Raw genomic sequence first — 133,107 nt, 5'->3', positions numbered from 1 at the left:
ATCGGCAGCAGCCAACAGAGGGTTGAATAAAATGGTATCTAGTTCCCGTTTTTCTTCTCAAGCCCTTCCCCACCAAAACCAATTTTTTTTCCCACATGATTCAGCCTAAAGTAAGCCCTGACAAAAATGTGAATGCTTCATGGAGTAAGGATAAAAGATGGTGGAGAGGGAGCTTGGAGGCCTCTGAGGTCCCCTTGCCCCCAGTGGTTATTTGGCCCTCTGCCCAGGCCCCTGCCACCTCTCTCTGAACAGGACCCTGTGGAAAGGCAATGTCCCTTTGGCCTTCAGAATTAGTATATATTATAACAATTCTATGAGCATGTTATATATATAGCCTTTATATTCCCTCCACCTGTAGGCCAGACACCTTCCCATGGAGGCTTTGCCAACTTCGATGCCTTTGGCAGTAGCCCCGGCTCTTCTGCATTTGGAAGCATTCCTCCAGCTGGCCAAGGCCCCTTCCAGGCCCAGCCAACAGCCACAGGTAAATTCTGCCCTGCTCTATTCTAGTCCCCTCCTCTCTTCTGACTATGTTCAGTTTTCCACATCCATACATCGCCCTTCATTCACATGTGCACCAACCTAGAGATCTGGGCAAAGGAGACAGGGGAGGAAGAGAAGCAGCCCTGGGAAAGGAAGAGTGGCTCCACTGCTCTATTTTGTCCTGTAGAGAAAACAGCTCAGTTGCAGTAGCAGTTGTGCAGGGTGTGCATAGAAGATTTCTGACCGGGAAGTTTGGGGGATCCCAGTCCTCGAAAAATCAAAAGCGGACATGACCTTTCCTCTAGAGTGCTCTGATGGTCTGCGATGTATGCTGCCCAAAGGGCAAGCACTGGGTCAAAGTCCAAGATAGTCTCCAGAAGTCCTCACTCACCCCTGTTAGAACAGAAGCATGTATCTTCAGTGTTGTGTTCAAAGAGACCCCCACACACAAAAAAAGAAAGAGACCCTAAAGGCGACTGTCATTAAACATTTGGTTCCTCCCTGAGTCCCCAGACATCAAGTCTTCATAGCCTTGGGGCTGGCCCTTGGCCTTTGCATGTCCTGGACACACAGGAGGGCAGCCAGAGTGCCATAAAGACCTGATGTCTGGAGAAAGCTAGTGACTTACGCTCTCTCTTTCTCCCCTCCCCCACCCACCTACCCTTCCTCTTCTCTACCCTCACTGCCAGCCAGTCGGATGCTAACTGGAAGTTACAGCTTTGGTGAGTTATTCTTCCCACCTCATAGCCCACCCAAGGTGGAAACCTCTCAGGTCCTCTGAGCTGAGAGCTTTGAGGTCTGGAAGGAACCTTCAAATGTAGCCATCGTACAAATGAAGCAGTTCAGCGGTTCCCCTGTCATGCAGCCCACAGAGTGGCAGAGCTCGGCCCAGAGCCCAGACTCCCCGACTCTCACTCTGCCCACAGCCTTCCCGCTGTGCCACCTCAAATTGTCTGTTCGCTTTTGTTTTTATTTTATTTTCATTTTTTTGAATGGGACAAGGAGGGACATTTCATATTGATGAAAGTTAAAATTCACAAAGAAGTTCTCAACTTAAAGTACCTGACAGGGTGGCCTTGAAAGTCATAAAGCAAAAACTTAGACACAATGAAAATCTAATACAGAGTGACCGAGAGGGGGATGATAGTAGACTCATGAGATTAATAATAGATAGAGTAGATAGACAAATAAAGAAGAAAGTAGGCCATTTGAGTAACACTTGAACAAGGTTGACCTAATACATATAAGCAGAACTTTGTAATCAAAAGACAGAATTTTCTTTTTCTTTTTTTTTTTAAGAATTGTTTATTTATTCATGAGAGAGGCAGAGACATAGGCAGAGGGAGGTGCAGGTTCCCTGCGGGGGAAGCCTGATGCGGGACTCGACCCCAGGATCCCGGAATCACACCCCGAGCCAAAGGCACATGCTCAACCACTGAGCCACCCAGGCGTCCCAAAAGATAGAATTTTCAAACACAGAACCCTTTTACAATTTAACCACAGACTAGGAGACATCACATCAATTTCTAACAAATAGAAATTGTCTAGGTCACATTCTATAAAATAAAAGGTATCCTGAAAGATGTCTAAAACTCCCATAAGTAAAAAAGAATAGGATAACAAGGAAGGAATACAAGCAGCAAATACCCAGAAAAAAATCATGAAAATGTTCTCGACTAATCAGAGAAAATGCAAATTAGGGTAAGATAATAATTTCGCAAGTTATATTCAAAGATTTAAAGATTAGTGATGGCCAGTACTATGCAGGGAAATTGGCCCTTTTGCATGCTACCAGTAAGAATGTAAGCTGGCACAGAAATATTCAGTGTAGCAGGAAGAAAGTGCTCTTGGGAGAGAGAAAGCCGCCTATACAAGGTGGTTATAAATTGGCCCTGTCAGAGATGCATGCCTGTCGCAATCCCTTGTCCAAAAGGCCAACCTTTGAAGAAGAGAAGGAAACTGTCAGTCCCGGAGCCCTCCCTGGCTGAACCTGAGGTGAACTTCTGTCCAGTGTCTAGTCATCTCAAAACACAGCTGGTCTGCAGCCAGCCAGAGCCTATCAGCCCTTGTGAGGCTCCTGCTATTGCTAGGAGCATCCCCATATTATCCCCATGAGGAAGGAAAGATCTCCATTTTGTAGTTGACAAAACCGGCTCAACTTGGCCAGTGACTTGGCCAAACCCCAATGGCTGATGAGTGGCAGATCCTGTTCACTTCCCACTGCACCGTGATCACCAGGGTGGTTCTCTGAGTGTGACATAAAGAACTACTGGGTATAAAGTAGGGAGGATTGGGTGAGAGGTGGGTGTCTTTTCTGACAAGCCTGGTTGTATTTTTATATTTCTGAGGGGGAGTCTGGAGAGGGGAAGTTTCTAAAACTGCAGTTTCCCCTGAAACTGCTAGAAGGCCTGTATGCCAATCCAGCCACAGGGAGTGAGGCCCTGGAAGTACAGAAGAAGCAAACAGGAACACAGGTGTACCTAGCTTCCCAGAATGGGCTGACAAAGTGCCCTTTGTGGACCCTATCAGAGTGAGGGCGGGCTCTGCCCTCTAGTGTCCGTCAGGAGACACAGCCCAGTAGGGCACAGCCCAGTGGGGCAAGCACCTTCTCTCACCTGGGAGCTCCCTGACAGGCCTAGAGCAGTACTGAGGCTTCTGACCTGAGTGATTGTTCTGGAGTTTTTAGAAAAAAGCCCCAATACCTAGGTGGCTCAGTTGGTTAAGCGTCTGCCTTTGGCTCAGGTCATAATCCCAGGGTCCTGGGATCCAGTCCCCCCACCCCCACCCCTCTGCATCAGGCATCTTGCTCAACAGGGAGCCTGCTTCTCCCTCTCCCTCTGCCTGCCGCTCCCTCTCCTTGTGTTCTCTCTCTCTCTGCCAAATAAATAAATAAAATCCTTTAAAAAGAAAAGAAAAAAAAGCCCCTAACTTAACTGAGGAGAAACCAGGCTGAACTTTGAGGGGGCCAGGGAGCAATACGGATTTGAGAACCAGCCTGGCTTTGCCATTCCTCCCTTGCCTAGTGTCTTTATCTTTCCCTGGCCCTTCCTCTCACCTCTGGGAGGCAAAAGAGTCTTCCCTTGTGAAGGTTACCTGTTGATTCTTCCCACTCTCTACAGGCTTTTTTCCATCAGCTTGCTTATCTGAGTCTCACCTCTACTCTCCACCTCTGCCATCACATCCCTCTCTTCCCACAAACAGACTTTAGGTTACCTGGCCTCTGGGAAGAGGAGCCTGTGGCCTTCACTGACTCTTTTTTTTTTTTTTTAACACTCTTGGTGGCATAATAGACATACCATTCTGCACCTTGATTTATGTTTTAACTGAACAGTACTGCTAGATTTTATTATCAGTACATGAAGAGCTTCCTCATTGTATTGTTTTTTTTTACGGCCGCACAATAGCCCTGCTTATGTGTATATCGTAATTTATTTAATCCATCCTATGTTGATGAATATGTAGAATGAATGATGAATATTTAGTCTTCTACTCTCAAACAGTGCTGCTGTTAATAACCCTGCATGTGTCATGTTGGGCACATTTGCAACTTCTATCTGTGAGAAAACTCCTGGTAGTGGAATTAGTCTAGAAGGGGACACAGTTGAAACAAAAATAAAAATATGTCACTACAAATATGTCAGGTGCCCTGAGGGCAAAGAACAGGGCTGTTATGAGAGGAAAACCAGGCTCTCATTCAGACAGAGGTTGGGGAAGGCACATCTGGAGACATGGTTCTGTTGAACCCGAAGGGTGGGGAGACCTACAGGTGGGGCCTCTTGTTCAAGGCTGAGGTGGAACACGCTGAAAGACTGGAGCTGAGAGTCTAGGAGAGCCTCTTGTTCATTTGCATTTACTACCTGAGCTAGCCATCACATTTCCTTTGAAACCTCATCTTATTCCTCTGACCGCAGAAATGGTCTCTTAAATCATAGGCTTTGGTGATCCCTCACATTTGTGTACTTTTCAGATTCCAGAATACTTCCTGAGAATACTTACCAGGGTTTGTGGGGGCTGTCTTTATGGCGCTTTGTGCCACCATAGATAGGTGTGTGCCTACACCATAGGAATGTACCACACTATGGAGAGGACAAAAATGAGTTCAGGAGAATAAGATAAGTTTGCTCAGGTCACAGCAGTAGCAGGGAGTAGGGCCCCAACTAGAGTTCAGTTCCTCACACTCTACTTCTCACATAGTCATGCAGCAAACAATTCCTGAGCACTGTCATGTGGCAGACACCAGGCAAAGTGTGTTTCCCTTCAGTATACATCTCCCAGCACCCATAAAAATCGAGTCTTTCCCATATGTAGCCTCATTTTACCCTCAGAGCAGCCCAGAGGCCCAGAGAGCTTGACAGGATTCCCACCATACAGATGACACTGAGACACACCGATAAAGAGGCTTTCTCCAAAGGACAGGAATTTCCTGGGCTTGCTTCTCAGGCTGTTTTGTAAGCCCCCCATGTGAGCTTCCCCTAGGTGCTTTTTTTTTTTTTTTAGATGTGATGACCAGAGTGGTCAGAGGAACCCTGATCTAAGCCCCTGGCCTTAGGATGGCTCTGGTAGGAGTGGGAGCCAAGCTCTCAGCTGAAGAGCTCCACTCAGTGCTCCAGCGGGGACTCTGCCTTCCATGAGAGGCTCCTGAGTGTCTGGGCCTTTCTGCCCTTCGCAGCTCCTCACCCACTCCCACATCCCCCATCCCCTCTACCTGTCCCTTGCTGTGATTTGTTCATACATGGAAATGCTGGTTTGAGGAAAAGACAGGTGGTTCCAGGTCTTGAAGAAAAAATGAGAACTGAGTCAAACTGGACCAGAAGGGACAATGAATGACCTGACCCAAGGGAGGGCAGCTTTCCCTCAGCAGTGGTGGCTTTGAGCACTAGGGAGACTGAGAAAGGCTAAACTGCCTAGAATTCTTGGCTGGATTCAAGGCCCTCTGAAGTGGATGATTCAGGGGGAAATAAGCTCAGAGAATCCAGTGGGGGCCACTCATGCCATCATTCTGCTACTTCTCCCCTGCTCCCCCCACCTCCATCTCTTTGGCACCTTCCCTCCTGCCTCACCCCTGCACTCCCCGTTCTGTTTCCTGTCATTGCCCAGGGAGCAGCCAGGTGACTCCATTTGGTGCCTCTCCTCTTGCACCCAGTCAGCCCAACAGCCTCCCAGACATGGGCAGCCTCCTGGGGCCCGGAGCATCAGCTGGAGGTATCCCCAGCAGGTAGGTCAAGACATCTGCTCTGGGGCAGCAGGCTTTTCCCAGCCTGCTCAGTTGCTCCCATCGTCGTCAAGCAGAACAGGGTTTGCCATCCCCTGGTCCCTTGATCCTGGGTGCCCTGCACACTGACTTCTCTTTCCATGTCACAGCGTCTTTGGGGTGGCTGGCCAGGTCCCTGCGCTCCAGTCGGCCCCAGCTGGTGGCGGTGGTGGCAGCACAGGGCTTGCCTTCGGAGGTGAGTCTTGCCTGTGGAGACCCTGGGAGGGGATCTGAGGCCAAGAGGAAATGGGCTTCCATAGAGAGGGAAGTAGAGAAAGAGCACCCCAAGACTGTGAGGAATGCTATCAGCCCAATATTAACTACATGAGTAAAGAGTAACCCTCTCTTTCTCCCGCCTCTACCCTGTTCCACCCTGAGCAGCCTTCACCAACCCTTTTACAGTACCTCCTACTCACGCCCCGCTGCCTTCCACCAACCCGTTCCAGCCCAATGGCCTGGGCACAGGTAAGCCTCCAGACTCTGCCCAGAGTGCAAATTCCTCTCTCCTTCCTTCTCTCTTTCCCTTCTCTCTGTTTCTCTGTCTCTCTCTGTCCTTCTGTCTCTGGCTCTCTCTGTCTGTCTATCTCTCTCGCACACACACCCCTCTGCAGGAGGAGTGGCAGACAGCCTCAGCTGGCAGCTGTGGTCTTCCTGAAACGAGTCCCCCTCTCACCCTTCACCAGGCCAGACCGGGTTTCACTTACAGGCCACCTAGTGGGCAAAGAGTAGAAGCACCCAAGTCCCAGGATCAGAATTTAAGAATTACAAAAAAACAAGCTGCTACTTACCGGAGCCGGTTCTGCAGGTTTAATGGCTGATGTGGCAGTGACTCTCCCTCTTTGCCCCTCAGCCGTATCCCCCCAGCACCCAGCCTCTCTCCCTTCTGTGTCCCACTTACAGCCTTGCCCTTGGTCTCTGCTTTCATCTGCCAGAGTGTTGTGATCTCCTCAGTCCCTATCCCACTGCAGCCTCAGCTCTTCTCTCTTCAAAGGCACACTTACCCCACCCCACCCCCACCTTTTTGTTGTTGCTGTTCTTGAAAACCTTGAGACCAGGAAGAGAGATTGATAGCAGCTTGCATGCTGACCTGACGGTGTGGCAAACACTGCTGAGGGCTTTACACCCAGGATTTGCTTTTCCCAGCAGCCCTAGGAAAGGGGATGGTCCCACTTTTAGAGATGAGACCACTGAGGCACATAGAGGGCTAGTACTTTGCCTTCATTGATGCAGTTTAACAGGTAGCTGGCAGCTGACCCCAGTTCTGGGCCACACCCATGCTCGGCACTGCTGTGCCCTCTGTCTGTGCTACAAGCCACCATGGGCAGGAAGAGGGCAGGTTTACTAGGTTGCAAAAAAGCTGAAGACTTCCAATGGCTCACTCAGGGTACTTTTACTGGGTACCTCTGGTTAGGGAAACACTCTATCCCATGTCCCCATCTTGGACAGATCTAGGAAGAACTGTTCTCCAGCCTGCCTTCCAGAGCTTCTCCTGACCTTCATGTCCTCATTCTACAGGGTCCAGCTTTGGGATGAGCAGTACAGGGCCTGGCTTCCCCCAGACAGTGCCTCCCACCAGGGCCTTTATCAACACCTTCCCACCACCAGTGTTCCCCCCACAGACCTCGATGACTCAGCAGCAGAATGGTAAGGGATTCAGACCACACCCTCCTTTCTTACCCCATTCCTCACCCAAAGGGACTGCAGTAATTGGGGCTGGGTATGAATATTAGGACTGTTAGGATGTCAGATATCTGAAATAGTTCCCTTTTGGACCAGTAGGGGGCACCAGAGAAGCCACAGACCTGCCAGTGTCCTCTGACTCTGCTCCAGACCCTTATTGTAGAAAGGCCCACTCTTGCTGCCACTTTAGGATGCAGGGAGGCCCAGCAAAGCTGGCCAGCACCAGCTTGAGGGGAAGGGCTTACACTGTCAGCTGAGTTTTTGCTCTTGCTTCCCAGGCTCTTCCTTCAGCGACCTAGGATCAGCCAAGCTGGGTCAGAGGCAACTGAGCCAGCCAGCTGGGACCTCTACCAATCCCTTCATGGCAAGTGCCCAGTATGGCCTTGGTGTGGGGGATGGCCTGTCTCTGGGGGTCGGGGGCAGAATCCTTGAAGGAGAATGGGGCAATGTGGGGTGGAAGCCCTGCCTTCGCCGTGCAACGGTGAGTGGGTTAGTCAGTGGGTCCTGCTGTCTCCCACATTCCCCTGCCCCCCACTTGCCTCAGCTCACCAACTTTCCCAGAATCCTCAGGCTCAGCAGTTCTGGGGGAGAAAGGAATCCTGGCCTGCAGCTTTTCTCCCCTAATCCCCTAATTGGTGACTGTTGTTTCTTTTCAGACTGGATCCTCATCAAGCCCGTTTGCCTCCAGACCTTCAACCACCAACCCATTCTTGTAGCATTGTGTCCCTGGGGGGCCTCTTCCCCACCCTCTGGGGCCCCTCTACTCCCAGGAGCTCTGGTGACCATTTGCCTGTGGCATTTCTGTGGGTCTGAGACCAGAATGGGCCTTGTTTTGCAGGGAAGGGGTCTTGGGGATGGCGGAGGTGCTAATGCTTTGCTTGGGGCTTGCAGATAAAAGGGCAGCTTCCCGGTCAGCTGCCCCCAAAGCTTCCTCCCATCCCCACTCCAGCTCCCACCCAGGAGGAGGCCCAAGAGGAAAGCAGGCAGGGACTGGCCTGGAGGAGTATTGATATTTGATTTCTCAAATTCTTAATTATGATGACAATAATCCTCCTCTCCTGCCTTCAGCATACATCGTGTTTCCTTCACCCCCAACCCTGTGGACAGAGGAAGCTGTGGGTGCAGACGGACCAGCATTCTCCTGTGGGAGCAAGCCTCCCCGCCTCCCCAGCTTTCCCATGCTGGTCTCCTTGTGGACAGAAGCACCGTGGGCAGAGTAGGGTCAAAGTGGAGATGAGGTGTGGTGTTGACCTTGGACAGTGATCAGACAGGTTGAGAAGGCTTTGGTCGGGGGCAGGGGGGCATAGGATGCCCTTGATGCCCTGGCTTGGGCCAGCACATCCTTTTATCCCCATCCCCATCACGCCAGGAGGCCCTCCATAGTTTTGCTTCTCCAGCTCCCTCCCTCATCCTGGGTACTCAGGATGAATAATAGTTTTACCTATATACTTAGACATGCCCAACTCCTGTCAAGCACTTTAGTTTGCTGTGGTGTCATGTTTGGATACCAGTGTTTTATATTTATACATAGAGAATTTTCTAATATAGCCTATTATATATACACACACACATGCACACACACGCCACAATTCTCCTGCTCCCAGACAACTCTTTTACATGGGAAATGGAATGGATCCCCATCTGTGCCTCAACCAGCAAAGCCGGAGCTCCAGAAGGTGGTGGGGAGGGTGTTCACAAGTCCTGACCACTCCAGAGCCTGGGCTTTTCCAGGGAAAGGCTTTGTGCAATTGGCTGGGTTTTTTCCTATCTTTTTCCCATGTGCCTCCCCCACCCCCAAAATCTCTGCACCAAAGATGTTGCAGGCAATGTTGGAAAAGAACTGTATTTGGAAGAAAAAGGAAATGGCTCACATGGTCTCGCTTTGAGTTAGTTTGAGGGGCCCCAGTGTGCCTAGTAGGTCAGTGAAGATGATGATGCTATTGGCTCAGGACAGGAATTCCTTGCTGGACATGGCCAGGCCCCATCAGAGCTGGAGTCCTGGTTAGCAGTGGGAGGGAGTGCAGTGGGAGGTGGCTGCAGTGAGGGGGTGACTCCCACGGGGCAGGGTGGTGCTGGAGGATGGAGATGGCGATGGTGGGACCTGAGTACAGGAGTAGACCACTCCCAGGCCGGTGCATCCTCGGCCCCTCCCCAGACTGTTCGCCTGAGGATGTTGTGTCAACAGCCATAGCATCTGGGCTGTTTGTGTGGTGACAAGGCAGCCAGCGTGGGTTAAACACCTCACATGGCAGAGGAGAGGCCCAGCCTTCAGCCTTGCTGTCAAGGGATGTTCTTCCCTTTCCTGCATTGTGCAGGGACTCTGGCCCTTCAGCTGTTCATTCTTGGGATTCTCTGGGTCTTTCCACCCAATGACCTTTAGCAGCAGAACAGCAAGGAGAGGTGGGGACTGTGTTATCACTTTATTTACTTTGAGGACTTCTCTGGAAATATTTCTCTCTGCTGCTATTTGCCCATCCAGGCGTAGCCTCCTGCACCTTTGCAAGGCTCAGAACCCATCCTGTCTCGGGTCTGTGTTCCTACTCTCCCAGCCCCTATCCTCCTTCCATCGCCTGGTGGATCATGGATTTCCCAGCATAGACCACCATCCCTGGCTTTTTCATGTTCTGTCCCATTCTCCCAGTATTTTTCTCTGTCACTCTTGATTACTTCTCTGTCCCGGGCCCTGTCTCTGTTTCCCATTTTCTCTGCTTAGAGCCAGGAAGGGGGAGGAAGCAGGTCTCTTTCGTAGGAGGAGGAGCCTTATCTGATTTTTCCCCAGCCACCCCCAACTCCCTTTCCTGACCAAAAGCACTGAGGTCTGGAGGTGAAGTTGAGAGGGCCCTTGCTGCGAGTTTCAGTTACACTCCTGCTGTTTCCCAGCGACCTCCTTAGGGCTTGGTGCCCAGGCCCAGGCCCTCCCTGTGCCCCGGGCACTCTGTCCAACATGGACTCCAGCCAGCTCACTGGCCAGGGCAGGATGACCAATTAGAGGAGTTACACTGGGTTAGCCTCCATCCCCAGGACAGAAAACCCGAGTTCCCTGGGCACAGGCCAAGAGGACCGCAGCTGCCGCCCCTGGCATGGAGCAGCCACAGCACCGCCTCCGTGGGGCCTCTTGTATCCAGGCGAGCTGCAGAGAATGGAAAAATCCCTGGCCTACTAGAAAATGTCTAAGTGACTGGGCTGTGTTCCTCCTACCTCACCCCTAGGATGTCCCTGCACGGCCCTATCTGGTGGTTACACATCAGGTCCCCACAGCAGGCAAACCATGGAGCCACAGCCACGCTGTGGAGCTCGCCCAGGCTCCCACTGGGCTCTGACCAAGCGGCCAATGCTGTGACCGTGCTCTACAGACAGTCCTCTGACTTGGCCCCCAGCCCTCAGCAGGTCACCTGCCCCTGTGGCCCAGCACGCAGGAGCCAGTCCCCAGGACTGCCAGGAAGAGCTCCATTCCCTGTATCCGGGAGTCTGGGAGTCCTGGTGGGGGAAGGAGATGGCGGCTGCCCCTGCACCCCCACCCCCCCAGTGAGGAGAATTCCAGCTAGGGACGAGAGGGCGACAGCCACAGCCCAGCCTTAGTGCCCACAGTATCCTCCCTGTAGCCTCCTGCCACTGGTGACAAGATTCTCCTGGGCTTGGGAATGTGGAGCTCCATGGCCCAGCTACCCCACACCCAGCAGAGGGAGGCGCAGGTAGACCCCCCCAGGGTGGGGAGGTGTTCTCACCCAGCAGAGCTGGGGTTCTGCCCCGAGCAACTGCAGTTACCAGGGCAACAGGCTAAAACAAATCTAGTCTGAGCAGGGCCAAGGGCAGTGCTGTTGCTCAGGCAGCTGATTAGGCCAGTTGTTTGGCTCCAGGCTTTTCCTGGTTCCCAGCATGCTAAAGCACCTGGTACTGACTGCCCAGAACCCAGGTTCTCCCCGCTGCTGCTTCCTGCTCCACCGTACCCAGCACTTATGCGCTCAGCGACACAAGGGGGCCTGGAGCTGGACTCTGTGATGCAGCCGTGATTTTACCAAGGACTGGGGGCTGCACCTTGGCCCAGCTGATGGGGAGTGAGAAAGAGAAGGAATGAAGAGGCCCTCCTGTGGATAGCTTCAAATCCAGCCTGGAGAGGAAGGCTCCAGACCAGGAACACAGCAGGTGGAAGGCCCTGTGGATGCTCCCATGTTCCTCCAAGCAGCACCATACCTGGGCAAGGGGTTGGGCCTGCAGATCTGTTTTGTATCCTTGCTACTTTGCATAAGGTAGGTCTGTCAAGACCACACTGGAGGCAGTGGCCTTGAATGTACTTCTGTTTTGGTGGCCACTGATGGATCTATCACATACCTGCGTCTCCCTAGCCAATACCCACCAACAGCCGTGGTGCCGCTGGCCCCAGTGCACACATGAACGCAAGCCAGCACCAGATGCACCTGAGGAACCCCCTGCCTGCTAGCCAGACTCCCATACTCACCATGCTGGTTGGTTCTATGCATCTCACTCTCAACATGACCCTTGAAAAGATGTCGAGGATCCTAGCTTCCATGCACACTGCACCACTGGTTTCTCCAGTATTCCAGAAGAGTCTCTTCCTCACAGGTCTGGGAAATGGAGAAGCATGGGTAGGAATCCCTGCCCTCCCAGCTCAGGCTGTCATGGCTTTTGGACTAGTCTGAGATAGGCAATGGCCTCCCTTGGCTTCAGTACTCTTGTTATATATCCTCCTCCCCATACACCATCTTTAACAGGGGCTTCGGTTGTCCACTATCCCTCCTCAAACCTTGACTTCTCCCACCCTTTATCTATCTAACTGGTCACGAGAGTGATAGCACAAGGTCCTCTAAGGCTCCAACCCATGTGTCAACTCCTGGTGTGTCTTGCAGAGTGTGTGGTGACCAGCACCATCACCCCTAGCAGAAGTCTGTGGTCCTTGAAAGGATTAGAAGTAGGGTGTGAAATGTCTGAATCCCAAACTCATCTCAAACCTCTTAGGATGTAAGAAGCAAGGGTTACCTCCACCAGGAAGTCCACACCTCTAATCAGAGTCTTCAGCTGGCCCATGTGGCATCTTTGACAGTGGTGATGAGAAGGGACTGAAGGTAGCAAGGGAGGAGTGCCCCTGAGGGATGATTTCTTTCACAGGTTCTCTTTCAGTGGCCCCTTGACTGGAATTCTGGTGGCATGCTCCAGGGACAGGGACCAATGGGAAAATGAACTTATCTGAAGACACCTCCTATCACCCTAAACCAGAGAGAATCTGTTGAACCTCGAGCTCTGAAATCACAGCCCAATGTTTGGTGGCCCTGGCAACTATTTTGACTTGGGAAGGAAGAGTATAGAACCATTCCCGGGTGGGAAGGGAGGACACAGGTGCCAGACGCCCGGAGCCTGAGCTGGAAGAGCTGGGAGTGGCGGCAGCACAAGGCGTCGCTGCAGCTGTAAGCGCCTTCCCCTAACCGCCAGGTCTGCGCACCCTGCGCCGCCAGCGCCGTCGTCTCCCGACGCAGTTCCACTCACTTTGGCCTCAGCCGCTTACTTAGCGGTCAGCTCAGATCCGTGAAGACGCCCACACGCTGCCGGCTCCTGCCACCAGCCCGAGGGTGGTGGGGTGGGCAGGAGGCCGCCTCTCCCAGACTCCCCCAACCAGACTTCGCTCCCACGGCCTGGCGTCCAGCGCCCGGGGCGCGCGAGGGTTAACCTCACGGGGGTGGGGACTCCGGAGCTGCCGGCAGAGGGAGGGAGGGGGCAGGAGGCAGGGTCGAGCCTCGGAGGGGGCCGCTGGAGCCCAGCGTGGCGCAGGCCACCGGACAGCCGGTGGGGCACACGCTGCGTGCAACGAGGGGCCACCGCAGACCCTGTGCCCCAAACCTCAAGTCCGGTGCAAGACGCTGGGCACCAAGACGGGTGACAACCTGTGAGGACGCTGCCCCCGTCTCCAGAGACCGCCACCGCCACCCCGCCTCTGCTGAGTCTCAGCCCCTACTCCGGCCACTCTGTTGCCTTTGGCCTGGGATGAAGCCCAAAGATGGCGGCCCCACGGCAGCCCCGGACTCCGAGCCGGCAGACGTGCCCCTGCTTCTGCCACGGCCCCGGGCTTGTCCGGCTGGCGCGCGGCTCTGCGGCCCCCTGCGGAAGCAGAAGTCCCTGCAGCACTGCCGCTTCTTCGTGCTCCGCGCGGACCGCCGCGCCTCCAGGGCTACGCGAGCGAGACGTTCCGCGGGAACCCGGCGGGCGCGCGCACCATCAGCCAGCGCGTGGACGCGCGCCAGGGCCACCGGATCGTCCTGTACCCGCGCGACCGCAGCCTGGGCGTGGCGGCGGCCTGCGGGACGGAGCAGCAGGCGGACGGCGCCCTGCTCCTGGCCCGCGCCTCCGCCCCGCCGGTGAGGCCCGAGCCCCAGGGCGGGCGGCCAGGACGGTGCCGGTGTTTATTGTGGGTTGTCCCTCCCCATAAGTCACCGAAATCAAGTCCAAACATGAAGCGTGTTCACGTCTTTAGTTCTCAGGGCGCAGTGACTCCAAGGCCCACACCCCACCCGCGGCCCAGGGGCCCCCTGTGACCGCCCCCCGTCTCTCCGGTGTCAGCTTCACGAGGACCCCGGCGCCTGGATCCTTGCTCCCTTTCAGGACGTCTGGCCCGTGACGCCCAACCCAAGGCGCTGGGGCGGACACGAGGCCTGGGCAGCGGCGGCTGCGGCCTTGCTGCGGAAGCCCAAGGGCAGAGGCCCTGGGGACACGCAGGCTTCGCTGCCACCGGCCCTTCGCCTGTCCCCGTTCAGCGTGCGCCGCTGCGGCCAAGCAGACTCTTCTTCCTGGAGCTCGGCCGCTCGGTGCCCACAGGTCCCGGGGAGCTGTGGCTACAGGTGCCCGACGCCGCCGTGGGGGCCCAAAGCCTTCATGAGACTGTACTGGGCGCCATGAGGTGCCTCGGGGATGGCGGTGCGGGTGGCAGGGCTGAGCCACTGCCCAGGGATCCGCCGACCAGCGCCTGCACACCCGGCGTCTCCCAACCTCATGCGACCCTGGCCTCGGCAGCCCAGTCAAGCGGCCTGAGCCATCGCGGGGGCCTGCGTGAGAAGGGCGGGAAAGCAGCCCCACAGCCCCGCACCCCGAGGACCTGGAACGCGGCCAGGAGCGATTATGAGCCCATGGGGGGTGGCGAAACTAGTGGCTACATGGTGACTGTGCCCCCAGGCCTTACAGCTGCTCCCCACAAGCCACTCCAGAGTTGCAGGGGCACTGAATTCATGCCCATGAGCCGCTTTCCGCCAGGGCCTTTGTCCCTGAGTGCCCTGCCCCGTTTCTATTAGCCCAGGGCCAGGGAGCTGGGACCTTTGTTCCAAAGCCCCTGTCACAGGGTCAGGAACATTAGGGACTGGAAGGGGTTCATCCCCACCTGCAGCTGCCCTCAGAGCTCGTAGGGGAGTAACATGTGCATCAATTAGGTGGCCCCGGACTACTTAGGAATGGGCACTGCCATACCAGACCCCCCCAACAGCCGCCTCAACTATGTCGACCTGGACCTGGTCCCTCCACTGGAGGCTCGAGGCGACGCCCCTGGGTCTGGCACACACCACTGGCACTGCTATGCATGCATCGGCTTCCCTGAACCTCAGAGAGGCTCCCGTAAGGAGACAGGCAGCCGTGCCCTGTCTAGCTAGGAATGGATGGGGAGGGGAGAGAAAACAGGCCAAATTTAGGAATACTTTCCTGCCTGCTCCCCTCAATTCCCCCATTGGATCCCAAAATAGAGGGGCTCTCAGGCCCCCTAGCACCTACAACTTGCAGAAGCTTTGAGCTGCCCCTTAGGGCCTGCTGCCCCCTCCACCCCTTCCAGATGTGGTATAGGAAATCCTCAGGAAAAGGCTCCCCAAGAGTTGGGATTCTTTTAAGGGAGAAAATTCTAGAACCACCCCCCCCTTCCCACCCACAAACCCCTACGAACTCCAGGCTTTCTCAGCCAAAGCCCCAATCCTTTCTTTCCTGGCAGCCTTCCTGCAGCATCATTCCAGATCTCAGGTCAGCTTTGGCTCTCCCCACTTTGCCTCCAATGACTTCCACATGGACCTGCTCCTCCCTACCCCACACCTGCAGGGCCTGCCTTCTGTCTCCTCCCAGCCAAAGAACCAATCCCCCACACCAGGACTGAGTTCCTAGGGCCCTAGAGCAAGAGGTACCAAGTATCTTACCTCTACTGCTTCTCTAAAGTGCTATGCCACTCCCTTACTCCCTCATTTCCCTCTTCCAGTGCCAGCCACGTGTTCACACAATCCTCCCTTCTCTGGAGCCTGGTGGAGCTGATGCACCTCTTGCTTCCATATACTTATCTTCCATAATACTGTACTGTGGACCCCCACAGCCCATGCCCTATTAAAGTGGCCCTGCTCCGTCAGCCTGGAAAGGTCTTAGGTCTTAAGATTCCCCTGCCCCACTGTAGGGGTGACCAGTGAGTAACAAGAATTTGAGGGGGGGGGACAGTCTGAGCCACGAGGAAGAGACCCCATCCTGTCTCCATGCCCCACTCTGCTACTCATTCACTACAAGGAGCCTGTTTGCAAACCAACACTTTTATTGTCAAGAGAACCTGCCCAGGGGAGAAAGGGACCCACTCTACCCCCAAAAGGGCTGTGTTCAATGAGGTGTCTGGGGTTCATGGGACAGATGGGTCAGTGCAGTGAGAAGAGCTGGGGCCACCACTGGGGCCTGGGTGGTCAGGTACAGGGCCTGGAGGGCAGGGCGTGGGAGCCCCAGAGGAGGCAGGTCTAGGAGCCCCCTGGCTCATCTGCAGGAGGCCTGTGAGGGCGATCAGCTCAGGCCCACTGAGCCAGGCAGTGGAGCAGCCCGGGGATGGTGTGTGGAGCACCCAGGGAGACATGATAGGAGGTGGGAGCAGCAGCTTCAGAGAGCCCATGACCTGAGGAGAGAGGAGGGAGAAGTGTCTCCTCCCAAGCCCTGCAGAAAGACTAGGGTGAGGCCAGGGCAGCAACTGCACTCACCTGCTGAGAGGCCTCCGACAGGTACAGGGGGACACGCTGCCCACAGGGAAGCAGCGGGTCTGACAGAAAGACATCTTCATGGCACATCACTGGGAACCCTGGGAAGGAGAAACTGGTAGGGCAGCCGGCTGGGGTTCCCACACCAGTGATGGCTGCACCAGTTCCCTGACCAGCTCATGCAGGGCACCTCCAGAGCCTGGGGGGGCCAGAGTACCTGCATCCCTGGGTGCCTGCTCTCCATTCTGACGTCCTGCTGCTGGGGCCAGGGGCCTGAGGTCCCGGCCTGAGGCTGCCTCGTACAGTGGCCAGAATGAGGGATGACACAAGGTCCGGCTTGAGAAGGAGGCACCAGATGCACAGCTAGGTCCCTGTGGAGGGGACAGGAAAGATCACTGGAGCTTTGGTCCCCTCCCGGGCACCCCGCCCCCTCCCAAGGCCAGAGCCAGAGGTACTCCCAACTCACCCACACCATCGGTGGCCCTGCTTTGGCCTTGTAGTTGAGGTCCCATGGTGCTAACACAGTCATCCTTGAGGGGGCCACCTCCCAGGCCATCTGGGGGGAAAGGGCAACTGGGGCAGGGCGGTATTTGAAGAGATTAAAACAGGCTCAGGAGTGGGTGGAAGAGTGGGGGGGAGGGGGGGTAAAGACAGCAAGGCCAGTGCCTACCTGGGGTTCCCGGGGAGTGCTCAGCAGCCAGGCCTGGCGGGGACAGGGCCAGCAGCCGCTCTCTCTGGGTCCAGGAAGGCCTTCGTGACCAGGGCTGCGGGCTGGGAGGGGGAGGTACTTAGGGGCCCCCATCACAGCCTCCCCCTATATTTCTGAGGCCCGGCCAAGGGCGCCTGGGGCAGGGAGCCTGAGCACACCCGTTCCTCAGTGTGGGCGACTGATTTCACCTCACGCGGTGGGCGCCATTGGACTTCCCCGCGGCGGAACCCCTCACCTGTCCTGTGGGGATGTTCCTGGCTCCCCCAGGGCTTCCTCTCCAGAGGTCCAGGCCTCACCGGAGTCACTGCCCGCCGAGGGGCCCTGTTCCTCCGGCGCCTCTCTGCCCGCGTCCCAGCGCCGAGGCGGTCCGGGCAACATGCCGCGTCTGGGGGGGAGGGCAGCGCCCGGCAGCAGCTCTGTGCTGGCGTCCGCCCCGCCCGCGCCTCCCACCTCGCCCTCCCGGGACCCCACGCGGCCCCCACCTCCCGCAGCCATCCGCCAGCCCAGGTCGCCGGCCCACCTCGCAGGGCCTCGCCACCACGCCGGCGCCCAGCGCGTTTCCGGGCCACGTGGCGCGCGCTCCCGCCGGGATCCCGCGGGCGCCCCCTGGTGGCGGGGGTGGCGGGGCCTGCGCTGCCCGCGGCCCCACACGCAAGAGCGGCTCCCGCGCGGGGAGCTACCGAACAGCGGCCCGGGCGCGGAGGCGCCTACTTCCCCGCGACGCACCGCATTCGTTCGCAGACGGACACAAGCACACGCACACCCGAGGGCGACCTGGAGGGCCTGGCTTCTTTATTGCACTTGACACAACATCCGGCGCCGGGTTTGTATCCCAGACCCTCGGCCGCACCCAGAGGCAGCCGGGCGCCTCGCTGCGCCGTCCGCTTCCAACCCCTCGGGCGGGCCGAGAGGCACCCAAGGAACAGGGCCAGGCCTGAGGCCGCCCTCACCAGAGTCCTTGCTAGAGAGCAGCAGTCTTCTCTGTTCTGTGTTCCCGGCCGGGTGGGGCCCTGCGGCCCTACCTCGACCCCTATGGCCGTTCCAGTAGGGCGTGGATGACAGCAGCGATGTAGGGGAGGCCCCTTCCCGGGGCCCCCTCCTCTTCCAGGATGTGGTGGGGCTGGCACAGGGACTCCTGGGGGGAGGGGCCCAGTTAAGTTCCCCTTGCCAGCTGGTTCTCTGGCTTCCCTGCCCTTGTCAGAGGACAGGGTGGAGAAAGCCTAAAGAAGCCTGGGCAAACGGGGCTGACAGGATGGCCCTTCCAGGTGAAGGCCGCAAAGGCCAGGGGCACCGCGAACATGGCTTGGGGACAAATAAGTTGCAAGGAAGCTGCCAGCAGGTAACAGAAGGGAGATGACACAGGGGGCCAAGGCTCAGGGGAGGAGGGACCTGTCATTTCCAGAGGGAAATGCTCGAATAGGCGAATAGGCCGGCTGACAAACATAGCCCCAGGACCCCCCCCTCCCCCCCCCGCCAGGGCAGGGCCTGGCCACAGCAGGAGCAGACGCAAACACAGGCACACACACACAGAGGCGGCCACGGTCTGTACAATTTATACACAGAGACAAGGACCCAGCCTGGGCCCCTACATCCCCTACAAATATAAACTTCTCTCTACAAAATATAGATAATTTAGCTCCCCGTAACAGTGGGGGGGACGGTGCGGGGAACAGCACAAGGAGGAAGGTTGAGATCTACCCTCCTGAGGGAACAGAGGGCAGGGCAGGGCCTGGAGGGAATGAAGGCACCATCAGGATTGAGAGGTGAGGGGCTCAGAACGGGCTACAGGAGGGTGGCCAGAGGCTGGGGCCTGGGGTCTTGGGGCGGCACCAGACTGGGGCCTCTAAGGTCAGTGTTTGTGAGGGGAGGGGGATTCACTAGTGTCTTTGGTAGGGGCTGAAGGCACCACTGGTAGGGACAGGAGTGGCACAGGAGTCTTATAAATAGAAATAGGGTGAGGGGGCGGGGAGAAAGGGTGACTTCAGGTCCTAGGAACCCAGGAGCCGAGTGTAGACGACATAGAGCAGCAGCATGAGGACCACGTAGAAGAAGATGAAGCCGCCCAGACCAGAGGGGGGCCAGAGGGGCGGGGGGGCCCTGCCCCCCACCCGCTTCACAGCCTCCAGGGTGGTCCACAGCCCCTGGGCGGTGCCCTGGAGGAGATCCGAGGGCGAGCACAGGTCGGCCTGGGAAGGGAGAGTGGGACAGATGATGGACAAAGACAAAGAGCAGACGTCAGCAGCGAGACGGCCCTTCCCACCCCTGCCTTCATGTGCCAGGGCTGGGGCCAGGCCAACATGCAGAGCGCCAGGAAGGGAGGCATGCAGGGCAGGGAGGTGTGCAGGACAGGGACTTGCAAATGTGCTTCCTTCTGGGGAGCAGACACCCCTGCGAATGGGACCCTGCCACCCATCCATGCAGAGGGCTCAGCCGAGCCCAGGATGTCACTACTCTTTAGAGTAGGGACCAGCCCTGGGCTCCTGAGAACATGCACCCCCATACCTCAGGCACCCCCATTTTTCGGCAGGCTTCTAAGAAACTCTCCACATTTTTCCGAGACTTGAGAGTACTAAGTTTTGGCTGGCAGAGGGCGAGAAAGGAAACAGAGAAGGAAGTAAGGGAGAGGCCCCGGCAGTCCTCTGCCCCATCCCTTACCTCTCGCCCTGGGACCCAACTGACCACAGCAGGTGAGGGCACGTGGATGAAGGGCACGGAGCGGGGCCGCAGCTGGTTGGCCAGCTGACAGAGGATGACTCCATTGGCCAGAGCCTCTGCCAGGTCCTCCGGCAGGGGCCGCTGCAGCCGCGACTCAAGGACCTGGGAGCCAGGAGGGTAGGGGTGAGGTTAAGGTCAGTGGGGACTCCCGCCTGTCCCTTGTGTCCTCAGTGGAAGCACCTGCGGGCTGCTGTGAGAGGCCAGGAAACTCAAGGAGGCTGAGTGCACCCCACCCCCACCCCCAGCCCTGCAGGTCCCACCTCTCTTACCTGGCGTAGTTGTGCCATCAGCTCCTTCTCATCCAGAAGCTGGGGGGATCGCCGAGGTTTCAAGACAGGGTCTGGTGACGAAGGGCCTGGAGAAGGAGGAGGAATGTGGGCTGTCTCTGCCACCCGCCGCCGACTTTCTAGCTGGGTCACAGTGTCTGGCACCCACATCTCCTGCCTTTGTGCTTGTGGGCTTTTCAACACAAAGGGACAATAGACCAGAGAACTCCCAGGCCAGAAGGGATGTCCATGGCGCAGGGGTGAGTGCTGGATGAGCACCAGGGACAGGGGAAACCCACCTGAACTACTCTGAGAGGAAGAACGGAAGAGGAAGCTGTTTGGTCTCTGAATGGAGCCAAGTGGCCGGGGAGCAGACACTGTTGCTGGGGGCCAGAGCCAGGGGCAGGTGAGAAAAGACACGTCTCAGAGTCCCACTCTTCCCTCAGGCCACCAGGCCCCAGCCACCCTCTCAGCTACACAGTCCCCCATCCTTTTCCCAAAGTCCCTGTCCCACCTGGTCCAGCTGCAGGGAGGGGCTCCTGGGAAGCAGAGGTGGGGGCAGGGGCACCCTGCCCTCCTGAAGGTCCTGGTTGGGTGGCACTGGACTTAGGCATGCCACTGAGGATAGACAGAGAGCGGATTAAAGGGGATGGGCAGGAGGAGGCGTATAGGGACAGAGCTCAGGGAGTTTGGAGTCTCAGAGGACACATACTTAGAGGAGGCCTGAGCGGACGAGGCAGCAGCAGCTCCACCAGCAGCCCTGATCCCCAGCTTCAGAAAACTAGAAAGCAAAGAAGGTGTGGAGTCAGCAGCACAGGCAGGGAACCCACCAAGCCTGAGGGGCAGAGGAGCTCAGGAGGGTTCATTTCCACTCATGGCTAGGGTCCCCTGCCCAGCAGAAGCCCCAACCCAAGCTGCCCCTGTGCCCACACCTGTCCTTCCTGGAGGCCCCCCACACTCCAGTGTGCTGCTGCTGCTGCTGCTGCTGCTGCTGCTGCTGCTGCCTCCGCTCCCGCTCCTGCCATAACTGCAAGGTGTCGGGGCGCCGCCGCTCCTCCCCAGCTGGCTCCTCCCGCCTGAGAGTTAGAGGTAAGACCAGTGAAGGAGACAGACATAAGTCAGGGGAGAGGAGGAGGCGTCCAGGGGGATGGGGCAAAGGGAGAAGGTGCTGGCTCAGGTGGCTCTGGGGTACCTGCTGCTTGGTGCCTTCTCTGCATCCCCTGTGGCAGGGCTCAATTCTGGTGGCCGATGCTCCTAAGGAAAGAGCAGCAGAGGGTTGAGGGAGTGTCTCTTCCTCCAGGCCAGCACCACTCCCTCCTTCCCTCCCTCCACTCTCCTCTCTCCCACACAGGGCACACACAGGGCATGAGGCCAGGGGCTGGACCCTCACCTCAGCAGCACCTCGCTCCTCCTCCTCCCCAGGCATGTGGCTGTCAATGAAGTCAATCTGCTCAGGGTCTCCGTCAGCTGGAGAGGCCAGGGCATGTCAGCAAGCATTTGGGGGCTTGGGGCACTCATCCATTACCCCAGAGCCCACTACTCACCAGAGCCATCCTCCCTCCGCTCCTTGGGCCCCCTAGGCTCCCGGGCCAGCTCTGAGATCCGGAAGGACAACTCCGAAAATTCATCTGTTGACTATAAATACAAATGCCAAAATGGGAGACAGTTGCTCTGTAGTGCTGGGGGTTCATGGGGTTCATGCCCTTGGGGTCTGCTGCTGAGCCAGCCCTTCCCCCAGATACTTGGGCAAGGGAAGACTCCTCCAGATACCAACTGTCACTGTAATAATCAGAGGCACCAAGCAAAAGGTCCCAACTCAGATGTTCTCCCTGGGGGAGAGACATTCCCAGTACGTCCCAGGGAAAGGAGGCCCTTACCTCATTTCCAGACCACCTTTTGCTGCCACTGTCAACACTGTGGAAGCCAGAGTCTAGCCCACCATCGTACCGACGTCCCGGAAATAAGTCCTCAGCAGGGCTAGTGCCAGCCAGAGAGAGCTAGTCAGTCCAATGCTGGCCAGTGACCCCTCTCATCTTCCCACCAAAAACCGTGGAGTCTGTGCTGCCAGAAAGGGGCAGTAAGTACCAGGGGCTTCCCTCTTTCCCACTTGGGACTTACCAGGGACTAAAGCTTGGGGGGCGGGAAGAGGCCAGGTCCCCCAGTGCAGAACCCCCACGCCGCCCCGCCTCTGTTGACAAGTACTTGAAGATGTGAAGTTTCCCCTTCAGGCAGATCTAGGTATAAGGAGGTGTGTGACAGGGGTTAGAGAAAGGGAAGGGGGGCCCCAGATCCCGCTTGGCTGCTAAAGGGACTCACTTCCCAACTCATACCCACTCTCAGCCCCGCCCCCATGGCCTACAGCAGACCCACCCCTCACCTGAGCCGGTGGGCTCTGCAGGGGGTTGCTGTCCAGCAGAATGACCTGCAGGTGCCTGAGGCGGCAGAAGGAGACCGGGATGCGGGAGACACGGTTACAGGAGAAATCCAGGCGGACAAGAGGAAGATCCCCCAGCTCTGGGGGTGGGTGAGGGAAGAGTCAGGAGCCTGCCCAAGGGTGGGGCCTTGTGCTCACTTCCTCTGCCCTCTGCTCTGGCCCGCTGGCCACCCTTGGGTCCACCACAGCCTCTGCCCTGGCTGGCGGAGGGTATTCCCTGAGAACAACCTTCCTGCCTCTCTTCCTGCTCACGTTCCCACCTCCAGGCCTCCCCTCCCTTAGCTCCTGCCCAGCTCATGTACTTCTCTCCTTTGCCCCAACCTGCCCACTCCAGACTTCAACCGTTCCTTCATCCCCAAGTGACCATCACAAGACCCAGACAAAACTGCGACGTTGGAAGGCTCAAAAACCATCCGTGCCTCGCAGCCGAGGCAGCTGAGAGTGAGTGGACTGTGCCCTGCACAGAGCCACCTAGGCAGGAGGGGTCTGCAATCCCACCTGAACTTTACTAGCTAAGCCCTTCCAGCCCCAGGCAAGGTTGTGCCCACCCACAGGGAGTGTGCCTTTTTCTACTTCGCAAACATGCAGTTGGATTAGTGGTAGTAGAGACACAGAATAAAACTCCCCACTCCTTGGCCCAGTACAGTCAAGGTGTTCATGATCTGGCTAGGTCCACATTTCCCATCTCACTGCCCACCCTCACACACATCAGACAACCCTCAGCTTCTGGACCTTTCTATACGTGCTGTTTGCTCAACTGGGACACTCATTTTTGTGACCATCTTTCAAAGTTCAGCTCAAGTGTTGCATCTTCCATGAAATCTTTCTAGACACTCAGGTTAGAATTCACTGCTCCTTCCTCTGTGCCCCCAGGGTGTTTTGCTAGGGTCTCTTTTATGCACCAGAGAGCATCCTGATCAAATGCTTGTTTACACTGCTACCAACTTAGAAGGAGAGGGGGCCAGAGCAGCAGTAGGTGGAGCCCAGAGAAAAGGAATTGCCACCTGACTCCCCTCTCTTGCTCTTTAAAACCAGGATGAGGGGCGCCTGGGTGGCTCAGCGGTTGAGCGTCTGCCTTCAGCTTGGAGCGTGATCCCAGGTCCTGAGATCAAGTCCCACATGGGGCTCCCTGAGGGGAGCCTGCTTCTCCCTCTGCTATGTCTCTGCCTCTCTGTGTCTCTCAGGAATAAATAAAATCTTAACAAAAACAAAAACAAAAACAAAAAAAAACTTTTTAAAATAAAAATAAAACAAAACCAAGATGAGCATGGCTCTGGTCCTTCCCACCCAGCCCTAGCTTGCCTTTCTCACCACATCCGTGCCTGACTGTGCTCCCTCCCACCCACATGCTTTGCACATGGGTTTCCCCTGCCTGGGATGTAGAAGGAAGAACTTTCCTTCACAGGTCAGCTCCTGTCATGCCTCTGGGGAGAAGTCTTCCTCAAGCTCCCAGAGCAGAGCCACATGCCTCCCTCTAGCTCCTGAAGCTCTTTATGTGTCCTGTTCTAGCACTTCCCTCCACTCATCTCTCCCTATGAAGCCCAAACATTTTAACGTTTAACGTGACATCACTCATGTCTACCTGACCCCCACTTAAAACACAGGAAGCACACAACCATGCTGCCTGAATAAGGGAAGGGGTGCCTGCTTTGGAGCAGGGGCTATCAAATGTTACGGTGGATAGCTCGTTACAATGGGGCTGCTTGGGCTCTAGCTCTATGGACTCAGAAACTCTGGGGAGGCGGCACAGGGCATCATCTGATTCAGGTGCCTGAGAGCTCCCACTGGGTGAGTGATGATCCCAGGTAACTGCAAAGGCCCCTTCCAGCTTATGACTCTATAGGGTGCTAACACATGCACCCTGTCTCCTTTCTCTGTGCCTTGTTCCTCATTTATGAAAACAGAGTTAACCACCCATGCCTTGTTAGCCTCCGAGGCTTGTTGGTCAAGAATACATCAGATAATGCAGATAATGTAGTCTGTTTATCTGTACCTGGGGCACTGATGTTCTGTGAAGAGTCTTTGTGAGTTCTCCAGTGTAGACACACATACTCCCTCCCCGCCAACCACCTCCTCCCTCCAGCTCTTCATTCTCCTCACCATCAGGCAGGGTGCTGAGCTGGTTCCTACGCACACTGAGGTCCCGCAGGGAAGGGAGGCTACACAGCTCTGCCGGGAGGGCCTGCAACTCATTGCCACTCACATCCTGCAGGGAGGAATAGAAGTAGGCCAGGAGCCATGAGACCAGGGGCATCAGAAACTACCTTTGTTCTCTGGCCAGCTCCTTTGGTTTCCCACCTCTCCTTAACTTCCCCCAAAGGTCCCCTGGTGCCTGGCTCAGCAGCCCCTCTTCTGGCCCTGCTCCCCATGCTCACAAGCTGCCGAAGGCTTCCCAAGGCGCTGATGTCGGGAGGCAGGGCTCCCAGTTTGTTGTTGCTGACGATGAGCACCCTGAGGGGCAGCTGGCAGATGTAAGGTGGCAGTGACGACAGCTGGTTTCGGCTGTGGACAGAAGGGCATGGTGCTCACTCTCCAGGCATGGCATCCTAGTGTTGCCCTCTTTTTGGGGTCGTGGGAGGGGCACTCAGAGTACCGTGCACCAGGACTTGGGGCTCCCACCCTCCCCTGGCCATACCTCCCTACCTGAGGTTGAGGTAGGTAAGGGCTGTGAGATTCCCCAAGGCAGGGTTCAGGCATCTCAGGCAATTGTGGTAGAGGCTCAGGCCCTCCAGGGACACCAGCTGGCATGCTGCCTCTGGCACCTCGGGGAACCGGTTCCGGGACAGGTCTAGGGGAAGCAAGTGTCAGGGGAGAGCTGTGGATGAGCCCAACCCTGGACAAGAGGGCCCTGAACTTTCCCAGAGCCAACTGCCCAGCTGTCCACCTCCCCGTCAGACATAAAGAATCAGGCCTATAAACATGAGTTCCCTGGAGAGAATAAAGCTTTCTGCCAAACTGAGTACATTCCAAGCATTACCAGAACAGCAAAGGGACACTCACTGGGCTGGAGAAGCCCAGACTTAGGAGGACAAACCATGACCACCACCTTTGAATACACAAATGAAGGGCTACCCTGGAAAGGGTGACTGGTTTCTAGAACTCGTGGTTCCTGCTGTTCTATGGAGAAGGCTGGTGCTCCAAAGAAAACAGAAAGGTAATGGTTTAGGAGGCTCGAGATAAGAATATGGTAACCCCGGGGCGAGGCCACTGAGCAAGCTCATCCCTCTTCCTCTCTCCTCAGGGGCCTTGTCCCCAGCTTCAATCTCTTTTCAACACAGGGGAAAGAAACCAAGGGTCATTAGAGTCTGGCTCTACAGAATAAGTGAAGCTCCTAACACACTGGACAATGGTTCTTCATCAGTCCCTAGGATCAGCAAGCCAGGTCCAAGGGTCTGTGAAGGAACAGACTCCCAAGGACCAAGAGGGGAAAGAGAGCAGCTGACCAAAGCTAGAGGTGGGAGCTGGAATCCTCAAGTCCCTCCCATCAGGATACACCTTCTTTAGGACTGGCCTCCTTCCCACCGTAGCCTCACCAGCCCTCCTCTACTTCCTCTCTTACTGACCCAGGCTCGAGGCGCTCAGCTCTTTTGCCTGTGTCTTGATGTGGGTGAGGAACAGGGAGGGAGGAAGGGAGGGGAATGCCTATGACCACCCCTTATCTCAAGGGGTTACCTGCCACTCCAATGAAAGGAGTCAGGCATGAGGTTTCTGCCAGTCTACGGACTCTAACTGCTTAGAGCTCTTCAAGTCTGGGTTTCTATTTCCTCTCCTCGCCTGCACTGGGAGGGGCCCAGGGCCTGCTGGGGGATGCCCCTGGCAATAGCACTTTGGTGAGCTTCTTAGGCAGCCCTCCCCAGGAAGGGGTGAGCAAAAGCTGATGGGAGGGAAGCTGGGGTATATCCCCCAAGGAAATGAGTCTCATGACAGGAAATGGAGTAGAAACAATCTAGACAAGTTCTGTCTCTGGTGGGCTCTATGTTTAGCAGGGCAGAGGACAGCCTGATGCACCAGGGCTCCTCCTTTCTCCCTCTCTGTTCACAGCCCTGGTGTGCAAAGAGAGGAGATCCACCAAGGGAAAAGACCGAGTTCTGAAGAGGGTGAGACAGCCAGATGCAGTCCTCATATGTTTGCCCTCCACCTGCCTGCTCCCTACATCTACAAATGTCTGTGTGTATGTGTGCACACGCGCAAGCAGCGCATGCTGTGGATGAAGGGGGCGGAAGACAAGATGGGCTAAGCAGTGGTGGGGGCAAAAGCTAGGAGGGGAAGGGAGCCTGGGCTGGAGGAGGCAGGGCACAGGAGGCACAGGATGTGGTCTGAGAGAGAATGAGCAGCACTTCTCCTTTGCGAGAGCGGCCCCTCCCCACTGTCTCAGGGTTCATCCTACTTCCCAGGTTCCTGGGGCCCCAAGGAATAAGAGTCCAGGGGATATCTAAGACCCGTGCCATAGGAAATATGCAGGGAAAACAATGGGTCAGAAAAAGCTGGGAAACCAGGAGAGGGCTCAAAAGAATCTGGCAGAGTATTGAAGTGTTCAGTCCAGGTTGGAGGGCAAGTTGGTGTGGAGGGCACAGTATGGGTAACACGGACTGTCACTTCCCTTTTCTGCCCCACACTATAAGCATTCTGCTTGGGGAGAAGGGTCAGAGGAGAATGTTCTGGACAAGAGATATTCCACCATGGCCTACAAGCTGGGCCCAGAAAGGACTCAGGATTTCTGTGTGGAGAGCAGGACAGGGAGAGGTCCCAGAGAAGCTGGAATTTTCCCCGCTTCAGCAGATAAGCACACTCAGGGGAGCTGCCTGCACCCTAAGCCGGAATGCCGGGCGGAGGAGGGTGGGAGGGGGTAGGGGTTGGGAGGGGCCTGGGAGTTCTTGGTACTTTTCCCCAGGAGTCCACTCACAGAGGCAGAGTCCTAAGGAAGTAAAGAATAACATTTGGTCTTTGTCACAAAAACAAGCAAGGGGGAGGGGAAAGGGAACAGACGGGCGAGTGTCACACAGCTGCTGAGGTCAATCTGAAGCTTCGGGGTTAGGCGGCTGGGGGAGACTGAGAGGGAGAGGATTGGCTCCTGGGGCTCACTCATTCCCTGAACTCACTGCATGGCAGGCAAGTGAGTTTAACCAGCAACCCAAGAAAAGTGGAGAGGCTTAAACTGGTCCTCCCCAGAGCAGTGGAGAAAAGAGTGTTTGTGCCCACTTGAGTATTTGCAGGTGAGACAGCACCTGCTGGAGGAGAAACACATGCAGTCGCAGAGCAGTGTCATCAGGACGCTCACCCAGCCCAAAGTCCCACCCTGGGGCTAGGCTGGGGTGGGGCTTCGGGAATGCAGTCCTTCTCTCCACTCCCAATCTCCACCCCCCAGCTGCCAGCCCAAGGTCATAGGTTGTTGCCTCCTGAGCAGCTGAGGTCTGACTCACCTGTCATGGTAGAGTCCCCCACACCCCACGATCAAGAGACACCAGGCAGGAGGTTAACACGATTAGAGGGATCTGTGAGTGGGGGAGTGGAAGGGCAGTGGGGCAGTCTCTAGCTTCCCAGTACTCCTAGCCAGGAGATAAGATTTCCTTCCTTTCAGCGACTGCCTCAAGTCCCTCCCCCTAGGGAAAGCAGAAACTGAATTGGGAATTCTAGGGTCCCTATGAGGTCACAGGCTCCATAGTGACCTCACACAGGCAAGCAGGAGGAGGAGTCTTGAATAAGGGGGTCAGGGATAATAGGTGGAAGAGCTGGAGGAGAAAAGAGTTAGGGGAGTTGGAAGATCTGCTTCTTTCCCATAGGCCAGCTGGGTGAAGAGTGGAGAGAGCCAGCAACCTTAGGGGGCGGGACGACAAGCACAGTAGTAAACAGAAACACCAGGTTGTTAGGGGCAAACCCTAGGGATGAGGGGGGCCTAAGGCTGCTCGGATCTCGGTGGAACGGGGAGAAAGAATTGGGAGAATTGGAGGAAGGGAAAGAAGTCATTAGAGGGGCTCGTGGGGGGCTGCTTTAAGGAACGATCAGAACTAAGGTTGAAGAGGTCATGCAAATAAGCCAACCAGGTGAGGGGCGGGGCCATTCTACAGGTGCGCAGATATGCAAATAAAGAGAAGGAGAAAAGGGGGAATTCTCACAGCGCTCGGCCGGGGCGCTGGGCGTTCGGTGCAAACGAGAAATGCGTTCATTGTCTAGTAGTTCTCAAAGTGAGGAGGGGGAGGTAGTGGGCTTATGCAAATCGGCTGGGCTGAGAACCCCGACGGTCAGGTGAAGGGGCGGGCCAGACTCCAGAGCCCGGTGAGAAACAAGCTAGGGGCGGGTCTATGCAAATGAGGGTCTCGGCCGCGTACGGGGCCGAGCGCACTCACCAGCCTGGGTGATGTCTGACAGGTCGTAGCTGCGGGCCGCGCCCCGGGGGAAGTGCTTCAAGCGCCGGTTAGATAGGTTCAGGGTCCCGGTGGCCACCGCCTCCTCTAGGGCCCGCTCTGCACTGCGGCTCCCGGGCAGACCCGGAGCCCCTGGAACCGAGGTCGTGGCCGCCGCCTCCTCACCCCCGGCGGCGAGTGGGGCCGCTACCGCCGCCGCCATCCGCTCCCGGCGGCTCCCGCTGCCTGACTGACGGGACCGGCCGTCCCTCCTCCCCCCTCCCCCTCCTTGGAGCCGCCGTAGTCGCTTCAAGGGGGAGGAAACGGGCTCAGGGGCTCGGTGGACCAATCGCGGTCCCGAGACGCGTCGGAAGTGGCTAATCAGAACCCGCCGGGGGCGTGGAGACTCCGGCGCCGGAGTGAGGCGACAGGAGGGAGGGGGCTAGAATGGAGCGCTCGCCAACGGCCGACGCTCCAGGCCGGCCCGCCCCGCGCAGCCGCATCCAATCGCAGTGCTGAGGGCGGAGATGGAGCCAATCAGGTCTCACCAGGAGACAGGGCCGCCGGCGCTCCAGTTGAAGGGATAGAGGCCGAGAGACCGCAAGCCGGGCTCCTGGTTTTCTTCCCACGGAGACCAATCGCAAGCCAGATACAGGCGAGTGACTGTCAAGAAGGCCAATTAGATCCACCGGAAGGAACCTGGCTCGGCCTCCTCTCTGAGGGACGGCTGGATCAACCAATAGCATGGGCGAGAAGGCGGTCCCTTCGCCTAGAAGGAGGCGGGTGAGCTAGAACTTTGAGATTGAGGTAAAGAATGCCAGCGCTGCGCGCTTTGCCGGCTGGGAACAGTGCAAGGGCTGGAGTGGCGCGTGCGAGCTGGAAATGATAGGGAGCGAGCCCGCTGTGAGGGTGCGAGGGAGGCCCCGGGCGAGGCGACGCCTGAGGCCAGGGGGTCCTCGCCGCCGAAGGGACCCTGGAGGCCTTTCCGGCCGCAGAAGCTGAGACCCTGCGGCGGTGTCCGCCGCCCCGGCGGGCGGGGGGACTTCCCGGAGACCGGAGATGCCCAACTCCGGAGGAAGGGTTACAGGAGACCAGGAGATCCTCCAGAGCTGCCGCCCTGCCGGCCAGCCTGCCCAGAAGAGCGCCCCTGAGCGGGCTTAGTCCATAAGGGGTCGTGCCCTCTAGAAAAGCCCTCCGTTTAACAAACGAGGAAACTGAGGCAGAGGGAAGTTGATGAGTTGGCAAGAGCAAACCGCAAGTTACTGACCTCTTGCTCTAGAAGCCCGGTTTCCCAGGAGCTCCTACGGTGGACTTTTTTTCTATTTGCACCTTTTCTTTGCCCCTTGAGCTGAAATGGAGCGGATAAAGGGGACCCAGACACGAGAGGAAGCCGACGATCCTTTTCTGTCTGCCGAGAGAGCTTAGCATCCTCTTAGGTGGCAGAAGGATCCAATACATTGACATAGTCCATTTAATATGGTCAGAGTTGCCTGACCTCAGACCACTGAAACTTTCTTATAAATCACATCTCAAATGTTGACATTCTTTTTTTTTTTTTTTTTTAATTTATTTATGATAGGAACACAGTGAGAGAGAGAGGCAGAGACACAGGCAGAGGGAGAAGCAGGCTCCATGCTCCGGGAGCCTGACGTGGGATTCGATCCCGGATCTCCAGGATCGCGCCTTGGGCCAAAGGCAGGCGCCAAACCGCTGCGCCACCCAGGGATCCCAAATGTTGACATTCTTAAACATTTACTGGATGATTAAAATTCTATCTGCGGTGTCTCAAACTAATTGGTTACTAGTCACCATGAATAAGGGGGTTCAGGTGGTTGACAATTAGCTGGCACAGTAGAATCTGTAATACTTCGCAGCTGAGAGCTGTTTGTCCAGGACTGGATTGCTCTGAGTTCCTGGAAGAGCCGATTACTCCTTGGATTTATTGGTGTAGATCCTTTGGCCATACCTGGACAGACACTTCCCCAACTCCTGGCGTTTCTCATACACGGCACCCCTCCCCCCACCCAAGACAAGTTTAGACTGTGGGAGATACCCCAGGTTTCAGAGTAATTCTATCCCTTTCTTCCACCTTCATAGGTTGTCCTTCATACATGCATTGATGGCATTAATGTTACTGTCCCAGCAAATCTGCTTTTGGATGTTTTTGGGTTTTTTTTTTTTTTTTTTTAAGATTTTATTTTTTCGGGAATCCCTGGGTGGCTCAGCGGATTTAGCGCCTGCCTTTGGCCCAGGGCGTGATCCTGTAGTCCCAGGATCGAGTCCTACATCAGGCTCCCTTCATGGAGCCTGCTTCTTCCTCTGCTTATGTCTCTGTCTCTGTCTCTCTCTGTCTCTCATGAATAAAAACTATTTTTTAAAAAAAGATTTTATATTTTCATGAGAGACACAGAGAGTAAGAGACACAGGCAGAGGGAGAAGCAGGCTCACTGGGGAGCCCGATTCGGGACTTGATTCCAGGACCCTGGGATCATGCCCTGAGCGGAAGGCAGATGCTTAATCCCTGAGGCACCCAGGCGTCCTCTGGATGTGTTTTTATAAGACTGAAAGGTTTGTGCTGAATTGTTCCCACTTTCATCTGATGCATGCTCTCCTCTAAGAGCAGGGTCACCTTTCCCCCTCACCTGTCAAACTGAGTTTACACTTTTTTTTTTTTTGAGTTTTACTATTGGGCTACAAAATCCCCTGGTGGCCCTAGCCTGCTGAGATATGAAGAATTCACCACTGTTTCTCTACAGAACAGAGTTAGTGCTAAAAGGGCCTCAAGTAGAGGAACCTCACAACTAGTCCCCAAAAGGAAAGGTCACATCTACCAGCAGTTTACACTTTCTCCTGTAAAATGCATATCCCATGAGCCACTGGGTGGCTAGAGCTGAGCTAGAATCCAGGAGCTGTGTAAGAGAAAATCTTGGGCCAGGTTGGGAAAATAGGTCACAGTGGCTGGACAGTGAGGTCACAGAGAGGTTTGTCTTCCCAGACTCCATGGGGGAGGGGCCAGGAGGCAGAGGGGCCCCAGAGGTCCCCCAAGCCCAGGCAGGGGACATGGTGTGGGAAAGGCAGCAGGGACGGGGGCCAGGGAGCTGACTACAGGGGGCCAAGGAGCCTGGAGAAATGAGGGCAGGAGCAGGGAGGGGGCAGTCAGGATGGTGAGGAGAAGCCAGAGACGAAAGCTGCAAAAATTCACCGGGCTGTGCAGACGGGAGGAAGGGCTCCGGGTGAGAGGGTAGTGAGCCAAGGGAAGGACAAGAAGATGGCAACCAGAAATCGGGGGAGGGGTTCTTTGGAGCTGGTGGACCAAGGAACACAGCAGAGAGGGGTGACCCATGGACCTAGAGAGAAAGATGGGAGGATTTGTGAGCACAGAGCTGTGAGCCCCCAAGAAAGAAGCTAATGAAAGACAGCCTGAGAGAAGGGAGCAAAAGAGGCCTGACTCTCATGGAACCCCTGTGCTCCCCCTTCTCCTTGGGTAGGTGAAGCGGAGCTGCCCTTCCTGTGGCCCAGAGCCTGGGGGTGAAGAGAAGAAGGGGAGAGGGAACCCTATTTCTGTTCAGGTGTTCCCCCCAGAGCTGGTGAGTCCTCTGCAGGGAGGTATTAATAAAGGACAGAGGGCCAGACCACTGAGGGTGATCCCTGCTTCCTTCCTCCTGCCCCTCCAGGTGGAGCATATCATCTCATTCCTCCCAGTCAGAGATGTAGTCGCTCTGGGCCAGACCTGCCACTACTTCCACGAAGTGTGTGATGCTGAGGGCGTGTGGAGACGCATCTGTCGCAGGCTCAGTCCTCGCCTACGAGAGCAGGGTTCTGGGGTCCGGCCCTGGAAGAGAGCTGCCATTCTTAACTGTACACCTCCCCAGAAACTCCTGTTCTCTTTGCCTCTGTCTTACCTTATTCTGGGATCCCTCCGGTTTCATAGAGTTGCCTCAGCATTCCCAGCCAAATTTCCAGGGCCCCTTCTCTGGAAGAACCACTAGATTCAAACATACACCCTTGAGTGTTACAATCCTCTAGTTCCACCCTCTGATGGACCCCTATTACTAGCATGCCTGACAAACCTCCCTCCATATTCAGACTCTCTTCCAAATCTACCCTGGATACCTCCTCCATTCCCCAAACCTGGTGTTTCTCAACCTTGTCACTGTTGACATTTGGGACCAAAATGTTATTTGCAGTAGGGGGGGGAGTGCATCCTGTGCATTGTAGGATGTTCAGCAGCATCCCTGGCCTCCACCCACTAGATACCAGTAGCAAACTTCCCCCAGTTGTGACAACCGGTGTTCCCTGAGGAACAAAATCACCCCAGTTTGAGAAACATGCTCTAAACCCCCTGCATTCCCAGGGAGCCCCTATCCAAGTACTTAATTTCACACACTGGAGATTAAGGGAGATCTAGATCTGATCCAGAGCTAGGGGTTCCTCGGTCATTCTTTTTCACTCCTTCTGCTGCTTTTCTTTTTTCTTTTTTTCTTTTTTTTCTAAGATTTTATTTATTCATGAGAGACACAGAGAGAGAGAGATAGGCAGAGACACAGGCAGAGGGAGAAGCAGGTTCCACGCAGGGAGCCCGATGTGGGACTCGATCCTGGGTCTCCAGGATCATGCCCTGGGCTGAAGGCAGGCGCTAAACCACTGAGCCACCCAGGGATCCACTTCTGCTGCTTTTCTATGTATTATTTTCCCCTTGATGTCTCTGATGCAAGGTTGGACTGAGGAAGCACTTAGAAGCATGTGTAGTGCCCTGGGCTGAAGGGGGGAGGAGGGAGCAGAGAACTAATGTTCTGGCATGAGGGTTTATTCAAGATGTCCATCCTATATAGATAGGGGTTTTTTAAAGATAACCTCTGAGCTTTCCAATGTCCTTTAGAAGCAGTTTGTTCCCCAGTGTTGGGCATGGGAGCTGCTAAATACCACTCTACCAGAGAAATCTAGTGTGCCCAAGCTCTGATTCCTCTCCCTTGTGCCATCCTGACCCCTTGAGCCTTCCATCTCTTTCCCTTCTCCAGACACGAAGGGCCTGTATTTCCAGGCATTTGGGGGCCGCCGCCGCTGTCTCAGCAAGAGTGTAGCCCCCCTGCTAGCCCATGGCTACCGCCGCTTCTTGCCCACCAAGGACCACGTCTTCATTCTTGACTATGCGGGGACCCTCTTCTTCCTCAAAAATGCTCTGGTCTCCTCTACCCTTGGCCAGATCCAGTGGAAGCGAGCCTGCCGCTATGTTGTGTTGTGTCGTGGAGCCAAGGATGTGAGTAGCAGAGCCCTGGCAGCTGAGACCCCCACCCCTCCTGCGGGGACCCAGGGCCCACACCAGCCCTGAGGTATTCTCGGGACAGCCGCCCTCCTGTCCCAGGAACTGAAAAACAAGTCCTCGTTTCCTAGCCCTGAACCCAGTACCTCACCCCAGGATTCAATTGACCCAGACTCATTCCTCTCCAAGGCCTAGGTCCCAGACACCTTCATCTCTTCCTACAGTTTGCCTCGGACCCAAGATGTGACACAGTTTACCGTAAATACCTCTATGTATTGGCCACTCGGGAGCAGCCAGGGGTGGTAGGCACAACTGGCAGCCGGGCCTGTGACTGCGTCGAGGTCTACTTGCAGTCCAGTGGGCAGCGGGTCTTTAAGATGACCTTCCACCACTCCATGAGCTTCAAACAGATTGTGCTAGTGGGTCAGGAGACCCAGCGGGCTCTGCTGCTTCTCACAGGTATGGCCTAGAGCAGGGGTTTGCAAATTGCTTTCCACAGATTCCTCAGGACCTGCTGCGGGGGAGGAGGGAGGCCTCTCACATGGGTTTCCCCTCATCCTGCTCTCAAACCAAAGAGCTTTGCCTTTTGTCTGTCTTCTAGTCTTAAGATTCTGTGTGTTTCATATGAATAAAGGGCCCTGCTGCAAAAAATAGTTTGGAAATCACTATTCTAGTGAAAGGCCAATTTTTAAAATTATATATATATATATATATCTTGAATATAGATTCAATATATATGTGAAAGTTTAAAGTTATAAAGTTTATATATATACATAAATATATACATATATTTACATATATACATATATTTAAAGTTTTCTATATATACACACACATATAAGGTTTATATATATATATGTATATTTAAAGTTTTTATTTATTTAAGCAATCTCTATGCCCAATGAGGGGCTCAAACTCACAACCCCAAAATTAAGAATCACATGCTCAGGCAGCCGGGGTGGCTCAGCAGTTTAGCGCCGCCTTCAGCCCAGGGCGTGATCCTGGAGACCCAGGATCGAGTCCCACGCTGGGCTCCCTGTGTGGAGCCTGCCTCTCCTTCTGCCTCTGTCTCTCTCTGTGTCTCTCATGAATAGATAAATAAAATCTTAAAAAAAAAAAAAAAAAAGAATCATATGCTCTTCTGACTGAGCCAGCCTCACATCCCCATCCCCTTTATTGGACTACACTCCCAGGCTTGAGATCCTCTGGGCTTACTAATGTCAGGCAGGGCTCCGAGTGCCCAGCATCATTCCTCTTAATACTCAAGCTGAATTCTGCCAAATCTGACTCTGGGTTTTCTTTCCACTCATCTTTCACACTCAGGGACTTACTTCCCTGATTCATTTCTGGTGGTAAAGGGCTAGCATCTAGGCAACTTAACATCACGCTTCTCTTATTTTGCTGCTATCATTTTTCTTCCAACCCCACTCTAGGGCAGTAAATGTTTCCTCCTTATGGCTTAGAGTCTACTGGGAAGTTGATGTGGATATTGGGGGTCCCTTCCCCCACATAATTGTCTACCTCTCCCCATCTCCCAGAGGAAGGAAAGATCTACTCTTTGGTCGTGAATGAAACCCAGCTGGACCAGCCACGCTCCTACACAGTTCAGCTGGCCCTGAGGAAGGTGTCCCGGTGCCTGCCTCACCTTCGAGTGGCCTGCATGGCTTCCAACCAGAGCAGTACTCTCTACATCACGGGTAAGAACCACCTTCCTGCTTCTCCAGACCCTAGTTTTACACAGGCCTTCAAGATATGAATACCTCCCCCCACTAATACTTAGTCCAGCTCTGTGGTGGACCCTTTCGGGCATCCTAGTGAAAAGATGAGTTTAGGTTCCCAGACATCATAGCTGGTACATTTCTAGTGGGTGTGAGACTCCCTAGATCTTGCAACTTTCATCCCAGGTAGGGCCTTATCCCTAGGAAATGGGTGCCCAAAGCTGCTGAGCTGAGGGCTCCTGACCCCCCAGACCAGGGAGGAGTGTATTTTGAGGTGCATACCCCAGGGGTGTATCGTGATCTCTTTGGGACCCTTCAAGCCTTTGACCCCCTGGACCAGCAGATGCCGCTTGCTCTCTCACTGCCTGCCAAGGTAGGATGCTGGAGGGATGGGGCAGACGAGGGGGCGGGCAGGGGGTGTGGTGTAGGGTTTAAAAGGTACCAGAAGTCTGAAATATGAGCAGAAATCAAATGATTGATCAGGGAAGGACAGGGGACCCAGAGAGAGAGAGGGGTGAGGCAGTGGGCAAGGCCAAAAGAAGTCAGGGGGGAATAGCAGGCTAGTGGTTGGGAGATTCTGGAGCTCAGAGTTACTCTGAGGGAACTGAATGCCCACCCTCTCTTTCTGTCTTCCTTTCTAGATCTTATTCTGTGCTCTTGGCTATAATCACCTTGGCCTGGTGGATGAATTTGGCCGAATCTTTATGCAGGGAAATAACAGATATGGGCAGCTGGGAACAGGGGACAAAATGGACCGAGGGGAACCCACACAGGTGAGCCTGTTTCTCAGTAACTCTCATCCTAGCCCCCTTCCTTCAATTCCCTAAACCTCACACCTCTCCACTTCTCCACTCTCTTTGGAATCCACTTCTTACTCCCTGGGGAAGTTAAGCCAACCAGTACATAATGCCTGGGATACTGGTGCGTGTCTTTCCCAGGGTTGGCAGTGTGAGATCTGTTCTGTACGGTGCTTGCTGTGAGTGCAGTAGGAATGTAGTGAGGCAGGGAGACCCAAAGTGGGCTGGTATGACCAGAAGAGGTAAGATGTGATCAGGGCCTGGTGGCTAAGGTCGGATTCGGGTAGGTACAAGGAGAGGCATTCTGTAAAATGGAGACGACAGTGCAGCTTGCATATACCTAAAGCAGAGAGGGTGTTTTGGAAATTGGTAGATATGAGGTGGTACAGGTGGGTGTGAAGCCTAGAGAGGCAGAAGTTTGGGAAAGTCACAGGGGGTTCTGGAGCAGGAGAAGGCAACCCCCAGGGTGACTGAGAACAGGAGGCCACTGAATGAGAAGCCCACTGGGAAACTGGGGAGCTATGGCAGCACTTGAGACAAGAGCCTCAGGTGGTGAGAATACAAAAGAATGGATACTGGAGATGTTTTGAAAAGAAATGAACAGGCCCTAGAAACTGATGAGATGTGAGGAAAGGCCCGGAGGACAAAAGCGGCTCTGGCACAAGACCACTTGAAGAAAGATGGCATCACTACAAATGAAGGAATGGATGCTGGCTTGAGGAAAGAGGAAGAGTGTGAATTTGTGAATTTGGACTTTTTTTAAAAGATTTTATTTATTTATTCATGAGAGACAGAGAGAGAGAGAGAGAGAGAGAGGCAGAGACACAGGCAGAGGGAGAAACGCTCCACACAGGAAGCCCAACGTGGGACTCAACCCCAGGACTCCAGGATCACACCCTGGACTGAAGGCGGCGCTAAACCGCTGAGCCACCTGGGATGCCCCAATTTGGACTTTTTCAAAAGTGGCAGTGTCTCTCTGACATTAGATTCCATGTTGGAAGAAGGTCAAAACAGACAGAAGTAGGGATAGGGAAGAAAACTCTGGGCAGGAACAGATGTTGTAGGCAGAGGGCCAGAAAAGGCTGTCTCTGAGACAGGAGGGGTACACCCTCAAATGCCAAATCCCAGAAGTCCTGGGTGCAGGGAGATCCAAACAGGAGGGCGTCATTAACGGTGACAGGTAATGCAGGAATATACTTACTGACATAGAAAGATGGTCAGGCCACATTATGTTGTACATAATATAACCCCATTTGTGTTTACAAATATGCAATTTATACACATATATATATATATACACACATAAGCAGCAGTGAAGAAGACTGTCCAGCAAGATGTTCATTATAGGTGGTGGTTTTGTTTTTTTTTTTTTTTGAGTAGATTCCACACCCAGCATGGAGCCCAAGGTGTGGCTTGAACCCATAACCCTGAGATCAAGACCTGAGCCAATATGAAGAGTTAGGTGCTTGGGGCACCTATGTGGCTCAGCTGGTTAAGTGTTCCACTCTTGATTTCTGCTTGGGTCATGATCTCAGCTCCTGGGATTGAGCCCCTAGATGGGCTCCTCACTCGGTCGGAGTCAGCTTGGGATTCTCCCTCCCTCTCCCTCTGCTCCTCCCTCTGTTTTCTATCTCTTTCTCTCAAATAAATAAAAAACAAATCTAAAAAAAAGAGAGTCAGATGCTTAACCAACTGAACCACCCAGGCGCCCCTTCCCAGTAATTTTTAAATTCATCTTTGCTCATCACATTTTATAATTTTTCTTTTTTTTTTTTTTTTATAATTTTTCTATAATGACCATAAATTACTTACCTGTGGTCTTCAAAATTAAAGGCCTCATAATCTCAGGAGGAAGTGTGCAGCAGAGGCCCCAGGATTTGGCAGCTGGGAGGTCAAGTGCATCTGGAGAGAACATGTCAGTAGCCATAGTGAGGAGAGAAGCCAGATCACAAGAAAGTGCAGGAAACATTGGCTGTGGTGAGAACAAGAATGTGGTCGACCTCAGACTGATCATGTAACCAGTTCTGCTGCTTAGAGACATAGGTCAGAAGCAGCAGGAATCAGGTGGAAATGTTATTTTTCAAAATAGGGTGGCCAATTGGAAAGACAAGGATAGGACAACTTGAAAATGCCAGAGAGAAGGCAGCCCGGTGGCTCAGCGGTTTAGCGCCACCTTCGGCCCGGGTTATGATCCTGGAGACCCGGGATCCAGTCCCACGTCTGGCTCCCTGAGTGGAGCCTGCTTCTCCCTCTGCCTGTGCCTCTGTGTGTGTGTGTGTGTGTGTGTGTCTTTCATGATTAAATAAATAAAATCTTAAAAAAAAAAAAAAAGAAGAAGAAGAAGAAAATGCCAGAGAGAGAAGGGAAGAGTGAGTGGAATGAAAGTCCTTCCTGGGGCTAACCTGGAATTGCACAGAGAGGGAGGGAGTTTTGAAACTTTGGGAAAAGAGGAAGGATAGTCCTCCTTCTGGGACTGGAAGGAAGAATGAGAGACCAGACTGGCACAGTCCTGGGGTGACAGTGAGGGAGCAAATGGTAGTTCCTACGCTCAGTCATGTAGCCTCTTTTCTGGAAAGCAAAGATGCAGAGGCTATGGAAGTGCAGAGTCTGCCTGAGACTGCAGGAGAACCAAGGAGAGATTGCTGCTGGTCTACCTCCTAGCTGGGCAGGAGTGGGGGTGGGCATGGGGAAGTATGAGTCCTTTGTTTTCCTGTCCTAGTTACCCCAGATTCTTCCTAAGCCTTCCTACCCTAGCTGGGCCCCCACATCCTTGTCATTCCCACCTTAGGCATCCTGGTCTTGTGTCCTCAGGTACATTATCTGCAACGCCCCATTACCCTGTGGTGTGGCCTCAACCACTCCCTGGTGCTGAGCCAGGGCTCAGACTTCAGCAAGGAGCTTCTGGGCTGCGGCTGTGGGGCTGGAGGCCGCCTCCCTGGCTGGCCTAAGGGGAGTGCCTCCTTCGTGAAGCTCCACGTCAAGGTCAGAGCATTGTCACACAAGCAGGCCACCAGGGAGGGCAGGAGCAGTAGAGCCAGGTGGCACCCAGGAGCATAACTGGGGCTCCTACAGGAATCCAGGGTGGGGGCATCTCCCCAGCACAATCTACCTCCCTTCCCTGCCACAAACCATGGCTCATGGCTCTCTCCCTTAGCAGACAGTGCTGGCCCTCTCTGACCTCACACAACCTTGGGACTCAGCCAGCCCTAGCTCACTTGCTGGCTCAGGGCTGGTCTCAGCGGGAAGAACACAACAGCTGGGGCTTCCTGGGAGCCCCTCAGGAAAGGCCCAACTCAGCCACACCCCTTCTCTCCTCCAAGGTCCCTTTGTGTGCCTGTTCCCTCTGCTCTACCAGAGAGTGCCTCTACATGCTGTCCAGCCATGACATCGAGCACCACCCCACCTATAGGGACCTACCAGCCAGCAGGGTGGTGGGGACCCCCGAGCCCAGCCTGGGAGCTGGAGCATCCCAAGACCCGGGGGGGGCGGCCCAAGCCTGTGAGGAGTACCTCAGCCAGATCCACAGTTGCCCCACCTTGCAGGATCGCATGGAAAAGATGAAGGAGATCGTGGGCTGGATGCCCTTGATGGCTGCACAAAAGGATTTCTTTTGGGAGGCCTTGGACATGCTGCAGAGGGCTGCTGCAGGCGTTGGCCCAGGCCTCCCAACCCCAGAGAGCTGACCACCCCCCTCTCCTAGTCTCACCCCTGGAGGGAGAGTCTGGCCCTGGGCCAGGAGCTAAGGAGAAATGGGGTGGTAGCAATAAACACTGTATGTGCACAAGGGGTGGGGGGCGGTGTGGGGATTGCTAGACATGCCAGGGTGGAGAGGGAACTGTTTTGTAAAATGTTCAGGGGGCTGCCCAGGAGGGGCCCCCAATCTGACTATCATGGACAAGAGATTTGATGGACAAATAGAATAAAAGGCTGAAGTGAGGCCCGGTTTGGAGCCCTGGGGCCTGGGAGGAAAATGGGGCAGGGGATGGGGACCGGGTGGCTGAGTGGGCAGTGGAGGCCCAGGCATGGGGGTGGGGTGGGTGTGTGCAGGCAGAGCAGAAGTGTCTCAGGCATTCAGGTGCTACAGAACTGACCACCTGAATCTTTCAGCCTGCTCTCCCCTCCCATTCCCAAGACCAGCCCAGGCTCCTGGACTTGGAAGTCCAAGCCCCACCTTCTGGAACAATGAAACCAACATATGCCACTTGGTTCTGTTCCTCGGATCCTCTATCCGACTTCCATCCTGGGGAGGCCACTTGCCTCGGACTTCACAGAGCTTCCTACCCGTTTCCCTTGGTCCCTGTGAAGTCAGCCCCCGCTTCCCCTCTACCTCCAGGTCCAGTCTCACGTGTTGTCCCTTTCCCTCGCTTTCTGCTCCATCCTCTTCCTCAGAAGGGGGATGCTCCCTTTACCATATGCCCCCCCCCAGCCCCTCCCATACCTCCAAATGTTTGGGAGAGAAAATTGCTGAGCAGGAAAAATTCTCTCCTTGGCCTAGTCTGGCCCAGGGATGGAGAGAAGATAGTAGAAATTTGAAGTGGAAAATTAGCTGGAGCAAGGGGAGGTCAGGAAGGGGTGAATGACTAGATGTAGGGGTCTAGGGAAGGGGGAGGCACAGGGAACGGCTGGGAGGAAGGACCAGATGCTCAGGCACTGGGCAGAGTGGGGTCCAGATGACATGACTTGATGCCTGCATTGTGGCTGAGGGCTGATGCTCCCTCTGCCCTTCACTACTCCACCCCCTACTTAGGTCAATATTTATGTGTCCTGGACCTAGAGAGGCCCCTGGACTCACCACTGTCCCAACTAAACTCTCCCTGTCCCGCCTTCCCCACCGCCCGCCCCGCTGGCCAGTCCCCACGCCCACACACCCGAGGCTGCCTCATCTGGCACTGATTATCTCCGCTGCTGCCGCTGCTGCTGCTAAACTCAGCTGCTGCCTCTGCCTCAAGGACCCCGGCGCCTCTCCCCCCGGCCATGCTGCCTGCTGCCACAGCCTCCCTCTTGGGGCCCCTCCTCACTGCCTGGGCCCTGCTGCCTTTCACCCAGGGCCAGACCCCCAACTATACCAGGTAGGTCTCTTCGCACCTTCCAGATAGCTTGAGTGAGCTTCAAAAACCCCTGATTCCTGGGGGTTTTGCCTGTGGAGCCCATGGATTCTTTTACTAATGCACCACTCCCCAGATCTCCTATAGCCCCAACTCTTCCCGGGTCCCTATGTTCTCCCTCCCTACCTGCAAGACTACTATTTCCTGTGGGTCACCAGTGCCCCCCATTCCTCCACCCTTTGCCCCTCATCTTCTAAGTCTTCCCATCCACCCAGACCCTTGCCCACCCCTCACCCCCCACCCCTATGGAACCTGAGAGCACCAAGACCTTGAACTTGCCTGGTAGCTGGACATCTGGATTCCAGGAGAGAATGAGAGGTGGGGGGGGCTGAGAGGGGGGAGCGAGGGGGAGACTTGGGAGTCAGATACTCAAGTAGTTGAGAGCAGGGCAAAGGTTGGGAGCTGGAGAAATCTGGTCTCCAGGTTCAACATGAGGGCCATTGCTGCTGCTGCTCCTCATCTCTCCGCCCCCTCCCCCCCATGGCTTCGTGGCTGTGTCCACATCTGGAAGTAGTTAGGCGGCTCCTGTCCCCGACTGCCAGGCAGGGCGAGGGGGGAGAGTGAGGAACAGCCCGAGGAGGATTCCGGGAATTCCTATTGGGGTGGGGGTGGGGACTGGGGGGTGTTGGGACAGACAGCCAAGTTGCTGGCCCCACTTGTTCCTAATCCTCTCAATCCCGGCATGGCTGGCTGAGGCTGCCCCAGATTCCCTAGGCCTCCATCCCCCTGGCTTCCCTCCCTGCCCCCCCACCCTCCGTCCCTATCCTTCCCAAGCTCTCTTCCACTCATGGCTGATGCCTCTTCTGATCTCCAGACCTGTGTTCCTGTGTGGAGGGGATGTGACCGGGGAGTCAGGTTACGTGGCAAGTGAGGGTTTCCCCAACCTGTACCCCCCCAATAAGGAGTGCATCTGGACAATAACGGTGAGAAGTTCCTTCCTATCACTACCGCCTTGTTGTAGTCTCCCAGGCCCAACTAAGGGCACCTCAGTCTGCCGGCCCCCTGCTCCCACCACCTCCCATCCCTGAACCACCAAGCATTATCCCCTCTGTCACTGAGGGCAGCAGTGCCCATAATAACACGGGGCAAAGCGTCCTCACACCTTACTTAAGGTCTGCTTCTCCACTTCCAGCTTCATTCCCAGTCCTCCAATCTCTCCAGGACCTCAGGTCTTGTCCCATGCACAAGCCAAAAGCTGCTGCAGAGCCCAGGTTCTCTGCTCTGCACGCTGATGGGGTCCCTTCCTGTTCAGGCCCAGTATCTGTATGAAATGCTTGGAGAAGGACAGGTACCCTCTGCCTGGGTTGTGTGTGGCCTGACTTTGCAGGTCCTCTTCCCTGTCCCCGCCTTCAGGTCCCTGAGGGCCAGACTGTGTCCCTTTCCTTCCGAGTCTTTGATTTGGAGCTGCACCCCGCCTGCCGTTATGATGCTCTAGAGGTCTTTGCCGGGTCTGGAACCTCGGGCCAGCGGCTTGGACGCTTCTGCGGGACCTTCCGGCCTGCGCCCTTAGTCGCCCCCGGCAACCAGGTGACCCTGAGGATGACGGCGGACGAGGGCACGGGAGGACGAGGCTTCCTGCTCTGGTACAGCGGGCGGGCCACCTCAGGCACTGGTGAGACCTCACTCGCCTCCGCCTCCCCCTCTCCTGGCCCCGCCCCCGGCGCAGGCCCCGCCCCCAGCCTTAACCTCCACCCCCCAGCCGAACCCCAAGCCCGAGAGCCTAGGGCCCCCATTACCTCCCTTACCCTTTTTCCTCACTAACTGCCCCTTCAGTCCCTCCTCCTCGTCTTCTCTCCCCCCTCCCGCTCCCGCCCACCTCCTCTTCCAGGCCCCCCCCCAGGCGCGAGGCGGAAATGGGTCACCGACCCGCGGGTGGAATGGGCGGCCTGGGGTTACTGGGACGGTGAGTAACAGCCCGCCCCCGTCCGCAATCGGGCTCCCTCAGACGGGCGCGAGGAGGCATTCGGGCTGGGGGATTAGGTACCCCCGACCCGGAGCCCCCTACACCCAGCCCGGGGCTCCCGATTGCGGTCCCATCACCCCCTCCTGGCGGTAGAGGTCTTCCCTAAATGTTTAAGGCAGAGACCTCCCCAAAGAGGCTTCTGGGGCTGTGCCCCAGTTTGAGGGCACCCTCACAATGTGAGGACTCCCCAACCTGCAAAAGGGACTTCTCCGCCGGACCGGGGAGATGGGATCTCCCAGGGGAAGAGGAGCGGTGTGGCCGCGGGTCAGGGGGAGGGGCGAGAGGGAGCGTGTCCTGCCAATGCCTCCTCCCCCTTCCAGCGCCCACCTGGGCGCCGGGCGGTCCGAGACTCCCCTGAGCCCTGCTTCTCCAAGCCCCCTATCTGCTAACCAACTCCCTCTTCCGTACCCCTCTTCTCGTCCCCTCATGCTGAGACCCAGACATCCGAGCTTCCAGCACAGGCTTCCAGCCTAGCGCTCTCCTCGAGCTGACCGAGGGTCTCCACCGCCTCCCACCCCCACACCTCTCTCCCCTCCCCAGAGCACCAATTTTGCGGGGGGCGGCTGGAGAAGGCCCAGGGAACCCTGACCACGCCCAACTGGCCCGAGTCCGATTACCCCCCGGGCATCAGCTGTTCCTGGCACATCATCGCGCCCCCGGACCAGGTACCGAGCCCCTGCCCGGGCCGCCCTCGGGGACCCGGGCGGCGTCCTGCAGCATGCAGCCAGCAAAGATTTATTGACCATCTGCTATGTCCCGATCACTGAGCTCACGGTGGTAGGGTGCGAAAACAGACCCAGAACTGCTCCCGCTCAAACAAAAAATGTAAAATAACACCTGTGACGAGTCTTACGAGAGCGAGGTACACGATGCCGATACATAAACGGTGTTTTGTGTGTGTAAGTGGCGGCAGTGAAGGTGGATGCTGCGTCTGTTCCTTGAGCGTGAGCCAGGACTAGACCTTGCCGACGAAGGCAGACGCCACGGAAGGGTTCCCTTGGTGTGTGACCCTCCGAGCGGTGGTGTGACTGCTTTAAGAAGGGAGCTCCAGGGGACGCGGGAGGGGAGAGAGGAGATTGCCGCGAGCTTCCGGGCTCCCGGAGGAGGCAAGAGGTGCAGAGCTTCCGCGCCCTCGAGCCGCCCGGGGTACCGCCGCGCAGCCTCCTCTCTCCCCGCCGACAGGTGATCTCGCTGACCTTCGGGAAGTTTGACCTGGAGCCCGACACCTACTGCCGCTACGACTCGGTCAGCGTGTTCAACGGAGCCGTGAGCGATGACGCCAAGAGGCTGGGAAAGTTCTGCGGCGACACCGCCCCGGGGTGAGGGGGCGGGACCCGGGTGGTTGGCGGGTAGGGGTCTCCACCTCCCCAGGAAAGGGAGTGGGGCTGAGAGACCTGGCTTAGATGAAGAGGTGAACACCTGCCCGGGGACCCCCAAGATGGGCGGAGCTAGTAGGGGACCAGGCAGAAGACCCGGTTTGGCACCGGGACGGGTCCATGGATGGAGAGGCGAGTAGGTCCCGCGTAGTCAGGTAGCTGGTTAAGGCTAACCCAGGGCAGAGGTTACAAAGGCCCGCCTGACGCGTCCCACGGTGCCCGCCACCCGCAGTCCCATCTCCTCTGAAGGGAATGAGCTTCTCGTCCAGTTCGTCTCTGACCTCAGTGTCACGGCCGATGGCTTCTCCGCCTCCTACAAGACCCTGCCGCGAGGTGCCGCTACCGAAGGGCAGGCCCGGAGCCCCGGGGAGGATGCCCGGTCCGGGGCCTCGCTCCCCAAGCCCGGACCCCCACCTGTGGAAAAGCCAAAGGCCTCATCGGAGGCTCAAGCAACTCCGGAAGCTCCCAGTGAGTCTGGGAAGGGGGAGGAAGGGACAAAGACTGAAAGGAGCTATTCCAAAGACCTCCCTTCTGAACTCGTTCATTTATGCACACATTTATGCTCTGGTGCCTTTTCTGTACTCAGGTCTGGTACTGGGTGTGGGGTCTAGCACTGGATAGAGCTCTGAATGAACTAAAATTAATGAGACCTTTAGGAGGAAAGGGGTCCTTCCTACCTGCCCGTTGGGTCCCCCTCCACAAACAGCACCCCCATCCTTCCTAGATGTGCCCAATGTGTCCTGCCCAAAGCAGTGCCGAAGGACAGGCACCTTGCAGAGCAACTTCTGTTCCAGCAGCCTGGGTAAGAAGCCCCATCTGCCAGCTTTGCTCCTCCAGCAGCTCTAATCCCACTCCTGTCCCCAAAGTCCCCCCTCCTGGATCCAGCCCTGACCTGGCCTCTGTCTCCTCAATTCTCACCCCCACTTTCCCACAGTGGTGACCGCGACAGTGAAGTCCATGGTTCGAGGCCCAGGGGAGGGCCTCACTGTCACTGTCAGTCTCATTGGTGCTTATAAAACCGGAGGCCTGGACCTGCCTTCTCCAATCACTGACACCCCCCTGAAGTTCTATGTGCCTTGCAAGCAGTGCCCTCCCATGAAGAAAGGTAACAGATGTGGGAAAATGGGGAGGAGGACTTAACCTCATGAAAATGATAGAATCTGAAGGACTCTGACAAGGAGGTACATCTGCAAGGTCACAATAATGCACTCTCAATACCTCCCTTCCCTCCCCTCCCCCAGGAGCCAGTTATCTGATGATGGGCCAAGTGGAAGAGAACAGAGGTCCTATCCTTCCTGCGGAGAGCTTCGTGGTTCTCTACCGGCCCAACCAGGACCAGATCCTCACCAACCTCAGCAAGCGGAAGTGCCCCTCCCAGCCTGGTCGGGCTGCTGGGTCCCAGGCCTGAAACCCAGGCTACCTTCCTAGCCTGGAGCTCTAGGGACTCCTTTCTTATCCAAATAAATGTTTCTTGACTGAGGAAGGGGTCACATTTCCATTTCTATGGTCTGGGGGCCCCCTAAGGAGATTTCATTCATTCGTTAAACTCAACATGTTTCAGAACAATCTTTTCAGAATGCAAGACTTTGTCACCCCTTTGCTCAAAACTCTTCCCCTATTTTCAACACACACAAATACACACACACACACACAATGGTAACTATGTAGATGTGTTGGATGTGTTAATTAGCTTGATTGTGGTGATCTTTTCATAATGTGTACATAAATCCAAATATCAAGTTGTACACCCTTTGGTTTTTTTAAGATTTTATTTATTTAGGGACCCCTGGGTGGCTCAGCAGTTGAGCATCTGCCTTTGGCTCAGGGCCTGATCCTGGGGTTCCAAGATTGAGTCCCACATCGGGCTTCCTACATGGAGCTTGCTTCTCCCTCTGCCTAGGTCTCTGCCTCTCTCCCTCTCTCTCTCTCTGTCTCTCATGAACAAATAAAATCTTTAATAAAAGAAAAGATTTTATTTATTTGTTTGAGAGAGAGCACGTGCTCATGCACAAGGAGGGTAGGAGCCGGAGGGAGGACAACCCCCACTCCCCAAGCGGGGAGCCCAACTTGAGGCTCGGGGAGCCCAACTTGAGGCTCGATCCCAGGACCCTGATATCATGACATGAGCTGTTAACCAACTTGGCTCAGTTGAGCCACCAGGAGCCCTTCAAGGGCAGTTGTACACCTTAAATAGATACAATTTGTATATGTCCTAAGACATCTTAATTAAGCTATTAAAAAAAAAGAAAGAAAACCTCTCCCATAGGTTCCCACTAGTCTCAGAATAAAATCCAAAGTCCTACTGAAGACTGAGTCTCTACGTGATCTGCATCCACCCTCCCACCTTATCTCATCTCTCACTGTTGTCTCCCTTAGAAGTGCTGTTCCAGTCTCAGTGGGTCCTTGATCATTTTTAGTACCTTCTGCTTCAGGGCTTTGCCTTAGCTATCCCCTCTGTCCAAAATTCTCACCACGGATCTCTCATGGCTCACCTCCTAACTTCAATCAGATCTCAGCATAAAGTTCATCCTAGTCACACATTTGTTCCTTCCAAATGGCAGGCTCTCTGGAATGAACCAGAAAACAGAGTCTCTACTCTTATGGGGAGGAAAGTACATTCTACTGGAGCAGAGATAAGTAACAAACATGGTGTCAAGTGAAACTGTGCTGAAGAAAACAAAAGCCTGAAAGGATAAAGTGGGTTCTACATTTGTTGGGGCGCTCAGCGAAGGCTTTGAGATAAGATGAACTTTGTTTTTGCTCTACTGCTAACCACTCATGTGCCCTGGGGTGAGATTCTTCATCTTCCTGAGGCCACTTCTTTTGTGAAAGGAGTTAAAGATTCAGTGGGATGATGCAAGTGGCAGGGTTGGTAAATCCTACTTCCTTGTGCAAACATGAGTGATTTCTGAGTCCGGTGCAGGAAAGGAAGACACAGGAGAGAAGTCATGGGCTGAGATCTTGATGCAGGCAGTTTGGGTACAGAGATAGATGGATAGATAGACAGACGGACTGAGCATTCCGGAGACTTGGAAAGGAAAAGAGTGTGAGTCTCATCTTTTCTGGGGTTTTTATTGGGGATTGTTATCTGGTGTGCGTGTCCTCTCAGGCATCCTGGAATTAGTCAGAACAACGGTAGGACGCAGGTGTCTTTCATGTCACTCATTCCCTGAAGCTGGGGGGTCTTGGCCTGGAGCTATCTAGTGCCAGTGGTCTGGAATAGGCACATGATGGTTAGCAGGTGATTCTTTATATATCACCTATGGTGCTGGAAGACTCCAAAGATATCATCTCTTTGACCCTTATAAGGAGGCCATATGCTTTTTACATTAGGAAGCACGTGTGGAGTGGGGTGGGTGTGCAGGCCCTAGCAAGAATAGAAGCTGGAAAAGAAACAAAGGGGAAGGGACGCCTGGGTGGCTCAGGGGTTGAGCATCTGCCTTTGGCTCAGGGTGTGATCCTGGGGTCCCGGGGTCGAGTCCTACATCGGGCTCCCTGCATGGAGCCTGCTTCTCTCTCTGCCTATAACTCTGCCTCTCTCTCTGTGTCTGTCATGAATAAATAAAATCGTTAAAAAAAGAAAGAAACAAAGGGGGAAAAAACGGCTTTGGGAGTGCCTGAGTGGCTTATTCAGTTAAGTGGCTCTCTCTTGATTTCTGCTCAGGCCATGATCTCAAGGTCCTGGGATCCATCCCCTCCTCGCCCCAGGCTCCACATTCAGCGGGGTCGGTTTCAGGATTCGCTCTCCCGTTCCCCTCCCACTCGTGCTCTCTCTCAAATCTTAAAAACAAACAAAAAGACTATTTCATGAGGTCTCTGTAGTTTTCCTGTCTGAAACCTACTCCAACTGGAAGAAACCTCGCAACTAGTACTGTGGAAAACGGCTGCGATTGCCGCAGAGGCTTCTAGGAAGGCCTGGGATTAAAGTAGAGAAAGGGGGCTTCCCCACCGCAAGTGATTCTAGCGATTCGGAGGTCGCAACGGGGAGGGAGGAACAAAGCCCAGCGGGCAGCTACCCGCGCCAAGGACTTCCCTCAGTTACTCGGCAGAGCTTTCTGGCCGGAGTCGCCCGTAAAGTTTTGCGTCACTGGGATCAAGCCAATCACGTCGTTAAGCTCGCCAATCGGAGTACACTTACGGCGGAAACGCGGCCGCCCAGCCAATGACAGCGGCCGTACGGCGGAAGCGTAGGAATGGCCTCCCGGGAAGATGGCTGCCTCGGTGCGGCCACAAGTTGATTGGCAGGTACAGTGACCAGAAGGTAAGCCTCATAGCATGAGCGGCTGTTCGGAGGCTGACGCACAAAGGAGCTGCGGGCGGAGCTCAGGGAGGGGTCGGAGGCACAGATAAAAGCCTCTAGAGAGCCGGAGGAAGGGCGGTTCCGGAGGGGGGCGCTGCGGCAGGCGGGGTCCGGCCGGAGAGCGGGGACGCCCGGAAGGGGCGGGGCCTGCGGCGGGGCGGGCGGGGCTTCTGAGATCCGGAGCCGAGCCTGCAGACAAGGCCCGGGTTGGGAGCAAAGAGGGGCAGGGTTTATGGGGTGGGCGTGACCATGAGGTGGGGCTTGGGGCGGGGCCTAAAGGGACCGTGTAGAGCCCGAGAGGGGAAGGGTTTGGGGGGCCCAGGCCTGGTCTGCGGGAGCCTCATTTAGCGGGCTTCCGACGCGGCGGCGGCAGGATCAGACCAGGCCCTGCCCCCTGAGCATTCCGATCCCTTTCTCCCCTCTCATTCCGATCCTTTTCTCCCCTCTTGTCCCCCAGCTCTAGACTCCAGGCCCTGTCCCCTGAGCTCTGCCTTCGTATGTCCACCGTTCACAGCCTGCATGCGCCGTGGGGCGCCCCAGGACCAGGAGCTGGTGGGCGCGGGGGCTCCTGGGCGGGGGTCCCGGGGCGCCCCTCCTCCCTCGGGACTTGTCCCGGTCCTCGTCTTTCCCCCGGACCTAGTATTCAGGGCGGACCAGCGGAGTGGACCCCGGCAGCTGCTGACCCTCTATAACCCCACGGGAGCTGCGCTTCGCTTCCGAGGTGAAGGGATGGGCACCTCATGCTAGAGATCTGGGTCTGGCGGCCGGACACTTGGGGGGAGGGGCTGCATGGGCTGGGGGAGCGAGATGAGTGGGGTCAGATAGCCAACCTTGGTGGACTGGAAAAGTCATGTCCAGCCCCGGGGTAGAAGGGAAGGGAGACTCTAGTGTCCCTCCACGGGCTAGCTTGTGTAGGGTCTCTGAAGCAATAGTCGGTCTGTGTCCCTTTATTCCTCAGTCCTGTGCACAGCACCTGCCAAATACACGGTGTTTGACGCAGAAGGATATGTGAAACCTCAGTCCTGCATTGACATGTGAGTTGGGGTGGAGGGGCCTCTTGGAAGCCAGGGGTCGTGGCCCCCTTTGAATTACCGTGCTGGTGATGGTGAAGTAGGGCTCAGTTGATTCTCCTCAGTCTTTTTCCGTACCTCTGTTTGCATCCCTAAGGGAAAGGCTCCTGGGAAGAGGGGAGGGGGGCTGGATCCACTTGGATCACTGCCTGTCACTCACTTCCTTTCAATGGGCCTCTTTCCTATATTGGGACCAGTGTGATTCGCCACGTGGCCCCCATTCCCAGCCACTATGACGTCCAGGACCGCTTCCGCATTGAGCTGTCTGAGGAGGGAGCTGAGGGTCGAGTGGTGGGGCGCAAGGACGTCACCTCGGTTCTGAGGGCCCCAGCCTACCCACTTGAGCTCCAGGGACAGCCTGACCCAACACCCCACCCAGGGCCTCCTTCCTGGACACCACCACCCACGGCCAGACACTTCCCAGAGAGTGAGTTGGGGGATGGGAATTCTTGAGTTCTTCAGCATTGCCCTAGAGATGCACTCAGTTGGAGTTGAAGGGGTCTTCTGGTTCGATCTTTCGCTTTTTGGTCATTCTTAGGAGCTGAGATTTTATATCAGGTTAGGCAAAAAGCAGACTTTGTAGTTTTCCTGGTTTCTGGCTTCTTAGAAAAGTTCTTCCTTAGCTGTACCTTTTTTCTTTTTTTTTTTAAGATTTTATTTATTTATTCCTGAGAGACACACAGAGAGAGAGAGGCAGAGACACAGGCAGAGGAAGAACAGACTCTATCCAGGGAGCCCGATGCAGGACACGATCCCAGGACTATAGGATCAAGCCCTGGGCTGAAGGCAGATGCTAAACCCCTGAGCCACCCAGGGATCCCCACCGGGCTCTAACTTTAATACTTTCTATCATGTGCCAGCTCAGCTCAGTTCAGTAAGAAACCTGTACTGTACCAAGTTGTGGGCTGTATATGGGTCATAGGGCTCCTTGCCTGGTGGACATGTACACAGGAGCCAGTAACAAAGGCAGGGTGAAGAGGGAAAAAATGCTGAGGGATCACAGGGGAGAGGGTTTCTCATGGTTGTGGGGACAGAGGCTCCAGGGAGGAGAGGACACTTCCAGTATGCCACCTGGGAGGCAATAAAAAAACAGAGATGTCTCCTATCTCTAGCTTCCTCCCTGGAGGACGTTGGGCTGGGCAGGAGGGGGGCTGGAGCTTCTGATGAGCCTTTTTTCCCAGACCGCCACCCACAACTGGCCACCAGCTCCTTCCTCCTCTTCCTGCTGACTGGCATAGTCTCTGTGGCCTTCCTGCTGCTCCCGCTCCAGGACGAGCTTGGCAGCCAGCTGCCTCAAATCCTGCACGTCTCTCTGGGACAGAAGTTGGTGGCAGCCTACATCTTGGGTGAGCACAGTAGTGGCTAGGGGCGTGGGGGCCAGCAGGAAGGCTAGCAGACTTCCAGGGCTGCTCACACCACCTTGCTTGTCTTTGTTCCCTCTCCAGGACTCCTCACCATGGTGTTCCTTCGGACCTGAGCTTCCTGCTCAACCTCCAGCCCCCTCCTAGGGCAGGGATGTGGACGTGCTCATGAGACAGCCACTGTGATGCTCATGCCTCGCCTCAATTCCTACTCCCTCTTCTTCCTGCCCATCCTCCCTCCCCTAAGGACCCAGGGATTTGTATTGTTTTGAAATTGAATAAAATAAATTTTTGAAATTAAACAGAATTGGAGGGAGTAAGCCCCTTTCTTCCCAGTTCCTCCTCCCGTCCGCAGGGCACCCAGGAAGTGGGGGCAGGGAAGGGGCCCAGTGAGGATAGAGAAGACCTGGGTTCTGGTCCTGATGCCACATTGGAAAAACTGTGACCTTGAGCAAGTCATTGAACTTCTCTGAGCTTTTATTTCTACCTCTAACACCAGGGAATTGGCAAGCAGGCTTTTCAGGTCCCCCTTAGCCCTAAAAATAGGGTCCTGTCCCTAAGCTGGTGTATTTAAACTATAAATCGTGCCTCATGCCACCCACTGCAGAAGCCCAGTCTCGTAGTCTTGAGCCATCAGAGCCTCTTGCCAGGGTTACCTAGATGCTTCCAATACCCAAAATCCTTTTCTGCTTCTTGACCCTTTATCTGCTTTATTTTGTCTCTCCCATTAAGAGTTCAACTCCGAAGAAAAGAAAAAAAAAAGAGTTCAACTCCTGTGGGTCAGAAACACCAAGGTCCCTGCCAAGATTGAGGGAAATGGCTTTGCCTGACTTACCTCAACTTAACCAGGCAGGAAAAACTAAGCACGGGAAAAGAACAGGAGCCTTGAAAAGTATGTGTCCAGTCCTCTTAGTCCTCTTCCAGATGCAGGGCAAGGGAAAAGAAAGGAAGAGGGCCAGCCAGTGACATTGGTGGTTGGGGACAAAGTCAGCAAGATAATGTTAAGACAGACTCAGTCTGTTCTCTGCTTCTGCTGTCACCTTTGTCCACCTCTGCTTCTCTTGTCTCCTTTTACAAGGACAGTAATGATGACATCCCTCCTCTCTTCTAATTCAGGATCATCTCCCTATTAGTGTGCTAGGGCTGCACAGATGTGGGGGAGGCCTCAACAGCAGAAATTAATTTTCTCACAGTTCTAGAAGCTAGATGTACAAGATTTAGGTGTCAACAGGTTTCCCCTGAAGCCTCTCTTTGGCTCGCAGATTGCCCCCTTCTCACTGTGTCTTCATATGGTCCCCTGTGCATACACATCCCTGGTATCTGTGTCCATCTTTTTTTGAAGTAGCCACCACACCCAGGATGGAGCCAAACATAGGGCTTGAACTCACGACCCTGAGATCAAGACCTGAGCTGAGATCGAGCCCAACACCTAACCAACTGAGCCACCCAGAGTCCCCTGTGTCAAAATTTTCTTATAATGACACTGATCAGATAGGATTAGGCCCTCCCTAAAGGATTCATTTGAACTTACGGGCCTATCTCCACATACAGACTGAGGTATTGGGGGGTCAGGGCTTCAACATATGAATAGGGGTGGGGGAACACATTTCAGCTCAAAACACTCCCCATTTCAAGATCCTCAACTTTATCACACCCATAAAGTCCTTTTTGTGTAAGGTAACATTCACTGACAGGTTTTAGAGATCGGGATGTGAACATCTTTTTCCATACCATTATTCTATTCACTACAAGGAGCAAATGAACAAAATGAAGGACCAAGAAACCACTCTGGGAAGTGTGTTCTGGACCGTGTATCAGAGGAGCAAATAGTCGAGGAGGGTCTGACCCTGGTCCAGGCTCTTGAGAACCCAGTCGGGCTCTGGAAGCTCCTGGGGTGGGGGGGGTTAGAAGGCAGAGTTTCATCCTGGAACCCAGGGTGGGAACTGTCATGCCATAGTGGGAGCAAGAGAGGACCAAGTAGGGGTACCTGGGTGGCTCAGTGGTTCGGTGTCTCCCTTTGGCACAGGTCGTGATCCTGGGGTCCTGGGATTGAGTCCCGTATCAGATCCCCACAGGGAGCCTGCTTGTCCCTCTGCCTAGGTCTCTGTCTCTCATGAATAAATAAAATCTTTAAAAAAGAGAGAGGACAAAGTAACCCAAAGACAAGCCCTGGGATTTATGCAGCTACCCTGGGAGTGAGAGCCAGGGCTGCAGCCTCCTGAGATGTGATTAAGGGTAAAGTGGTGCCAGGAGCACTTGGAATTCCCTGCCCTCCTGCAGCTTCTACCTTGATGGACAAAGACTGACCACAGGAACCCATGTGGAGAGAGGTCCCAGGGCGGGCCCATCTAACAGGTGTGTGACCACTGCAGTCTCCCAGGGCCCCATGCTCAGGTGGCCCCGCATTTGGCAGTTAATGCTCTGTGGTCACCATCTTGAAATTCTCAATGATCTGGGGTGCCTGGGTGCAGCTGTTGAGCATCTGCCTTTGGCTTAGGGCATGATCCTGGTCCTGGGATCAAGTCCCACATCAGGCTTCCTGCATGGAGCCTGCTTCTCCCTCTGCCTGTGTCTCTGCCTCTCTCTGTGTGTCTCTCATGAACAAACACATAAAATCTTAAAAAAAAAAAAAAAGAAAGAAAGAAAGAAAGAAAGAAAGAAAGAAAGAAAAGAAAAGAAAAAGAAGCTTCTACTCAAGAAGCTGACCAGGCTTAGCCAGAACGTGCCCTAGGAGCAGGATGTCAGCCCAAAATAAACAAGAGGTGGGCAACCTGCTGTACAGCATCTGATTTCCAAAAGACATGGTTTTTCAACGACCTGGGCTCACATAATTATCCGGACATAAATAGTGGGAAGTATTAAAAATGAAGAGCTATTTTAAAAGCATCAGATGCGGCGGCTCCCATGCGGAGGATCCAGCACAGACTCTGGAGTCACAGGGACCCACGTTTGTGGCTCAGCTCTGCATCTCCTCGTGGCAACTTACATGCTTCCTAAGTTCTCAAAACCTTAGTGTCACCATTTGTAAGCTGAGATGACAAGGGCCTATTACAGAGTTATTAGTTGATAAAAAAAAAAAAATCAATGATCTTTACCCTTGAATGTATGTTTTGGAAGCAAAACCCGATGGGACAATGGAGAATGTGCTGGGGGTCCTGCCTCCCCTGGATGGCTTCTCACCTGCCAGCTCCCTGCCCCCACCCAGAGATGGCTGTTATGCTCCTTTCCCAGCAGGGGCCTGGGCCCAGGCACAGGGAGGTTCTGGGTCACAGGGTCTGGCACATGCGCGCCATCCCTACCAAGTTGTGGGGCAGAACTCTTGAGTGCCTATGAGGCTCTGCCCCAAGGTATTTTCCTCTGAAGATCTGGACATTTAATAGCAAATTAAAATCCACATGACAGGTTGGAAGACTGTAAGGAAGAAAACAGTTCTGTTCACACCTTTTGAACAAGAGGTCTTGCCAATTACGTAGTCATCCCAGGTCTCAGGAGAAGGTAGAGTCAGCTCCCCACCCCATGATGGTCTTTGGAGAAGGGCCCCCCTTATTTCCTCACGTGACAGAGCAGCTCAGAGTTTTCCTCACGGAGACAGCATTCCTATTTACATCTCTCACCCTTCTGCCCAACCCTTCCTTGTCTCAGGGGAGGGATGACTGGGTGGAGTAAAGGTAAGGAAGCACAAAGGTGCCTATAAACAAGAAGTCACCAGATGGTTTATTAAGGTCCAAACCCCAGCCTCTCCTGCCACAGACCACCTGCTGGGGCTCTAGGCTGTGGTTTCAGCCATTCTCCCAGCAAGAGGGCTAGCTATGTCCCAGGGCCCAGGAAACCTTCCAAAGAGGGGGCCCTTTCCTGAAAGGTAAGGGGCTGTGCAATGAGGGAGCGGAGGCTCTCAGATTAGCTGACAGTATGACCAGCCCACTGTGGAAGGCACTGCTCACCGACTCCTATACTGTGGGGCCAGGGTGTGGGTGTCTGCGCCGGCACCTTGGCTGGGCCCTTTGCAGATATGGGAAAGGCCAATGAGAAATAGGTCAGCAATGAGAGGTGGTACTGGGCACCTCCCTCACCCAGAAAATACTAACTGGGAGGCAGGAGCTCCAGGCAGGAGCTGGGGGCACATGCCCCCCAGTCCCCCCGCCCCCCACCCCACCCCGGGGCCTCAGAAGTTGTTATCGATGTTCCAGACGTCCCCACTAAGTGCATTGGCGGCCCCCTGCAGCGTCCAGGTGAGCAGGGCCAGCTGGCGTCGGAAGCGGCTCTCCTGGAAGCCCAGACCCGGAGTCACCTGGGAGGGGGAGGCCCCCGGGTCTCCGGAGCTATCCAAGCGCAGCAGCCGCACATGGTCTAGCAGCGCGCCCAGCGTGTGGTCTCCGCGGCCCAGGAAAATGTGGCGGAACGGGGAGTCGGCCGGTGACACGTACTGGGACAGGAAGTAGAACTCCACCTGCGCCAAGAAGGGGATCAGGTCGGGGTGGGGGCACGCCAGAGGGCAGGTTTAACAGCAATTCCAAACCCAGCTGGGGACCTCCCTGGTAGCGCCTAGCAGACAATGCAGAGCAGCTTCTTTAAGTCCCACTCCCCTTGGCTACCCAATGCGGATCGGCCATCCTTTGACGTCACCAGCAGCCAGGTAGGATGCATCCTCCTGCTGTGTTTTGGGTTCCATTCGGTTCTAAGCCTTGAGCCTCCAAACCCGTGTCGTCTCCCCAGTCTTCACGCATTCACTTACCCAGCTGAAGCCTCAAAGTACAACCTATCCTGCTGTTCCTTACTTTCCTACACCCCACGCATTCCCCATCACCGCCACAAATGTCCACAGCCCAAAGGTCAAGGGGACAGGCCAGTCCTAATGAAGTGCTGGACTATGTCCTCCCTGCGTGACTCAGATGCTGTTCATCTTTCCTGAGGGGGTCTCTCTCCTCCCTCAGTTCTCCTAACTTTCTTCCACTCCCTCTGGTTCCTTCTATTCCCCACCTGTGGGCAGCCCCAAGGCTCAGCCTCCACCCTCTGCTCTTCTCCTATGTACAGTCCATTGGTTCTGAAGCCTGGCTACTAATTAGAATCACTTGGGGAACCTTTTGATGACATGGCCTGGGTGCCTCCCCAGTAGAATCGGACTCTCTAGGCTTACAGGTTCATTTCTTCTCAAGTCCTCCATCTTTCATGCCAAGGGCTCATCCATACCCCTGGCTGCAGTCAGGACCTTTTGAGGAGAACTGCCAAGCCTGCTTGACAAATCATCCACTGGAATCTTGCCCTCCACCCTCCTGGACCTACCCCACTGGGTAGGGAGTAACTTACACAGCCTCACACACATGTGGGCACCAACTTCTAAAACCTGACCCTAGGCGTGCCTGGGTGGCTCAGCTGGTTAACTGTTTGACTCTAGTTTTCGGCTCACATCATGATCTCAGGGTCATGAGATTGAGCTCCAAGTCCAGCTCTGTGGTCAGCATGGAGTCTGCTCGAGTGTCTCCCTCTGCTACTCCCCCCTGCTCACACAAGTGCATGCTTGCTCTAGCAATAAAAGAAAGAAAGAAGAAAGAAAGAAAGAAAGAAAGAAAGAAAGAAAGAAAGAAAGAAGAAAGAAAGAAAGAAAGAAGAAAGAAGAGAAAGAAAGAAAGAAAGAGAAAGAAGAAAGAAAAAGAAAGAAAGAAAGAAAGAAAGAAAGAAAGAAAGAAAGAAAGAAAGAAAGAAAGAAACCTGACCCTTGCACCCACAATTCCTCATGAGTGCCACAATCTCCCCAGGTGCCAGCCTCTCAGCCCCAAAAGTGTACATGAGTGGGATGAGCACAGTCTCTGGTCTCAGACTGCCTGGTTTCTGATTTGGGCTCCACAACTTCCTGCGATCTTGGGTGAATTATCTTTGTACAAGACTAGCCCTCACAAGATTTGCGGGGGGCAGTCCTGGGAGAAAATGAAGCTGAATGCAAGCACATGGCAGCCCTCGGTAAGTGGCAGCTGCTATGGTTTTCCTCCTCCTCTTCCCTCAACACCTTGTCTGTCCATTTTCCTTCCACATGTCTCACTTCATTCCAGTCTCCTCACCCACAGGTGGCATCTACTGCCATCTGCCACTCTCATCCAGAGTTCAGCCATCACTAACTTCATTCCCTCTTCACCATTTGCACTCTGACCAAATCCTTCCTAAAACTCCACTTCGCCCACATCACCTCCCTGCTCAAACACCTTCCTAATTTCCTTGATACCCAGACCCTAAAAATCCAAATTTCTCATCCTGACATTCAAGGATGATCTCTGATCATCTAAACCCCCAATTTCTATCCCACTGTTCAGTGTACCTCTCCCCTCTGCTTCTCCATAGGCTTCTGTTCTGGCTCATCGGGTCCAAGCCCTGCTCCCAAGGACAGCCAGGCCTATTTCGCCACCACACCCTTACTCTGGGTCTCTCCACTGAAATATCTTTACTTTGCACCAACTCAAGTTCTGTCCGTTCTTCAAGACCAATGTCATAGTCTAAAGCAGGGGTTAGAAAACTTTTTCTGCAAAAATCCAGGTAGTGAATATTTTTGGCTTTGCAGGCCATATTGTTTCTGTTGCACTCAATTTGGCCACCATAGCTAGCACAAAAGCAGCCATGGACAATATGAAAATCAATGAGCATGCCTGTATTTCCATGAAGCTTTATTTGCAGAAACAGGTGGCAGGCCAAATTTGGCCAAGTGGCTATAGTTTCCCAACCCCTGGTCTAGACCCACAAAGTTCCCTGGGTCTGGTCCAGCTCTATGCTGCTCCTTCTGAAGCCCTGAATCTTGTACTCTCCAGCCCTAAGTCTGAATCATGCCCCTTACGCACGGGTACCCTTTATTCCCTAAGGGGCCCGTGGTAACTTTGGGGGTCGGGTGAGGCGAGAATATTTTTGTGTTCCTGGAGTCTGGCACAGCAGAGGTTAAAGCAAGATCTGTGAATGGGAAAGAACTGTGCCCAATTTCTTGTCTCATCCACAGGGTCACCTCAGTGGAGGGGACAAAGCAAAGGGGAGATGGAGAGGTCACGAAGTGGGGGAGGAAGAGGAAACTGCAGATGCAGAGAGTAGAGTGAGGGGGATCAGGAGAAAGGGGCAAGGATGAAAGACCAAGAGAGGTGGGTTTGTGAACAGAAAGAAGGAATGAGTGATGCCAAGGGAAACAGGGAGGGACATAAGGGGGAAAACAAAACATGGCAGACATGTTCTAAAACCAGTCATTATACACTATGGGTTCCCTGTCCACCCTACACTCACGGGGGAAGGTCCTACTTATAATTTCACCCTGTAGACTTCCCCATTCCCACAGTCCCTACTTATCCCATTTCCCAAAATCGATGGGTGGCAGGATGAGTACTCAGGATAAAGAAATGGAAGGAAGTGGAGGAGTTGGAACAGGAGATGAAGTGAGGGTTGCAAAGTATTAAAAACTAAGCAGGAGGGGGAGACCTGAGTGGCTCAGTGGTTAAGCCTCTGCTTTTGGCTCATCATCCTGGGATCCTGGGATGGAGTCCCACATCAGGCTCCCCACAAGGAGCCTGCTTCTCTCTCTGCCTATGTCTCTGTGTCTCTCATGAATAAATTAAAAAATCAACAACAACAAAACTAAGCATGAGGGGTTAGCCAAGGATCTTGTGGAACTTATTCTGACACCTCCTCCAGGCAGCCTCTCTGGGCTTCACCCATCTTATTACCAGAAGGAAGAGAGCTCTCCTTGCTCTGAATGTCTTAAGCCTTTGCCCCTCCTGGGCCATAAGCTTGTGCCACTAGTACTGTGGATAACTGTGTCCACGCTTTTTCCCTCCAGAGGGGTGAAGAGGCAGTGGAAGTCTCTTGGGGCGGGCGGGGAGGAGACCGGAATTTGTCCCAGTTCTGCCACGTGGTCTGCCAAGTAGTCTGCCAAGTAGTCCGCGAAGCAGCCGGCCCTCCCTGTCATTTTCATCACTTTGTGGGGCCTGTCTCAGTGGCCGCTCCAGCCTGGGCGGTCTGTGAGCACTGCGCCCAGGACTGGGAGCCGAGGACAGGGTCAAAATAAAGGCGGAGAGAGGGGACAGGACCGCACAGCGGAGGGGGCGCGGTGGGGTCTCACCCGCATGATGCGCACGTTGTACATGCGCATCAGCCGCTCGTCGCTCTCCTCCGAGCTGTAGATCTCCTTTCGCAGCTTCTCCGCCGCCCGGATGTAGTCCCCTCGCGCCGAGTACACCCACTGGAGGGTCAGCCCACGGGCCTGAGGGTGGAGACACATGCTGGGGCCGCACACAGCGGCTAGGGCCCCGGCCTAGGCTGTGGGTCCAGGTACTGGATGATGGGGCTGGGACCCTAGGGCTGGGAGGAGAGGGATATGGGGGGGAATGCTGGGAGAAGGAAGAAAACCTGGGCGGTTGGGAGGGTACCAGCTGGGTCCCGGTGCAGGAGTAAAGGGGCCAGGTTGCCCGAGGGGATTAGACCCTAAGGGCTGTGGGGAGGAGGGGCCAGACCTCTGGACCCTGCAATACTTTGAGAGGATATAATGCCCCCCACCCCCAGAAGCCAGGAGCAGGGTTGCTATCTCGGACCTTCAGGTCCCCAGAGAACTCGTTGAGGCTGCCGATGTGCCTGAGGACCACGTCCCCGTAGCGGCCAAAGTCCAGAGGCAGCAGGTGATCGTGGCTTAGACGGATGAGGAGCTGCCCAGCGAGCTGGGCCACAGCCTGGGCCACGGCGGGCAGGCGGCCTCGCAGCACCCTGTGTAGGTTCTCATACGTGTCATCCTTCGTGTGCAGGAACGGGTACGCCTGGCCATCCTGCTGGGACAGGGCGCGGGCTGGCGCAGGGGCATGGTGCAGACAGGCGGAGGGGCAGCTGCTCTGGGGCAGGGCCAGGAAGTCTCACCTCCGTGAAGGAGAACTCGACGGCAGGGACCCCCGCAAAGGCCGTGAAGGAATAGGCACTGCTGTCCATGGGCAGTGGCCGGATCCTGGGAGTGGGCAGTGGGGAATGCTCTGTGGTTTCACCACCTCCCGCAACATCCTCCCCGCCTCCTCATCCCAACTTACACTTCAGCATCCCAGCTGTGATTGTTGAACACCACCTGCTCATAGAGGGTCTGCCCGCTGCGGTTAGGAGAGTCCACCTGGGGGCAGGGTAGGGGGCACCGGTCAGGCTGCAACCAGCTTCCCTTCATTCCCTGGCTGCCACCAGCTTCCCTTCATCCCCTGCTCTTGGCCAGGCTCTTGCCTGCTTCAGGATGTTCTCTATGAGGCTGATCAGAAGGGGGCTGGTCTTGGCATTGAACTTGTCGTCTCCTGCAGAGAGGGAGGAGAAGGGATGCCAGGCTCCAAGCTTGGCCTCGAGGCCAGGGTGCACCAGAGCGGGCCCAGCTGGTAGCAATGCCCCCACTCACCCAGCACTGCATTGTCCAGGCTCACATAGACCACGGCTTTGAGGTGCAGCACGCTGAGGTAGCCCTGTGGGTGAGAGATGTGGAGTTGAAACCCCCTCACCTCTTCCCACTGCCCGACTCCCTGCTGTGGACCCCACATTACCTCCAGCCACTCTGTGGAGCCCACACTCCCGAAGTCCCCTCCGTCCCAGCTGATGAAAAGAAGACTCCTGCGGGGCTGGAAGCCTGGAAGCATACATAGTGGGTCAGGAGGATGGGCTCCGCTAGAGGCCAAACAAAGACCTATCTTTGTCTTCTTCTGTCCTGCTTCCTTAGGGTCTCTCTGTCCCTCCCACCAAGCCCCCAGCCCAGCCCAGCTCACCTGGTCTGCCCTGACTCAACCATAACAGCAATGGAGATTTCTTTCTTTCTTTTTCTTCCTTCCTTCCTTCCTTCCTTCCTTCCTTCCTTCCTTCCTTCCTTTCTTCCTTCCTTTCTTTTTTAAGATTTTATTTTGTTTATTCATGAGAGACACACAGAGAGAGAGGCAGAGACACAGGCAGAGGGAGAAGCAGGCTCCACGCAGGGAGCCTGATGTGGGACCCGATCCCGGGACTCCAGGATCACACCTGGGCCAAAGGCAGGCGCCAATCCACTGAACCACCCAGGGACCCACAGAGATTGCTTTCATATGGAGTCTCCTGCTTAGTTCTTCACTCAGACCAAGGACTATTATTATCATTGACCCTTGAACTTGGTTTTGAACTGTTTGGGTCCCCTCACATGCAGATTTTCAACTGAGCAGGAGGAGTCAGTGCCCCTACCCCAGGCGTTGCTAGGGGGTCAACTCTACTCTTTGTTTGAACAAAGGAGACAGAAGTAAAGTGACTTGCCCAGGGCCATGCAGCTGGGATGTGGAGAAGCCAGGTTTGGAGACCAGGTCTAAGTGGCCACGTGCTCAGTGCCTCTAGCCTGTGCTCCTGACCACCTCTCTGCCCTGTCCTGGCTCGGGCCACGGCCCCAGCTGCCCGGCCCAGGCCCTGACCTTACCATTGCTCACCATGGAGGAAAAAGTCCGCACCAGCTCCAGAAGTATGGCCGTCCCCACAGCAGACTTGGCTGCTCCTGGGCCCCACGCATCCCTCTGGGCCCCAATGACCACATAGTGATCTGCAGGAGGGGAGGTTTGGGGTCTCGGTCCTTACATGGCAGTACCCAGAGAACGCCTGGGAGGGTCCGTGCTGGTGGGAGCTCACCACCATTTCTGCCCCCCACCCCCCAGTCTCCACCTTCCAGCCCAATGATCCCTGCTGTCCTAAGGGAGTGCCTCTCCTCTCCTTGGCCTTGCCTGGATGGCCTGCTCCTTCAGCAGGGTGCCTGGCCTCATTCTGGATTCCATTACCTCCTTGGTCGGCCACGTCCCACACAAGTCCTGAGAGGTTTTCCTCCTTCATGCTTCTCTCTAATCCACCCCAACCTGGGCCCCAGCAGTCTCCTGTGAGCCGCATTGCAGGCCCCCCTGTGTCTCTCCCTCAGTGCTTGTAGGTACCATACTCTTCGGCTCAAGAACCCACTTTTATTGCCCACCGCCATCCTCATCCAGTTAGGCTTGAAAGGTTCATCTATCTCATGTGAACCCTTGTCCATGCTATAATATCACCCAACTCATGCTTGCTCACCTCTGGTGCTAGGGAGCTCACCACCACACAGAGTTCTGTCTCTGGACAGATTCGACTATGGTATCTACTCCCTGCCATCCCCCTCGATCCCAGACCGGTCTCAACTTGCCAGCCTCCCTCCCTGCTAAGCCCTGCCACCCCTCCACCCCCCCACCCCCGCCACTGAGCACAGCTCTTGGCCACTCCCCTGGGGCTTCCCACTCCAGCACCGTCTCTATCCAGAGTTTATAAGTGGGGCCCCCCCTTCCTGCAGGCTGTAGGGTAATGCTGGGCCACACTGGCACACCTGGCTCTGAGCGGCCCTCAATGCAGCCAAAGATGTTGCTGATGGGGGTGGAGACCCTGTGGTTGTTGACTCTGAGGTGCAAGCCTGGCCCAGGGCCCAGGTGATAAGGGGAGCCTAGGAGGCGCCCCTGCCATTTCTGGGGGGCCACAGGGCCTTGGAGCTTCCTGGAGAGAGACGGGGTAGAAAGGGTTGGAAGTGGCAGAGAGCCCAGGCTGTAGAAGAGCCCAGAGCTCCCTCTTTGCTCTTTCCCTCCCATCTTCTGGTCCTAGCTCTACTTCTGCACTCTGCCCACTGCCTTGGACAGCTGTGCAGGTTACGTCCTGCTCAGAGGTGCCCAACGGAGGTGGGTGTGATATCCAGCTAGAGCTCCACTCACCAGACAGTGGGCCCTGGCGTGAGGCTGTCCCCCCCCCCAGATTCATCTTTTTCTAGTTCACCCAAAAGCACTTTACAGACTAGCTACATCTCTCTCCTCCCCTCCTGATTCCCAAAGGCCCCTCACCTTAGCAGAAGGGAGGCAATGTCTGCGCTGATAGGCTGGGCTGGGATGTTAGGGAGGCCAGAGGACTGCACTGGGGGGAACTGAGTTTGATTAAAGGAAGGGAAGCCAGGCGTGTAGGGGTCTCCAGTTCCCAGGTGTACCTGTGAGGAAAGGAGTGTCCGCACTGAAGCTATGAGCTGGTCTCCAGGAGTAGCTTGCCAGCCTCATCCCAGACAAGGAGGTATAGTTTTTGGGATCCCAAGAATCCCCAGCTGGCCACCCCCAGACTCACATGTCCATACACAGCCCTGTGGCTGGACAGGCCGAGCTTGTGTGGATCCTGGGAGAAGTCAGCTGGATCAGGGTATATGAGCACTCCTTGGGCCCCAAAGTCTTGGGCACTGGCCACCTGGGGAAGGGAAGTGGGTAATGGACTCCCTCAACCTGGGGGGAAAACTAATTTATAAGGGCAGGAGAAGCAAGTAAAAGTGAAATGGCACTGCCTCTACTCTGCTCTTATGGAACCACAGAGAGGCTCTGGGTACCACCCGACCCTCACCTTCCCACAGTGCCCCACTGTCCTCTGCATTCCTCCGTGTTTGGTACCCATCCCAACCTCCTGATTTTGTTTGCCACCAACATTTCCTTTTTTAAAATTTTATCTTTTTAAAAGATTTTATTTATTTATTTAATAGAGAGAGAGAGAGCACAAGCAAAGGGAGTAGGAGAGGGAGAAGCAGACTTCTCGCTGAGCAGGGAGCTCTGTGAGGGACTCGATTCCAGGACCATGGGATGCTTAACTGACTGAGCCATCTGGCGAACCCCCACCTCCCACCAACATTTTCTTATGACCCACTTGGTTCTTCCTTTTCTCTTTCTGACAGGCTTCTGGACGCTTCCCATCGGCCCCTATCCTATCTTCTTGTTCCCCAGCCCTGCGCCCTGCGCCCTCCCCCCTCCTTCCTGGGGAGCCTCACCTTCTGGGCGAAGCTGATCTCTCCCAAGCGCACCAGCAGGAGGCGCCCCGCCGGCTCCACGCCCCGGGCCCGCAGGTCCTGCAGGTCTTCCGGCCGCCCGTAGTGGGCGTACACCAACTCTCCCTGGGGACGGGGAGGACGAGGAGGTGTGCTCTCCAGGTCCCTCCTCCGCCACCCGGTAAAGGGCGCGCGCTGCCCCCGTCCTGGGGGCGGCACACGAGGCGCTCACCGTGGCGTTGCCCGTGGCGCTGTAGGGACAGTAGACGTCGTGGTCCTCCAGCGGCAGGGGCTCCCCGAGCGTCCCAGCCGCCGCACCGATCCAGTGCAGGGTATTGGGATGAGCCCTGAAGAGCAGAGGTGGTGAGCGTCCCCGCGCGCCCCCCGCGCGCCGCCCGCGCCCCCCGCGCGCACTCACGGGTCCGGAAACTGCAGCCCCACGTAGTGCGTGTCCATCCACACGTGGTCCAGCTTTTGGCTCGAGAGCGCCTCGCGGATGTCTTGAGCCAGAGCCGCCATCCCAGCCGAGCCAGCCATCCTTTTCCGAAGGCTTGTTTGCCTGAGCGGGAAGAGGGGGGATTGGGGGCGCGGAAGGGGAGAGGGATTTCTCTGCCCCTGGAGGAGAGGGAGGGAGGAAGAAATGGTGCCAGAGACGTGGGGTCGCCCTGGTCCTGGGCTGTGAGGGTCTCCTAAGCCTCTCTCTGACCCTGCCATCGCCATCCATCCCATCACCCGGGCTGTGGCTGTGACTGAGCAGCGTCTCTATGGACTCCTTCTGCTTAAAACCTTAGCTTCCAACAACCTGGTGTCCTGCCCACCGTCCCTTAGGTTTTTCCTGGCTCAGGCCAAACTCACCAATCTATCTGCTGCCCCCCACCCCCCCACACACACATATGCACACTGGCCTGTGCTCTGCCCCTTACCTGAAAATACTTTTCTTCCAAAGGACTAAGGGGCAGAGGCGGCCCTTCATCTACCCCCTCTTCCAGCTGCGTCTCACGGAGACATATTACGCTATGGTTACTGGTGTGATAGTGGGGTCCCCGGTCTTGGAGACCTCACCCTGTGTCTTTTTCCATAGTTACCACCTAACTAGTGAGCCTTTTGTCTCGTGAGCCCCTCCTGTGCTGCCCTCCCGCCCCAGCCATAGGCTGCGCCTCCAGCCTCATGGCCTCCTGACCAACCCACTTCATCTGTGTGCTCTCCAAGGCAGACTCCTCCCTCCTCAGTATCAACCTTAAATACCTCTCTACTTTTTGCGTTGGCAAAAACCCAATTGTCCCTTGAGAGGCCAGGTCTCCTATGGGGCTTGGGAGAGAACTCAGGTTCCCATACACCCCCAGCCTGAAGTGGAGGCAGCCTCTCGACTCCACTATTGGAATTTCTGGCCATTTCTCCTCCAGTAAACCTCTCTTCCTTTGAAGCCTGTGCCATCCAGTGATCCCCTCCTCTGCCCCTCTTCCAGCCAATTGGTCACTTGACCAATTTCATCAAGGACTTTGGCATCTGGCTTAGCATTTTCCTCTCTAAACCATGGTCCACTCACTTTGTGTCACCATTTCAAAACCCACGCGCAGGGTGTACTGTAGTCTCAGCCACCACTCCTCAGCTCTCAAGAGGACTCCTGTACTCATGACCCCACCGTCGCCTTGGCTTTCTCAGTACCATTCCTGCCACCCCCTCCTCATCCAATCCAGGAGCGTCAGTCAGTGCATTTTCATAAAATACATGATGCACAGTGTGGATTCCTGTGCCTAACAATAAATTAGATGTACACACTGCAACATAGACAGACCTTGAAAACCAGGTATTCAGTTAAAAAAAATTATCAAAATTAAAAACACACACTAGAGATAGCTATATTTGAGTAATGGGTCTTGGAGTGATTTTTTAAAAAAATTTCCTCCTTATATTTTTCCATATGGCTTAACTTTTATTTATTTTTTAAGATTTATTTATTTATGAGAGACACAGAGAGAGAGAGAGGCAGAGACACAGGCAGAGGGAGAAGCAGGCCCCCCACCAGGAGCCTGATGTGGGACTCGATCCCAGGACCCCAGGATCATGACCTGAGCCAAAAGCAGATGCTAAACTGCTGAGCCACCCAGGTGTCCCTCCATATGGTTTCACTTTTATTTTTTTTATTTTATTTTATTTTTTGGTTTCACTTTTAAAATAAGGAACATAGAGGATTTTATACAAATATTTTTGTATAAAAAAACAAATATTTTTGTATAAATGTTTTGAAAAACCTATATATGCATGTAAAACATTACCTATACGATAAAGCGACACATGAATTTAAAGGTACACGTGAAACACATCAAATGAAGTGCTTCTGGGGGCGGGGTGCAGAGAGGAGTGCTCAGGGTTAGGGCTGGAAATTAAACAAAAAAAGCCCTTCACTAGGGTGCCTGGCTGGCTCAGTCCATAGAGCACGCAGCTCTTGGTCTCAGGGTTATAAGTTCGAGCCCCATGTTGTGTGTACAGATTATTTAAAAATAAAATCTTTAGGGATGCCCGTGTGGCTCAGTGGTTGAACGTCTGCCTTTAGCCCAGGGCATGATCCTGGAGTCTTGAGATCAAGTCCCACATGGAGTCCCACATTGGGCTCCCCTCAAGGAGCCTGCTTCTCCCTCTCCCCATGTCTCTGCTTCTCTGTGTCTCTCATGAATAAATAAAATATTTTTAAAAAATTAAATAAAATCTTGAAAAAACAAAACCAAAAAAGCCTTTCACTGATGATACTGAACTATCATCACAGGGGTATCATAAACTCTGTTTTTTTGTGATACTCTATTGTTTTAAATTTCTCATTTTTCTCTCTTTCCTCTTAGAATAAAATCCAAAGCAGTTTGCATAGCTATTAAGACCTTTTAGGGCCTGAGCCATATCCACCTTGACACTGCAGCTCCCCAAGGCCACAGGTCAAAAACCAAGCTCCATGATGTGGTATTCAAGACTTTTCTGGGTCTGTCCCACCTCCTGTCTGGATACTAGACCCCTCTGCTCTCATTCAGACAACCATATAGACCTTAATTTACTTCTTCCAATAGGCTACCATTTCCCAGCCCAGACCCTTTGCACCTGCTGTTCTCTGACCTGAAATGCTTTTCTACCTTCTCTTTGCCTGGTGAATGACTCACCCTTCAGGCTTCAGTTCATCACTTCCTCAAGGAAGCCTTCCCTGGCCCCTCAATTAAGTTAAGTCCTCCTGGTTATTCCTTACATCCTTTACTTTTCCTTCAAAGCAGTGATTATAATAATAAATATATATAAAATATTTTTTAAAAAATAAAATCTTAAAAAAAAAAAAAAGGGCAGCCCGGGTGGCTCAGTGGTTTAGCGCCCCCAGGGCGTGATCCTGGAGACCCAGGATCGAGTCCCACATCAGGCTCCCTTCATGGAGCCTGCTTCTCCCTCTGCCTGTGTCTGTGCCCCTCTCTCTGTGTCTCTCATGAATAAATAAATAAAATCTTTAAAAAATAAATAAATATATAGTAATGAATGAGATTATTAGTTCAGTAATGAGTCCCCCCCATAGATTGTAACCTCCATAAGGACAAGGTCCAGACTTTTGTTCTCTGCTTTATCGCCCCCTACTTCACTGAGTACCTGCCACGTAGTAGGTTCTCAAAAAGATTTGGTGGATAAATGAATGAATGACCTTGTCAGTGTCACTGTCAGTCCAGCCACTCATTTCCCTTGCCCTACCCACACTGGCCTTGTCATTACCTAGAATTCCACCTTGGAATATTCATCCACTGGGGATACACTGAACACCAACTAAATGCCAGGTACTGTGCTAGGTGCTGGGGACATCAAGATAAATTGGACATGGTTTATCAGATAAATCTTCAAAGTTCCAGTATCCCATTCTCTGACTACATGTCCAGGTTCCAGCTTGCTTCTTGACCCTCACTACACCTGCTCTCCAACCACATTGAGTTCTCCAGATTGTCCAATTTCTTCCTTCTCCAACCACCCTGGAGTCATGCATCACTTCCTTGCTTGCTCCCCTTCACCATCACACTCCTGCCTCCCAGCCCCTCTGATGGTATCCACAGTGCCACACCTTACCGTGGGACCTGTCAAACCGTCCACCTGTTCAGCCTGTACCCAAACAACTGAGTGTTGCTCAAGAAAATAAGAAGCCCTGTATGTTGTTGATGCCACAGAGCTAAGGTCTTTGGGCAAGATATCCAAAGAGTAATAGTACGCCTTGATCAAGTTTGGCATTGATCTCAGACAAGAAAATCTATCAATATCAGTTACTACAGAAACATAAATTTAAGACATGCAAACATAAATCAAAGCAGAAACATCATGTGATCATCTCAATACTTTCTGGAAAAATATTTGAAAAAATTCCAAACCTGTCCCTCCTTTCCTGATCATTAAGAAGAAGAAAGAGGAAGCTAGGAGTAGGAGGCAACTTCCTTGATTCACTTTTAAAAACCTATCTAGGGGACGCCTGGGTGGCTCAGTGGTTGAACGTCTGCCTTCTGCCCAGGGCATGATCCTGGAGTCCTGGGATTGAGTCCCACATAGGGCTCTCTGTGTAGAACCTGCTTCTCTCTTTGCCTGTGTCTCTGCCTCTCTCTGTGTGTCTCTCATGAATAAATTTTTAAAAATTGTTTAAATAAAAAATTAAAAAATAAAAAGCTATTCGGAATCTACAGCAAAGTTCACACTCAATAACAAATTCATATAAAGACATTCCTACAAAAATCAGGAGATAGGCATATCTCCTGTCATCATTACCTAAATTCACATCCCCTCTAATGCAATAAGCAATGAAAAAGACATAAAAATTATAAGCTTTGAAAGAGAAGCTGTGTATCTCTCACTAGTCATCTAGCTTAGATGACTTTCTACTTAGAAAACCCAGGAGAATCCACTGAAATACTATTCCTGACCCAAGAGAGGGCTCCTGGTGGCCTGACCTCTTCTCTGGACCTACCTGGGCAGCTCCTTCCTGATGGGGGACGTGACTTCAGAAAACAAGAGAAACCCCGATCTACTTGTGCTGTGCTCTGGGCTTGCACTCTCTGTCTTGGAGGGGGATAGTCTGTGCCTACAAATGCATTTGCTTGCTTGCTCCATTTTTTCTGACTCCTTAAAATGTCCCTTCTCAGAGCACTACCCCCCCCCCCCCCCCCCCCAGCCACAGGTCAAAATCCAGGCTCTGTGATGTGGCATTCAGGACTTTTCTGGATCCATCCCACCTCCTGTCTGGATACTGAAGCCCTAAGCTCTCACTGAGACAGTCAACTCCTGCATCTACCACATGTGCCAGGCTTAGGGACAGAACCCTCTACGTAGTATCCGGAGCACCCTCCCTACCCTCAGCTCCAAATACCTGACGTCCTTCCTAGGACCTTAGAACAGGGAGGTCAGGGAGGCAAGTGGAAGGACTCAGAAGGGACCCCACCTCAAGGGCCTGGGAGATGAGGGAGGGAGGCTGAGTCCAAGCAAGTGGGTGGGGTTTTCAAGGGCCGGGAAGGGGGCAGGCTGATCCTTACCTGATGCTGTCCTCCAGGCGCCCCTCCCCCAGGAGCCGCAGGAACATGGCCTGGAGGTCGCTCCAGTACAGTGTGCCCTGGTGGGAGTCTGGGCCTGGCTCATAGTTCATGTCCTCACTGACCACCAACACGTCATCCCCACACGCCTGGCAGGACCCTCGGAAGGCCACATAGCCCAGAAGGAAAGCTGAGGGATGGCAAGATGGAGATTTTCCTTGTGCCCCACTCTGGACTCCATAAACCCCCTCAACCCAGGCCCTTCACTGGTTGGGGGGTGGGGGGACGGAAGGCTCTCACCCCCAGTGAAGATCAGCAGGGCTGTCAGGACGAGGTAGGGGGCAGCCCTTCGTCCTGTTGCTGCCAAGAGTCCAAGGCTTTGCCCCCCTGTTCGAGAGCCCAGGTCAGGGCCCCTGAGCTCCATGGGGCAGAAGTGGACTGCTGGCTCAGCCCCCTCCTCCCCGTCTTCCTCTTCCTCCTTGAGGCGCCACTGCTGGGTGCCCTCCACACGCTTGTAGATGGTCTGAGAGGGTCGTGGGGACAACCTTTGCTGTGGGGGGGGGTATGGAGGGGAATGAGACTTGGGAAAGAGTTGTGGGGAATGGGGCAGGGGCTGACCCTAAGGGTAGTGACTCTGGAGTGTCAAAGGAGCATAAGGCAGGGGAGAGGGTCCTGAGAGGCAAGCTGAGAGCAAGAGATGGAGGTGGGGAGGGGACGGGCCAGCCTTGGGGTTGGGAGGAGGCTGAAGGACCTGAAGGGAAGGCCTAGAGTTGTCCCCCAGCTCACTTGGTCTTACCGTTCTCTGAAGTAGACCCCAAAGTCGATCCATGCTCGTGCCCCCTCCGGAGCCCTGTAGGCTGTTCCCCCCACAGTGATAAACCGTTTGTGGGAGCCTCTAGAGGGCCCCTTATCAGCCCTGGCAGGCAGCCTGAGCCCAGGCCGTTCTTCTCCCGGCAAAAGGGTGGGGGCACAGTCCTGGCCTCAGTCCAGCTCTGCAGATATGAACCCCCAGCCCAAGCTTGAGAAAAGGCACTGTGCCCTCCCCTGCCAATCCCTCTGGTCCCACTCCTGCCCCCTCCCTGCAAAACAATCAATTTTTTTTACCTTGGGGCAGACTTTGGCCTCCTAGTTCCCGGCAGGGGTGGGGGAGGGGGGCTGATGGCTGAGGAGGGCAAAGATAAGGATGCCCTCTCCAGCTACCATCCCTTCCAGTGTCCTTGGGGACCCCTTCCTAAGCTCCCCACCGTGAAAACCTCGCTCCCCTCAACTCATCTGGCTTGCAGGCCCACCACTGAGTGCCCAGCCAGGCTTTGTAACACATCAGTTCCCTGTTCCGACACCTGCCTCCATGAGATCCTAAACTGAAATTGCCACAGTGGTGTGACCTGGGGGTTGGTCTGGCCATGCAGATGCCTGTCTTGCTGGAATCCGCCTGAAAAGTGGGTCTCAGGCTCTTGTTAACTTCTGGGGAGGGAGGGGCATGGGTGGGAGCATATGATCAAGTAGGACTAGTGAGTGCTCCATGTTGGTGTTCTCCTGGATCTGCGGGTCAAGGCCCACCAGCCATTGGTGGAAAGAGTCCTGGTCAAGGCCTGGGCAGAGTTGGATGACCTACAACTCATGGTTTTCTCTGGGGACCTGCGACTCTTTGGTGACCGGAGGACTTGATTTCTCTTTTGGGTCTGGGCACCCCACGAACATATCACGAACACGAACTGCTAAATTTCACCCACAATTTCACGCAGGGCTGCCCGTCCCCGAGCCCTACCGAGGACCCCCAGACCTGTAGCTCTGGAATAGAAGGGCTCAGGGGCCCCGTATCAAGGTCTCCCTTGGGAAACCTCAGCTCCTACCAAACTGGGAGCTTCAGAAGCTCAGAGCTGCTGGGGTGCACCAGGGTCCCAGTCCCCGCCCCATTCTTGCCGCCGCCTGGAGTCCAGAGAGGGAAGGCGAAGCGCAGCGGGGGTCACCTGAGCTGCAGGTCCTCTGGGCCTTAAGCGACACCGCCCACCTGAGGCCCCGCCCACCCCAGGGCCCTCCTCCGGCCCCACCCAAGCTGGTCCCCGGCTCCGCCCCTCCTCTGCCCGGGGGTCGGGTCTCCAGCACCCACTTCCCGCCCCAACTCCGCTCCTAGCTGGGGGCCTTCTCGCGGGCCTCTGGCAGGTCCTCGCTGCGTGACCCTCCCCAGGTCGCGGCCCCTTTGAAACCCGAGGCTTCCGCGACTCCTGGGGCTCTGCCCCCACCCGCAGACTTTGCCCCGGCGTCCACCGTGGGATCACCAAGGGACGCAGCTGTAGCCCTCCCCTCGCCTCCCCGCAGGCCCCCGTCCCCACTCCCGCCCACCCACCTACGGAGGCCAAACTTTTTTTCTTAAAACATTTTTACTTCTTTCAACCCAGAAACATCACAATCTAAGCGGACGAGAGGGCAGGGGAAGAGACGAGGGCATGGGGGCAGGGGCTTAGATCTGCGCTGGCTGAGGCCGAGCCGGGAAGCCCTCTCCCCCGGTTTGGCGTCCTCTACCCCACCGCTGCGGGAGGGCGTGTGGGTGTTGAGGGGGCGCCCTCAGGGGCACTTCCGCTCCACGCACTGCTTCCCTCCCTCCTCATATTCCTGCTTGGAGATCCACATCTGTTGGAAAGTGCCCTGGGGACGGGGGACGACAGAGGCCACCATCAGCACGGCCTTGGGGCGGAGGGTCGGGGGAACGGGACGCACCTCCGCACATTCCACTAGTGCAAGCCCAGCCCCTCGGAAACCCTCCTCCCGCCCTCCGACCCCGCCTCTCCAGCCCAATCCCTTCCGCAGCGACCGCCCCAAGCCTCCCAGCCGTCTTTCATATTCCGTGCGAATACCCCTGCTCCTGTCGTTTAATCATGACGTTGATTCATTCATTCAACAAGTAATTATTGCACACTGTCTGCCCTGGGCCACGCACTGGGCTAGAGCTGAGTAGGGGAGCTTACAGTCTCAGGCCAGCCGACCTGTCCCCCCTTCCCCTCCCCCAATTCCTCCTCCTATCACTCCATCAGGGAGTCTCCGCATTCCCAAGAAGAATCTTTCCTTCACCCTCACCATTCCTGCACCACTTAACTTCTGGATGTAGTTTTCTTCATTCTGCCGGCCACCCCTCAGGCTGAGCCTTGCCCCCGAGGGTCTCCGCTGGGCGTCCCAACTCTTCCTTCTCTTTGATGGTTGCTCAATCTCTGCCTGAAAGCTAGTGCCCGTGCCCCTGGTACTACTGTCCCTGTTTCTCTCCTTTCCCGAACCAGCTCATCCACTCCTGGGACTTCTGCTTGTGCTCCAAAACCCTATTCCTCCCTCAATTTACCATTGCCAATGCTTGGAACTGAACAGTAGACCCAAATACTCAACTGTCTTTAGACACCTCCTTCTGAGTCTCTTAAGACCTCAAATTCAGCATGTCCGTGACTGAGTTCCCCCAGAGCTGGCCTAAACCTTCTTCTGTGGTCTTTCTCATTTTCTATACTAGTGCTGGTGAACGTAGTGGCTATTGAGCACTGTGGCTATTGGGCACTTGAAATATGGCTAGTCCAAATTTTTTTAAAAGATTTTATTTATTTATTAGAGAGAGAGAGAGAGAGAGAGAGAGAGAGAGAGAGAGGCAGAGACATAGGCAGAGGGAGAAGCAGGCTCCATGCAGGTAGCCTGATGTGGGACTCGATCCCAGGACTCCAGGATCACGCCCTGAGCTGAAGGCAGATGCTTAACCAATGAGCCACCCAGGCATCCCATGGCTAGTCAAATTGAGATGTGCTCTACAGTTATAAAATACACAATGGATACTGAAGACTAAATCCAGGAAAGAGAATGTAAAATATCTCATTTTTATATTGATCACACATTGAAATATCTTGAATATAATGAATTAAATAAAGTATATTCTTTTCTTTTTAAGATTTTATTTTTAAGTAGGGGCATCTGGCTGACTCCATTTTTAAGTAACCTCTACAACCCACCATGGGGCTCGAACTCACAACCTCTAGATCAAGAGTCACACACTTGGAGTGCCTGGGTGGCTCAGTTGGTTAAAGCATCTGCCTTCAGCTCGGGTCATGAACCCAGGGTACTGGGATGGAGCCCCACATCAGGTTCCCCTCTGCCTCTGTTGTTCCCCCTGCTCCTGCTCTCTCCCTGGCTATCTCTCTCAAATAAATAAAATCTTAAAAAAAAAAAAAAAAAAAGAGCCATACGCTTTACTGACTGAGCCAGCCAGGCAACCCAAATAAGATATATTTTTTAAGCTTAACTTTCACCTGATTCTTGGGGCTCTTTTAAAATATGCCTACTAGAAAATTTCAAGTTATATATGTGGCTCCTCATATTAAATTCCTGTTGGACACAGCTGCCAGGAGCTAGCATCCTGGGCATCATCCTAGACTCCTTCTAACTTTTCACATCCAGATGCTGCCCACATTGTGTCATGAGCTCCCAGTTCCACAACCGGATACCCACTCCCCTGTCAAACTCCAGTCACAGTGGAGGCCACTGTTCAAGCCACTCTCCACTCTGCGGCCCCACTGAGCTTCTTAAACTTGGGTCTGACAGCATCTGCCCATTGCCTTTGGTCTCCCTGCCTCTCCCCATGGCCCAAGCATCCTCTCTCCTTCTTTGCCTCAAGGGTTCTTACTCAGTCTTCCATCTTCAGCTTGAATGCTCCTTAGAGCCCCTGAAACTAGATCAGGCCCTCCCTTCAAGGAACACTTGCACATTTTGAGGTGACTTCCTGCTTAATGGGCTCAGCAGCTGGTCTGTGCTGCCTCCTGACCATGTCAGGCACCCAGGGTGGGGGGCCACGGTAACTGGATGGATGAATTCACACTGTCAGCCTCCTGTATTTCTAACCCCTGTTTCTGTCTCCTTGGGGGCTGCCCCTCTAGGAGATTACCTTCTTGCTCTGTCATAGTCCCATTGTCCCCTCTGTGTGGCTGACACCCATGAGATATAGTTTGCATCTCCAGCTCCCTGCTCAGCATCTTGCCTGTGTCCCACAGCAGGTCCAGAGAGGACTCACCACCTATTGCTCCAGAACCAGCCTGCCTGTCTCCTCTATCTGCCTCCTGCCCACCACCCCAGCCTCTCTTTCACTCTGTGACTCCAGGACAATGGAAAGAGCCTCTTCCCAAGGTGCCTTTGTGTCTGGCTCATACTCTGATCTCCAAAGACTCATTCTGGACATAGTCTTCCCAAACATGCCTGTGACTGTCACATTGCTTCTTTGCCCCAAACTTCCAGTGTCTCTCTTCTGCTAAGTATAGTGGGTGCCTCGTCCATAGCCTCAACCTCCACCAATCTCTCCAGCTTCCTGTCCTTCTGCTCCCTGATTTGTCCTGATGGAGCATTCACCCTTCTGGGAACCTGCTCTTTCCCAAAAATAAAAGTTTGTTGAATGAATGAATAAGGAGGGGGACAAGGGGATGGGATGTCTGGGTCTGCCCGGTTCCCACAGTCAGTGCGAGGTCAGGCCCCTTCCTCTCACCAGTGAGGCCAAGATGGAGCCCCCAATCCAGGGGCTGAACTTGCGCTCCATGGTGCTGTTGCTGGCGATGAGCTTCAGCCGCATGCTCTGGGGGGAAAGAGGGGCTGGGGGAAGCAGACACCTGGGTTCTGGGAAGGGAGAGGGCTGGAAGTGGGGAAGACTGGGAAGCCACAGGGAGAGGGGTCTGCTCTGGTGGCCAGAACACTTGCTGTTGAGGAAGGAGGAAGGACTGGGTCCTGGAGAGCTAAGCCAGGACAGGAATCCAGGACCCTGTTGGGGGAGGGCTCCTACCGGTGGGGTCTTCTGGGAAAGCTCCCGATTGAGCCTGTCAGTGAAGCCCTGGAGCAGCGTATTTCCACCAGTGACAATGACACTGCCATACAAGCCCTGATTGCAGAGAGGAGTGCGCCTTCAGGGCACAGCCCCTCCCTGTCTCCCCACTACTTTTGGGCCCCTGGGCCCAGACACAGGCTTGGGCCTCACCGGGCGAATGTCGATGTCACACATGCCTATGCTGGTGGTCACCACGTGGCCCACACCCAACATGGTGTTCCCCGACAAGCCCTGCCAAGAAAGGTGACCTGGGTTTTGGGCCTCTGCCCTCTCTCCCCAGACCCCAGTGATCCTTCCCAGCCTCCCTCACACCCAACGTTGGCATCCAGGGAATCCAACCAGTCCCCACCTCAATGCCCTCCACCCACCTAACCTTGACATTGGAGGGATCGAACAGGCCCTCGGGAATGCGGAGCCGTTCAGCACCATAGTCTGTGTTGTAGCCATTGGGCATCTCATAGTGTACCGTGGGCATCTGCGCAGCCACCCTGCCCAGGAAAGAGAGACTCTGCCTGGGGGTGCTCACAAGGGACCAGAGGTACCCTCTGAATCCCAGGCCTGCCCCTGTCCCACCCCTCAGCCATGGACTCCACTTACTGCTCATCATAGGGAGAGTCTGAGACCTGTAGCACAGAGGCCTGGAAGTCCTGGATCACCTCCTGGGGACCCAGGGACATGGTGAGCATTGAGGGCCTGGTGTCCCTCCTCAGCACCCCCAAGCCACCCCTGCAGGGCCTCTCTGTCCCTTCCCCTCTACTCATGGCAGGGGAGCAGGAGCTGGGAGGGATAGGGGTTGTTTCAGGGGACCGTCTCCTCACATTGCACATGTAGTTATGCCAGGACTTGGAAACCTGGGGGAGCTTCTCCTTCTTCTTCCAGTTTGGAGGGGCGCCCTCCCGTACAGGTTCCTGGGGGCACAAAGCCTATGAGCATCCTTCCCACTCCACTCCTGCCCAGCCCACCCTGACCACACCCATGCTCCTGCAGCTAACAGGCACTGAGTTCTTTGCTCTGCTGCCCACAAAAGGTGTTCCTCCTCCTTCTCTCTCAAAGGAGAGAGAATGGGGAGAGCCTGTCCCCATGTTTGCCACTCATGCAACAGGTACAGCTGATCTGAAAGGCCTAGGCTGGAGAAAGCTGAGGGCATGGGGGATACAGTGGGAGACGAGAACCTTGAAGAAGTAGCCTTTCCTGAGCCACATTCCATGTGGGGGTCCAGGACGGACCCTTTCAGTGTCTCAACACTCACAGCAGCTGTATATGCTGTAATTCCACTTTACAGGGGAAGGAACTGAGGTTCGGAAAGCTTTGATCTGCTCTAGGTCACACAGCTCTTACATGACAGAGGCAGACCTTGAACCTGGGTCTGCCGCACTGGCCATCATACCTCCTGTTACCAGCTGGCTGTATGACCTTGGCCATGTCCTTCAGCCTGTCCAATCTCTGATGCTTTGATTATAACTTAAGGAACTGGACTCAGGGTCCTCTGGGGGCCCTGACACTCCTCTCTCTGATATCTAGTGGGTCAGTGGGTCAACTGTCATAGGGTAAGTGCCCTAGGCTCCCCAAAGACACCACCTTGGCAGCAATCATGTAAGGTGGAATGATGTCAATGGCCATTTCCTGGAAGAGCTCCCGGCACTGCATGGAGATGAAGTCCCCTGCTAGGGGTGACTTGACAATGCCTGGAAAGGGAGGGGGTGTCAGGGCCGGGTCCTCCCCAAGGAGTCCCCGACCCCTGTTGAGGCCCCACCTTGCTGTAGGACGTAGCCATCATGTACTGGGATGGCGGTGGTATGGGTGGCCCCACTGTCCAGCACTAGGCCCGTGGAACGTCCGTTTGCAAAGCTGGTGTGGGACGGGTAGGTCAAAGAGACAGCAGCAGAAAGTGAAGGGACTGGGACTCAGGTCTGCCCTGGTCACTCTCTGATCTCCTGGTCCAGTCCATTCACACTCTGCAAATCTCTCATTCTGGTTTATGACCCATCACAGGACAAAGGTTCCTGAGACCCCTGTCACTTCTTCCCTGTCTGAATCACAACTTCTCCCTCTTTTTCTTTCTTCTGAGCTCCTAGTCTCTCTTTAATCTTGGTTCAGTGTTCTGTGGGCTCCTTGAAATGAGGGGCCATATTGCCCCAGTGCCTAGCACAGGGGTCAACGTAAGGTAGATCCTTAAAAAAATGAATGCTGATTGTTATATATTCTTCCTTGTTCTCTCCAGTTGCAGCCCCTGCTGTCTATGGTCCAACTCTCCCTCCCTTCCTCCCTCTTTGTCTCTCTCTCTGTTCAGTCTGATCCAAGGAATAGGAAAGAACTGCTAATCTGGCCACCCCAGGGTCAAAGGCATTTAGTGTACAGGGGCCCTTCTGCACTAATGGAGCACAGGGTGGGTGTCTGCCCATCCAGGACACTAATCTCCACAGAATCAGGTCCAGCCTCCAGCTTGACACACCACATAAACCCCACCCTGGCCCTCCACCCAGCCAGAGCAGCTCAAGCCAGAGGATACGCAGTAAGTACAGCTGTCTTGCATAAGAAGAAGGCAGGAATGTTGTATTGCTCGAACATCAGCTCTGTCAGCTTCTCCCGCTTGGCCCGTGTGTTCCACTGGGGAGAAAGTGCAGGAGGGGAGGATTCAAAAAAGGAGAGGCCCAGACCCATACACACACACACACACACACACACACACACACACAGAAGACTTGGACTGGGGACAGAGGTCAGGTCTCTAGATCCACATATAACTCTAGAATGTGAGAAGTACAAAGAATTTTAAAGATTATAATCCAAACCCTGCTGAAGTAAACCAAACTCAGAGAGAGAGAGTGACTTGACCAAGTTCACACACAAAGCCCTTGGTAGAGCTTGGTAGAGTTATAGTCTCTTGACTTCTGGCCCACTGTTCTTTACTGTACAATTCTATCAGCCTCCGGTTTATCCCTCTTCCCCATTTAAGTCATCTCAAAGGCATGAAAGCTGGGAAGAGGGTTTCTAGTAGAAATTGTGGATTGAATACAAACATCCAGTTTTATCCCCTTCCAAGATCCCAGGAAAAGTATAATAAAGGGGCAATTTAAAAAAGACATAAATCCATGGCACCTGGCTGGCTCAGTCAGTACAGCATGAAACTCCTAATCTTGGAGTTGTGAGTTTGAGCCCCACTTTGGGCATAGAGGTTACTCTAAAAAGGGGGGCACCAGGGTGGTGCAGTTGGTTAAGTGCCTGACTCTTGGTTTCGGCTCATGTTGTGATATCATGGTTGTGAGATCAAGCCCCTCATCAGGCTCTGCACTCAGCTCAGAGTCTGCTTGAGATTCTCTCTCCCTTTCCCTTTTCCTCCTCCTGCTCATGCTCTGTCTCTCTAAAATAAATAAATAAATAAATCTCTAAAAAAAAAACCCAAAAGACCTAAAGCCACAAAAGCCAACCAGCCACGAGAAGATGCTCAACATTGTTGGCCACCATGAAGGATATGCAATTTGAAATCACGAGATACCGCTTCATACCCACTAGAGTGTTAATAATAATTAAGAAAAAAATGGATATAGAGAAACTGAAACACTTGTACATTGCCATTGGGAAGGTGAAATGGTTCAGCCACTGTGGAAAACAATCAGCAGTTCCTCAAAAAGTTAAACATAGAATTACCATATGACCCAGCAATTCCACTCCTACTTATGTATCCAAAAGAACTGAAAACAGGTACTGAAATAAATCCACATACACAACTGTTCATAGCAGCACTATCCACAATAGCCACAGATGGAAACAACCCAGAAGTCCATGAATGGATTAATTGGAAAAACAAATTGTGGTATATCCATGCAATGGAATGTTACTCACCATGAAACAGAATAAAATACTGATATATGCTACCGCATGGATGAACCTTGAAAATATTATGCTAAGTGAAAGAATACAGACATGAGAGGTCACATGTTGTATGATACCATTTATAAGAAAGATCCAGAATAGATACACTGATTGAGACAGAAAACAAATTGATGGTTGGTTGCCAAGGGCAGGGAGAGTAGGGAGAAACTGGTTAATGAAAACATATTTTATTTTGGGCTGATGAAAATGTTGGGAGCTAGAAAAAGATGAGGGCTACGCAACATTATGAATGTGTTTCACGGCACAGAACTGTTGACATCAAAAAAGTTAATTTTATGTTATGTGAATTTTACCTCAAAAAAAGAAGAAGAGACAGATACCCTCAAGGATTGGGAATAATAAGGAAGGAGAAAACAGAAACATAGTTTTGAAGGTTGAAAATCAGATAGTTAAAAAAAGAAAAAAGAAAGATAGTTGAGTGGTAACTGGCTTAACAGATTCAACACTGACTCCTAAGCTGGTAGCGGGAAAAAGCCAGGAAATTGCAGAATCCTCAGAGGGTTTGGGAATTGGTAGTTTTGAGTACCTCTGGCAGGTAAGGTTAAGGGAAAGCTAAAATAAGATTATTTAAAGTTCTTCAAGTAACAGCTCCCAAAACTCTCTCCCCAGTTCCGTGTCACTAGGTTATTACTCACTCCAGCCTCCACAGAAGACTGGAAGTTTAATTCCCTAGACAGAGTAAAACTGAGGGTCTCTGGACCGATGGGATACTTGACACAGGAGTAAAAAAGACACTATATTTAAAACAGGAGAAGACGGAGATCCCTGGGTGGCTCAGCGGTTTAGCGCCTGCCTTCAACCCAGGGCATGATCTTGGAGACCCGGGATCGAGTCCCACGTCGGGCTCCTTGCATGGAGCCTGCTTCTCCCTCTGCCTGTGTCTCTGCCTCTCTCTCTCTGTGTCTCTCGTGAATAAATAAATAAAATCTTAAAAAAAAAAAAAAAAAACAGGAGAAGAAAGTGATTCCATGTATATTAAATGGTGAGAATCTCAGCCCTATTGCTTCATGTGGCTCCCCAAAAGGGGGTCGCCAGGCCTATCTGTAGGGTACAAGTCTTCCCTGTGGGTTACATGAGATCTAAAGCTGCCAACTTTAAAGACTCCTAACTCTGGGAAACGAACTAGGGTAGTGGAAGGGGAGGAGGGGTGGGTGGGGGGAGTGGGTGATGGGCGCTGAGGGGGGCACTTGACAGGATGAGCACTGTTATTCTGTTTGTTGGCAAATTGAACACCAATAAAAAATAAATTTATTATATAAAAAAATAAAGCTGCCAACTATCAGAGGCTGCCTAACAATCATCCCAGGCAGGTCATCATGTAGCAACATCCTCTATGACCAGAGTCAATGAGTGCCTTGTCCCACACAGCTTCCAATCAGTATCTTAGTCCACCACTTGCAAATACAGGCAGACAACCAAAGATTTCTCAGAAATCTGAGAAAAGCCTCAAAATGAGATAGAGGGGCACCTGGGTGGCTCAGTGGTTAAGCATCTGCCTTTGGCTTAGGTCATGATCCTGGGGTCCTGGGATCAAGCCCCACATTGGGGAGCCGGCCTCTCCCTTTGCTTATGTCTCTGCCTCTCTTTCTGTGTCTCTCATGAATAAATCTTTTTTAAAAAGCGAGACAGAGGCTCTCCCAACACCAAAAGAAAAAAAGGGGCATGGGGAAAAAACTGGAAGAACAGAGATTGTGCAGGGAAATGAAAACTTTGGAAAAACAAAACTAATCATATTCTGAGTGAGATAATAGATGATATTGCACCCATTAAGAATTGGATGTTGTAAAAGGTAACATTCATGGAACAAAAAAGAGCTCTAGGAAATTGAAAATACAGGAGCAGAAATGAAAAACTCAATAGAAGGGTTGAAAATAAAGTTGAGGGACACCTGGGTGGCTCAGCAGTTGAGTGTCTGCCTTGGCTCAGGGCATGATCCCAGGGTCCTGGGATCAAGTCCCACATCGGGCTCCCTGCAGAGAGCCTGCTTCTCCCTCTGCCTGTGTCTCTGCCTCTCTCTCTGCATCTCACATGAATAAATTAAATTAAATTAAATGGGGTATGGCCAGCCCGCAGCTGGTGTTCAGCCACTGGGAGATCATTCCCAGCGACCCCTTCTGGGTGCCGACCACCGAGGAAGAATACTTGCACTTTGGGGAAAAGGCTGATTCTGAGAACCAGGCCCGGAAGTACCTGAAAGCCGTGCACAAGCGGAAGGGTCTTTACGTGGAAGAGAAGATCGTGGAGCACGCAGAAAAGCAGAGAACCCTCAGCAAAAATAAGTAGCTACTCTACTGGAAGGTTCTCTTCTTTTTTTTTTTTTTTTAAAGATTTTATTTATTTATTCATAGAGACAGAGAGAGAGAGGCAGAGACACAGGCAGAGGGAAAAGCAGGCATCATACAGAGAGCCTGACGTGGGACTCGATCCAGGGTCTCCATGATCACGCCCTGGGCTGCAGGCGGCGCTAAACCGCTGTGCCACCGGGGCTGCCCGGTTCTCTTCTTTATAGTAAATGTAAAAGCATCACCCAGGGTTTGATCCTGGAAACACTTCTTTATGCTGCATTCTCTCTGTGCGTCTACTTTCAATAAAGTTGGTCCTTATGAATATTAAAAAAAAAAAAAGAAAAAGAAATTTAAAAAAATTTTTTAAAAAGAAAAATAAATTTGAGGGATTATCTTGGAAATTAGAGGAAAAGAGGAAAGGAAGGAAAACATAAGAAAAGGAGAGGACCAGTTCAGGAGGTGCAAAATCCAAATAATATTTTCCAAAAGAGAGAACAGATAAGTAGTGAGAGAAATAAATGATCAAATAAGTAATTAAAAATACTTAATTGAATAATGACTGATTTTTCTTCACAGAATTGGAAGACATAGGTTTCCAGATTGAAGGGACATATTTGAGTGTCTAAAGCAATGGATGAAAATTAAACAATACGATATTGAAAAATTATATAACACTGAGGACAAAGTGCAAATTCTATAAGCTTTCACAAAGAAAAACATTATACTGAAAGATCAGGAATTAGATAGCTCTGCTTTCTTGATGGCAACAGTAGATGCTGGAAGACAATGGAAAAGTACCTTCAAGATTTCCAGTCTGGGATGTTATATCTAGCTAAGCTATCAATCAAGGTCAGGCATGCAAGGTCCTAACATTTTTTACCTCTCATGACCTTTATAAGGCAGTTACTGGAGGATGTACTCTATGAAAACAAGGGAGTACATCAAGAAAAGGAGTAATGAGATTCAAGAAACAGGACTTCTATTACGGGAGAGAGGGGAGGGGATGCCCTAAGATGATGGTGAAGGGAGATGTCAGGATGATAGCTATGTCTTTTGTATAGAAGGCAACAAGTCAAAAGTGGAGCAATTAGTGGGTTTTTGGAAAGATTTCTTCAAAAAGATCAAATTGATAGAATATCTAATGGAGCTAATGTTTGAAAAAGGATATAGATAACATAAGCAGATAAATAATAGCAGATGAATAACTTAGGGTCATATCATTAAATAAATAGAAAGCTAAGCAAAATAAAAATCAGTGCAATTTTCAGTTCTACGGAAAGGAGCTGTGCAGGAAAAGAAAAGTGACCAGGGTTTATTGCCTGCCTGAGGCTTGATTAGCATATATAAACACAAGAATGTAAATACTGAATAATCATTTTTTTAGAAATCTAAAATACAACTATACTTAAAGGTGAGGAATGAGGGAAGTGTGTGGTGTGGGCTGGAGGAGGAAAGAGAGCTCAATGTTTCTTTTTTTTTCTTTCTTTTTTTAGAGAGAGAGTGTGTGCAAGGTGGAGGAGAGGGAATGGGAGGGGGAGGGAGAGACTCTCCAACAGATTCCCCATTGAGCATGGAGCCTCATGCAGGGCTCAATCTCATGACCCCAAGATCACAGCCTGAGCGAAAATGAAGAGTCCCAACATTCAACTGACTGAGACACTCAGATACCCCTCAATATTTATTTTCTACGGTGGGAAATAAATCCCTAAAACTATAAAATCCACAAGCAGCATTTGAATGTGATATTTAGAGATATAGAAGAACATGACAAAACTTCTCTAAATGAAAAGCAGTTGCCTCTGGAAAAGTGGAATGGAAGGAAGAGGATATGAATGGCCGTTTTTTCTTTAACATATTTTCTAAAGCAAAGTGGTTATGTGCATATATAACATTGACAAAAATTTTAAGTTAAAAAGTCCAAAAGGACTTTGGGGGGATAAGGCTGAATGGGCAAAAGATATGAATGGATAAAACAGGAGGATGGAGAGGGATAAAGACTAAACCAGGGAGGGAAAAAAAGTGCTTGAAGATGGTGGAGTTGGAAAAAAAGTCTGAAAAGTTAAGTGGAGTGATCAATGGCAGATGCTTTCAGAAGGGAGAAGTGAATGGCAGAAAGGAGGTAGGGAGCACCTGGGGCTGGACTAGGGTTTGGGTGAGGCACTTACCGGGGCCTCGGACATGAGCACTGGATGCAGGTTGGGCTCGGACTTGACGTGTTTACTGTAGGTGTGATCCAGGATGGCGCGGAAGCATTCCCAGTCCTCAACTGGAGCCAGAAGGCCAGCGTGGAGAGATGAAGGCGGGCCGGCAGGGGTCCAGGGACAGAAAGCAAAGGAAGGAGGGATGCCAAGTCCAGGGGAGGGGAAGTGAGATCAGTTCTAGCAGAAATCCCCCCTTCCTGGGAATCTGTTGGGCCCCTGGGCTGGAAACCAGTCAGCTGTGGGAAGCTGTGAGAGAATTCCTGGGATGTGGGCAGTTGCAAGATAGACTCCATAAGTGTGGGGTGATATGTCCTGGGTTGTGGTGTGTGGGATCCTGGTCTGTGGTGGGAGACAGTGGGTGGGGGCTCCTTACTCATGCCATTCTTGAGGGGTGACATGACCTCTGCTCCATCCCGAGGCACATGCAGGGCGTTGGTGTCGATGTGGAAGATCTTCCCTTTCTTCTCTTTCTCCCCCTCCAGCTCCAGCCCGCCCCCCTCCTCCGCGGCCAGCAGCCCCACCGTGGTGGGGAAGTCAGCCTGGAGGGGGCATGGGCAGGAAGAGGGATCAACCTCTTGCCCCTATCCAGACCCATAGCAAGGCCCTCAGCCCGCCCCTGGGTTTACTCCCACATTCCCGCTCTGCAGAGCTTCTCTCTGTGTTGTGAGAACCCTGGGTCACTGGGAAGCCTGGAGGGGAGTCCGAGGCCCTAGGACTTGGGGATGGGGCTGGAAGGCTCACCTTGGGGCAGTCCTCCCCAGCGTACCCAGCGCGGACTGAGAAGGAGCCAATGTCAAAGACCAGCGCCCCCACCTCATCTGTGTGGGGAGACAGGTGTGTGAGGGGACCTCTCCCAAACTCTCTCCCCCTGGATAGCTCGGAGAGGAGGTCAAGGCAGAGCCAGTCTCGCCACCTTCAACGCTTGCCGGGGCAAGTAGGAGCTCGGCCTGAAGTCCGGGGTCCTGGGAGTGGGGATCAAGCCTCCCCAGAGTCCCTTCTTGCCCAGTGGCCTTATTGAGGCCACTCTCCTTGCCGGGAAAGAAGGGGCCAGGGGGCCGGGAGGAGGTGAGTTGGATGGTGGAGAGTGACCCCAGTGCGCGCGAACGACCGACCTGGGAGGACCAAGGTAGGAGTGGCGCAGGACCCAAACCCAGGGCTGGACCCGTTCGAGCGCCGGGGTGACAGGCCCTAGGGTGCCCAGAGCTTAGGTCGCGCGGGTTCGGGGTGCAGGGCTGCCGGTGAGGCCGCAGCAAGGTGGGGAGCCTGAAGCCCGAGGCTAGCTCACCTCCGCCGTAGACGCCCCCGCTCATAATGCCCTCTTAGCGCTGCTCACGGCCCGTGGGCGGCGACGGGATCAGCACCGAGGCGGCCGGACAGCTCCCGGGATCCCGGGCGGGGCGGGGCGCTCAGTAGCCAATCAGGAGGCCGGATCCCCCGCCCCCAATGACGCCGTGGATTGGCTGCAAGGCGAGACAATAACCGGACCCGGGGCTGCTGGTTTAAAGGGGCAGACACCGCAACTTTAAGATTGTGGGGAGGATAGCAAGGACTTCGAGATCGATTCTAACAGATAGCCAGGTAGAGAGCAGATGTACACAAGGGATGGAAACCTTGTCCATTTGGAGACCAGGACGCCGCAGGACAGCTCACGGGGCCCCTGCTCTCTTACTTTTTTAAATGGGGTCGAGAAAAGGGCACCATAGTCCTGGAGAGTCGTCCATTCTCTGATCAAGGTCCTGCCATACCCAAGTCTGAATGAAATCATCGGGCGAAGGAGGGAAAGGAAGGGAAGGAGGAGAGAGGTACAGGAGGGGGAGTGTCTCCATTTTCTCCCTGTTTCTTTCCATCCTTGTCTAATGCCCCCTTTTCCTCTCCCGTCCCCGGTGCCTGGGCCCTATACATATACATGTGTACACGTACTCAGCTAACCCATCTTCAGCTCCCTTTCCCCATCTATCTCTCCCCAGCTGTTTTCCTGTCCTGACACCACCTCCACAGCAATTTTAATAGCAAAGGTGAAGGAGCAGCTCCGACAGCTTGGCTTAGCTGAGAGACTCTTATGTGAGCATGTGTGTAGATGTGTGCCTATATGTATGCATTTATGCGTGTCAGGATGTGTGCATGTGCATATGCATGTCTGTATATGCATGTGAATGTTTGTTTTGAGGGCACTCTTACTTATTTGCTGAGTGTGAGGGAAGCATTAAAACCATGGATAGCGGGTTTTGGCACACGCACGAAAGAAAAGGAAAGAAAGAAAGAAAAAGAAGAGGAAAGGGAAAGGGAAAGGGAAAGGAAAGGAAAAAAAGACCATGGATGGCACAGGAAGAGGATATCTTGTGACAACCCATGCCCCAGAAGTTTCTCTGCTCACCAGATGCCCGCTCTGAAAGAGACTAAGGTGGCTCATTGATCACCCACTGGCAAGAGTGGCATTTCACATGCCCAATGTTGTTTGGGAGTCCAGGCCTAGAACCTCCGACTGGAGGCATCCAGGCTTAAGTGGGAGAGGTGAGCCGTAGGGGAGAGAGCTGACTCAGTGCTGGGAAACTGAAATATTTCTGAGTGAGTTAGTCATTGGCCTCTATAAATTGAGACCTAGATGACTGGATGAGTCCCTTGACCTCTTGACACCTGCATTTATCTTACAAAATTGTTATTACTGTTATTATTATTGTTGTTGCTGAGGTGAGGATTACAGGAACACTGGAGTAGTAAGTAATTCTATTTGTGGCCTGTACCTCTCCTTTTGTTGACATTTAATGAAGTTGCTTCACTTCCCCTACAAATTCACCTTGTCAGTTCCCTCTCTTAACCCAGTCCAGAGACTGCCTCAAGTCAGGAGAAATATTATTGATCATAGATCCAGCCCTCAATTTATTTTTTTAAAGATTTTATTTACTTATTCCTGAGAGACACAGAGAGAGAGAGAGAGGCAGAGACACAGGCAGAGGGAGAAGCAGGCTCCATGCAGGGAGCCCGATGTGGGACTCGATCCTGGGACTCCAGGATCACGCCCCAGGCCAAAGGTAGGTGCCAAACCACTGAACCACCCAGGGATCCCCTAGCCCCTCAATTTTACAGAGGTTTCCCCAGATGGAGGCAGGTCCCTGTCTTGGGTCAGATAACCCACTCTTGGCAGAGCCAGGACTAGAACTCACATTTCTCATCAGCCAGTTTAGAGATGACCTTATTTCACAACACTTCTGTGTCCCAGTCCAAGATTCACTGTCCCTATCTGTAGGACGGCTGGTAGTGAGGACTCAATCTGATGCCAGAATCAAGTGCCTGGCTAAGAGCTGGGCACACAGGAACTATTCAGTAAACACTGGCCCTAAGAATGTTCTTGGGGAGTTTTTGAGGCTTTACTATTATTATTCATAAATTAGAAATCTGTAATACTGTAATGAGAACTGAATTTTCCTCTCATGGCTTTTCCTCTATAGTTGGCTGACTACACGACTGGACTTGATTTACCTCCCAGTCAACTGTGGCCAATTTTCATTTGTCATTCTTTTGTATTATGATTCTATTGTATTATGTAAGGTAAAAGGTTATTAATATATTTCACCATCCATTCGTTGATTCAGCAAACGTCTTTGTGCAAGACATGGGAATACTGAGATGGATAAGATATATTCTTGCCCTCAAGGGGTTTTGCTGTAGTGGGGAGCTTAGGCATGCATGAAAGTGGCAAGAAATGGGGGCCCAGAGGAAGGAGGGGCCACCTGTCTCCAGGAGTCCAGGAAGGCTTCTAGAAGTGAAGTTTGAGCTGAATTGTGAAGGATGAATAGGAGTTCACTGGTGAACAAGGTAGGAAAGGTCTTTCACACAAAGAATAGCACATGCAAAGTTCTAGAGACATGATCATTTCTAGCATATGTGGAGTTAGGAGCTTAGTCTTGAAAGAGAGTTGCACAAGAGCTGCTGGCAGAGATCAGAGTCAGGGGGAAATGACAATGGAAAAGTAGCCAAAGACCAACTTGTTCATAACTAAATCCTATTATTTAGCGAACACAAACATGCAGTGCCTAGATGTAAAGCATTTTAAGTGATTTACAAATGTTAAGTACTCTAGTCCTTATAATGATCTGATTATTATCCACATTTTGTAGGGGAAACAGACATGGAGAGATTAAGTGACTTGCCCAAGGTCACTCAGCTGGTAAATGACACAGCTGAGATTTCAGCTGTGGCCTGTGAAAAGTATTCTCTGGAGAAAATGTTGCCTTGCTTCTACTCTTTTCATAAATGTTTTCTAGATACCTGATGGACATTAGGAATAAAATGGATCATAAAACTTGATGTAGGGATCCCTGGGTGGCGCAGAGGTTTGGCGCCTGCCTTTGGCCCAGGGCGTGATCCTGGAGACCCGGGATCAAATCCCACATCGGGCTCCCGGTGCATGGAGCCTGCTTCTCCCTCTGCCTGTGTCTCTGCCTCTCTCTCTCTCTGTGTGTGTGACTATCATTAAAAAAAAATAAAAATAAAAAAATAAAACTGGATGTAACTCGGGGCACCTGAGTGGCTCTGTCGGGTGGGCATCTGCCTTTGGCTCGGGTCATGATCCCAGGGTCCTGAGTTTGAGCCTCACGTCGGGCTCCCTGCTTGGCACGAAGTCTGCTTCTCCCTCTCCCTCTGCCTGCCACTCTCCTTACTTGTGCATGCTCTCTCTCTCTCTCTCTCTGTCAAATAAATAAATAGGGATGCCTGGGTGGCTCAGTGGTTGAGGATCTGCCTTTGGCTCAGGGGTTGATCCCCAAGTCTGGGGATCGAGTCCTACATCGGGCTTCCTGCATGGAGCCTGCTTCTTCCTCTGCCTGTGTCTCTGCCTCTCTGTGTGTCTATCATGAATAAATAAATGGAATCTTAAAAACAAACAAATAAATAAATAAATAAATAAGTAAATAAAATCTACCCCCCAAAAAACAAACAAACAAACAAAAAAACCCAACTTGATATGACTCTCCTAGGGTTGAATGTCTATCCTAGAAGATGGAGGGTTAAATCATTAATTTAAGAAAATCACCTGGAGGTTCACACATTTCAGCCTACACTAGGTTGGCCAAACCTGAACATCTGGTAATGATGTTGAAGGTGGTAGGGCCAGGACCCTCTGCCCTCCACACCTTGGAAATGATTTGGCATCTTGTGAGGGTCTGTTCCTTCCGTGGTCGGCTCTTCCCCAGTTCCCTGCCAGATACATCGAGTGTCTTGGCTTCACAGGGAGCCCCTCTCTAGTGAAGGTGGCAAGTGCCCAGAAATAAACAGTCCAGTAAAGGCCGCAGTAGGAATGGAGCCAACACTGCAGTGGGGCACAAACAACAGTGTGGTCAGGGAGGCAGTATTTAAACTAAACTGAACTGAATTTTCCCAGATGACAAGGAAGTAGGATTGGACTGGAGGAGTGGAAGGCATTCAAAGAAGGGACAAGACCCAGACTGTGTATCATGAAGTGTGGCCCTTCTCACGGAACCAATGGGGAACTCTTACATCATTTTGAACAACAGTTATATGATCTAATTTGCATTTCAGAAAGATATGTCTGGAAGCTGTTTGGTAGATGAATAGAGAGGAACTATCTTAGAGGCCAGAATATAGACTAGGGCTAGGGTAACAGCATTTAGCATATGGTAGAAGGGATGAATTTAAGCAATATACAAGAGGTAGCATTGACAGGATGTATCCACCAGTGACACAGATTGCTAGTCTTACATCAATGGTTATCTCCCTTCTTTCTTTATTAATAACATTTTAGCTGGGCATATGGCTAGAGACTACATTTCCCCAGCCATTTTTTGCAACTGGCCAACCTCTGAGCAGAAGTTATTGTTGTAAAAAAAAAAAAAAGAAAAAAAAAAAGGAAGTTATTGTTGTCCTTAAACAAGAAAGAACTTGTGCTTTCCACCCCATCCCCCTTCCCAATGGATGAAATTCAGGTATGATTGTGGAAAGCTGCTTGGGCCACACTAGACAGAGAGAGGGAAGCTAGGTGTTGAGGATGGCAGAGATGCCCTCACAGTCCTAGAGGATGTTTTAAATTTGTCTCTTAAGCCATTGAATTTGTGGGACTCTTTGTTATAGTAGCTTGGCCTATACCCTAATTAGCTGACCATCTTTGGATATGGGGAATGAAGGCACAAGAAGCCCCTGGATGGATGGCAATGCTGTTAACTGGGCCAAGAGATTCAGAGAAAGGGTAAGGTTAGGCAGGGTGGGGTAGGGTAGAAGAGGATTAATTTAGTTTTGAATGTGTTGAATGTGACATGTCTGTGATCAGTGGTGCATAATAAATGTTTTAACAATCAGCTCTTGGGGCAGCCCCGGTGGCCCAGCGGTTTAGCGCCGCCTTCAGCTGGGGGCATGATCCTGGAGACCAGGGGATTGAGTCCCTCATCAGGCTCTCTGCATGGAGCCTGTTGCTCCCTCTGCCTGTGTCTCTGCCCCTCTCTCTCTCTCTCTCTCTCTCTCTCTCTGTGCCTCTCATGAGTAAATAAAAATAAAAAAAATAAAATCTTTAAAAAACAAAACAATCAGCTCTTCTGTGAGCATCCAGATGAAGATATTCAGGCTGTGGTTGGACATACACCAAGTCTACACCTGGGGGGAGACATCTGGGCTGGACATGGAGATTTGAAAGATATGGGCAGGGATCCCGGGGTGGCGCAGCGGTTTGGCGCCTGCCTTTGGCCCAGGGCACGATCCTGGAGACCCGGGATCGAGTCCCACATCGGGCTCCCGGTGCATGGAGCCTGCTTCTCCCTCTGCCTGTGTCTCTGCCTCTCTCTCTCTCTCTGTGACTATCATAAATAAATAAATTGAAAAAAATAAAATGAAAGATATGGGCAGTTAGGGGATAGTCACAGTAATGGAGGAAGTGACCAGTGAGAAAAAGAGGCTGAAGCTGGGATCCTGGGAGAAACAATGTTTACAGATGCCTGGAAGAGGAAGGGAGGACCAAGGAGAAGTCTGAGAAAGAAGAGTCAGAAGGAAGAAGTATATCCCATGACCCATGGGAGCGAGGTTCTCCACATGTTCTCCAGGGATCCTGCCTTCTCAGATAAATCGGTCATCCACTGGCCATCCCCTACCTCTGTATCCTTCACCTCCCCCAACTCCCATCCTTCCCATTACCATCTAAACAAGCTCCAGTAGCTCCTATCAAAACCCAAATATCTTGATTTCAAATTCTCCTCTCATAATATGTAGCCCCACCTTTCTATCCCCTACCTCCTCCAAATCAAGATTCCCAGAGTTTTGGCCACTTTGGTTGTCTCCATTGCCTCATTTTTTTACTTACCTTCAGCCCACTACCAGCAAACTTGCATTCACTGCAAGTGCTCTTGACAAAGTCACCACTGGCTTCCTCATTAATCTCATGCACACTTCCCAGCCCTGTCTTGCTTCATCTCTCTGCAGCATTCAACACAGTTTACCATTCCCTTGTTGGAACATTCTTTTCTTTTGGGCTCCAGAACTCCATATTCTCCTGATTTTCCTGTTAGCTCTCTGGCTTCTCCTTTGGCAGCTTGTTCTCCTCTGCCTGACCTCTAATGTTGGAGTTCCTCAGGGCTTGGTCTTGGGCCATCTTGTCTTTTCCCTGAGTCTCTTTATGACTTCATCTGCTCTAAAACGCCACTCATTCTCAAGGCTTTATTCCAACTCCTGCTCTTCTGTGGATACCCAGACCTGCTTTGACAGCCACTTTCTGAACATTCTTCTTTGCACTTCTCTGAGGCGCTACAAACCTAACATGTCCTAAATTTAAAATTTTTTGATCTTCCTCCCCAAATGTGTTCCCCTCCCAAATGTTCTGCTTTTAGCAAATGTCACATTTCAAGCCACCAGCACCAATGGTCATTTCAATGATCATCTACCATCTGTCTCCTCTGTACAATGTAACTCTCTGCAGGCAGAGGAAGGATGCACCCATTCATGGTTGTATCCTCAAGGCCTAGGACAGTGCCTCATACATCAGAGACTGAATATTTGGTGAATGTGTCAAGACAAAGAAGCGTATTTGCCAAAAGTGAGAGGAAAAGTGAAGCCAAAAGTGAGAGGAAGCAGTGTCAGATGCCCTACGGAGATTAATAAAATTGGGTTGTAGTCCTAAACTGCCAGTTTTCTAAGTGACTTTTGGGAAGTCACTTTGCCCATCTGTAGATTGACAGGAAATTGAATTATCCGTTAAGGTCCCTTCTAAATTCTAATGCCTAACTGACATCTATCACCTCCTACAAATATATCATTGAATTAGAAAGTGCACATCAACGGGATTTGTGCATAAAGAAGAATGTGACTGTTTTCTTACATTCTTAAAAATATTGTGCTTTGAAAGCTTCTTCCAGTGCCTTTAATAGAGGCCACAAGAAGTCAGTTTTGATACTTTCACTTTTAAATTCAATGAGGACTCCGTGAAGACTCTTCATTGACGTGAACTTTGAAAATGCTTTGCTTCCAAAGCATTTTCACAATCCAATGTGACTTGCAGGGCAGGCGACAGTCAACACTCATTTTACAGGTGGGGAAACTAAGGCCTGGGCTTACATTCTCATTCCTTTACAGGGATGGTGCTCGGGAGCGTTCCTCAAGAGGCCAGTGTACTGATATGACTGCACAGTTAAGTCGCTAAGGCTGCCTCGTTCGTACCTCAACTCTGGAGTCCTAGGAGTCTGCTTCCACTGCAACAAAATGGGGACAATGTTAGTCCTGAAACGCACAACACTGTCGTGAGGATTAGATTAAGTATGGAACTCAATAAATATGAGTTATCACAGTGTCACGCAGCCCCGTGGAGTTTCACAAAAGCCCAGCGGGCAACGCCGGGGAACTTCCCGGGCCCGACACTTCTCACCATTCCCAGGTTCAGGGGCCCGCATCATTCCTCGGGGGCTCTCAGAAAAGCAGCTCTCCCCCTCGGCCGCGTCAGAGTCGCCGGCCGGGCCCCGTGCGGGTCTCCATCTACCCGGCTCAGTCCCAGGCCGGCGGAGGGGCGTGGTCTCACTGGGGCAGGGGCGTGCCGAACCCAGAACTGGGGCGTCGAGCTCCCGAACCCCGTCTGGAGCCGCCCAATCCGGGAGGGTAGGTCACGTGACCAGCGAGCGGGTTTTTTTTTTTTTTTTCCCTCCCCCCCTCCCCTCCTCTATGCCGGTACCACCTCTGTCAGTCCCGGGGGGGATGTCTTGCGCCCTTTCGGAAAGCAAAGCATTAATTTTGATCCGTTTTGCGTCGAAATCGTGTGGTGTGATATCTCTGTTGTGACGGAGTCAATCCTTGTCCCTGAAGGGGTCTTTTGCCTTCCGGCGTCCCCCCACCACTAAGGAGTTGGTTTCGCCCAGCCGGGCCCTGGGCGCGGCGGCGACGGCCGCGTCACTGGCGGGCGGGATCCCTCCGCTCTGGGGAGAGCAGCGCTGGACGGTTGAGTTGGGGTGACTGAGGAAATCCATCCGCGTCGCCGCCGCTGCCGCCTCCGCCGCGGAGGAAGACAGGACCTCCCGCGCTCCTCTAGCGACCCTTCGCAGAGTCCCACCGCCACAGGTACCTCCGCTGACAAAAGAAGTCCTCCTGTCCCCCAGACCCAAATTCCCGTGGGGGAACCTCTCTTCCTTCTGTCTCCCCGGTCTGGCCTTTTGAGAGCGGACGTAGCACCCCAGACCTCCCCTCCCTTCCTCTGGCTCCGTCGCTCCCAAACCCGGAAGGGGAACTGGGGGGGACCCTCGTCCCCAATAACGCACGCGCTCCCTGCCTCATCAGGGGCATTTTCCCTGACCCCAGCCCCCAGCCCAGCCCCTCCTGCTTCTTGCGCCCTGAGAAGTTGGGGGGCCAAATTCCGGTCTTCCTCTAGGCCCGGTCCCGCCCCCTCTCCCCCCATCACCGCCCTCCTGTTTGCCCCTGGGTAGCACCCTTCGTGCCCTCCCATTTTGCACCCATGCCGGCATTCGCCCAGCAGAACTCCAGAATCCTCAGAGGCAGGCAAGGCCGCGAGGCCACCCTTCTTTTCGCCTCCACCCTACCCTCGATTTGGGTTCTGGCCGCGTTTTCTGGCCGCGTTACCCTAGACCGGAGACCTCGGCACCCTGTTTCCTCTACTGGCCCTCACCCCAAGCCCAGTTCCCGGACGCCCTCACCCCACGCCTTGCTTTCTTTTGGGCAAAATGGAGGTCGTGGGGGCCGGAGGGCCAGGCCCACTGCGCTTCGCAGCGCGGCACCGGCCCGCGCCTTCCAGCTGCCAGATCCGGGACCCTCCCATGTCCCCTCCCCGTCGCCCCGCCGGACCTGCGGGGGCGGTGGCACCCCTCTTTCTTCTTGGGGCCCCGGCTGCTGTATGCCCAGAATCCGAGGGCCGCCGAGGGGGCCCTAGAGGGTGATGGGGATTGAGGGCTGGAAGCGTCGCCCCCGCCCCCCGCGGCTTCCTCCTGGCCTCCTTCCTTATGCCCCGGTCTCTGGCGTTGCCGCCCGGCCTGGGCTGTGGGCAACTGGAAGGAAGAGGCTTTGTCCGGAGCTGGGGAGGTGGAGTGGGAGACTCTGCCAGCCCCCCGCTTTTTTGGAGGGGCATCTCTCGGCCCTAGCGTAGAGAGCTGAACTGGCAGAGGGGAAATGTCAGTGGGGAAGAGGAACGCCCAGGACCTGGGGGAAGTGGGAGCTGGGTGGGGGACGCCTGGGTCGGCAGAGTGCAGTGTGCTTGGCCAGATCACACAGGTGTCCAGAGAGGGGGGCTGGACTCCGGGCGCTGGAGCAGAGCCAGCCAGGTCCCTGGGGCCCCGGCGCGGAGCTCCGCGGCTGGGCTCCTGGGGTGCCGAGGGCGCGGGGCCGGGCCGCTTGGGGCCGCCAGCCCGCCCGCCGGCCCGCGTCTGGGAGAGAGCAGCTCCACGCCTCGGGGCCGGGGACCTCTCCTCGGAGCACTAATTACTCGAGAGTGGCTCCCATGGGCTTTCTGCGGGCGCGCCGAGGCGAACGGCCTCGGCGCTGGAAGGAGCAGCGGCTTGGGGCTGCCTTTCCCTCCACCCTCCCCTCCGCCCGCTGTGGGCGGCTAATGGGGCGCAGCCGGCCCGGGGATTATCCGGGGTGAGCCGTCCCGAACCTATTAGTGCCAATAGGCTTTCCCAAATCCTGTAAACAGCCACCCTGGCGGGTTCTGGGTCGGGGCGGGAGGCTGGGTCGGGCGGGGGCGAGGGGGCGAGGGGGCGAGGGGGCCGGGGGTGGGGTCACCCACCCTACAGGTCTTTGCCTTGGATGCGGTTGCCTTGGCAACAGGGCTAGGGTGGGGGCACTTCACCAATGAGGTGCTCTCAGTCCGGGTGACGGTTGCCTAGGCAACCCCACGAACAGCCCAGCTTCCCTCTCTGGTCTCTCCCCCACCCCAGTCGAAGCTGGGGGTGTGTGTGGAGGGTGTGCGGCTTGTGGGGGTGAATTTAAAGAGGCACCGCCCCTTTTAAAATTAGGTGCTAGGAGGGCGGTGCCTGTGCGGGCCCGGGCCGATGCCAGGTCTGTTTTCGAAGGGACTCTCCCCGCCCCTTCCCCCTCCCCGTCCCCCCCCTTCAGTTCCTGCCGCGGGTGTCCCGCCCGGGCTGCTGTCCGAGGGAGGGGTTTCCCCTGCGCTTCCTCTTGCACTTCCCGCTCCGTTTCCGGGGGGCGGGAGGAAGATTGGGGAAGTCACCTCTTCCTGGGCAACATCGCTCCTGTGCCGGAGACCCCGGTTCTGGTTGGGGGACCGCGGCCCCCGCTGCTGTCCCCTCCCCCCTCCGACCGGCGCTTACCCCTTCCGGGCCGCGCTTCAACCCCGCCTTTTCCCCCTTCTTCCCCGGCGGCCTTGGGCCTGACGTCAGCCCTGCATCCCCCAGGCCTCGGGCCAGCGGCGAGGAGCTGTCTCCCCCAGCCCCCGTCCCGCGGCCCCCAGCCGCCCCCAACCCCGCCCCACGGGCCCGGCGCCATGAGTGAGCTGGAGCAACTGAGACAGGAGGCTGAGCAGCTCCGGAACCAGATCCGGGTGAGAGCCTGGCCGCTGGGCTGGGGAGGCTGAGGGGGCAGGGCCAGGTGGCCTGCTTCTACTGGGTTGTGTTGGGGGCGGATTTGTGTGTGTGGCTACTCTAGCCTCTCACTATCTCCTCTCCACTTCCCTGCCTCCTCCTTCCCGTGTCTTCCTGCCTCTTTCTGATGGGGTCTGCCATGCCATCTCTTATAGGATGCCCGAAAAGCATGTGGGGATTCAACACTGACCCAGGTGAGATTAATCCAGGGCCGGACTTGGGGTTTAGGGAAGGAGCAAGGGTTTGAGGCATACTGTTCGGTGGGCCATGCTACCTGAACCTCCCTGAGCCCATTCTGCCTCTACGTCCAGATCACAGCTGGGCTGGACCCAGTGGGGAGGATCCAGATGAGGACAAGGAGGACCCTCCGTGGGCACCTGGCAAAAATCTATGCCATGCACTGGGGGACAGACTCAAGGTGTGTTTGTGTGTGGTTGGGGCCGTGTGCTGAGCTTTTGTATTTGTTCTGGCCTGAGTTTACAACACGCAGAAAGGGGCAGGGGTTGCAACCTCCCCAATCTAGTGGGATGAATGGGACGCCTACATTGCTCAGGGTATTTGGGAAGACAGTGACTCCCAGACAGCCCCAGGGAGTGGGAAACAGGACCATCCCAGCAGGAACTTTTGGGCTGCTGCTTGGATTTACCTCAGAGGGCCTCCCACCCAATGAGAGAGGAGGAAAGGTGTCTTGTCTCCAGAGAGAGCTTCACACCCTGACCCCTCTGCCTCTCCCCCACCACTTTTTAATAGGCTGCTGGTCAGCGCCTCCCAGGATGGGAAGCTCATCATTTGGGACAGCTATACCACCAACAAGGTAGAGGTGATGCCTGAGGCTGGATGGGGCAGGGCCACAGGCCCTGGCTGTCTCCGACTCTGGGCACTGCCCCTTCTCTCCAGGTCCATGCCATCCCTCTGCGCTCCTCCTGGGTCATGACCTGTGCCTATGCGCCCTCAGGGAACTTTGTGGCCTGTGGGGGGCTGGACAACATCTGCTCCATCTACAGCCTCAAGACCCGCGAGGGCAATGTCAGGGTCAGCCGGGAGCTGCCTGGCCACACTGGTGAGAGGGACCTGGCAGGGCTCTGGCGCTGTTGCAGGGGATGGGGCTGTGCTGCCCGCTGTTAGAGAATTGGCTGACCAGCCCCTTTCCCCAGGGTACCTGTCGTGCTGCCGCTTCCTGGATGACAACCAAATCATCACCAGCTCTGGGGACACCACCTGGTGAGGCCCTGCCAGGGCTGTGTAGTCAGGGCTTACCAATACTTCCTGCCTGGGATGCCCCTGCCTTGGTGTTTAGTGTATAGTACATGCTCCAAGCGAGCAAGGGCCTTCTGAACACTTTGCCTCCCTTTACTGTGATCTAGTGGCTCCCTGTGCCCCTTCCTTTAAGGTTCTATCAGGGCTGGGCTCACCCCGAGGGGAAAGGGGCAAGGAGTCTGCCCTGCACCCCTCTCTGATCCCTTCCTCCTTCCTGTTATCTCCAGTGCCCTGTGGGACATTGAGACAGGCCAGCAGACAGTGGGTTTTGCTGGACACAGCGGAGATGTGATGTCCCTATCGCTGGCCCCCGATGGCCGCACCTTTGTGTCAGGTGCCTGTGACGCCTCCATCAAGCTGTGGGACGTGCGGGATTCTATGTGCCGACAGACCTTCATTGGCCACGAGTCAGACATCAATGCCGTGGCAGTAAGTTCTGAGTCGAGCTGGGCTGGCCTGCCTCTGCCAGGCTCCTGGCTCTGCTGTGCCCTCATCCTGCTCTGTTCCTGTGTCCTGCAGTTCTTCCCCAATGGCTATGCCTTCACCACTGGCTCCGACGACGCCACTTGCCGCCTCTTCGACCTGCGGGCTGACCAGGAGCTGCTCATGTACTCCCATGACAACATCATCTGTGGCATCACCTCTGTTGCCTTCTCCCGCAGCGGCCGGCTGCTGCTCGCCGGCTATGATGACTTCAACTGCAACATCTGGGACGCCATGAAAGGCGACCGCGCAGGTGCGTGTTGGGCGCTGGAGTGGGGGGCAGGGACCCCAGGTGGCTGGATTCTTTTTTTTTTTTTTTTTTTTGGTGGCTGGATTCTGATGGTCCTCCCTCACAGGTGTCCTCGCCGGCCACGACAACCGTGTGAGCTGCCTTGGGGTCACTGATGATGGCATGGCTGTGGCCACAGGCTCCTGGGACTCCTTCCTCAAGATCTGGAACTAACAGCTACCACCCCACTGGGCCCAGGCCAAGAGGGGCCCTGCCCATGCCCACACTACAGGCCGGGAGCTTTGGGGCTGGGTGCATACCAAGCCTCCCTCCCTGGGCCACGGGGCCTTGGGTCCCTGCTCCCCTACCCAGGTTTGGTTCCTCCCGGGGGCCCCCACTGTGGAGATAAAGATGGGGATAGAATGGGGAAAGAGGAGGGGCAGAAAGCCCTCATCCTTTTGCTGCCCTGGGGTTGGGGCCTCATCCCTCTGGAGGGCCAGAGGCAGGAGGTAGAAACTCCAGGGGCTGGCTTTTTTAAAACTGGTTTTATTTTAATTTTTATTATATTTTCAGTTTTTCCATAAAGGAACCAATTCCAACTCTGTACCTGGTCTCTGCCCTTGTGTCTTTCTCACTCCAATCTCTGTTCCCAGAGCCTAACTGTGCGTTTGTTGGGGCAGGGTCGTGGTATCATGGGGGCCAGAGAGGAATCCCCACACCTTCTCAGCTAAAGTGAGGCAGGAGGACCTGCGCAGCAGGGCCATGGATGTTCCCAAACACACACAGCACTCTGACCCTGGATGACCATAGTTGTCCCTGGCCACAGCTCTTTAAGTTCCTCGCGCTTAGCCCCAAAGACCCTTTTCCCCAAGAAAAGACACAGAAGCAGAAGGGGAGAACACACACCAAGTTTTATTGAGGGAAGGGGAATATTTACAGGGGCAGGTAGAAGAGAGGGGAGTCACATAGGGTGGGAGTAGGGGAGATTGTGGGTCCAAGGCAGACAAGGAGTACAGAACAGCCCCTGCACCCACCCCAACCCAGGAAGGGTGGGAGAGCAGCTGGGGCCCAGGAAGACGGGTGGGAAAGGACAGCAATGGGGGTGGAGTCCCTGGGCCCCGGGGGCTCAGGGGCTTGTAAACATTGACCACTCTCAGAAGGGGATGGGGGTGGGAGAGGGCTCCCCCTACACTTCCTCACAGGGTTAAGGCCTCTCCAGGCTCAAGGGCCCCCTAAATTCAAAGTCTCTTTAGCTGGGGGGGAAGGGGAAGGAAGAGACAGGGAAGAGTGTCACCCCCCCTCCCCTGCATTGGCTGCGGCAGGGGTGGGGGTGGGGGCGGTTACATTCAGTCACAACAGTATCCCCCCCCACACCTCTACTGCCGCCAAATACTGGCGTGAGGAAGGGGGGAGCTGGGGGGCCAGCAGCAGCAAGACATTTCCCCCTGGCCCATCACCCCCTTATTGCTTTAGAGAGAATATTGTCTTTTCACGGACACTAACACTGTTGAAACCAGGGAGAAGCAGGTGGAGGGTGTCCTCCACCCCCGAGGCCAGCTTTATCCCCCAACACTGACCCAGTTGCCACTTTGGTGCAAAACGAAAAAAACAAACAAAAAAAATGTGGTCTCTCTGGGGTTGGATGGGAAAGAAAACGGGCCACTCCCCATTTCCCCAGGGCAGGAAGGATAAATACATTCATGGAGGGGAGGCAGTGGCAGAATCCTGCCCTAATACTGCGCTCTGAGCAATGAGGTCGATGGGAGAAGTTAGATGAGAAACCAAAAGATACAACAAACTGTTTAAAAAACAAACAACAAAACAAAAAAGAAAACACAAATGGAGACAAACCCAGGTAAGTGATTGGGAATAAGAAGTTGGTGAGCAACAGAAGGCAGCCTACCCCTGACCCAGGAGAGACGACACTTCTATTCTTGACCCCCCCCCCCACCTTACCCAACATTAAAAATGCATCAGGGGAGCAGAAAGGGGAGAGGCCACTTGCTTCTCTCCCATTTGGTCAATGGAGGGATCAGAGCAGAGCTGGGTGGTCCACATCCCACACAGCTGGCTACAGGCAGGGAACTCCCTTCTAACAGCCCCCATACCCCAACCTGAAGCCCCATGCTGCCCACTCCCTTGGCCTCCTAGGCCCTCCTCTGCCCCTTTCACAGGAGAAAACAGTCATGAAGTGGTGCCTCTCTCTCCAGCTCCTGGAGGAACTGCTCCACTCCCACCTCGCGCAGGGTTGAGGCAGAAGGCGCAGCAGGGGCTTGTGGCCCAAAGAATACATTCATGTGGCAAGGCAGGGAGCTGAGGCTTTCAGCTTCACACACAGGCCGTCCCCCCAAATGGCAGCAGTGGGGGAAGCCCCTCACCAGGGCCAGAGCGAAAGTTCTACCACCCTGACAGCCAGATGAGGTTGGCACCGGCAGGCCCTTTCCCCTCTACCCCATCAGCCAGCACAGGATGGCAGCCTAGAGAGCTGAGGCAGCCTGGCCCATTTGTGCAACTTTCCCCCAAAGCAGCAAAGCCAAGGGGCTACTTTGGCCCCTACCTCGGACACCTCTGCCACAGTCACAGCAACAAAGGGAGCCGTTCACAGCGGGTCCGGCTGGCGGGGCTGAGGGGGCCTCGCTGTGCAAACTGCTGGCACCCCAGCTTCCAGTTACCCCAATGGCCCACCTTGCGGGGCAGGGAGGGTAAGTGCAGCCTCGGGGACCAGGCAGGACAGGTCCATGGGGCCTATGTCCCCACTGCCCCAAAATAACAGTGTGTTTTTTCTTTCAATCTCCTAACCTTTTTTTTTTCTTTTTCTTTTTTCTTAAAAAAAAAAAAAAACCAAAAAACAACCAAAAAACCCCCCAAAAACCAAAACCCCCAAAAAACCTGTGGACCTTCCATTGTCACCCTCACTGTCCCTAGAGGGGAAAGGGGTGCTTAGAGTCTAGCTTTTAACAATTCTGTCTCTCCTAACATTTTCTTCAGGGTTGTTTAAAATGTTTTTTTAAAAAAAGAAAAAAAACAAAACAAAGGAAAAAAAAAAACCCTTCCCCCCCAATCTGTAAAGTGCCTCGTGGTGGGTGAGTTAAGGTGCATCGTGTGGTTTGTAACAAGTGCTGGGGACCCTGCCCCTGCTTCCTCCTATGCTCCTGGTGGGGAGCCTGCAGGCTGGGGACCCAAGGGTCCAAGCCGCTGTTGCCGCCCCTGGCCTACAGCCCAGAGGCTGGTGGGATGGGCTGGTCAGTAGTCATCCACGCTCTCGATCTCACCAGAAGGTCCGTGCAGGGAGTACCCTGAAGCCGGGGAGAAGCTGGGTTTGAGCTCTCCCTAGGCTCCTGGCCCCTGCTGAGTAAGAAACCTCCTGCATGGCCACACCCCAAACTCACCCAAGATGCTAGGATCTGAGTGCAGCATCAGCGCCCGCCTCTTGGCCTTGCTGCCCTCCCCAGGGCCGAGTTTGGTGCTGTGGTTGGTCTGAAAGGCTGTCTGTAGGGAGCCACTGCTCAGCCATGCCTCCTGTGAGGCTCAGAGAGGGAGGCTGGGTCAGCAGGGTACCAGCAGCCTCACCCCACCCACCAGAGGGCCAAGCGGGCAGAAGCCTTACCTGCTGCTGCTGCCGTTGCTGGCTGGCTTTCTGTTTGGCCCTCCGTTCCAGGAACTGTTTGGCAAATTCTTTGGCTTCCAGCGTGTCCCCCAAGCAAGAACGGATATAATCGTGGACGTCGTAGGGGGATTCTACCTCCTTGAGGATCGCTACAGCCATGGGCACTAAAGGGCAGGGCAGGTGTTGGTCAGGGCCCACCTGATGCAGGTCTGGAAGCCCCAGCCCCGCCCGGCCTTCCAGGGTATGTGGCCCGTACCATCCAGGCTGCCTGTGGTGCTCAGCGTGTGCAGCATCTGCTCACACCACTGGGTGAAGCCATCCTGGGGCCTGGGGATGCCCTGCAGCAGCTTCAGCAGCTTCTCTTCCTCCTCTGTCTTTTTGCGCACAGGCCGACCTGACAGGTGGCTGTACGAGTCACTGAGTGGGCCAGGGGTCAATCAGAGGCAAGAGATCAGCTGAGGACTGTCATATCCTTCCACCCCTGCCCGAGCCCGGATGGAGCCTGCAGGGCCTGGCACCCACCTGAGAGAGGGGCTGCTCCGGCTGTTCTTTAGGCCCAGGCTGCGGGCCAGGCTCCCGCCACTCTTGAGGGTGTCCTCCCAGAGCCCCGGGCCGCTGCTGCCGCCCCCACTCTTGTCGGGCCCGCCCCACAGCGGCCCGGCCTCAGATACCCACTGGTTCAGGGGGGCCGAGCCCAGGCCCCCAAGCTGCTATAGATGGCAAAAATCAGAGTGGCCCAAATACAGACACACACGTTCAAAACAGCTAAGTTGGGGGGCTTGTGGAGGCAGCCAAGTGGGGTGAGATGAGGGCCACCCAGAAAAGCAACACTTAAGAATCAGATATGGACCAGCACTCAGGCTGGAAAGTCGGGGCTCAGCGACTCCTCCCACCCCAGGTCATCCTTGGAACTGACTAGAAGGGATTCTTGAGCTCAAAAATGCCAGTCAGTGGGGGAAGGGCCAGCCTGCTCACCACACGGTGGTTGGGGGCCTGGGCCCGCGATGGCTCCCGGGGTGAGGGCTGCTTGTGCAGCTGCCGCTCGCCCTCCAACTGCAGCTCCAGCAGCGTCTTCATGGAGAGCCCCTGCTTGGCCAGGCCAGCCCACAATGGGGGCGGGGAGCTGGGCGCCGGCGGCACCTGGACAGCAGCTGCCTGCTGCTGCTGCAGCAGCTTCAGCAAGAGCTCCTGCTGCCGCACCTGAACCGAAGTGACATGGTGAGGGCCCATGGCCTCACCCTGGGGCCCAGGCCTGGTGGGCGAGGGGAGATGCAGACAGGCACACACCTGCTTGCGCCGGAATAGCTCCTCCTCCTCCTGCCGCCGCTTCTGCTCCTCCTGCTGCTGCTGTTGCTGCCTCCGCTTCTCCTCCCGCCGTTTGCGCTCCTCCTCTTCCCGCTTCGCCCTGAGCTCCACTTCTCTGCGCTCTTGGAACTGGCATAGTCAATGTGCTCAGACGGCAGACCTGGGGGCACCTGGCCTTCCCTGCTTCAGCCCAGCCCTCACTGCCCAAGAAGCCCAGCCCCAGGAAGCCTACTCACTTTGTGTTGCAACTGGAGTTGTTCTAGAATTGGACCCTGAGTCGAAGAGTTAATTGGTATGTCCCAAAGACTGGCCTCACCGCCTGCAGAAAGCAAAGGCAGCTGCAGGAGGAAGCTTAGGGTATGCTGGGCTGGAGCAGCCACAGACACAAAGCCCCCCACTCACCCGGGGCCTTGGGGGGTGCTGGTGGGCAGGGTCATCGGGGTTCAGAACACGGGGGCAGGGAGCAGGTGGGCCACACACCTGACTGTGATGAGGCTGAGGTATGTATGTCCCAAAGGGGACCTGAATCCGGCACCGACAAGGACCGGTTCATGGTCGGGAGCAGGTTCTGGTCCCCACCTCTGCTGAGCAAAGCAGTAATTCTCAGAACTCTGAGTTTCTCTTGGGTCCAGCACCCCCACCCTGCCGCCCAGAGACCGGGTCCGGACCTGGGAGGTTTGAGAGCTTGGAGCTGCTGCAGGAACGCAGTGAGCTGCTGTTGCTGTGGCGGGCTCAGGTCCCCCAGAGCTGCCTTCTCCCGGAGCGCGCACTGTGGGAGCTGCCGGCTGCAGGAACAGAGACAGGTATTGGGGCGGAGGCCACGTAGCCTGGGCCTAGCCTGACCACCAAGGCCTTCCAGGCACCCCCATACCTGCCAACCAGCTGCAGAAACTGCTGGTGCTGCAGCTGCTGGTACAAGGCCGCCGCAGCCAGCTCCTGCTGCTTCTTCAGCCGCTCCTGGTCCATGTTGCCCTGAGGGAGAGCCAGAGCACTCCTGTGGCTCTGACCTTGTCTCACTCTGCACCTGCCACTACAATCCACCCATTCAGCTCCCATTTCCCCTCCCCACTCCTCACCAAGGCAGATTTGCTTACCAACAGTGGGGGGGGTGAGGGTCCTGGGGCAAAGGGCACACGACCCCACATCTTGATCACCTCACCCAGTGGCTGGAAGCCCTCATCACAGCCCCGCTTCACAAGCAGTGCCATAGAGAAATAGCCTGCCTGGAACCACTCTGCCATCTCCTGTGTTGTGAAGGGACCTGGACCAAGAAAAGGGGGACCTCAGTTAAAAGCTGTGCCAGAGAAGCCCTGGATGAGAATGGTGTTGTCCCCTCGGCTCCAGCAGCCCCTCCTGCACGGTCCCCACACTCCCCACAGGTACCTTGGATCTCGCCCTGAGGGTCCTTGTAGAACCACTTCCGGGCTGCACCGTGGCTAAGGGGGAGGGCAGTGGCAGCTGCTGAGTGGCGCAGGCCCTGGGCCTGCATGGCGGCCGTGAACTGCTCCTCCTCCAGGGAGCTGTCCTGCAGCGAGGCCACCAGCTTCTCTGCCTCCTGGGAGACCAGAGAGAGAGGGAAGGCTTAATTGCATAATCATGGCAATATCAGGATGGGCTGGGGCTAAGGTCGGAGTGCGGTCAGGAGATCAGGTCACAATGCAGAAGAACAGACGGGGAAGCAAGGAACTGGGCAGGGACAGATGAACAATGACTCTCTATTCCCCAAAGGGCTGGATCCCTAGAGCCTTCTGAGGTCCCTCACACCTGCTGCAGGTGCTTCAGGCCTTCATCGTCCTCCAGATCTCCAGGTGGGCCAGAGGGTGAGCCCACACCAGGACTCAGAGGCACTCCCCTCATATCATCTAGAAGCAAAGAAAGAAGTGAAATGGGGGGGAGGGGACAGAGAAGAGAATGAGACACTCCCCTGTCCACCCTCATTCCAGAAAAATAGGCTCTAGTTCTACCCTGCCTCCAAGATTCTTTGGGTACCTCCCTCCTGCAAGAAAGGGGAGCACCCCCCATGCCCACCTCTCCTCCCCCCAACTACCTTCAGTGGCTGGCAGGTCCTTGTCTGCAGGGTCATCACCTTCCCCATTAGCTCCCCAGAGTGGGCCCAAGGTGGGCAGTGGGGATGGGGAGCTGGACTTCTCCTCCTGAGAGGGCAGTGGGGTCAGTTCCTTCCCTCCTGAAAGAAATGGGTAATTATCAGAATTCAAAACCTGAGAGGCCTTAAAAATTATTTGGCAGAAATCCCCCACTTGTGGCCAGAACCTAGGCCTCTGGGCACTGAATGCACCCAGGTAACTTTGGTCAACTCCAAAAAATCAGCACCACAAACCCCACCTCACAACACTGCCCTGCCCACAGCATAAACACAATACCACAGACTTAACACTGCATTCTTGGTTTGCACAGATCATCTTGATCATGCCTTAGTTTGAACTGACACACTGCCTTCTCAGACACAGCCCTGCTGCATTCCTCCCCACACCTGGCAACACGGGCTCTTCTCCTAAATCACCTTCTCCTAAAAACGGGTGCATAACCTGGTGAGGGCCTCTCTGCCTGCCTGGCCTGGCTCAAGGCACTCTCCTTCCTCTCCGCCCCATCCTACAGGCTCACCTGCTTCAGGAGCCCCCTCATCTAGCCCTTCAGAAGGCTCTTCCTCTTCTTCCTCCAGGCCCTGGAAGTCGAGCTCCTGCTCCTCAGGAATAGGCTCCTTGGGACCTTTCTGCAGGGGGTTAAGGGACACAGTGGGGACAAAGGGCAAAGGATGAATGGGTATGAACAAGAGGTGCCCCCTGCAGGATAGGTCCCACCACCCTCTAGTGTAGACCTGCCGCCTCCCCGCTTCCTCCCATACCTTGAGAGGCAAGAAGGCCCCAGAGGCATCAAAAGTGCCCATCTCTTCATCCTCATCATCCAGGCACCACTCTGGGAGCCCATCCTTGTCTTCCTCAAAGCCGTCAGGCCCTCGGCACCTCCGGAGGTGAGAGCTGCCTCCCCCACCCCGCCCTTCCTCTTCACCACACCCTCCTCGATCCCCTCGCAAATCAAATTCAAACTTGCGACGCCGGTCCCCATGTTCCCGCCAACCAGCAGAGCGGGGGCCGCCATCTGGGCAGGAAAAGTCAGAGAAGGGAAGTCAGTGTCCCAGTCAAGCCAGCCTTGACCCTTCTGCTGCCCATTAGGACTTCCCCCCACTTGGGGAACCATGGCATTTCCAGGCCTGCCCTCCCACCCACTCCACTCCAGAAAGCTGTTTTCTCTACCCAGCCATGGGCGCCCACCCTCACAGGAAGTTCCTGCCACCCACTGCCCTCCACAACACCCATCCGGCCCCAACCTCACCGGGGCTGGCTGAGCGCCAGCGGTCGCCATCTCGCCGGGGTCCTGCCCCAAGTCTCCAACTGCCCTCCTCCTCTTCTTCTTGCTCCTCTCGGAGAGAACGCCAGTTCTCGCTATCTGAGCGGGCATGTTCCTTCCTTGGGCCAGCCCCTCCCTCCTCAAACCCGGATCGTGCTTGAGGGTGGGGGAAGATAGAGTGAGAAGAACAGCAGCCACAGTCCCTGGAAGACTCTTACTATAGACCTTGCAGTAAAAGAGACCAGCTCTGGGCCCTCCTGTCCCCACCAACACCTCCCTCATGAAAACACTCCCCTAACAGCATCACCCATTTAGTCCCCCTTCCCCCCGCCGCCTCACCCCAATGACCCTCAGGACCTGGTCATTGCTACACTCCGTACCTCCGTCCCTCCTGGCTGACTTCTCGAACCTTCTCTCGCCTCTGCAGAAGGAAAAGGTATTTCAAAGAAGAACAGATTCCCTCCCCCAACCTGTGGCATCTCTGAACACCTTGTCCATTCTGCCCTGAGAAGGGGGGTAAGGGGGAGGTTTTAGGGAAAAGTCAGGCTTGGGACGGAGCCCAGGGGGGCATGTAGAAATGAAGGTCGCAGAGTAAATACTAAGAGATTCAGGAAAAAAAAAAAAAGGAGAGGGCCACAGGGAGTCACAGGGCAAAGAGGAAAATCTGTGACCAGGGCTCATCTGGTGGGTCTCCTATTGTCCTCTAATGACAAAGACCCAAGCCCCCCTCCAAGGACTAAGCCACAGACTTCTCTGCTCTGCCACTATGCTGCCAGCACCTGTCATCCCAACTCTGGCTACGCTGAATCTCCCGAGGGTTTCGGCCAAAGGCCCCATCGCCTTCTTCAATGCTTCTTTGGTAAAAGCAACTATCACCACGGCCTCGGCCTAGAGAAAGGACAAGATACACATGGGAAACCTGCTTAACCATCTCTTTGCACCCTCAAAACCATAGCCTCGCGCCCCCCAGCCCACCCCTATAACACACCATCACCCTCTCTACCTCGGCTCCGAGTGCTGCCCCTGCCACGGGAGGTGCCACCTAGGGGGGGGCCAGCCCCTTTCCCCATCAGCCTCAGCACAGCCACACTGTTCACTGACAGGGAGAAGTTTCTCTGAGGAGGGAGCCAGGGGTGGGAGTGAGGACCCAGGCACCCACCCCTCCTCACCCCTGCCTAGAACCACAACCTCCACCACCTGTCTTCCCAGGTTCAGCCCCTCTCTCCCAGGTGAAGACCCAGCGCCCCACCCTGCACTGCCCCGGCCCAGCCCCACCTGCTCCTCCTCAGTCAGAGGCTCCAGAGCCAGAGGCTGCAGTGGCTCCTCCTGTAGCACTGCAGCAAACTCCTTGTCCTGCAGCTCATCAGGCACCTGTCAATTGGGGCAGGAGAGCCAAGATCTCATGCTCCTGGACCCTCTCCACTGGCTGAGACCCTACAGGCAACCGGGTCACATACCCTACACCTGCCTACCCCTACCTTGTCCTCCTTGACATAGAGAGCCAACATCTCTTCTCGCCCATAGCGATAGTCAGCCAGCTTATATTTGGGCATGGCAGGGGATGGGGGTGGGGAGGCCACACTGCCACCACTGGAAAGGGCCCTCAACCTACAAAAGGGACACAGGGAAAGAAAAAAAAAAGAGACTGGAGTCTGAGCAATTCTATTCTTTTTGGCTTCTCCAAGCCATCCACAGCATGTCTAACTCACCACTCAGGCCCAAAATTGAGGGTCTCTGCTGCCATTATGGAGCTGGGTGTGTCCTCGAGGTCAGTGGGGCTGAAGGGAGGAGGGGGGACCTGATGTTCACTCTCCAAAAACCTGTGGAGAAGCAGGAACACTAGGCCTTGGAGACAGCACACCCGGAGAACCACAAGAGATTAAAGTATAGATTCCCACCTAACGAACTCTAAAAGGACTCACCTAAGCCAAGCCACGTGCCACTCACACCATGAGTTAAGCGAACTGTCACAATGAGGAAGATCTGAGGGAGGGGAGGAAATAGGGCAGCTAGAGCCCCTTCCAGCTTCAGCAGGGGGTACCTCCCTCCACCCTAGACTCACTTGGCAGCCTTGCCCCAGGAAGCAGGTAGGGATGGAACTGGGCTCTCTTCAGGAAAGGGCCTGTGCTGGAATGAACCAAGGTCCCCAAGCAGCAGGATGATGATCTGACTGCAGTGGTGCCTGAGAAGGGAGCTTCACTTCGGGGAAAGATCCTTACCAAGAGGCACAGAAACAAAGCTGGGGTTAAACCAATGGACCAGATGGGCTTTCCTACTTCTGGCCCTCCTATGGCCTGCATAACAGGGAGATGCATAGCTGCTGGAAGCTTCTAGTTATCCAGGCAGGGGAACCACAACCCCAGCTCCTCATCTCTGTCCCCTACAGTAGGCCTCAAGAGTAGTTTAATTCCCTCAGCCGAGCTGAGTGAGGCACTGGCAGCGTGGCAGAGAATGCCAAGGATCTCTCCAGACCTCAGTGCCCTCCCAGTGTGGTGCAGCATTTGGTAAAGGGCTGGCTGAGGTATGTGGGAATGCTCAGGACAAAGGTAAAACACAAATAAGACAAGCAAACAAAAAACCGACTGAAGCCACAGATATTCTAAAGACAGAAAACATCAGGTATGAAAAGAATTACAAAATCTTGGAGGAAAATTATTTCCCTCCTGAAAAAACTCAGGGCTGCCTGTTTGGTGGCTAGAATCCAGGGATTCAATTTGGGGGTGGGGGAGTCAGAAGGAGAATGGCGGTGGGGAGGCCCTATTCCAGGCAAAAAGAGAGGGCACACGGAAGGCTGCAAGCAGGTTAAGTCTAGTCAGTGCACCCTGGGGCTGGTTTACCCAACAATAATCAACACCCAGACCCTTTCCATGGATCAGAAAGGCTACTAAAAATCAAGAAAGGAACGTTATTATGCTATAAACTAGGGAAGAGCTCCCCTCACCATAAAGTAGAAATGAGGTTGATAGAAGCAGTGGCAGTGGCAGTGACCTGTCCCTCTAAGGAACAGCAGAGGAGACTCTCTGGAGGCAGCTCATCCCTGGCGGTTCCAAGCGAGGACAGATGGGCAAGGTTTCAGGGAGCTGCACAGGGGCTTCCCTCACTGGCTGGTGGGGAAGCTGGACCCGAGTACCTCCACAGTTTCCATCAAGTCCAAGACTCCACAGCTCTGGCAAGAAAGGAGGAGGAGTTTCCACCAGAAGGGCCACGGGAGAGTAGTTCTCACTACAGCTGCGCATGGGAAAATGAAATAAAATGCTATGACAAAGATGGGACCCAGTTCCAGGATACCAGCATCCTACCAGGAAATGCAGCTTTGGAGATCATTTAAAGCGGGGTGGACCACCCCTGGCATGAGCATCTCTCCTACAACAGCCCCAACTGGACATTTCTGGTGATGGAACATGTCATGGCACACATAGCCATCAGGAGATACATCTATTGAAAAACTCTCCCTTTCACTGGATTCAAACAAGCCTCCCAGGACAACAGAGTAGGTTCATTCTTCCCACACTACAACCCCTACTTAATATGGCCAGTGAATCAACTTGAAGATGGTATGTGAAATGAAACAACCCGGTCACAAAGGAAGAATACAGTAGGATTCCTCTTACCTGAAATTCCTAGAAGAGTCAATTTTAGAAACATAGAGAGTAGAACAATGGGTGCTAGGGCTGGGGGGAGAGGAGAGTACTCAATGGGTACTGAGCTTCAGCTCAAATGGGGCAAATCTAAAAGTTCTGGAGATGGATGGGGTTAAGGTTGTACAATATGAACATCCTTAACCTCACAAAATTAGACTCTCAGAAATGGATAAATGGTACATATTACTACCATTTGAAAAAAGGGGGGGCTCCTGGGTAGCTCAGTGGTTGAGTGTCTGCCTTGGGCTCAGGCTGTGATCCCCTGGTTCCGGGATGGAGTTCCACATTGGGCTCCCCATAGGGAGCCCGTTTCTCTCTCTACTTATGTCTCTGCCTCTCTGTGTGTCTCATGAATAAATAAATAAAAATCTTAAAAAAAAAAAAAAGTCTAGGGGAAAGAAAGACATTTAGAAATAGCTACTGCATACCTAAGTCTTCCTCACTCCAACGAAAACATTTCACATTCCTTCAAACCAACCTCAGGAAAGACTGTTCTAAGCTTCCTGAAGTTCATTCCAGAAGCCCCATCTTGGGGAAATGGGGGACAGAAAAGCCCTCTGGGTGTGGAAGGCAGAAGACCACTCACCCTCCCTCCCTTCCAGGGAGTGGCAAAGGTGGCTCTCCTTGATGCTCTCTGCTCCTGGCTTTCACCTCTGTGTCCTGGTTGTAAGGAGCAAACTGAGGAGTGGCTCCCAGTGTGAGAAGCAGAGCAACTGTAGAAGCAAGGGAAAGGTAGTCAGGGCAGAGGAAGCAGAGAAGCAGCTGGAAAAAAGTCACAGGAGGACCTGGTCCCAGCAGCTGGTGGCCACCGGCCATTCCCTACACTGCAGGAAGTGCCACCCAACAGCACACACACTGCCCCATGGTGCCCACCCTCCACACCCGTGAGTCTTCTCCATGTTTCCTCCAAGTTAATGGTTTTCAATTAAAGGGGGGGCTGTGCTCCCCAAGAGACATGTGGCAATATCTGCAGATGGTTTTGGTTGGCATGACTGAAGGGCACTACTGGTGTCTAACAGAGACGCTGCTACACACTCTACAACATGAAGGGCAGCCTCCCACCGCCCCCCACCCACAACAAGGAATCAACACTGCCATGGTTGAGGACCCTTCCTTCGTATCATGGGTGCTGATAAAGCCTATTCTGTTTATGGGGAAGAACGAAGACAAAAGAAACCAAGTTTATTCCAATTCAGTCTCCCCTCCGGTGAGCAAGCAAGGAAATTGTTTCCTATTTATACTGTCCCATGAGAGAAATCTGAACTCCTGCCAGGAGGGAAATCCTTAAGAAGAGATTCAAAAAATTCTGCTAAGTTTCTGTATCACAAACTCTCAAAGTGTGGGTCCCTTTCCAGTAGCAAAGAACCAGGACAGGGAGCAGAGCAGACAGGACTGCGGACAGCACTCTTTCCTGGCTTCTTAATCTTAAGGCTCTCCTCACAGGCTTATTCCTCCAGCTTATCTGCCACCCCATGGCCCTACCTTCAGCATCTGTTTGCCTCATCTCCTAACTGTCTCCCTAGGCCCCTGTCGGCCGGGTCTTCTTTCTCAGGCCTTAACATACCCTCCCTCCCCTGGCACTGGAATTATTGCTACTAAAAGGCTGCCCCCTGCTGGAGTTGAGGGGAGAGGACACGCACTGTCCAGGATGCTCACAACAGGCTTGCAGGAACAGGAGCGAAGCCTGTTCTCTGGGGTTCAGAACTCAGAAGAAAAATATCCAAAGAATACGCAATCCTAGTACACACTAAGTTAACATTATTTCCTCATTCCATCACCCCTAAAATTAGCCCTATTCCAGAGCAATGTGCCTTGGCACAGAAAGGTACCACTATTAACAGAAGTGGAGTCCCAAATTCCCCAACATCTGAGCAACCAGCAACCACCCAGCCCCAAGCCTGTTGGGAGGTGACTCCGCCCTTTCTCTGGATGGAAAGATCCTCAATGCATGGTAGGATAATTCTGAGGCTCAGGAAGGGGTGCAAGACCATGTTCCCCCTGCCTCTCTGAGCCATAGTGATAATGTCCTTGGCATGTTTACTGGTTAAGTTCTCAAAGTGTTTTCACACTTTACCTCATTTGATCCCTTCTGCCCACTTGCCCAGTCCTGGGACCCAGCCAGGGAAAACAAGGGAGGATGCAGCTGCCCCCACAGGGGACCCCATGTTCCTGACACACTATTAGAGACTGGAGAAGGGATGCACAAGCAGCAAGAGCCACCCTAAGTACTTGGTAAGTTTTAAGCCATTTAAAATTTCTCCTTAGAATTTTTAAAATCCCTCACGTAGCAACCTCTTCTCCCTTTCTCTGTTCTCAAGTGGGGCAGCTTTTTCTATCTCTAACCCAACCACAAACAAGGGCAAACTGGGGTCCTTGAAGTCCTCAAACCACAACACTAATTTGTCCACTGGCTACAAAAAGCCAGGCCAGAGATCTACAAACAGAACTCACTTGACTGTAATCACCATATGGGACCGTTTAGGTCCCTGCTCCCCAGGCCCCAGCAGCAATGCAAAGTCCACATCTGTCTCATCCCTTCCCAATTACACAGGTCTACAACTAGGAAATAAAACTGGAGCTGAGTGAGGGGTGGGTGGCCTGGCAGTGGCCTGGCACTTCACGGGGAAGACTACAGATGAAGGATCCTGACAGCAAACTCCCCATCATGAATGGCAAAGGGGATCAGCCTGTTGGTATCCAAGGGGCTTCACATGCAGAGACCATGGGTGGGGAGCCAAGGTGCCACTGGCATGTCAGCTCCAAGGGACAGTGGAGAAGTGGCGTGCAGGCTGAGTTGGGGTAAGCAGCAAGACGAAACGAGAGAAAGAGAGAGAGAGACAGACAGAAAGACAGACTGGGGTGCGTGGAGGAAAGATCCCGCGGACAACTGACTTAGCATCTCCCAGGGCTGGGGCCCAATGAAAGACCAGACCGGGAAGCTTACTAGGAATTCTAACGACTGGGTAAGAAAGAGGGTCTTTTTCAAGTTAACTCGGGGGGGAAGAAAAGAAGGCAAAGTGTGAGGGACCGTAGCCAGGAGACTAAGCTGTTAGAAACGGACGGGCAACAGGGAGGAAGGAGACCCCAATGACCAAGCATTAATGTCGCCCGCTGAAAGGAAATTTAGGTGAAGACCCAGCGGAGGTGCTTCGGTTAAGAAAAGCTTCCACGTTGGCCAAAGTCATGGAACGCCTGGACTTTAAGACCCGCAGGGCCCAGCTAATTCCGGTGAAAGCCCGGAGGCTCGTTGGGGGAAGTCTCCGGGGAGCGCCGGGCACTAGGGTCGGGGGGCCGGGGGCAGGCCTGGCGGAGGATGCGGGTGGACGGGAAGGGGCCGGCAGGGCTGCCGAGGTGCCAGAGGACGACCGTTAGGAGCGCGGGGGTGGGAAGGAGGCGGGCCGCCCGGGAGGACGGCGTGCCCTTCAGGGAGGGGGCGCCAGGTGCGCGAGGCGAGGGGCGAGGGGCGAGGGCGGCCGCCCCCGGGAGGGGGCCGTCCTCCCTCGGGGCCGCGCCGAGGAGGGGCCGGCGGGAGGGCGGACGCACCGGGCGGCGACGGCGGCAGCGGCCTGGGCAGAGAGGCGGGAGGGTCCGTGCTGGCGGCCCGCGCGCTCGCTCTGGCTCTCGCAGGCTCGGCGCGGCCGCCTCAGCGTCGGGGGCGGGCCTGCCCCGGGCCCGGCGGCGGGCCGGGGTCCGCGGGGCCGCCGAGCGCTTACCGCGGCGGGCGGGCGGCGCGAGGCTCCGGTCCCGGGGCGTTGGCGGCGCGCGGCGGGCCAGGGGCGGCGGCGGCGGCGGCGACGACGACGGCGGCGGCGGGGGAGGGGGCGCTGGCGCTCCCGCGGCGGCCGCTCCTCTCTGTTTGTGTTTGTAGCAAGATGGCTGCCCGCCTCGCACCACGTGACGCGGACGCGGGGCCGCGGGGCCGCCCCCTCCGCTGCCGCGGCCGCCTCTGCAGCCGCCGCCGCCGCTCCCTCCGTAGCCCCGGTCCCCGGCGACCCGCACGGCCTAGCGCCCGCCCCGCCTGCCCAGTGGGGAGCCCGGGCGCCCGCCGCCCCCGAAATTACCCCCCCCGGCACGTGACCCGAGGCCTGGCTCGTCACGTGACGCAGGGCCTGCAGCGGGCCGGGGTGGGGGGTGGGGTCCCCGGGGCACTCCTCGGCTGCCCCCGGGCTGCTCCCGGCACGTGACGCGCGACCGTCGCGACGGAGGCCGCCGCAGGTGGCATCGCAGGGCTCGCCTCTCCAGTCGGTTTCCTCCAGGAAGCCCACCTGGATTGAAGGAGACAGCATACGATCCAGAGGTGTGTTAATTAGAAGTCCTGGGATATATAAAATAAGTGAGGAACTAATGATTTGGAAAGTGTCCGAAGCAGCACTGGCTGATGAGACCCAGAGTTTCCATCTGGCTCCGCCACTGACTACTAGCTTCTAGACCCCGGGGGCAAAGCAGTTGATGGGGCCTCAGTTTCACTTTTAGGTCAGGTGTTACGCTGTTCTCCGCCCCACCCCCGACCTCCACCCCACTCCATTCCCCGAGTGCTGGAAGAATTAAAATAGGTGAATGTGAAAGACGGTGAAGAGAGAAATTATTATGCAAATATGAGTAGATTGACACCTCCTTTGTTTAAAAAAGGGGTTTTCAAGAAAGATTTTTCCAAGTCCCTGAACTTTTTAGGGTGAAAGGTTTTTTGTTTTGTTTTGTTTTTTATCCCCTGTGTATTTTCACCTTTTTGGCGGGGTAGGGGGGGCTGGTTATTCAGAATGTATACTGTACTTTCTGGCTTCCTAAAACAGCTGTTAGCAAACACAGTGTAATCCTCAGGACGGAGAAAGGTAAAGTGGGACATAGAACTTGAGTGTCTTGTGTTGTGCCAGAATGGAGCGCAGACCTCAGGAGCTACCAGAAGGCCCTTTGTTCCCGCACCAGTGTTCCCCAGGCTTCTCTGTCCTAGCAGTTTTAGTGTCTGTGTGTGTGTGTTTTGTTTTTTTTTCCCCAGTTCCCTTCACTTTCATGCAGTCAGGATTTCTTAGTGCTGTTAGTCTCCCCCGCTTGCTGCGAGGCTGGAAAATAGCAATTGTTTAAAGCAAGGGTTCCTGTGCAGATTTCATTCATTACTGCCTGTGGCCTTGGAAATAATCTGTTCCGTCTCTGGATTGTCTGGTAAAGCATTTAACACACTGTTTGGCACAGGGCAAGTACTCCACAAATGTTAGCTGACGGGGGGGGGGGGGGGGCTTCTGGTTTTACAGGAGTACAGGAGAGAGGATATTCAGTTGTGAACATGAACACTGTATAAAAATGTATCGACAGAATCCAGGCTTGGGTGAGAATTCTTCACCTAAAGCTTATAAGCTTATGACAGTTTTTCTGTTACAAACTGTTGTTGCTTTTTTTTTTTTTTAACTTTTCTAGATTGTGTCCTGGGTGATGGAAGTTCCCAGCAGCCAAATCTCTGAATGAGTAAGGTCTTAGCATGTCTCGATTGTTAATTTAGCAAATATGAGATCACACATTTTTGGTATAGGGGAAAGGGCGGGGGGGAATGTCTGTGGAATGCCATCTGTAGGGCATGGTGGGGCCCTGTGCTAAGCTGGAAGGAAGGCACTTGGGTAGGTTTAGGAAGAGTGGGGGTCAGCTATACAATAGTCACATTCCTGGCTAATGGGAAAAGAGCACCTGGATCCCTAGTTGGGTGAGAAGGGAAGTGAAACTTCAGCTGAGGGCTTTGAATGCTAACATGAACATGTGTTTGATCTGAAAGTAGCACCCACTAGATGCTGTCTGGCAAGGAGCACATGCTGGACTCCAGGGTACAGGGTTGGAGCGATCACCAAGGGTTCCTTGTGTTCCAGCTTGTGACCCTGGCCCAGTAATCTCCTCCAACTGTAGAGCTGGGGAAAATGTTGCTGCTGCTCCTGTTGCTGAAGACACTGTGGAATTTGAATCTGTGAAGTGTACCTCTTTGAGAAAGAATATTGAAATCAGAACAGTGCATCTCCCATATGGAATGAAAAAGAGAATTAGGAAAAAAAGACTCAGACCTAAAATATTTTTGTTTATTCCGGTGCTATGCTGTTAAATGTCTTGGTCTGTGTTTTAAATTGTTGGGCTTTTTGGGGCTGGATGGCTCAGTGGTTGAGCGTCTGCCTTTGGCTCAGGTCATGATCCTGGGGTCCTGGGATGAAGTCCCCATCAGGCTCTCTGCAGGGAGCCTGCTTCTAACCTCTGCCTATGTCTCTTCCTCTTTCTGTGTCTCTTATGAATAAATAAATAAAATCTTAAAAAAAAAAAAAAAAAGGTGGACTTTTGGGCACCTGGGTGGCTCAGTGGTTGTCTGCCTTTGACTTAGGTCATGATCCCAGGGTCGTGAGATACAGTCCCACATCAGGTTCCCTGCAGGAAGCCTGTTTCTCCCTCTGCGTAAATCTGACTCTCCTTCTTTGTCTCTCATCAATAAAGAAATAATATCTTTTAAAAAATAAAAATAAATTGGCGGGTTTTTGAACTGAAGAGAAAGATTTGGTTAGGTGATTAATCAAGATGAAAGGGAGGTCTGAAGTCTAAACAGCCAAGCACTGCCTTTTTTCCTAATGGCAGATTCCTCTGTAGTGTTTGCCTAAAACAAAATGCAGAAAGATAAGTACCATCTTATTGTCAAATCAGTTTATTACAGTGCCTGGTTTCACTCACCTAAATCATGAACCATTCTACATTATCTGGATGTCAACATTTAGAAAACGTTCTTCAGATCTCATGAAAAGACACACTTCTTGAGTAATAGAGTGATAGTTCGTTTTTGGGTTTTTTTAAATAGTTCGTTTAACAATTTTTTTTTTAGGGACACCTGGGTGGCTCAGTGGTTGAGTTGTCTGCCTTTGGCTCAGATCATGAATCTGGGGTCCTGGGATCTAGTCCCACATCAGGCTCCCCTCAGGGAGCCTGCTTCTCTCTCATGAATAAGTAAAATCTTAAAAAAATAATAATTAAAAATAATAATTAAAAAATAATAATGAATAATAATTAAAAAATAATAAAAAATTTTAAATATTTATTTGAGACAGAGAACACGAGAGGGGGGAGGAGGGGCAGAGGGAGAGGAAGAGGGAGAAGCAGATTCCTCACTCAACAGGGAGCCCTGAGGCTGGATCCCAGGACCCCAGTATCATGACCTGAGCCGAAAGCAGACAGCTTAACCAACTGAGCCACCCAGGCATCCCTGGAGAGACAGTTCATAAACTGTTTATTCTTAATTATCACACAAAATGGGCCTCAAAATGAATTTATTGCATTCAGAATTACTTTCTGCCACCAGCTCAGTTTTCCCGTCTACCAAATATAACAGCTTGTCAGGTTATCCGTGACCAGCACGTTCCTGAATCCAGTGATCCATTATCTTATGTGGCCTATCAGCTGCATATGACACAGCTGGTCACTCCCTCCTCCAGGAAATGCTTTCTTCACCTAGTTTCCAGGACACCGTACTCGCTGGGTTTTCCTCTTACCTCACCAGCTACTCCTGAGTCTTTTGCAGGTTCCTCCTTTCTTCCTGCACTCACAGGGCTTGGGCCTTCCAGACCTCTCTGTTGTAACCGGAGGGACTGCACAGTCTATGAGCCCTACTGCTAAACACTCCTAGCTCAGGTTAGCCACTGCTTCCTTTGGAAAACCTTAGATCTCCCCAAGGTCATATTGGCTATTCCTCCATGGGACTCCACCGAATCCTGTACATGCTCCCCATTTAGCACAGGTCACTATTTTGCTCATCTCATTTGCCTTCCACACAAAACTGTGAGCTGTTTAGCATGATATTCTGTGATGTAACTAGTATTCCAACAGCCTACCAAGTCTTCTTGATCCGCCTTTTATTGCTGAGAACTCTTCCGTGATATGGATGTGCCGTTATGTTTAACTATTCACCCACTGAAAGGCACCTGGGGTGTTTCCACTTTGGAGCTAGTACAAAAAAAACTGCTGTAGGAAAAAAAGAAAAAAAACTGCTGTAGACATTTGTGAATGGGTTTTAAAATACCTTTGAGTGCTCTTGCTGGGTCATAGGCTGACTGTGTGCTTAATTTAATTTAATTTTTTTTTAAAGATTTTATTTATTTACTCATGAGAGACACAGAGAGAGAGAGAGAGAGAGAGAGAGAGGCAGAGACACAGGCAGAGGGAGAAGCAGGCTCCACGCAGAGAGCCTGACGTGGGACTCGATCCCCGGTCTCCAGGATCACACCCTGGGCTGAAGGCAGCACTAAACCGCTGAGCCACCGGGGCTGCCCTGTGTGGTTAATTTTGGAATAAATTGCCAAACTATTTTCCAGAGTGGCTAGACCATTTAACATTCCCACAAGTAGTGTGTGATACATCAGTTTCCCTGCATTCTCATCAATACTTGGTAGTGTCAAGACTTTTTCTTGCAGACATTCTAATAGGCGTGTAATGGTACCTGACCATAGTTTTAATTTGGGTTTCCTTAATAACAACATTGAATATCTCATATGCCATCCTTATACTTTCTTTTCCAAAATCTTTGTTCAAGACTTTTGCCCATTTTCTAATCAGGTTATTTTTTTTTTTAACTCTTGAGTTTAGAGAGTTCTATTCTGGATACAAGTCTTTTGTCTGGTAAGTAATTTGCAAATATTTTTTCCCAGTCTATGGCTTCCCTTTTCATTATATGAATGTACTCTTTTGCAGAGTGAAAGTTTTTTATTTCCCCCTTTTTGCCACATTATGAGATATAATTGATAAAATATTTTTTTCTTTTTTAAAAAAAGATTTTATCTATTTTTTAATGTCTATTTATTCATAAGAGACAGAGAGGGATCCCTGGGTGGCGCAGTGGTTTGGCGCCTGCCTTTGGCCCAGGGCGCGATCCTGGAGACCCGGGATCGAATCCCACATCGGGCTCCCGGTGCATGGAGCCTGCTTCTCCCTCCGCCTGTGTCGCTGCCTCTCTCTCTCTCTCTCTGTGACTATCATAAATAAATAAAAAATTAAAAAAAAAAAAATAAATAAATAAATACATAAGAGACAGAGAGAAGCAGAGACATAGGCAGAGGGAGAAGCTGGCTCCCTGCAGGGAGCCCAATGCAGGACTCATCCCAGGACCCAGGATCAGGACCTGAGCCTGACAGTGAGCCAAGGGCAGACACTCAATGACTGAGCCACCCAGGTGCCCCTCAAATTTTTTCTTTAATAGTTTGTGCTTTTGGAGTTGTGTCTAAGAATTCTTCACCTGACTCTATGTTCATGTTCATGAAGATTTTTTTCCCTAAATTTTCATCTAAAAGTTTTATGATTCTACATTTTTATTTAGACCTACCATCCATTTTGTATTAAGTTTTTGTATAGGGTTAAAGTTCGATTCTTGTATTTACCCAGTAGTCTCAGAACCACTTGCTGAAAAGACTTACTCTTTCCCTCTTTCAACTGCGTTTGCACCTTTGTCTGGCTGTATTTGTGCAAATCTATTTTGGGTTCTCTATTCCATCTTATTGATTTGTGTGTTTATCCTTCGGCAGATACCACACTGTCTGGATATTGTGTTTATGTAGTAGTAAGTCTTAAAGTCAGGTAGCACAGTTCCAACTTTTTCAAAATTTCCCTTGCCCTTAAAAAAAAAAAAATTTCCCTTGCCCTTTCATACCAACTTTACAATAACGTTGTCTATACCTACAGAAATTCTTGCTGGGATTTTCATAGGAATTGCCTTAAACCCAGAGTTCAGTTCGGAGACAATTGGTATCTTTACTATGTTCAGTCTTCAATACATGGACCTCTCTTCTTTAATTTAGATTTGAGTTCTTCATCAGGATTTTGTAGGTTTTTTGTTTTGTTTTGTTTAGGATTTTATTTATTTATTCATGAGGGACACAGAGAGAGGCAGAGACCTAGGCAGAGGGAGAAGCAGGCTCCCTGCGGGAAGCCTGATAAAAGACTGATCCCAGGAACCAGGGATCATGACCTGAGCCAAAGGCAGATGCTCAACCACTGAGACACCCAGGTGCCCCAGGATTTTGTAGGTTTGTTTTTTTTTAATATTATTTATTTATCCATGAGAGACACGGAGAGAGGCAGAGACACAGGCAGAGGGAGAAGCAGGGTCCATGCAGGGACTCGATCCCGGGACTCCAGGATCATACCCTGGGCTGAAGGCAGGCGCTAAACCACTGAGCCACCCAGGAATCCCCGGATTTTGTAGTTTTCAACGTATAGATTCTATACGTGTTTTGTCAGACTTAGACTTAATACTTCTCCCTCCTCCTCTCCTCCTCCCCATTCCCCCATTATAAATAGCATTGTATTTTAAATTTCAGTTTCCAATTGTATCTATACATGGTTGATTTTTGTATGTTAATCTTGTATCTTGCTAAACCTGCTAAATTCATTTATTAATTATATGAGTTCTTTGTAGATTCCTCAAAACTTTTTATGTATACAATCATGCCATCAGCAAATAGAGACTGTTTTTATTTCTTCCTTTCCAATCTTTTCTTTGCCTTATTGTATTGGCTAGAACTTTACCAATTGGAGTGGTGATAGATGACATCCTTGCCTTATTACCCGATTTTAAGAAAAAGGTTTCTAGTCTTACAGCATGAAGTATGATTGTCTGTTAAAGATGCTCTTTAACAGGTTGAGGAAGTTCCTTCTACTCTTTGCTGAAAGTCTTTCTCATAAATGGATACTAAATGTTAAATTTTTTTTTCTGCATTGATTGGTATCATATACATGGTCTTGCTTAGCTTGTTCATATGATAAATGAAAGTGTTTTTCATATATTGAACCAGCCCGAATCTTTTTTGTTTTTTTAAATTTTATTTATTCATGAGAGACACAGAGAGAGGCAGAGACTTTGGCAGAGGGAGGAGCAGGTCCCATGCAGGGAGCCCCATGTGGAATTCGAACCCAGGACTGCAGGATCATGCCCTGAGCCAAAGGCAGATGCTCAACTGCTGAGCCACCCAGGCATCCTAGCCTGGATCTTTGGAGTAAACTCTACTTGGTCATTGTTTATAATTCTTTTTAAATACTGCTGGATTCAGTTTGGTAGAATCTTATAGAGGATTTTTGCATCTTTGTTCATGAGAAATATTGGTCTGTAGTTTTCTTTTATATAACCTTTTTTTTTTTTTTAAATTTTTTTTTTTAATTTTATTTATTTATGATAGGCACACAGTGAGAGAGAGAGAAGCAGAGACACAGGCAGAGGGAGAAGCAGGCTCCATGCACCGGGAGCCCGATGTGGGATTCGATCCCGGGTCTCCAGGATCGCGCCCCGGGCCAAAGGCAGGCGCCAAACCGCTGCGCCACCCAGGGATCCCTCTTTTATATAACCTTTGTCTGGTTTTGGTCTTATAAAATCATTTAGGAAATGTTCCTTCCTCTTCTATAGAGAAGAGATTGTGTAGAATTTGTGTGGAGTTTTGTTTTTTGTTTTTTCTTATAATTCACCAGTGAAATCATGTGAACCTAGATATTTTTCTAAAGATTTTTAAAAACTAGGACTGTAATTACTTTAATAGTTACAGGACTATTCAGATGATCTATTTCATCTCAGGTAAGTTCTGTAGGTTGTGGTTACCTAGGAAATCGGTCCATTTCATCTAGATTGCTAAATTTGTGTATATAGAATTTGTACAGGCATATTTTTATTGCACTTTATAGATACTGCGTTTTTCACAAATTGGAGGTTTGTGGCAACCCTGTCTGTTAACACCACTTTTCCAACAGCATTTGCTTACTTCTGTGTCTGTGTGTCATTTTGGTTAATTCTCTTGAAATTTCAAACTTCTTGTATTTGTTATGGTGTTCAGTGATTACAACTCACTGAAAGCTCAGACGGTTAGCATTTTTCAGCAATTAAGTATTTTTATTTTTATTTTATTTTATTTTTTAATTTATTTTATTTTATTTTTTTTTATTTATGATAGTCATACAGAGAGAGAGAGAGAGAGGCAGAGACATAGGCAGAGGGAGAAGCAGGCTCCATGCACCGGGAGCCTGACGTGGGATTCGATCCCGGGTCTCCAGGATCGCGCCCTGGGCCAAAGGCAGGCGCCAAACCGCTGCGCCACCCAGGGATCCCTATTTTTTTTTTTTTTAAAGCAATTAAGTATTTTTAGATTAAGATATATACTTTCTTGATATAATGCCATTGCAAACTTAAAAGACTACAGTTTGGTGTAAACATAAATTTTATATATACAGAGAAACCAGAAATATTTGACTCACTTTATTGTTTGTTTTTTAAAGATTTTATGTTTTTATTCATGAGAGACAGAGAGAGAGAGAGAGAGAGAGAGAGAGAGAGGCCCAGACACAGGCAGAGGAAGAAACAGGCTCCACGCAGGAAGCCTGACATGGGACTCAATTCCGGGACCCCAGGATCACACCCTGGACTGAACGTGCCGCTAAACCACTGAGCCACCTGGGATGCCCCTATTGTTTGTTGTTGTTGTTTTTTTTTTTTAAGATTTTATTTATTTATTCATGAGAGATACAGAGAGGCAGAGACATAGGCAGAGGGAGAAGTAGGCTTCATGCAGGAAGCCTGATGTGGGACTCGATCCTCAGACTCCAGGATCATGATTTGAGCCAAAGGCAGACACTCAACCACTCAGGCATCTCTGACTCACTTTATTGTAATATTCACTTTATTGCAGTCATCTGGAACTCAACCCACAAAATCTCTAAGCCATGCCTGTATTATTCTCTAAGTATTCTTTGCATAGGAGGATCTTTAGTGCTATCCCCACTTTTGGTTCTGGTAATCATAATTTGAGTCTTTTTTTTTTTTAAGATTTTATTTATTTGTTCATGAGAGACACAGAGAGAGGCAGAAACACAGAGGGAGAAGCAGGCTCCCTGTGGGGAGCCCGATGAGGGATGATCCTAGACTCTGGGATTGCTACCTGAGCCAAAGGCAGACTCCGGATCAGAGGATAGAGTATACAGCTCAAACACTGAGCCAGCTAGGTGCCCCGAGTCTTCCTTTTTTTTAAGATTTTATTTTTAAGTAATCTCTACACCCAACGTGGGGCTTGAACTTACAACCCCCACAATTAAGAGCTGCATGCTCTACTGACTGAGCCAGCCAGACACTGCACGTTTTCCTTCTCTTGTTCTTGCTTTGCAGTCTTGTTAGATACATACCAACTTTACTGATCTTTTCAAACAACCAGCTTTTTTTTTTAAATTTTTTTATTTATTTATGATAGTCACACACACAGAGAGAGAGAGAGAGAGAGAGAGGCAGAGACAGGCAGAGGGAGAAGCAGGCTCCATGCACCGGGAGCCCGACGTGGGATTCGATCCCGGGTCTGCAGGATTGCGCCCTGGGCCAAAGGCAGGCGCCAAGCCGCTGCGCCACCCAGGGATCCCACAACCAGCTTTTATATTGAGTTTCTCTATTGTTTTTGTGTTCGGTTTTATTGATTTTTGTTTTTTATTATTCCCTCACTTCTCTTCCCTTTGACTTTATTTGACTCTTCATTTTCTAGTTCCTTGAGGTGGAAGCTTAAATTATGTTTCTATTAAAACTTTCAGGGGCACCTGGGTGGCTCAGCGGTTTAATGCCTGCCTTTGGCCCAGAGCGTGATCCTGGAGTCCCAGGATCGAGTCCCACATCGGGCTTCCTGCATGGAGCCTGCTTCTCCCTTTGCCTATGTCTCTGTCTCTCATGAATAAATAAAAATCTTAAAAAAAAAAAAAAAAAGAAGTCTACCTTTGGCTCAGGTCATGCTCTCAGGATCCTGGGATTGCCCCACTTCCTGCTCCCCACTCTGCCAGGGCCTTCTCCCTCTCCCCGCTGCTCCTCCTGCTTGTGCTCTCTCTTCTGTCAAACACTGTAAAGAAAAACAAATTTAAAAACTTTCGTTCAGTGTCCCCAGAATACTCACTGGTTCTCTGAAAAACTGTTTATCCATCAACTCAACCTAAAAGTCACTTTTGAGGCAAAATAGGGTTGTAGCCAGCCTTTCCTCCTCACCCCCACATAAACCCCCAAACTTGGTATTAATGAAATAATCTGAAACTAAAAGGAGAACAACAGGATTTAAATGGTGCTGGTAGAGAAGTCCTCAGGAACCTGATCCCCCCTCCAACAGGGTCATAACAATGCCAATTCACATGTGTAGGCTTGCAGTTTACAAAACTATATTGGGTTTCACAGTTGCAAAACAGGAATTATCATCCCCATCTGACTGTTGGGGCAACTCAAGCAGAGTAGTCCTAGGTTCCCAATGCAGGTCTAACTCATTTTTGAAGGGAAGTCTCCAAAAGCTGTACCAAGCTGGTCACAAGAAACCCCTCCGTATTGGCCGAGGAGCCACGAACCCCCCAGGCACCGCCCCATCCTGCCCGCCAGGGGGCGCACATCCTCGCTGGCGGGGAGAGGGGCAGAGGCCGATGAACTCCCTGGTAGGTAGAGGCTGAAGCGTGAGGGTGGGTCAGCGTGCTCTGAGGGAACCCTGAAGGCTGGGCCTACGGCTTAAAGTATGGGTTCCCAAGAGCTGACCTGGCGGTTAGCCCTTGCAAGAGATGGGGAGAGCGCGGGTCCCTGTGACCTACAGTGGAGTCCCAAGGCGGCGTCTTTTGCCGAGGGCGCGGCCCCACCGCTCAATTCCCCACTCTATCTCTGGGCAGCGGGGGGCCCAGGGCGGGAGATCGGCTCTGCCACGCCTCCTCTGACGAGAGGAATTGCGATGGACGCGGGAGTCCACACTTGCCTTCAGGTCCCTTCACCTTCTCTTGAACGCTCAGCCCTCCCCGCCATCTTTGTAAGCCCCTACCCCAAGTCCTCCACGCCCCTACAATAGTCTCTCTTCCTTCCTCCCTTTCAGGACCCCTCCCGTGAGCCAGTAACTTGGACTGGCCTAGAGAAGCTGGCCCTCCCCAGTTTTGACTTAGTATGTGCCTCCTGCCTCCGCGCCCCGCCTGCGTGGCGTACACGTGGTAAAGGAGGTCTGCCAGCGCTCTCGCGTTACTTAAACACATTCCCGCGGTCGCGCGCGCGCCCAGAGGGGCGGGGAGAACAGAGGCCGGGAAGGCGATTCGTAGATCGCGGGGGACGGGCGCGCGTGCGCAGTGCGCAGCGCTTCCAGGAGCTTGGAGCCGTCAGGGCGCCCGCGAACTCGCGATCCTGTAGCGCGGCCGCTTTCCTTCTCTTTCTGGGACCTGAGCGTCCCGGGCTGCGCGGTCAGTCCGGGCGGGTGGGAACAGCGCTTGAGTAGCTCGGCCGGGACCGGGCCGCGTGCTTGGGAAGAGGGGCGGTGGAGGGGCCCGGGGTTGGGGGCGGTGTCCTGAATGAATAGGAACCGGGGTGAGGGAGGTTCGGGAGATTGGGGTGAGTGGGAGGGGACTGAGGCTGGAAGGGAAGAGGCGAGTTGAGTGCGCCCCCTCGTGTCTGCACCTTTTGTCCTGGAAATGGGGTAGGAAAGGCAGCGACGTGGCTGGTCACCTCTCTCTGATCTCCCCTCCCCGCGTCAGGGCACACAGCATGGCTGAAAACCGAGAGCCCCGCGGGGCGGTCGAGGCTGAGCTGGACCCGGTGGAGTATACCCTTCGGAAGCGGCTTCCCCACCGCCTGCCCCGGAGGCCCAATGACATTTATGTCAACATGAAGACTGACTTTAAGGCTCAGCTGGCCCGCTGCCAGAAGCTTCTGGACGGAGGGGCTCGGGGTCAGAACTCATGCAGTGAGATCTACATTCATGGCTTGGGCCTGGCCATCAACCGTGCCATCAACATTGCCCTACAGCTTCAAGCGGGCAGCTTCGGGTCCTTGCAGGTGGCTGCCAATACCTCCACCGTGGAGCTCGTCGATGAGCTGGAACCAGAGACTGACACACGAGAGCCGCTGACCCGCATCCGCAACAACTCGGCCATCCACATCCGTGTCTTCAGGGTTACCCCCAAGTAATCGAAATGAGGGTGGGCACCTTATCCACCCACCCCCACATAGGTAGGCTCAGATATTGGCTCTTCTTGTACTGAATACAGTCATGGATCTCCTACCAGAGCCACGTAAGAAAAACCCTATTACCTTACAGCCCAGAGGACTCTGAATGGAGAAGAATAGTATTGTCTCTTGTTGGGCCCAAGCAGTGGGTCTTCCTGTAACCATTGTCAGAGACAATAAAAACTACCCAGCTGTGTTAGTATGCAGTCACCCCACTGCCACTGTCTCTCTCCTGTGTAAATTCTGTATGACATGGAAAGGGAGAATAGGACACTTTACAAGTATTTACATACAGGAGGGAACCCCTAGTGTATCCTGCCTTTGCAGAGAGTATAGATAGTACTACAGCTACAGACAGTGTAACAGAACAAACTTTAGTACAAGCAAAAGCCTGAGAATTCCAGTGTTTGCTTTAAACATTTTTGTACTCTCAGAGGAAGGCTGAGTGGATAAGGTGTACACTCTTGCCTGTAAAGTAAAGCTGGGATGGCTGTACACTCAGGAAGCATCAGGCTTTCTGGTGGCGGTTCCCAGGACAAGAAAGGTGAGAATTTGAGGACAAAGGGAGCAAAGACTGGGACCTCCTTTTTGTCAGGCTCTGTGATAGGGACTGACGCACCGCTTCACCTGATTCCTGGTCCTTGGGTGTGGGGCCCAAGTTGTCCAGAACCTTTTAGATCCTCCTGGGTGGGCTGCTCTAGTCGGAAAGAAGAGCCTCCAATTACTATGCGCATGGAGTAAGTATATTTTTGTTCGAATACTTGTAGGGAGATCTGATTTCTCCGGTTTATCAAGCTAGAGTCCTCTAAAGCAACGTTTATCAAAGTGGGTGGTGAACCATTTGTGCATCTTTTTTTTTTAATTTTTTTTAAAATTTATTTATGATAGTCACAGAGAGAGAGAGAGAGAGAGAGAGAGAGGCAGAGACATAGACGGAGGGAGAAGCAGGCTCCATGCACTGGGAGCCCGACGTGGGATTCGATCCCGGGTCTCCAGGATCACGCCCCGGGCCAAAGGCAGGCACTAAACCGCTGTACCACCCAGGGATCCCCCCATTTGTGCATCTTAAAATCAATTTTAAGATTTTATTTATTTCTTCATGAGACACACACGGTGGGGGGGGGCAGGAGCAGGTGGGGGGCAGGCTCCATGCAGGGAGCCTGATGTGGGACTCAGTCCTGGGACTCTAGGATCACACTCTAGGCCAAAGGCAGGCTCTCAACCGCTGAGCCACCCAGGCATCCCAAGTCCAAGCCTTTTAAAAAGCTTTTTCTCGTTACAAAAATGGGCCTGAAATGGTAGTATTTGCTGGTGCCTTTCAGTTATGTATATATGTGTCCAACACATGTACTAGTTATATAAATTGCATTTTTTTTACTGTTTGAATTTTTTTTTTTAAGATTTTATTTATTCATGAGAGACACACAGAGAGAGGCATAGAGGGAGAAGCCCAATAAGGGATTCAATCCCCGGACCCGGGATCACACCCTGAGCTGAAGGCAGATGCTCAACTGCTGAGCCACCCAGGCATCCCATTTTGTGTTTTTTACTGTTGATCAAAGTCCTAAGAGTTTGAAAGCCTCTGATCTAAAAGTAACAGGGTTTTACTCTAGTTTGCTACTGTGGGCCAAGGCCAGGGTTGGGCCCTGGAGATACAAAACCAGTTCAAAAGCCCCTGCCTTCAAGGAGCTCCCCCATTTCATTGGGAAGGTAGGTAACACCCATTTTTGTGAGTGAGTAGGAAGGTGAGTTATGTAAGAAGTAAGAGGAGCCATGATTTGAAAATGTGGGGAGTGAGAGGACTACCTTCCTGCTGGTGTCCAAAATGGCTTCACCTTTGGCTTGGGTATTGAAAGATGAATAGGAGTTTGCCAGGCAAAGAGGAGAGGACATATATGGCAGAGGGGTCAGCATGTGCCAAGGGGATTCATGAATAGGCAGGGTGTGCTATGGGACTCAAGGGTCACTCAGGGTGGCTAGAAAGCTGGAGGCACCAGGGAGACATTTCTCTCAGATACCCCCAACAATACTGCCCACCTTGTTACCTTATCAGATAAGCCTTGACTGCAAGGCTCTCTTGCCCCAGAGCGTCCAGTAGCAGAATGGGGAGCCAGCAGGGAGTTCGCTGGAACTATGTGTCTCCCTGCACGTATGTGTTCTGGTCTCTGAGCTCCTGGCCTGGGCCCAGCCGAGGTGGTGGCAAGCAGACATTTTGCATTTGGTTTGTTTTGGCAGCTACCTCTCCCAGCCTGTTTGTTGTTGTTTCTACTCCACTTTCTTTCAGTGCTTGCTGTTGGGGCTTCCCTCGGTGGCAGATCCTCAAAAACAGCCCATAGACATTGCTGTTTGAAGGAAGAGGGTCCAAGAGCTCACCCTTTTGCATGTGTAGGCACATAGGGGGCATGGGGAAGGCTCCTGCATCTGTTGGAGTCCAGGCATGGTGGGCAGGGCAGGGAACTCTGAACTCCAAATCCCTTCAGTCGGCCAAATACCACCTCTATTCCCCTTCCTCCTATTGACTCTGAAATGTCTTCCATCAGGGTTGGAGAAAGGGGAAGAAGATAGGGGCAGAAGGTGTGTCCAAATGCAGTTCTCCTCCCTTCTTTTTACACAACATCTGCATAAGCCACAGTGAGTTTGAAATGACCTCCAACTCTAAAACCAGATCCCCAGAGGCCAGAATTGAAATGCTTTGTTTTGGAGGAGGGTGCAGACATCTGCTCATCATTCATAGCATTATTGATCATGCATTACTTTTAGGGATCTGTGTTAAGTACCAGGCCTTCCCATGAAGGTATAAACTGGTCCTATAAAGTCCATAGGGAGTAAGATGTTAAAAAGACAAAGAATGGGCATTGTGCTTGTAACTGTCCCTGGCGTTAGTACAGGCTCCATGAGTTGTAAAAACTACTGTTGTTAATATGAGCCATTTTGCAAAGAAATGGTTTCAGGCCTCTTTGTGGGTTATAGGGAGAGGGGATGAAAGGTGATTTGTGTGTGTTTGATTTACAAGGCCAGGCTTCTAGTTCTGTTAGCTCTTAAATCTGTGGCTTACTCAGCAGGGAAGAAGACCTGCCCTCAGGACTCATGAACTGGCTTGGATAGAGTGATGATCCTCCTAGGGATGTCGTCATACTCTGTCTCAGGTCAGTTTGTAGTGCTTGGTCAGGAGTTGGGGGAAGAGGGACATGTTCCATTAAATCCTTGAACCTCTGGAGAAGTTGGACTAAAACTCTTGTGCTCAAGGTACTTCCTCAGGGAGCAGATGTCCAACTGCATGGAGGTTTGGGGTGAGGCGAAAATGATCTCACCAAGAAAGATGTCTGGATGTAACCACTTAAGACTCCGCCTTCGTAATGGCAATATGAGTGCTTTTCATTCATGTGTTTTGGTTCAGCCATATTTTCTAGTTTTCAATGATCACAGATCATTTTTATAATAAAAAAATGTTAATTTTTTACAAAGCTTGTTCCTTTGTCCTCTGAGTGGGGTGATCAGGGGAGTTAGTTATCAAACTGATGAGATAACATCAAGGAGAAGTGATCTCATTGCCCAGTCCAGTATCTAATAAATATCACTGCATAGATGGACGGGATACACAGGAGACAGCTTGCTGTCCACCTATAACAAGCCTCTGCTCCCTTGAGAAAACACCAAATGGCTTGCCACTGGAAGTACACAAAGAGAGGGTAAACCTTCACTTTCATGGGACCTCCTAGGTCTTTTCCAGTTCAGAGTCTGAGTTTTGTTCACTGCAAGAAAAATATACTTCTGGGACACCTGGGTGGGTCAGCGGTTGTGCGTCTGCCTTTGGCTCAGGGCATGATCCCAGATTCTGGGATCTACTCCTGCATCAGGCTCCCTTCGAGGAGCCTGCTTCTCTCTATACCTGTGTCTCTGCCTCTCTATCTGTGTCTCTCACGAATAAATAGATAAAATCTTAATATATATATATATATATACTTCTATGAAAATCCTAAACTCATTTGCTGGTTCATGAAATAAAACAGGAGCAAAAAAGTTCCCTTCTATACAGATCATAGGGGATGCCCATGGGGTCAAGCAATAGGTTCTTGATATTTGTTGGTTCTTGGTGAACCATGAACAATTTGGGAATATATTTGCTAAATTTGGATGTTTACGAGTATGTCTAAGTCTTCTATAAACTACCCTTCAGGAGATCTTGGCCTATATTCTTCTAAGTAGAAAGAGTCTATAGGCTTAATACCTGCATCTGAAACCACCGGCAACTCCCACAGTGACTTCATTTCACTCAGTTGTGTTCAGGGGCAAGTTTCTCCAAAGTGCAGTCAGTGCATACACCCAGAGAGACCTCCATCCACACCCCACTGTTCTCATGATGTCTTCCGGTGAGTTGCTCGGCCAGGCAGCTAAAACAGCACAGAGCAGTTCCCATGAGTTGTGCCTAGCTGCTCAGAGGGAAAAGTAGAGTGTGCTGGAGGAAGTCTGGAGAATATGCTGGAGATGTGACTCCAAAGTGAGAACAAGTAGGAGGGATAATAAAGCAGAGTTAGTGCAGTAATAACAGCCAGCATTTATTGATCACCTTACTCCAGGTGTTAGTGCAGTAATAACAGCCAGCATTTATTGATCACCTTACTCCAGGTGTTACATAACCCACAATAGTCCCGGGAAGCAATTACTATCACCTGCCATGCATTGGCTCACAGGTAAAGTCACCAGTCCCAGTCGGCTCCTAGTAAATGGCAGAGCTCAGGCCGCTAATCTGGGCTCCCTTGTTTACAGGACAACCCCCTTTAAGCTGCTGGGCCACAGAGCCAATGCTTGTTGAGAGAAGACACCTGGATGTCTGGTTCTACTTGGCTACTTTATGACCCCGAAAGCAGCCCTTGCCTCAGTTTCTCCAAATTGGCCTTTGGACAGGACTTTCTTTGGTTCTCCAGCAGGAATCTGTTCTCCAGCATTCTTGCTCCCTTCCCAACTCCCCAGGGGCCAGGAAACCCTCCCCCACCACACCCTCCACAGTCCCTGGTCACCTCACTTCCCAGCACAGAAGGTCTTCTGGGCCACTGGCTGAACTCTCCAACCAAGCTGAAAGCCACTGAAGAGAGGCCCAGAGGCCCCCTTCGTCTCCAACACGACTCCAGGCAGCTGAGGCTTCGTGCTGTCTTGGGGGCTGGGGCAGCTCAGGGGAGCTGTAAATTTGCTTCTCCTTGGACTTTCTGAACTGACTGCCAGGAAGACTCCATGGAACAGAGCCTACGTCCACCCCCGCCATCCTCCTGTCACACCCATCCCTTTTCAGGCCCTGCCTCAGTGGCCGCTGCTCAGGAAGTGGAGGGAGGCTTTACAGGCCCACGAGATCCCAAAGCTAGGTTGTCAAGGCTGGCTCCAGCAAGCATTCAGAGGATGAGTGGCTCATTTCCCCACTCTAGGTGTCCCATTCTGTGGCTGAGGTGTCTATCTGCAGTGGAGGGATCACCTAATACCAGCCACATATAAATAGGCAACATGCTGGGTCCCTGGGAGGTACTGAGGTGAAACAAGACTTACCCTACATTGTCCTCTGCTCTTTTTGATTAACAAGGCTCCTGTGCTGCATGACCCCAGAAACTGCCATTCCCAGTGAATCTATGTGAATGGCGCCCCCTGGAGTTGTGCAGTCCTCAATCTTGAAAACTGTGTATGGTGGCCCAGCCAGTAGGAGCCCTAAGCCATGTGCATAAATGATAGCAGTGCAAAGAAAGGAGACAACTTTCTGCTGGGGGATCAGAGAAGCCTTCATAGAGGTGCTGAAATCTTGGGTTCGGGCTTTGAAGGATGGGCGGGGGAAGGGGCCAGGGGAGATAGTGTGCAAAGATGATGCAGGTAGACAGCACAGGGTGAGCAAAAGGCAGGAAGTATCTGAGTTCATGTGATGGAAGGAATGGGAATGAGCAAAGTGGGAGAATAGGATAGAAAGGCAGGTGGATGACAGAACACAGACAATCTTCGTTTTGAGGCAACTGGGAGCCATGGCAGGTTCCTGCTCAGGGGAGTGACATGAACAAGGCTATTCAATGGGAAAGCTAGTGGGGATTGACTGGAGAGGTCAGGGGGGAGACCTTCTGCAGTGCTCAGCACCACGCCGGAAGGACATAAGGAGGCCGATGGAGTAGCCAGTGGCAGGGGGTGTTGGGTGTTGGAGGGGGAGGCCCAAGGAGCTTCCATTTTTCTCTCTGCTTTTCAGAGTATGCAGATATCAAGGGCAGATAGCTGGGCCCTGCTGGGCAGTTACCAAGAGCATCTTTGTTGAATTTGGCCCCCAAACCAGCCTCTGCCCTCTGGTAGGATTACTACAACTTAGGGGTTGGGCGTGGGGTGGATGGAGATCCTCTTCTACACCTTCTCTCCCAATCTGCAATCAGAGAGCTCTCTCCAAAAGCCCCAGAGGATGAGCTAGCACCACCCCTGTCCACCAGGACCTAGCATCTAGGCACTGGTGCTTATGGCCCATCTCCCCTCCTTTCCTGAAGGCAGAGGTGAAAGGCAGGCCTCCCACAAGTTGCTATGAGGGAAGCAGCAGGTCTCACAGCCTGAAAGGCTCCTCCTCTCCTCAGTCTCCTCAGGCAGTGTCTGCCCCCTCCATCTGTCCCTGGCCCAATCTCCATGGTCAGGTCAGGGCAGTGACGCAGGAATCGGGACTGGAGAGCAGAGGCTGGGGGGGGGGGGGTGGAGGGGTCGGGACAGAACGCATGTGTGGACGTGTGTGGACGTGAGTGTGCGTGTGCTTGTCCCACAGCTGGGATCTGAAAGGGAAGCAGAACCGGGTTCCGAAGGCCAAGCAGGGCTGGGAAGCTGCCTGGGTGCCGGGAGGGAAACTGGGACCCGGGGCATAGTGGAGTGAGCAGACTGGGAGTTAATATACCAGGGTTGAGGAGAGACCCCAGAGCAGGC

The 133,107-nt window shown here is 53.3% G+C and overlaps 11 protein-coding genes across 30 annotated transcripts in view; 6 read left to right on the top strand and 5 right to left on the bottom strand.

The window, feature by feature from the left end:
• AGFG2 (ArfGAP with FG repeats 2) overlaps positions 1 to 9,284 on the top strand; it is a 20,914-nt gene extending 11,630 nt beyond the window's left edge. For 3 of the 5 annotated variants that reach the window (XM_041748006.1, XM_041748005.1, XM_041748004.1), the window contains exons 6-13: positions 359 to 484; positions 1,173 to 1,205; positions 5,581 to 5,698; positions 5,845 to 5,930; positions 6,116 to 6,199; positions 7,250 to 7,378; positions 7,693 to 7,778; positions 8,071 to 9,284. In XM_041748006.1, the coding sequence (XP_041603940.1) occupies positions 359 to 484; positions 1,173 to 1,205; positions 5,581 to 5,698; positions 5,845 to 5,930; positions 6,116 to 6,199; positions 7,250 to 7,378; positions 7,693 to 7,778; positions 8,071 to 8,130 (722 nt within the window). In that variant the 3' untranslated portion in view covers positions 8,131 to 9,284. The remainder of the gene's footprint in view (positions 1 to 358; positions 485 to 1,172; positions 1,206 to 5,580; positions 5,699 to 5,844; positions 5,931 to 6,115; positions 6,200 to 7,249; positions 7,379 to 7,692; positions 7,779 to 8,070) is intronic. The other 2 variants (XM_041748007.1, XM_041748008.1) reach the window with 2 other exon arrangements.
• A 6,317-nt stretch (positions 9,285 to 15,601) lies between these two features.
• On the bottom strand, positions 15,602 to 17,893 carry SAP25 (Sin3A associated protein 25). Its single transcript, XM_041748011.1, has 6 exons — positions 17,334 to 17,893; positions 17,060 to 17,160; positions 16,856 to 16,962; positions 16,607 to 16,760; positions 16,393 to 16,490; positions 15,602 to 16,310 (listed from the first exon to the last, which is right to left on the bottom strand). The coding sequence occupies exons 1-6, from the start codon at positions 17,591 to 17,593 to the stop codon at positions 16,047 to 16,049; spliced, it is 984 nt and encodes a 327-aa protein (XP_041603945.1). The 5' UTR covers positions 17,594 to 17,893; the 3' UTR covers positions 15,602 to 16,046.
• Positions 17,894 to 17,985: 92 nt separating this feature from the next.
• LRCH4 (leucine rich repeats and calponin homology domain containing 4) lies at positions 17,986 to 29,145 on the bottom strand. Of its 2 annotated transcripts, none has more exons than XM_041748003.1 (18): positions 28,858 to 29,145; positions 25,157 to 25,301; positions 24,889 to 25,015; positions 24,614 to 24,719; positions 22,457 to 22,593; positions 22,198 to 22,313; positions 21,957 to 22,056; positions 21,624 to 21,714; positions 21,470 to 21,546; positions 21,272 to 21,333; positions 21,012 to 21,155; positions 20,792 to 20,860; positions 20,594 to 20,697; positions 20,379 to 20,462; positions 20,083 to 20,168; positions 19,778 to 19,915; positions 19,601 to 19,678; positions 17,986 to 18,233 (listed from the first exon to the last, which is right to left on the bottom strand). In XM_041748003.1, the coding sequence occupies exons 1-18, from the start codon at positions 29,075 to 29,077 to the stop codon at positions 18,129 to 18,131; spliced, it is 1,989 nt and encodes a 662-aa protein (XP_041603937.1). In that variant the 5' UTR covers positions 29,078 to 29,145; the 3' UTR covers positions 17,986 to 18,128. The 2 variants fall into 2 exon arrangements, with proteins under 2 accessions (XP_041603937.1, XP_041603936.1); XM_041748002.1 differs by lacking the exon at positions 17,986 to 18,233 and adding an exon at positions 18,636 to 19,284.
• Positions 29,146 to 29,148: 3 nt separating this feature from the next.
• Positions 29,149 to 40,566, top strand: FBXO24 (F-box protein 24). Of its 2 annotated transcripts, none has more exons than XM_041748014.1 (10): positions 29,149 to 29,637; positions 32,343 to 32,441; positions 32,529 to 32,712; positions 33,873 to 34,111; positions 34,339 to 34,573; positions 35,653 to 35,811; positions 36,084 to 36,205; positions 36,474 to 36,605; positions 39,441 to 39,611; positions 39,950 to 40,566. In XM_041748014.1, the coding sequence occupies exons 1-10, from the start codon at positions 29,599 to 29,601 to the stop codon at positions 40,310 to 40,312; spliced, it is 1,743 nt and encodes a 580-aa protein (XP_041603948.1). In that variant the 5' UTR covers positions 29,149 to 29,598; the 3' UTR covers positions 40,313 to 40,566. The 2 variants fall into 2 exon arrangements, with proteins under 2 accessions (XP_041603948.1, XP_041603946.1); XM_041748012.1 differs by lacking the exon at positions 29,149 to 29,637 and adding an exon at positions 31,836 to 32,087.
• Positions 40,567 to 41,508: 942 nt separating this feature from the next.
• Positions 41,509 to 46,552, top strand: PCOLCE (procollagen C-endopeptidase enhancer). Of its 2 annotated transcripts, XM_041748009.1 has the most exons (10): positions 41,509 to 41,698; positions 42,549 to 42,657; positions 43,088 to 43,346; positions 43,563 to 43,637; positions 44,238 to 44,362; positions 44,880 to 45,016; positions 45,306 to 45,541; positions 45,798 to 45,875; positions 46,008 to 46,178; positions 46,315 to 46,552. In XM_041748009.1, exons 1-10 carry the CDS (start codon positions 41,604 to 41,606, stop codon positions 46,479 to 46,481), a joined length of 1,452 nt encoding a protein of 483 aa, XP_041603943.1. In that variant the 5' UTR covers positions 41,509 to 41,603; the 3' UTR covers positions 46,482 to 46,552. The 2 variants fall into 2 exon arrangements, with proteins under 2 accessions (XP_041603943.1, XP_041603944.1); XM_041748010.1 differs by lacking the exon at positions 43,563 to 43,637 and having other exon boundaries at positions 41,513 to 41,698.
• A 2,713-nt stretch (positions 46,553 to 49,265) lies between these two features.
• On the top strand, positions 49,266 to 52,111 carry MOSPD3 (motile sperm domain containing 3). Of its 2 annotated transcripts, none has more exons than XM_041749243.1 (6): positions 49,266 to 49,334; positions 49,831 to 50,094; positions 50,332 to 50,407; positions 50,641 to 50,870; positions 51,625 to 51,789; positions 51,889 to 52,111. In XM_041749243.1, exons 2-6 carry the CDS (start codon positions 49,893 to 49,895, stop codon positions 51,918 to 51,920), a joined length of 705 nt encoding a protein of 234 aa, XP_041605177.1. In that variant the 5' UTR covers positions 49,266 to 49,334; positions 49,831 to 49,892; the 3' UTR covers positions 51,921 to 52,111. The 2 variants fall into 2 exon arrangements, with proteins under 2 accessions (XP_041605177.1, XP_041605178.1); XM_041749244.1 differs by lacking the exon at positions 49,266 to 49,334 and adding an exon at positions 49,474 to 49,579.
• A 3,386-nt stretch (positions 52,112 to 55,497) lies between these two features.
• Positions 55,498 to 72,048, bottom strand: TFR2 (transferrin receptor 2). 3 transcript variants are annotated; one of them, XM_041750818.1, is made up of 19 exons: positions 71,955 to 72,048; positions 70,898 to 71,093; positions 70,402 to 70,651; positions 70,105 to 70,291; positions 64,998 to 65,138; positions 64,812 to 64,926; positions 64,583 to 64,705; positions 63,898 to 64,014; positions 63,627 to 63,766; positions 63,125 to 63,288; positions 62,210 to 62,329; positions 61,323 to 61,405; positions 61,181 to 61,244; positions 61,015 to 61,082; positions 60,834 to 60,910; positions 60,670 to 60,754; positions 60,354 to 60,581; positions 59,885 to 60,025; positions 55,498 to 56,251 (listed from the first exon to the last, which is right to left on the bottom strand). In XM_041750818.1, exons 2-19 carry the CDS (start codon positions 70,928 to 70,930, stop codon positions 55,967 to 55,969), a joined length of 2,421 nt encoding a protein of 806 aa, XP_041606752.1. In that variant the 5' UTR covers positions 70,931 to 71,093; positions 71,955 to 72,048; the 3' UTR covers positions 55,498 to 55,966. The 3 variants fall into 3 exon arrangements, with proteins under 3 accessions (XP_041606752.1, XP_041606753.1, XP_041606754.1); XM_041750819.1 differs by lacking the exon at positions 71,955 to 72,048 and adding an exon at positions 71,206 to 71,222; XM_041750820.1 differs by lacking the exons at positions 70,402 to 70,651; positions 71,955 to 72,048 and having other exon boundaries at positions 70,898 to 71,181.
• A 440-nt stretch (positions 72,049 to 72,488) lies between these two features.
• On the bottom strand, positions 72,489 to 93,232 carry ACTL6B (actin like 6B). 2 transcript variants are annotated; one of them, XM_041749760.1, is made up of 16 exons: positions 93,169 to 93,232; positions 92,964 to 92,995; positions 85,600 to 85,808; positions 85,056 to 85,132; positions 84,688 to 84,853; positions 84,279 to 84,379; positions 78,444 to 78,541; positions 77,688 to 77,782; positions 77,513 to 77,619; positions 76,753 to 76,842; positions 76,532 to 76,593; positions 76,308 to 76,422; positions 76,085 to 76,165; positions 75,893 to 75,988; positions 75,602 to 75,688; positions 72,489 to 72,747 (listed from the first exon to the last, which is right to left on the bottom strand). In XM_041749760.1, the coding sequence occupies exons 3-16, from the start codon at positions 85,622 to 85,624 to the stop codon at positions 72,667 to 72,669; spliced, it is 1,281 nt and encodes a 426-aa protein (XP_041605694.1). In that variant the 5' UTR covers positions 85,625 to 85,808; positions 92,964 to 92,995; positions 93,169 to 93,232; the 3' UTR covers positions 72,489 to 72,666. The 2 variants fall into 2 exon arrangements, with proteins under 2 accessions (XP_041605694.1, XP_041605695.1); XM_041749761.1 differs by lacking the exons at positions 85,056 to 85,132; positions 92,964 to 92,995; positions 93,169 to 93,232 and having other exon boundaries at positions 85,600 to 85,664.
• A 458-nt stretch (positions 93,233 to 93,690) lies between these two features.
• Positions 93,691 to 98,913, top strand: GNB2 (G protein subunit beta 2). The gene is made up of 10 exons (XM_041748114.1): positions 93,691 to 93,851; positions 96,155 to 96,300; positions 96,496 to 96,534; positions 96,652 to 96,758; positions 97,091 to 97,154; positions 97,238 to 97,400; positions 97,495 to 97,561; positions 97,825 to 98,026; positions 98,117 to 98,333; positions 98,437 to 98,913. The coding sequence occupies exons 2-10, from the start codon at positions 96,244 to 96,246 to the stop codon at positions 98,541 to 98,543; spliced, it is 1,023 nt and encodes a 340-aa protein (XP_041604048.1). The 5' UTR covers positions 93,691 to 93,851; positions 96,155 to 96,243; the 3' UTR covers positions 98,544 to 98,913.
• A 288-nt stretch (positions 98,914 to 99,201) lies between these two features.
• Positions 99,202 to 113,916, bottom strand: GIGYF1 (GRB10 interacting GYF protein 1). 6 transcript variants are annotated; one of them, XM_041748110.1, is made up of 29 exons: positions 113,772 to 113,916; positions 110,815 to 110,941; positions 109,529 to 109,815; positions 108,650 to 108,801; positions 108,510 to 108,570; positions 108,297 to 108,407; positions 108,066 to 108,195; positions 107,863 to 107,958; positions 107,591 to 107,702; positions 107,367 to 107,475; positions 106,968 to 107,008; positions 106,573 to 106,743; positions 106,085 to 106,338; positions 105,844 to 105,952; positions 105,269 to 105,406; positions 104,986 to 105,083; positions 104,605 to 104,776; positions 104,316 to 104,482; positions 104,093 to 104,193; positions 103,890 to 104,006; positions 103,702 to 103,802; positions 103,458 to 103,540; positions 103,204 to 103,350; positions 102,892 to 103,116; positions 102,439 to 102,626; positions 102,173 to 102,333; positions 101,917 to 102,080; positions 101,699 to 101,828; positions 99,202 to 101,605 (listed from the first exon to the last, which is right to left on the bottom strand). In XM_041748110.1, exons 6-29 carry the CDS (start codon positions 108,329 to 108,331, stop codon positions 101,553 to 101,555), a joined length of 3,102 nt encoding a protein of 1,033 aa, XP_041604044.1. In that variant the 5' UTR covers positions 108,332 to 108,407; positions 108,510 to 108,570; positions 108,650 to 108,801; positions 109,529 to 109,815; positions 110,815 to 110,941; positions 113,772 to 113,916; the 3' UTR covers positions 99,202 to 101,552. The 6 variants fall into 6 exon arrangements, with proteins under 6 accessions (XP_041604044.1, XP_041604046.1, XP_041604042.1 ...); XM_041748112.1 differs by having other exon boundaries at positions 101,699 to 101,798; XM_041748108.1 differs by having other exon boundaries at positions 99,202 to 101,828.
• A 34-nt stretch (positions 113,917 to 113,950) lies between these two features.
• Positions 113,951 to 126,388, top strand: POP7 (POP7 homolog, ribonuclease P/MRP subunit). 4 transcript variants are annotated; one of them, XM_041748117.1, is made up of 4 exons: positions 113,951 to 114,525; positions 115,638 to 115,685; positions 125,072 to 125,192; positions 125,718 to 126,388. In XM_041748117.1, exon 4 carries the CDS (start codon positions 125,728 to 125,730, stop codon positions 126,148 to 126,150), a length of 423 nt encoding a protein of 140 aa, XP_041604051.1. In that variant the 5' UTR covers positions 113,951 to 114,525; positions 115,638 to 115,685; positions 125,072 to 125,192; positions 125,718 to 125,727; the 3' UTR covers positions 126,151 to 126,388. The 4 variants fall into 4 exon arrangements, with proteins under 4 accessions (XP_041604051.1, XP_041604050.1, XP_041604052.1 ...); XM_041748116.1 differs by lacking the exon at positions 125,072 to 125,192; XM_041748118.1 differs by lacking the exons at positions 115,638 to 115,685; positions 125,072 to 125,192.
• Positions 126,389 to 133,107: the final 6,719 nt, after the last annotated feature.

Source organism: Vulpes lagopus, chromosome 3, assembly GCF_018345385.1.
Source record: "Vulpes lagopus strain Blue_001 chromosome 3, ASM1834538v1, whole genome shotgun sequence".
Lineage (NCBI taxonomy): Eukaryota > Metazoa > Chordata > Mammalia > Carnivora > Canidae > Vulpes > Vulpes lagopus.
Note: the sequence above shows the minus strand (reverse complement) of the source record. Positions and strands in the feature narration are given on the sequence as shown.

Bases quoted from the DNA above. Each gene is read 5' to 3' on its own strand.
- SAP25 (XM_041748011.1), bottom strand. From the start codon at position 17,593: ATGGCTGCGGGAGGTGGGGGCCGCGTGGGGTCCCGGGAGGGCGAGGTG. The intron at 16,963-17,059 runs GTAGGCACTGGC...GCCCTGCCCCAG, and splicing joins GCACTCCCCGGGAACCCCAG to TTGCCCTTTCCCCCCAGATG. The intron at 16,761-16,855 runs GTGAGTTGGGAG...TCCCCTCCACAG, and splicing joins CAGGGCCACCGATGGTGTGG to GGACCTAGCTGTGCATCTGG.
- LRCH4 (XM_041748002.1), bottom strand. From the start codon at position 29,077: ATGGCGGCGGCGGTAGCGGCCCCACTCGCCGCCGGGGGTGAGGAGGCG. The intron at 21,715-21,956 runs GTAAGGGCCTCC...TTGTATTTATAG, and splicing joins AAAGGTGGTCTGGAAATGAG to TCAACAGATGAATTTTCGGA. The intron at 21,334-21,469 runs GTGAGGGTCCAG...CTCTTTCCTTAG, and splicing joins AGGAGCGAGGTGCTGCTGAG to GAGCATCGGCCACCAGAATT.
- FBXO24 (XM_041748012.1), top strand. From the start codon at position 32,016: ATGGTGAGGAGAAGCCAGAGACGAAAGCTGCAAAAATTCACCGGGCTG. The intron at 34,112-34,338 runs GTGAGTAGCAGA...CTCTTCCTACAG, and splicing joins TGTGTCGTGGAGCCAAGGAT to TTTGCCTCGGACCCAAGATG. The intron at 35,812-36,083 runs GTAAGAACCACC...CTGACCCCCCAG, and splicing joins CAGTACTCTCTACATCACGG to ACCAGGGAGGAGTGTATTTT.
- PCOLCE (XM_041748009.1), top strand. From the start codon at position 41,604: ATGCTGCCTGCTGCCACAGCCTCCCTCTTGGGGCCCCTCCTCACTGCC. The intron at 43,638-44,237 runs GTGAGTAACAGC...TCCCCTCCCCAG, and splicing joins GGCCTGGGGTTACTGGGACG to AGCACCAATTTTGCGGGGGG. The intron at 44,363-44,879 runs GTACCGAGCCCC...CCCCGCCGACAG, and splicing joins TCATCGCGCCCCCGGACCAG to GTGATCTCGCTGACCTTCGG.
- MOSPD3 (XM_041749243.1), top strand. From the start codon at position 49,893: ATGCGCCGTGGGGCGCCCCAGGACCAGGAGCTGGTGGGCGCGGGGGCT. The intron at 50,095-50,331 runs GTGAAGGGATGG...TTTATTCCTCAG, and splicing joins AGCTGCGCTTCGCTTCCGAG to TCCTGTGCACAGCACCTGCC. The intron at 50,408-50,640 runs GTGAGTTGGGGT...TATTGGGACCAG, and splicing joins CCTCAGTCCTGCATTGACAT to TGTGATTCGCCACGTGGCCC.
- TFR2 (XM_041750818.1), bottom strand. From the start codon at position 70,930: ATGGATCGACTTTGGGGTCTACTTCAGAGAACG. The intron at 70,652-70,897 runs GTAAGACCAAGT...CCCCCCCCACAG, and splicing joins GGGGTCTACTTCAGAGAACG to CAAAGGTTGTCCCCACGACC. The intron at 64,706-64,811 runs GTGAGCGCCTCG...CCCCGTCCCCAG, and splicing joins GCGCCACGGGCAACGCCACG to GGAGAGTTGGTGTACGCCCA.
- ACTL6B (XM_041749760.1), bottom strand. From the start codon at position 85,624: ATGAGCGGGGGCGTCTACGGCGGAG. The intron at 84,380-84,687 runs GTAAGGAGCCCC...TTCTGGCTCCAG, and splicing joins ACCCCTCAAGAATGGCATGA to TTGAGGACTGGGAATGCTTC. The intron at 76,423-76,531 runs GTAAGTGGAGTC...TTTCCTGGGCAG, and splicing joins GACTCTCCCTATGATGAGCA to GGTGGCTGCGCAGATGCCCA.
- GNB2 (XM_041748114.1), top strand. From the start codon at position 96,244: ATGAGTGAGCTGGAGCAACTGAGACAGGAGGCTGAGCAGCTCCGGAAC. The intron at 97,401-97,494 runs GTGAGAGGGACC...CCCTTTCCCCAG, and splicing joins GGAGCTGCCTGGCCACACTG to GGTACCTGTCGTGCTGCCGC. The intron at 98,334-98,436 runs GTGCGTGTTGGG...CCTCCCTCACAG, and splicing joins CATGAAAGGCGACCGCGCAG to GTGTCCTCGCCGGCCACGAC.
- GIGYF1 (XM_041748108.1), bottom strand. From the start codon at position 108,331: ATGGCAGCAGAGACCCTCAATTTTGGGCCTGAGTG. The intron at 107,959-108,065 runs GTAGGGGTAGGC...CCCAATTGACAG, and splicing joins TCTATGTCAAGGAGGACAAG to GTGCCTGATGAGCTGCAGGA. The intron at 102,081-102,172 runs GTACGGGCCACA...CCTGCCCTTTAG, and splicing joins CACCACAGGCAGCCTGGATG to TGCCCATGGCTGTAGCGATC.
- POP7 (XM_041748118.1), top strand. From the start codon at position 125,728: ATGGCTGAAAACCGAGAGCCCCGCGGGGCGGTCGAGGCTGAGCTGGAC.